General features: G+C 40.5%; 3 protein-coding genes and 1 pseudogene across 4 annotated transcripts in view; all 4 read right to left on the reverse strand.

Annotated features, from left to right (window-relative positions):
* COMMD10 (COMM domain containing 10) overlaps nt 1-9,452 on the reverse strand; it is a 74,224-nt gene extending 64,772 nt beyond the window's left edge. Inside the window, exons 1-4 of one of the 2 annotated variants that reach the window (XM_042455751.1) lie at nt 9,341-9,451; nt 6,750-6,840; nt 2,256-2,366; nt 996-1,151 (exon numbers count right to left, since the gene is read on the reverse strand). In XM_042455751.1, coding sequence (XP_042311685.1) covers nt 996-1,151; nt 2,256-2,366; nt 6,750-6,840; nt 9,341-9,375 — 393 coding nt within the window. In that variant the 5' untranslated portion in view covers nt 9,376-9,451. Of the gene's footprint in view, nt 1-995; nt 1,152-2,255; nt 2,367-6,749; nt 6,841-9,340 lie in introns of both variants that reach the window. The other variant, XM_042455752.1, reaches the window with a different exon arrangement.
* A 13,785-nt stretch (nt 9,453-23,237) lies between these two features.
* ARL14EPL (ADP ribosylation factor like GTPase 14 effector protein like) lies at nt 23,238-36,502 on the reverse strand. The gene is made up of 5 exons (XM_042452885.1): nt 36,450-36,502; nt 33,387-33,520; nt 29,754-29,795; nt 25,563-25,705; nt 23,238-23,558 (listed from the first exon to the last, which is right to left on the reverse strand). The coding sequence occupies exons 2-5, from the start codon at nt 33,495-33,497 to the stop codon at nt 23,351-23,353; spliced, it is 504 nt and encodes a 167-aa protein (XP_042308819.1). The 5' UTR covers nt 33,498-33,520; nt 36,450-36,502; the 3' UTR covers nt 23,238-23,350.
* Nucleotides 36,503-49,019: 12,517 nt separating this feature from the next.
* LVRN (laeverin) lies at nt 49,020-95,573 on the reverse strand. The gene is made up of 20 exons (XM_042455921.1): nt 95,049-95,573; nt 91,444-91,586; nt 88,710-88,885; nt 82,652-82,778; nt 80,664-80,818; nt 77,447-77,560; nt 76,134-76,274; nt 74,607-74,672; nt 74,429-74,494; nt 71,116-71,276; nt 70,400-70,476; nt 68,414-68,553; nt 66,596-66,651; nt 62,313-62,466; nt 60,297-60,388; nt 58,721-58,828; nt 54,720-54,890; nt 53,418-53,558; nt 51,563-51,626; nt 49,020-51,226 (listed from the first exon to the last, which is right to left on the reverse strand). The coding sequence occupies exons 1-20, from the start codon at nt 95,540-95,542 to the stop codon at nt 51,080-51,082; spliced, it is 2,793 nt and encodes a 930-aa protein (XP_042311855.1). The 5' UTR covers nt 95,543-95,573; the 3' UTR covers nt 49,020-51,079.
* LOC121924514 lies at nt 88,053-88,168 on the reverse strand (annotated as a pseudogene).
* Nucleotides 95,574-101,832: the final 6,259 nt, after the last annotated feature.

Genomic DNA, 101,832 nt, shown 5'->3' on the forward strand with positions numbered 1-101,832 from the left:
GGCTGTTCCTGAACAGCTTACAGTCTGCCCTCCCCATATGTGGGGGATCCATTCTAGAACACCACCACCACCACCCCCGCATATGGGGAAAAGAGCGTATGCTCAAGCCCCATAAGAAACAATGGGGTGCGTGCTCGCGGCGGCGTATGGGGTGCGCAGCGCGAGTACATGCCCCATTATTTCTGCCTGTGCTTGCCTTCCATGTGAGCTCAAAGTCGTAGAAGGCAAGCCCGCCTATAAGGAGGGCCAACTGTATACTTATACTACATACTCTTCCTCACATGCTATTTAAAGATAATATGTAGAACACTTAAACACAATTAATCTTGCAATTATTCCCCGCATGTTTTCTAACCTCTTTGCAGGATGAAGAAAAGTTCATTTTGAAAACTAGCAGTGAGATTTTATGCCTTTTTGACTGGCCTAATAAACCAGTCCAAAAACACACTGTAATCATAACCCAGTTTGAGACTGCTTTAACTGTGCAGACTCAATGCTAGAGAATTCTTGGTACTGTGGTTTTGTGAGACATTTAACCTTCTCTGTCAGAGGGTTCTGCTGCCACAACAAACTACAAACACCAGGACTCCACAGGTTGGAGCCATGACAGTTAAACCAGTGGCAAACTGGATTGTTTCTGCAATGTGTTTTGGACATGTGTGACCTTGAGCAAGTCATATGCTCTCAGTCTCAGGGGAAGGTAATGGCAAATCTCTTCTGAACAAATATTGTCAAGAATACCGCAAGATAGGTTTGTCTGAGGGTCACCATAAGTCAGAAACAGTTTGAAGGCACACAACAACTATAAGCAATAAGGACTAATAAATAAACTTCTACTTTGTCAAAATAAATTATATTTTGGCATGTACCTAGTACTTGGTAAATTTTATGCTTATTTATTGTTGACTTTAAACCCATCCTCCTCTTCTTTCCCAATGAAAAGTACTGCATATAATGCTCACTTTATGTATTGTATAAAATTTAGTTATAATTACCTTATGAGGTGACAAAATCCTCTGCCTGAACTTTTCCACCATCTCTGGACCTCCAGCAGCCCATACAGTAGTGAACACCTCTACTTTATGAGGATCCAAGTTGGAATGCTCTAGCTGTTGTTTCAGAATGCTTGGCTTCAAATTGTGATATACAGCCTATTTTAAAAAAAAAGCATTGAAAATACTTTCATATATTTTCTAATACAGCTTTTAGGAAAGTATATCATGCTACCTAATATATACAAAACAAAATGTGGAAGGCAGAACATTTACAATGCCGATCAAAGCACTCATTCGCCTGGAATAAAACAAAGTTTCCTGAATCAAAATACTGAGGCCTAATATACTACTCCTGCAACAAAGAAGCTATCTTGAAGTTCTTCTGTACCAGATCAGGAAATACTTATTTGTTGCACTACAAATGGATTGTTTGAAAACTATACCATTAAAATATGTTATGTAATGTCAGCCTTATAATGTCACAGCTGGAGAGAGTCAGTGCAACTTACTTCTAGATAGACATATTTTCTATTTCTGATTTTCCTTCCTATATCACTTCCAGATTTGAAAAGAGAGAGAAAGTGTGGAGGAATTGTTTTAGAGGAAAATGGCACCCCTTGTTTAGGACTGTTTGCAATGGCAGTTACTATCAGTTACATGACAGCAATCCCAAGTGTTTTTAAGGCCATGAGGGTTCCCTAAACAATTCTGCTCTACAACTGAAGCTCTTATGTTAACTACTGACATACATTAACTTTGAATAAGGAAGAAAAGAAGTCAAGTTTCCACAACATGTGAATGATGTAGTAATGTACAGTCAGCACTCGGTATCAACAGGAATCCATTCCAGATCCTCCTATGGATACCAAAATCCGCAGATGCACAAGTCCCATTGTCTTCAATGGTGGCGCAGCCACACCACCACTGGGGACAATGGGACTTTGGCCCCCCAGCCGCCAGAATCCCATCTTGCTGTTCTCACCATGGCAAATGGCAGGGAACCGCCTCCTCCTCCTCTTCTCTCCACAACCTCCTCTTCCCTCCGCTGCTGTTCCCTCCACCTCCTCCATCTCTTCCTGCCACTGCCATCTCCTCCTCTTCCTCCTCCTCCTCTGCAGCCCCCTCCCCATGAGCTTGCCATCCACGGATGCTAGAATCTGTGGATATGGAGGACCTACTGTATATTTCTCCTGATGTTATAAATTAGAATTAAATATGTATCAATCTACTAAAATTATAATACTTAAAAAAAGAAGGTACCTGTTCCAAAATGAATGTTATGGTTTCAAGGACTAAATGGAGATCTTGCTTTTCTACTAAGAATGCAGCTTGAAGCTTTTCTTCTTCTTCTACTGTGAAAGTACTTTCAGCCTGAATTTTTTAAAAAAACACCACTTTAGTTTACCCCAAAAAAGAAAGTATTTATTACATGCAAATATTTATTGTTTTATTGCTTTCCAACTGTACCATAAAAATGACACCCAAGGCATCTAAAAACAATACAAAACAAGCACACAATATATACTTAGAAGATATCAAAACATAATGCAAATAAAAACATACCAGTAAAAGAGCTAGCTGCCACAATAAAAATTCCTTATTGTATCCAGAGTTAATTATGGAATGATCATATCTTCACTTTATTTATATTCTCTTTTTTATTTGTTTTAATAAACCTGGTATCCACATTATGTGTAAAGAATTTTCCAAGTTAAAGTTTTACTGGCAAGAGTTCTATAAGAATAGTCATTACAGTTGGCCCTAGCCTTACGCGGGGATCCGTTCCGGATCCCTCCACGTAAGGCGAATTCCGCCTATGCTCAAGCCCCATTGGAAACAATGGGGCTTGTGCACGGCGGCACGGCGGCGCGCGGGGCGCAATGGGAGCGCGTGCCCATTCAATTGAATGGGACGCGCCGCCCCTTCCGCCCCACGCGTGCCCTGCAGCTTGAGCGCATAAGCTCAAGTCTGCATAAAGCGCACCCGCGTATGACGCGGGCGCGCTGTATAAAACGCTCATGAAATGTCTAGAAACAAGAAGGAAATGAAGAGAATGATATACAACTGCTCACTGTAAGCAAGACGCAGGAACTATGTACCTGTTGTATTCCACACTTCAGACAGTTTTAATAAAATGAAATAAATAAATAAATCTGAAGGAACGGCATGTAGAAGGAAGAGCAAGCTTGTTTTCTGTTGCTCCAGAAACCACAACACAAACCAATAGATTTAAATTACAAGAAAAGAGATCAGACCAAAATATTAGGACAAACTTCTTGACTGTAAGAACTATTCAACAGTAGAAAAGACTGTTTTGAAGGATGATAAGAGTCTCCTTTTTGTAGGTCTTTAAACAGAGGTTGGATGGCCACCTTTCACAAGTACTTTAGATGTGTATTCCTACATTGCAAGGAATTGCACCAAATAGCCCTTGCAGTGCCTTCCAGCTGAATGATTCAATGCAGAGGTCATTCTATGATTTCAACTTTTTATTTTGCCATGCTGGTGAACAAAAGAGGGCTGGATTAAATGATCAAGTTGACATGGGGGAAGAGACATGGGTCTTCTCCAACTACTATCAGACAGCTATTCCATCTGGCTGTAACAGAGAAAAAGCAGAGCCAACCTCAGCTCTGTTAAAAAGCCATCTCTATAGAATTATGCTTGTCAATCCACAACTGTTAAATTAGATGTAGTATAGTGTCAGCTAGGATGCAGAAGCACTGAATTTGTCTTCTCCTTTAAGCTATTTCTTTCCTAGCTGGCTATGATAAAGTGGCAATAACTTCTCAGCTGCATCACAGGCTCTCATTATTAGATTCATCTAATTAAGACCTGAGCATCTTGAAGATTAACAAATTTATTATAGTATAACTATGCATGGATGCATGAAGTACTATCCTGAAATTTTAGATACATGAATAGTGTATATAGTTTGAGAACTGGACTGCAGACCAAGGCGGGCATAGACAAAAATGCAATGTATAAATAGGTCAGTTTTTAAAAACACATAGAGGCCAATAATTTGGGCCTGGAAACATGCCAGCAGACAGTGTACTTTATATTATATAGGCTATATATTTATGCCTATATGAAATATGTAACTTGATCAGCTTTTGTGCCTTTAGCAGCTGAAGCTTTTCCAAACATGGAGATAAATACTGGAAGATAATAATGTCTACCAAAGGAGAAAGCTACTGTAGTCCTCCAGTTGTTCTGGGACTGAAACTGACACAATTCTTCATCACTGGCTAAGATGGAAAATGCTGCTAGGAGCAGGGACGTAGCCAAGGGGGGGGGGTTCTTGGGGTCCGGACCCCCCCTTCCATTAGAAAAATGACTGGTGTGTGCTGCTGCGCCACCGCACCCAAGCCCCACTATAATGGTGGCACTTAGTCTGGACCCCCCCTTCCTAAAATCCTAGCTACGTCCCTGCTAGGAGTTGTGGGCCGCCAAACACGTCAAGAGCATCACAACGGCCCACCTCTAAAATATAGACTGAAAGCATAAGTATAGGGCAACTGCAAACAGATAATGAATGCTTAAATCCAGTGGTAATATCACCTAAAGTAGACTATAGTCCAAAACATACTGCAGAAACAATCCAGTTTGAGACTACTTTTAACTGTGATGGCTCAATGCTAGGGAATTCTGGAACTGTAGTTGTGTGAGACATTTAGCTTTTTCTGTCAGAGAGCTCTGGTGCCACAATAAACCACAATTCCCAGGATTCCCTAGCACTGAGCCAGAGCAGTTAAAGCAATTTCAAACTGGATTATTTCTGCGGTGTGTTTTGGACCTCACTGAATCAATGGGAGCTTGGCAAGTCAAAAATTAGTAAATTTCATTAAGTCAGTCATTCAGTACTAACTGAGACTAACAACTGGACTTGGGCAAAAGTTAATTATGATAGGTTTTCATATGGGCAGTGGGTCTTTCTCTGCTCTCTCCTTTCCAGAAGCTTCTACACCCCAAAAGCTACCTGAAATTCATGAAAACTGAAGTTCTGACAAACAATAGAGCTTCTTTCAGGGATAGGAAACAAGGAAATCAAGTATTTTCTTTCTCAAATCTGAACAAATATTTGCTTTGTGTAGATTTTTGTTTTTGTCAGAAGTACGAAACTTAGTCTAAAGTCATCCTTATTATCTAGGTGAATACATAATGAGCACAACGTAACACATAATAAAGTATGTTTAAGACTCCCAGTCTTATTAGAGGCTTTTAAAGAAACACCATAAAAATATCGATTCAAATACATAGCCATGTTAATCTGGAATATTAGTATGCAAAGGGATCTTGCAGCACCTTTGAGACTTGGGTCCAAAACGCACTGCAGAAATAATCTAGTTTTAGACTACTTTAACTGCCCTCACAGGGAAATCTGAGAACGGTAGTTTTGTGAAACATTTATTCTTCTCTGTCAGAGAGGTGCCACAATAAACTACAATTCCCAGGATTTTCTAGCACTGAACCAGGGCAGTTAAAGCGGTCTCAAACTGGATTATTTCTGCAGTGTGTTTTGGACCTAAATTTCAAAGATGCTGCAAGATCCCTTTGCATACTGATATTCCAGACTAACGTGGCCATGTCTCTGAATTCTGCACTCATAGAAAGCACCTGATTCAGCAGGATGGAGTGAAAATCCATCAGACTTGTCAAGACACTTGTTCAGATACAGACAGACATCATCTTTCTCAAGGGCAAGCAACAAAATGTCATTCCAAAAGATCTGCAGGTGAAAAACCCACTAAGGACTACACAGCACACAGACTACAGTGACAAACTGAATACTGTACTGTATAGCATTCTTTCCGGGAAGCTACTAAAACACCTGATCAGCATTCTGTACAGCAAACAGGAAATATCATTAGTCTCAAAGGTGCTATAAGATCTCTTTACATACAAATATGGTCAGAGTTCTATAAAGCTGAGAATTTCTACAACAGTTAGGAATGTGTGACTCTCCAGATGTTTCTGGACTGAAAGTCCATTCATAACCTTGCCTGTCAAGATAGCTGCAATGAATGGCACCTGAAGTCCACCAACATCTGCAGGGTCATAGGTTCTCTAAGCCTGATTCAGCAGACAAAAATGGAAGGACCTCAATACGCCCAAAAGATGGTACTATCATGTGGAAGTTTCTGCACCTCCTTTGGTCATGAGAATTATGATACCCACACTGACTCTGTAACTCTCCTGAGCTTTAAGTCAAGACTTGTAGTAAACCCAACCTTTCAAAAATCCCTCCCCCCAAGTTGACTGCAGAGAATACAGTCATTGTGTATCACTTTAGCAGAATTCCCACCAGAAATTTCTTTTTTAAAAAAGAGTGAACAGTCACAGCTTTTTCTTCAGTTCTAGTCCCAATGTGGTGGTTTGCAATCTGGCCATTGGTAGGCCAAAGAGCAGCAATACTATAATTCAAATAACAGATGTTACAAAAAAGACCATAACTATCTTGTTAGGCTTAAGGTGGCTGCAAAATCCAAAATGGTTAGAAACTACTGCTTTAAAGCTGTTCTGTGATGGGGGAAAAAGTTATTCAAAATATAGGCTACTTACTGACCCATATTTAGCACATTTTTCACAGAAAAAAATACTTCAGTTTTACTTTGGGCACTTTTTTTAAAAACTTTCCTCATTGGAAAAAAGAGGCAAACCAAACCAATACATGCAGGCATAGTCTCAATTGTAGCTGTCAGAGCTCCAAGAACGTATTTAAAATGTGTGTCATTTTTTCTATGTACAAACCTTTAAGTGAAGCTTCTGAAGGATGCGGGAAAGCAGCCGAGAGAACTTGCCTGTGTCTATAGCATTGATGAGGGAGACTGCCTTTCGGATGCTGGAAAAGGAAGCAAAAAACAGAAAGAAATAAGGAGGGAATTGTGTGCAAGTAAATATTTTTTTTCTACTCTGCTTCCCTTAAGACAGAGGTCATACAGAGGTTTAACATCAAATAAGTAAGGCATGTAGATCGCCTGCACTCAAATGGCTACCTACATTTTCAAACAAAATTCTTGGTGTTTAACATAACCAGATCCTTTTTTTCCCCTATCATGTTCTACTCAGACTAGGAAATCAGCTAATGTAATTTTTTAACAGTAAAAGCTTATGCATGTGTACTCAGAGGTTAAGACCAATGAGTGCCAGAGGATTTAATATCAAGTAGAGGTGCAAAGAAGGGTAGCCTGGCTACATGTGCACTGCAGAAACAATGTAATTTGACACCATTTTAACTGCCATGGCTCAATGCTATCAAATTCTGGCACGTGTAGTTCTGTGTGTTAAAGAAGAAAGTGCAAAGGCAGGCCTACTGCTGAACATGAAGAAAACAAAAAGAATGACTATGAAGGATTTACATAAATTCAACCCTGATAATAAATGAATTGAAATAGCCAAAGATTTCCCATACCTTGGATCAAAACAATGATCAGAATGGACTGAAGTCAAGAAATCAGAAGACTAGAAATGGGAAGAGCAGCCATGAAAAAACTAGACAAGATCCTAAAATATAAAGATATACAACTAAAGTTAGAACTGTCCAAGTCACTATATTGCCCATCACAATGTATGGATGTGAGAGCTGGGCAGTGAAGAAAGTGGATAGGGGAAAAAATCATCTCATTTGAGACATGGTGCTGGAGAAGAACACTGAGGATGACAGACAAACAAATGGGTCCTTAAACAGATCAAGCCTGAAAGCTATTTGGAAGTCAAGACGATTAACCTGAAACCTGTTGTACTTTGGCGGCATCATGAGAAGGCATGGATCTCTAGAAATGACAATAATGCAAGGAAAAGAGGGCAGTAGAAAGAGAGGAAAACTGCAGGCCAGATAATAGAATCATAGGCCTGTTACAGACTGCCAAAATAAAGCTGCTTTGGGTCTCTTTGGAGGTATGCTGTTTAAATGATGCATGCATCCTAAGAATCCGGAAGCTGCACCAAAGCTGCACTCCAGTGCTTAGGAATGGAGTGTGGCTTTGGCGCGACCTCCGGACTCTTAGGACCCATGCATCATTTAAATGGCATACTACCAAAGAGACTCAAAGCAGCTTTATTTTGGCAGTCTGTAACAGGCCATAGACTCAATAAAGGAGGTCGCTGGCATGAACCTACAGGGCCTGAGTAGAAAGGGTGAGAATAGGGGCTCTTAGAGAGGTGCCATTCACAGGGTTGCCATGAGTCATGCAGCAAGTTTGTTTTGTGTTGCTCCAGAGACTAGGACCTGAAACAATGGATGCAAGCTACAAGAAAAGAGATTCCAGCTCAACATTAGGAAGAACTTTGTAGATTACTGCACTACCCTTTTATAGGGCTGCTATTCTATTTTGACTGCTCTGGCAGCCTCCTGTTGCATTCTGGGGTTTGTATTTCATTGAGGCCTAAGAGCTCTCTGCTGAGAATTCTAAACGCCCTCCTTAAACTGCAAATCCCAGAATGCAACAGGAGGCTGCCAGAGCAGTTAAAGTGGAACAGCAGTGCTATAAGAGTGCAGTGTGGTCATTTCCTTCCTGACAGTAAGAGCTGTTTGAATGTGGGACACACACTCTCCTGGAGTGTGACAGAGACTCCTTCCTTGGAGGCCTTTAAACAGAGTCTGGATGGCCATCTGTCACAGGGGGTGCTTTGACTGTGAGTTCCTGCATGGCAGGATGGGGTTGGACTGGATGGTCCTTGGGAGTCTCTTCCAACTCTAGGATTCTGTGAGTCAGGTCCACTCAAAGGCAGCTAATAAGAAGAGACATTTAGCCTTCTCTGTCAGAAAAGCTCTGGTGCTGCAACAAACTGTAAATCCCAGCATCCCATAACATTTGGCCACTTAAAGCGGTGTCAAGCAGCATTATTTTTGCAGTGCGGATGCAACCTCTGCTGTGCCCCCGGTCAGCGTATGCACTCTAACCCTAGAAAAGCAGAGTTGGAAGAGGCCCCAAGGGCCACCCAGTCCAGCCCCATCCTGCCATGCAGGAAGTCACAATCAAAGCACCCTCCAAGAGATGGGGTTCCAACTCTATGACTCAAAGCTACAGCCTGTTAGTCTTTGGAACCAGTACATAGAGAGACCTTGTGGCACCTGTGAGACTGACTAAGAGAAAGGAGCTGGCAGCATGAGCCTTTCCTAGGCTTCAGTCTCCTTCCTCAGATGCTGCAATGCAATGTAATGACAGAATGCTAGAGTTGGAAGAGACCCCGAGAGCCATCAGTCCAACCCCATCCTGCCATGCAGGGACTCTCCGTCAAAGCACCCCTGCTGTGACAGACGGCCATCCATCCAGCAGAGGCTCCCAAAAGAGCAGGCGAGGAGGCGGCTGGAAGAGAGAGAGAGAGACAGGGAGCCTTACCTTCCCGTGTCCGGAAGAACGGTGGGCGCCGCCATTTTAGGCTCCCAGCCTCTCCTTCCCTGCAATGGGAGGAAACAGACGCGCGCCTGAGCCAATCACAGCCCGGGGATTCTTGAAAGCCCCGCCCTTCGACCAACCACATTACCGCACTGCCCTCTTACAGTGCTGCTATTCCACTTCGCCTGCTCTGGCTGCCTCCTGTTGCATTCTGGGGTTTGTAGTTCAGTGAGGCCTAAGAGCTCTCTGGCTGAGAATTCTAAATGCCCCTCCTTAAACTGCAAATCCCAGCATGCAGTAGGAGGCAGCCAGAGCAGTTGTAGTGGAATGGCAGCACTATAAGAGTGTTGTAGTGCGATAAGGACTGGCCACTTTTATAGTGCTGCTATTCCACTTTGACTGCCTCCTGTTGCATTTTGGGGTTTGTAGTTCAGTGAGGCCTAAGAGCTCTCTGACAGAGGATTTTAAAGGCCCCTTCTTTAACTGCCAATCCCAGAATGCAACAGGAGGCATCCAGAGCAGTCAAAGTGGAATCGCAGCGCTATAACAGTGTGGTGCAGAAATGTGGTCTAGGACACAAAGTGATACAATAATAATGATGATAATAGTAATAATTGTATTTCTTACCCGCCTCTCCTCACATCTTGAGGCAGGTTACAACAAGTGAAAACACAATCATTACATACAGTACACACGTTAAGCTCCATCTCTACGCAATACTTATATTACGATACGTAGCAGGGCAATAATTAAATATAAAATTCATACTTAAAACGCATGATGAAAAACTGCCTGGATAGGCCTGCTGGAAGAGATAGGTCTTCAAAGGGTACCCAAGGGATGCATCCTCACAGCAGAAATAATCCGTTTTGACACCACTTTAACCATCCAGGTGTCATACTACAGAATCTCAGGGTTGTCGTAGTTTTGTGAAGCCAGAGAGGCGTAGTGGTTTGAGCTTTTGAAGTATGACTCTGTAGACCTCTCTGCTCAGCCATGATGAAACCCACTGGGTGCCCTTTAGGTAAGTCACATTCTCTCAGCCTCAGGCAATGGCAAACCTCCTCTGAACAAATCTTGCCAAGCAAACCCCATGATAGGGTTGCCAGAAGGCAGAAATGACTTGAAGGCACACAGCAACAACAACCAGGCACCAGCACTCTCTGGCAGAGAGGGCTAAAAGACCTTGTAAAACCACAAATCCCAGGATTCCATAGGACTGTCAAGCTGCAATATCTGTACAGTGTAGATGCACCCTACAGATGTTTGTTTGTTTGTTTTGTGCTTTTAAGTAATTTCTAACTTATGGCGACCTGGAGACAATTCTATTACAGGGTTTTCTTGGCAAGATTTGTTTGGAGGGATGGTTTGCCCATGCCTCTCTCTGAGAGTAGGAGCCTTATTATCACACAGAGCTTTTTGCAGCTCAGATCCGACGTGACTGAGGGTCCAACGATGAGAATTCACACAATAACATGATGTGTTATCACACGCGATTCCTTTCTATGGGGGCTCCTTCCATGGCACTTCCACAGTGATTCCAAAGTGAGCCCTCATTTTGGTGAAATCGGTAACAAGCGAATTCACAGAAATCGCTTCCAAGCTCACTTCGATTTCACTCCAAATTGGTCTGGTGTGGAATGCAACTTTGCTTCTGCTCTGGTACACCACCGCAAGCCCCCCGGGTTGCAAATTTCCCATGATGCGGTGCTGCAACTTCCCCCATTTCCTTTCAGTGGTCCTTTCACTTTCAGGGCAACTTTCAGGGCAACTCTTTTTTGTTGTTGTTTGAATATATACATGTGTGTATGTGCATGAATGTGAATATACAGATATGTATGTATAGCTATCTATCTATCCATCTATCTATCTATCTATCTGTGTGTTGAAATTGCTGAAATGGAAGGGAAAAATAAAAAAGGGGGATGAAGAAGACACAGAAAGGGAACAAGAACTTGCGCCCCTTTTCACCCCGGAAACGTACAAGGTCACGGTGCGTTCAGACCCCACTGAGCATGCGCAAGGGTGCCGATTCAAATGATTGAATCCGCATGGTATGTATCGGTGTGGTAATACAATTTGCACTCCGCTTTGCGTGAATCCGCATCACGTGACTTGCCTTGGACTCGATTCCCTCTCGATTCGGAAGGGCAACGTAAGGGCAACCAGGTGTGATAAAACATTCACGTTATAACTTGAATTTGCATACCTGAATCAGGAGTCACCCGGATCTGAGCTGCAAAAACCTCTGTGTGATAAACACCTAGGTTTCATGGCTGAGCTGGGATTCGAACACTTGTCTCTAGAGTCGCAGTCCATACCACAAACCACTACGGCATACTGACTAATCATTGATAGCTTCATATAAGGTTTTCATACATTTCGTACTATGACACAAGAAACAGTGGTGGCCTTCACGTATGCTTGAGAGTAAGGCCCACTGGATTCAATAAGATGTAAAGTTTTAATTATCACCTTTTAAAAAATTTGACAGAAAGTTTGTTTTGATTTGTAGTTGTTAACTTATTTCTATGTAATTACGACCCAGATTTACACATTTCCCCCAGCATTTCTTGACCTTCCAAATACCGTTATTTAGAAGTCTACAGGCTGCGCCTTACGAGGATTTTACACTTTAGTCACTTATGGCACAACCTGTCATAAAAATAAAGGACGTACAGGGACGTAGCCAGGATTTTAGGAAGGGGGGGTCCAGACTAAGTGCCACCATTATAATGGGGCTAGGGCATGGCGGCGCAGCAGCACACACCATTCATTTTTCTAACGGAAGGGGGGGGGTCCAGACCCCAAGAAGTCCCCCCCTTGGCTACGTCCCTGGGACGTAATGAGTTGATTTCCCCAACATCATGCACTTAGGAACTAATGATGACACTGACAAAATTTCATCAATATACCATAATAACATCCGGGTGATAATTATTAATTTACGATACCCCCTTCTAAGGTGCAATCTGCAGACTTTTACAATGTGAGGTATAGATTTCTAAGTACCAAAGTACCAAATCAAAGTAATCAGAACAAAACAAGTGAAGCAGTCATTTCCAATTTATTAATTATAATCTTGCAAGAAGGGGTGTCAGGCAACAAGGCACTCCTGTCTGATATTTACACAATATTTATAAGCCATTTTCTGTTGCAGTTTTCTTTATCTCAGTTCTCATTGGCTGATGTATCATCTCGAAAAACTCCCATTATATTTGGGGGGGGGGTTCACACCTACTTTATACTATTTCGTGTAATCCATGTTCATTTAAATTAGTCATTACAGATTCATGGGTGTGTTATAATATTTATAACCTTTCACTAAACATACACAGTAGAGAAAATCTCTTGAACTTTAGTTTACCTTTTAGAAAAAGTGAAATCTATTGCAATTAACTGTAGCCTGCACTTCCCACCTCTTTTTTTTTATCCTGTTGATCTTGTATGTTAGGTGAAAGGAATGTGTGTTGCTTTTGATGCTTGTACACCCAAAATTGTTACAAGTTTAGTATCTTAAACTAAAAAAAACCATTGGGTCTGTATTTTTGGCACATTATGTAAAAGATCTTTTGCAAAGGTTGTGAAGAATTTAAAAGGTAACCATTTTTTTTTTAAATCTGGGGCCTTCTCCACCTTGCTTTTGATAGTATTGTTCGAATTGTTAATTATTTTGTATTTTATTGTATTTTACTATTGTATTTTACGGTTATGATTCGTGCTTGTATATTGTCTATTGAAATTGGGTTGTAATCCCGCCTTGATCTACAGGGAAATATAAATAAATTTATTATTATTATTATTATTATTATTATTATTATTATTATTTATAGAGAATGTGTGTGTGGTGTGTATTTCAAAAACCATTTCTGTCTTTTATGTTATGGGGCCTATCTAAAGTCTAAACTCTCAAGTTTATTTCTACTTGCTTCATATATACCCACATTTATATATCCATATCTATATATGAACATATATTTATTGGTGTGTTAAAGCCAAAACATTAATTTCCCTCATACAATATCAGATATTCAGAAGGTCAGGAAATGCTGGGGGGAATGTGTAAATTTGGATGGTGACTACATAGAGATGAGTTAACAACTACAAATCAAAACAAACTTTGTTAAAAATAAATGAAAAAAGGTAATAATTAAACTTTTTCCAATACCCCCTCATATTTTTGAGTAAAAATATGCAGGGGATTGGACTGTAAATAGCCAGACGTGAAAGGGTTGGGGGGGGGGGGTTGGGGGGGGGGGGGGGAAAGCAGGACATAGATAAAGATGATGTTGATGATGTACTGAATGCTTTGACAAATTAATTCACATTTACTCTGTATTCTCTCATCCAGTATTGTTAATTTTGCTTGACTGGCCCAGGATCATTTCAAGATTAATAGTGCTCAAGTCCAGCTAATTTTGACAACTAAAATTCTGTTCCCATCACCCACTCCCCCCCCCCCCCCAAATATTCTAATTTAAATAACAGTCCATTTATTGTTCTTTCGTGATACCCAAGTTCCACCATCTCATAGACTGCCAAATCTCTCCATCTGTATGACCACTAGCCTTGCTGACAGGAGGACGATTCTTAGAGCTGTAGTCCAAAAAAGTAACTTTGCTCAGGCAGCAACTTTATTCTACATTTGACAGAGCCAATCCAGCTACAGGGGTTTATTTCCTACCATCCAGTCCTTTAAGAAATTACATTGACTTCAACAGGACTTATCACCAAATACAGTAAGTATGCCAAAGATGCAGTTCTACACTTTCCATGGAGTTGGCCTTCAACTCTCAAGATTCCTGACAGTGGTTGGCCGAGCTGTTTGGGGCTTCTGGGAGTTGAGGTCTAAAACACCTGGAGGACCAAAGTTTGGGAAATCTAACATATTTGTTATGAACTTTCATGGAAGATAGCCCATTTCATTCAGAGTATTATCCAGAATTTCAGGGGTAGGTGTATGTGTGTGTATATATGTATATGCATGTTGGACCTTTGCAGGACTCTGTCTGGATAAGAAAGGAAGAGACTCTTGGCTCATGATCAGAAACATCCTCCTCTTCAAGCAGTTTTCAAGACTCCTTGGTTGGATTAATCCAGTAATGTAGATTATTTACAGAGATAGATTGCACTTTGAAGAAGTGAGAGACGTAAGAGAGAAAATCCTAAGGATTTATTCAGGAAAGGTGAGAAAGAAAAACAAACACAAGCCGTTGGAAAATGTGTCTGGATGTATGACCATTGTTAAACCTACTAGGGCTCTAGGAGAGAAAACAAGCACATTTATGATCTGATGGAAATAGTGGTGAAGGAAGGTGCTTCTAGGCATGTGCAGAGAGCATTTCCTTCACAAGGTTAGCATCAGTCCCCTGAGATAAATGTCAGGACTGATGTCCCCTTCTGGAACCATCTTGAACAGCAGGATCAATTAGCAGATCAATGATGGGAGTCTTTTGCAACAACAAGAACAAGAAGAGCAGTGGCAATGACGGTTTAAACAAAAACAAGCATGAAAGAAAAGTTAGAAAGAAATAGAAAAATAACCCCCAATGACTAATCGCTGCTAAAACTGGACTTCCCCTATCCCTGACTTTTTTCAGAATTTTTCCAGAGCACACAAGAAAGGACCACCCCTCATTTCCTGTCCTAAGAAAGAGTCTGAGAATATAGATAGGTGCTCTCCGAACAGATAGTAAGGGCCAAATGAAGTGGCTCATGAGCCTTCTGTGTTTATGAAGACAGCCTCCAAAAATATTCCTCCTGCCTCTTCTAAATGAAAAACTTGTTTGTCATCATTCCCACTCTGCTTCCATCCAGAAACAGCAACCATTAAAGGTCAATAGAAATAGTGTTTGACAGATAAGGTAGGGGTGTGTTGTTGTTGTGTGGCTTTCGGTCATTTCCAATTTATGGCAAACCTAAAAGGGGTGGGTGGGTGGCAGGATTTGTTCAGTGGAGGTTTGCCAGTCTTCCCATGGGGCTTAGAACATGTGGCTTGCCCAAGGTCACCCAGTGGGTTTCCATGGCTGAGCTAGGAACTGAACCCTGCTTTCCAGAGTTATAGTTGAACACTCCCACCACTGCACCACGATTCCCTTCTCAGCCATGTAAACCTCAGGAAAATACCATGGCAAATCTTGTCAAGAAAACCCCATGATAGGGTCACCATAAATCGGAAACTACTCAAAGGCACACATCTCCACAACAACCGCTACCACAATGTGACCCTATTACAGGATTTTCTGGGAGTGTGTAACTTGCCTGACATCACCCAGTGGGTTTCCATGGCTGAGTGGGGAATCAAACTCTGGCCTCGAGTCGTAGTCCAACACTCAAACCACAACACTATCCATGCTCTGGTAAAGCTAGTCCAATGTGGGCATGTGTATATATGGTTCTTACAACATTTTGGAAATATTTAACAATCGAGCAAAGCCCTCTCCTCAAAATGTACACGCCTCATTTTAACAATGTCTGTTCTTTTGATTCCAAACTATAGAAGGTAGGGTATGAAATGTGGCATGTGTTTGATTAGGAAACTACAGTATTTTTCAGAGACAGCTGAGCTGGAAGGAGGTATTTTTAAAAAAGGAAAGAAAGGAGCAAGAGTTTTGGTGCATCTTTATTTCAGCATAAGCAGTGTCTTTTTGTTGTAACATGAGAAAGGAGGATGTCATTCCTTGACATGTTTATCAAGCATATGTTCCCAGCTTGTGTGATTTTGAGAGTGAAAGTCTTTAAATTTCTACCAAAAATATTGCTTGTTCTCAGTTTGAATTATTATCTAATGTTTTTTTTTTAAGAGCCTGGAAAAACCTCAGAGGATGTGATTTGTGCATGCTCTGGTATGTTTTTAAAAGATAGAGGCTGGTGAACATTAAATATGATGTCTGTCCTTATCAAACACTAAGGGGTACAAGCAGTGAAACAAGCCAGACTCATTTTCTTCAAATCATAAAGTGGGATCCACTGGCATTTTGCCCCAAAATACATCAGAACCAGTCTTTGAAACCCAAAGTAGTTCTTTAATGATTGAAATCTAGGCTTGAAATCACTAGACTTTCTGGAGCCATAGGTCTCTCTACATGACAGCTCATCTTTTTAAGCAGCATAGATTATGATATCATGTGTTCTGCCTTCCATGAACCTTTGGTACCATGCTATTATGGTCAGATTTGTTTTGCTGTGTCTCTAGTGTGAGTTACAAAATTCTTAGGGGCCTAAGATGTGTCAGTGGAGCCCACTGAATCATGTATACAGTTTTTCACGTTAACTTAAATTTAATGAAAGTCTCTCTTTCTAGAGAGTCTCTCTCTCTTCATTCTTCAAAAGAAAAACAGGGTAATGTTGATTATGTGCAAATGTTCCTTACTATATATGCCTTTGCAAAGTTAAAGTTGTCTACAGAACTGAGAAACATCCATAGCAGTGCAAAGTCAAAAACAGCCCTCTCTATATGGGCTAAAGAGAAAACACGCTCTGAAGAAGCTATTGGAGAGGTTTAAATAATGAGATTCATACTCTGATTTGGTACTATTGCTTATGTTCAGTTCAGCATACTAATACAATAGGAAAGAAGCAGAGCCAGTTCAACACTTAGGTTGAATCTGTTTTGAAAGCTCCAATACTTTCAAAGCATATCAAAGGAATATAATTATGTTCTTAACAAACTTAGTAAACACTAATTCATTTGGAGACAATTATGAAGCACAAGCAGAAATATTTTGACATGTAAATCAGATGATAACCAGCTAGTCTATACATATCTAATTTTGTAATAGATGGAACATGCTCTGCGTGATTTAAGACATATAGTCAAAAAGCTGACATTGTATAGGCACAACCATGTATAATAAGGTGTTCTTAGAATGAGAACTGGAAGGTTTCTTGGTGATCATCTAGCACTCTTCTCCTTGTTCATGTAACTGACCTTTTCTAAGGGTTTAAATTAGCAAGGCAAATCTTGCAGCAATATCTGAGAGAGTCACTGCAGTGCTATAGCTAATGCTGGCTTTGGATATTCAGCCATGAAATGTATTTACTGGCCTTGTTCACGTGGCTCTGAACCTGGAATTTCCAGATTTTTATGGCATATGGGGAGAGTTTCTGCATACAGAAGACTATCTGCTTCAGACTCATTATTTTTCACATGAAAAAAGTAATGATGAAGGAAGTGAAAGTAATATGTTCTGCTCCTAGTGTGATCAATTAACCCTTACAAAGAATTCATGAACAGGGCTAATTTTTGAGACCATTCTATTTCAGACTACAAGGGATGCAACCCAAGCCTAGTTTTCAAGGTATGCTTTCCTCAGTGGGACTTTATTTTCAATAAGTGCCTTGAAAAAGGGTACACAGAACCAAATATATCAGATCTACATGCAGGAACCAATTATTTGCATAACAGCTCAAGGGGTAGAGACACACGGAGACCCAAAGTAAGATAAAGGTTTTCTCTGAGCAGCTGTTCAACCCAGGAATTCATTTCCATTGCCAAAACTGAGGTCTCAGCTTTTTCACAAACAAATCTGCAATTAGGTTATTTTCCAACTTTTCTTTTCTTAATTAGCCAGAAAAAAAATTATGTTCCCTTGCTGATGTACTGCATATTACCCAGAGACCTGCCCTGATCTTCTTTTCCAAACTCTCCTCTCCTAGAGGATTTCAGCTTTACTATGCAATTTCTCTATGGGCTGTAGGGAGATAAAACATTACCAGCCAACTATCTTCCTATTAGTTTGTTAGATGTCAGCTCAAAATTATATACACTCATCCCTCCGTATTTGCGGCTTTGATATTTGCAGATTTGATTATTCATGGATTTGATTAATATGTTCTCTCTAGGAATATTTAGGTCCTCCAATGCAACTCTGTGGTCAACTTTAACTAGAAGTTGCACTTTAAGATCTAGAGATTCCTAGAGAAGACTCTACTAGTCATTTGTAGCTCCTCCAGTGCAATTCTATAGTCAGTGTCTGTTGGACGTTGACCACAGAGGATCTAGATATTCCTAGAGAGATGTCCTCTCAGGTAAAAACATGGTGTTTTTGTTATTTGCGGTTTTTCCATATTCACAGGGGTCTTGTGACCCTAACCCTAGCAAATATGGAGGGACAAGTGTACATGTTATCTTCTGTCCAACGCTGAAGACTGGGCAGATCAAAACAATGTGTTTGGTGAGGAACAGGCTGGATTCCGACAGGGCAGATCAGCTACTGACCACTGTTTTGTATTGAACCATTGGAGAGCAAAATATACAAGTTCTCCCAAAAAGTATTTATATGCTATCTTTGTAGATTTCACTTCAGTCTTTGACAGAATAAACAGGCAGAGGTTATGGCATAAATTGTGGAAGTAGAGAATGGATAGACGCTTGCTGATCTTAATTAAGAATTTATACTCAGATAGTAGTATCCAAGTAAGAGTAAGTAAAACAGGACAATTATCAGAAGAGCTTAAAATTTCCAAGGGTGTGAGACAAAGCTGTCTGCTTGCCCCATTTTTGTTTAATATCTAGGTAAATTGTATAATTGCTCACTTGGTCAATAACTCTAATTTTCCTGTGTCCTTGGGAAATTGGGAAATTAATATTCTACTATATGCGGATGATATGGTCCTTTTGGCACAAAATTTAATAGGTATGAGAGGATTATTGAAAACATTTGGGGAAGTATGTAACAAAGAAGAACTCTGTGTGAACTATACAAAAACAAAGGCTATGGTCTTTGGCAAACATCCACCCAAACATAAATGGGTACTGAATGAGTTTCACCTGAACAGGTCAAGCAATTTAACTACTTAGGGGTTTGCTTTTCCCAAAATGGCTCATGAAATAACCACTTGACAGCTGTAAATTTGAAGGCACAATGATCTATTCAAACTGTCTTAAAATTTGCTAGGGTCACCTGTAAGGGTTTATGTGACAAAGGTCATATCGCAGATTACATATGGAGCAGAGGTATGGGGAAATATTAAGACAAATAAATTAGAGGTCTTACAAAATAAAATTTTAAGAACAGTATTGGGCCTTCCATCAGGAGTACGACTCAGCTACATGCGAGCAGAAGTTGGATTAATGCTTATATCTTATTTCCTCCTATATGCATCATTTCTTTATTTTGTAAAACTGAAATATTCGGTCAATGAATTAGTAACTCACGCTGTAGATGAAGAAAGAGGTTCTATCTATAAAAATTCATGGCTATTGGAATGTGAGGCAAATTTGAAGAAATGTAGCCTGGACCCTATAATTCTAAAATCTGGTGATATACAGCATAGTAGGAAACTCATCAAAGAAAGGATGCAAGAGCATTAAGCTCTGTGGGATATTAATGTCATTAGAGCTTCAAAGTTCTCTTCTAGTTTCCCTTTTCTAAAACTATGATTGGGAGAGGAAAAATATTTATAAGAAATAACTCAACCTCTTCTTCATAGGGCTTTTATAGCCTTACGATTCCAGACAATGAAAACCAACTACATTGAAGGGAAATTTAAGAAGATTCCCAAGGAGCAGCATATTTGCATTTGTGGAAGTGGGGATATTGAAGACACCATAGAGCTAATTGACTGTGGAAGTTTTAAAAGGTTTTAATTATTTTTGTAATCTGATGGCTATAACCTGTATTTGGTTGTCATGAATAAAATGTACTATGGGCTGTACTGTATGCATACCCTGCAATAGTCCAGATTTGACTAGGACAGTCCCAGTTAACTCTCTGTTGTCCCACTTTTTCTGTCTGCTTTTAAAATGACCCTGTTTCTCTCTCCTCCTCCCACTTTCCTCCATTGTGCTCCTTTTACTTCAGCTGCTGAATACTGAGTTTAACACACAAAAGTAGTTTGTACTTGGTGTGACAGGCAAAGGAGGGGACAGGATCTTGCCCTTCCCAGTACTACGCAAAAGCAAACTGCTGCAGCCTCTCCTAGCTTCTGTATTCTTCCTCATTAATAAATTTTGCCATCCTGATTTCTACCTGTGAAATATTGGAGGGTATGTTATAGTTATAGGATATAAACAGATCAGATTGCAAAACTGAGGGGCTACCACAAGGAATATATGTGTGGCATGGAACCTCTCCAAAATACATTGTTCCGTGTGATGTGAGGAAAGTACTGTGTATATTAAAATAAGCCGAAGTCTTTTGGTAAGAGGAACAATTGACTCACAATTCCTTTTATGGCTTAGCAAAAGGAAAGCTTTTATCTATGGTCTGGAATATTTTACAAGAATTTGTTTATTAAAACTACATTGTTGACTATATTTATAGCATTCCAGACACAGGTATACCTACAAGCACTATGATAGACTACAGAAGGTGGTGAAGTGACACCAATTTAACACCAGCCGAAGACTTAACTAGGTGGTGATGCTATACTTAGTTTCTGTTGCTGCCTCTCTCATATTAAAAGCTCAGAGAGGAAAAATGAAAACTAACAGGCTGGCCTCCAAACAGAAAGAGAAGTGTATAATAGCTCTATTTTTCTCTTTTGCCTTAGAAGGAACAAAATGGGTCAAGGCCGCCTTGGCAATTTTGTGAAGGTCAGTCAGAGTCAAGCAAAAACTACAGCCAAGCAAAGATATGCTAGCGGAGAAAACCAACTGCCTTTCATGGAACTTCACATGAAACCTTTGATTTAGAACAAAGTTTTGTTCTTTAAATTTTAATTACTATTAAAAATGTAAGTATAAAACATTAATATTTGCATTAGGTATCTAAAATGAATCAAATACTACAGAAAGCAAGATTAATCAGAATAAAAGATGAAATGTGTCAAAATTACCCTTCTCTGAGAGTGTGAATCTTTCTTGGAATGAGAAGTCTACAAATTACGTGTAAGTTTTGTAGACAAAAATCATTTTTTAGGCAGCAAGAATATAGTAGAAGAGCTTCTGAATGAGAACATGGGCAAACTACTTTTGTGGGGGCTAGGTCCCAGGAACCAACATGGTGAGTGGTTTGAGAGTTGGACTATGACTCTGGAAAACAGGACTTGAATACCAGCTCGGCCATGTAAATCTACTGGGATGACTTTGGGCAAGTCACACTTTCTCAGCCTCCGCAGATGGCAATGGCAAACCCCCCTCAGAAAGAACATGCTAAGAAAACCATGTGATAGGTTCGCCTTAGGATCACCATAAGTTGAAAACCACTTGAAGGCACACAACAACAACACTCCCAGAATCCTACAACTGACATGGCCATAAACAGCATGACATAACCCCGCTTCAGGAATGTATGGTCCTGTGAAGGTCTATAGGAACAGGCAACCTTTGGAATGCCCACATCTCCCCAAGCTCACCAATCTGATCTGCAATATTTCCTGGAAGAGGAAGGAGGTAAATGGGAAGAAAGCTTAGCTGATGCCATTCAGAGCCAGAGAAGACATTCCTTCCTGCAAATCTACTCCAGCCTAATGTAGCTATTTTGAGTTGAAGACTTCCTCATTGAATATTCTTTCTTGCCAACTTCAAAGACTTTCTGGGCCAACAGATCAGTTAAAAGCAACACTATACTTTTGTTGGGATTTTAGCTATCAAACAATGCCATGGAAATGTTAGCCATCAAATCATGCTATGGAAATGAAACAGGTATACTAAGTATATTTGACTACAGAGTAATAGATTCAGTGCTTACTGGGTGATCTAAATTTCTGATATGTGATATGCCATAAATATTTTTCCAATCATCTACAATGCAGCTAGTCTGGCAGTGAACTACATCTCTGTTGTTTTAATGGCCACAGTAACTCAAGGGTAAGCAACTTATTTAGGAAAAGAAATTTAATCCCAGCATTCTCTTAAATTGGTAGAGGCATTTAAATTTTTTTTAAAATGCCTGAATGCCTGTTTTTATGAGTAGTACCATATGCTTTCCATGTAATTACAGGCAAACAAATATACAGTGGCTGAGAACATGACTTTTTAAACTATCTGTTCACTGGATACACTCAGAGCCTGGTCCTTGTACCAATAAAAGCTGTAGGTATGACAAAGTTTATATCTAGCTTAATATTCTGTATAGTTGCTCAAGGACTTTAAATTCTGATAGCTCCTGTACTGCACAGACAACAAGCACATAAGGAATCAATTTTCATGTTCTGCAAAAAGCCTCTTTGGGACCAAGAGATTTTCTTCAATCTTACATTCTTTGGTTCCCTTTCCTCCTGATGTTTGTGGGAGTTATGTGGTGTGACAGTTTCAGGATGGCGCCTTCTTTTGCCTCTGAGTAAAGATAAAGTATAACAATCTATTAAGAGGCATGTATAGATGAATAAATGAAGAAGAGAGGTTCAGGTCTTTTTAAAATTAAATTTACTTCTGTTAACTTTCAGTGGCTTTACTTACTCCTACAGCATCTTAATGTATCTATAAAAATGGTTTAAATCCCACTTTCTTCCCTCTACAGGCTTAGCAGAATAGAAAGCTTGGATAAACATCTTAGTACCCAGAGCCTAAGTTGCTTAAACTACTGATACTCAGAGGTTAACTACACTTAGTGCACAAACACTTACAATTGGACATCAGTCTTCCTTTGTTAAGAACAACTTTGATCGGGGGAAGAGGGGAATGACAAGAGAAGGTGCTTCATAACCACCACTCCATCTACCATTTTCCCACTCCAGCAACACACCCTGCCATACATTGCATTCCTTCGCTCAGCAAGTTAATTCACATATGGAACCATGCATTATGAACTCTAGGAAGAGGGCTTATTGGGGAGTCGTTGAAACAGACAAGTGGCAGATGGTCACTCAGTCACACACACACACACATTTCTTCACTGGTTTCAAAGCTGCTTCTGTGTTATCAAAACACCACCTCATAAGGTCTGATACACATCTTTGTACATAAGCTAGAAAATTACCTCACTCTTCACTACAACTTAAATGACAATGTAAACACTGTATATCAAACACTCACATACATTTGCAATAAATAAATAAATAAATAAAAAATTTTCAGCCACTGTTTTACAGAGGAGAATATCAAGGAGGGAAGTGCTAATCAGTGTTTCAAAATGGAAATCTGACAGTGTGTCCAGCCTCTGTCTTAATCTGATCATACACCCATCTTCTGTTGCAGCGACACTCTGCCCCACACTTGGTGGAATTGCATTTGGGGCAGGGGTAGAAGCAGCCCAAGCAGTTCTTCTCCAGGCAGTCGCACAAATCTATTTTACTGGAAAGGAGGCAGCCTCGTCTGTCATATTTCCTCACAGTCCTATAAACAAAAAATGGAAAATTTCAGTTCATTTTCAGACTGTGCAGCAAATAAAAATGAAAGTGCCTCTGCAAAATAAATAAATAAAGGTTCCAGCATATCCTTGTGATAATTGCTGAAATTACTGATAATTACTGAAAATTTGTATGTCTGAAACTAAAAGTTGAATGTCACGTGACTCTATCTACAATCTCCATGGAGAGGACACATCATAGCTCTTTGACTCTATCAACACACAAGGAGATGCCAAGCCAAAGTGACACACATAAAAGTTTATTTGCTCCACTGCTTAATAATAAAAAGAAACCCCTCCAGCACTACCACCTGGGGTTAGGGTAGGCACAGGCCCCATCGTTTGGCCTCCCAAAGCACTTGCATAAACCCACAATATTTAGGTTGTCTGTGGATCCATAAGTTAGTGCAGCACCTCTCCTGGGTCTTGTCTCCCTCTCTCTTTCCCTGGCCATAGATGATGGGTTGTTCCTCCTACCCTTGCCCTGGCCTCTGTCTAGGGCTGCCTTGACCATGGATAAATACAGCATCCATTCCACAGGCTGGTTGCTTTTGCCTCCCAACACTTCCCTTCCCACAGCATGGCTTGTTATTGATGGGTTGCCCATCCCCTTGCCTACCGAGCTTCTGCTATCTCCCTGGTGCTTGTTCACTGCTCTTCACCATAGCTAACTGGCTTCACTTGATAAATGGTCAGCAGTTAGGAGTTTCTCCAGTTTTGGGGAAGTCAGTAATCTGTCAGTCCTCATCACCCTCTCACATCTGAGAAGGATGAGGTGTTTCCCTAAGTAAATTTGTTTACTCAGAACTGCTTTGCTCAAAGACATTTTCTACACAGATAATGGCACAAATGGCATACATATTAGATTCCAGTTACACTGTGCAGAGTGTGTACCTGAAAGCAGCAAAATCCATACAGGAAAATCCTGTGTAAAATAGCCACATCTGTGCAGTTAAAAAGATCCCAAACATTAAGAATTCTGATCAGTTTCACAGCTCTTTATTATTACATATACACAGGCACACATACCAAAGTAGGGTTCAATAGGCTATTTAGCACACGACTGCCAGATTAATGTTACAGCAAGTCATCCACAAAAGACTGGCTACCATAATTAATTCAAATACAAACTAACAGGGGTTGGAAAATTGCATTCCTGCATAATCTTTCAATTTGCATAATTTAAAATAAATTAGAAGAACCTTGTCAACAGTGTTTCCAGGTTCCATCAATTCTAGTTGTGTTAGGATTCAGCCTCATTTTTTGCCCTTGAACAATTTATTAAGGCCACCAGGCACTGATTTAAAGCCACTGCTATGGCTGATTCAAACAAAATTTTTAAAAAGAGATAAACATAATTGAGCAATATACTAAAGACACTTTCATCTAAAACTCAATGTTACCTTCTTGGGTCCTTACAAACACTACATAGGTTGCATGAAAGCTGGGAGCCAGAGTGGCCTTGTGCTACTCTTCAAGGATGTTCCTATGAAACAGTTACAGTTACTAGTAGCTGTCTTCTTAGTAGGACCAGAGATCTAAAACAGTCAAGACAGTGGCTCCTTGAGGTTCATAGTTTTGAGAGTCTTTTTTTAAGCCTTTAAAAGAAAAATGTCTTAGGCAAGTTTGTTGTGGTTGTTGTGGTTCTTGTTGTTTTAAATCCTAGCTGTTTTTACACTGCTGTCAAAAGAGGCCAGGGGTATCATCCTCATTGTTCTCTAGATGAACTTTATTATAAATTGTGTGATCCCTCCCCTTCACCCATGTGAAGGGTGGAAGGGAACCAAAGGATGGAAATCATCATGCTTTACTTGTGAACTTTCCAGTGGTAGAAGTCCTGATGGTGAATGCCGGCCTACAACCCACTTCTAAATATATGTACAGAAAAGCAAATTCTAAAGACTTTAGTGGAATTTTCAAAGTACCCAGACTGGCATTTCTAGAGTTACACTCAGTATGAAATGCAGAATGAACTGGAGTCATCATCTTACTTCTTTGTGGTGCTGAAACAATCCTGGTTTATCATTGACATGCAGGCTTTCTTCTGCTGCTCCCGAGTTTCTGGATTGAAGTCTGCCAGCAGAGGTCCTGGATTCTGAAATGCCAGACATTTCAGCTGACGCTCAATTTGTTGCTATAAGCAAGCAAACATGTGGTTATAGTGATAACATGTTCATTGGGAGGTATAAAAACAATCCATGACATAAACTTGACCCTTGCTTTGCCAGATCGTCTCATCTCATCTTTCTTCGTCTGATCTGTCAGTCATTTGTTAAGGCAAAGCTATATAAAGAAACTGAAAGGAGAGGGATTGGAATCTATAAGAAGGTCCTCAAAATATCATGTTGATTCCTGCTGCTGCTCAGGCAATGAAAAGGTTAACCTGCTTGTGAGTTTTCCTCTTTAGAAAGCATGAACCTTCACATTAAGTAACCAATGAGATATTCAAACAAAAGCATATAGAAAAATGATAATTAAAGGCAGCCTAATGCTCTTAACTGAAAATGAAATGTCTGAGAACAGGCAGGGGGGTTTACAACGGTTTGGGTGTAATACCTAGTTAGCTGTGACACTGATGTAGAAACGAATGTATGGTGTAGCAGGTGTATTTTCGACATCATCTACTCTGATGTAGAAGCACCAAAAATCATTTAGTATTAAGTAGACAGAACTATTCTTGGTTTAAGCTAAAGAATAACTCATTTGGGCAAATGATATGACCTGCAATAGAATCTCAAGTGTTGCAACCTTCACACTGCTCAAAAATTACCATCTACATTACTGCTAAACTGTGAGTTGTTGGAGGGGGAAGATAGAAGGGAAAGAAAAAGCTGAAGGTCTGAGCACATACTTTAAATACAAAAGATCCCAGGTACTGATAGTATTCAAAGTAAGACTGAAAAGATTTTTTAAAAAAACTGAAGAGCTGCTGCCAACCAGATTTGACAATATTATCGATCTGAATGGGTGTCTGTGGCCCTCTAGGTGTTTCTGGACTATAATATAAATCATCCTTTACCACTGACTGACCATGCTGCTTAGAGCTACTGGATGTTGTAGAAGAAAGAAAGAAATCTGGAAAACCACAATTGCCCCTGCTGTGTGTGGAACAATTGTCTCCGATAGTTAAAGGCAGCTTCTCTGTGTTCCTGTTATACATGACATGCCTTCTAGAAACCATCTTTTGCTAAACTTGTTATTCAGGGAAGATGGTTGATAGTTCAGCAGCATATATAAATGATAAGAGATGGTCTTCTGATCATTGGGAATTGCTCCCTAGTTTCTGCAATTGGAGAAGCATACTTCTTTCCAGCTGAATGAAGGGCCAGAGAAAGCAAAGTGCAAGAAAAGAAAAAAATAAGTTTGAAGAATTGACTGTGGCGTTTATCACACTGAGGTTATTGGAGCTAAGATCAGGGGTGACTGCGGGTCGAACGATGCGAATTGACGTGAATGATTTGTTACTAGTTATTCCCTGATTGTTCCCTGGATAAGTCCTCTCTAATCGCAATGTTGTCTAAAAATCTTTGCCGCAATCTTGGGACTTTGCAGGGAAAATGCCTTTTTATTCCCAGCTCCCCCCCCCCCCCCCAATAAAGTCCAAAGAGACTCTGGAACTGGACATTGTTGATGCTTCAAGTCCCTTCTAGTTTATGGAGATCTTAAGGTGAACCTATCAGGGGAGTTCTTGGCAAGTTTCTTCAGAGGAGGTTTGCCATTGTCATCCTCTGAGCCTGAGAGTGTGTGATTTCTCCAAGGTCACCCAATGGTTTACATGGCTGAGTCAGCATTCGAATTCTGGTCTCCAGAGACTCAGTCCAACACTCAAGCAACTATATTGTGCTGTCTCTGTAGAACTGGGCTACTTGCCTGTAAAAAGAGGTGAAGGAGAAATTAGCAAGGGGCTTCCCTGACAAGCCCCGGTTGGTGGGGAGCAGATAGTCATTTGCCAATCGATCTTCTTTCTATAGAGAATTTTTTAAAAATCAGTTATTTTGCCAATCAGAAGGAAATGAAATTGAGATGTCCCCCCTTCTCTTTCTCCCCAGATCACTGGTAAGCAAAAGGCACCTAAGCCACACCTAAAGGCCACCCACTGACCACCCAAAATAGGCATTAAAGTGGAATTGAATTATTTGCACTGCAAATGGTAGCAGAACAGTAGAGGGGAAGGATGTAATTAGCAGGGTTTTTGCCATTAATGGACAGAAATGCTTTCCAAAAGGTCTCCCACTGGGAGAACAACAGAAGAGGTTTGACATCATGTGATAAACCCCCAGCCAAGATCAGATTATCCTGCTTCAATTGCAATTTACTGACTTGTGTGATAAGGTCCTATGCCTCCCTAATCAGGGAACTAACACTTCTTCAGGAAAAGACATTGGACTGCTTCCTATATATCTGACAGAAGAATATCGCATGGGCCCTACAACGGGCCCATTGTGTTCTAAAACAGGGGTGCACACAGGCGTGCATGGAACAGGATGGGGCTAAGAACGGAATTTACCGCACACTGGAACGCTGCCGTTGCCGCCAGGTGTTCCAATCGCATCCTACATCCGTTCCAGAGGGCTTCATTTCTGAGAACTGTTCCAAAGTGTTCTCAGAAATGGCGCCCTCTGGAACGGATGTAGGACGCGATTGGAACGCCCAGCGGCAGTGGCGGCGTTCCAGTGTGCAGTAAACTCCATTCTTAGCCTCATCCCGTTCCGTGCGTGCCTGTGCATGCCCCCGTTTCAGAATGCAATGGGCCCGTTTCAGGGCCGCGCAATAAACTTCATTGTCTTCTTTATCTATCAGGTTTCTCCCCATGAATACTATTCAGGGGTTCAATCCACCCTGCAGAAATAATCCAGTCTGAGACTACTTTAACTACCCAGGCTAGGGAATTCTGGGAACTGTAGTTTTGTGAGACATTTAGTCTTCTCTGGACTTTATCACATGGGGAAAATTGTGGGTTTAAACTGTCATTATCCCGTGAAAGTCATGCGATCACACTGAAGATTTTCACATGATATCGCAATTAAAGAAGATTTATCCTGACAATAACCAGGTAATAACCAGCAAACAGATAATTGGTGGTTATTATCTGGTTATTGCCGGGATAAGTCCTCTTTAATTGGAATGTGTGTGAAAATCTTCCCATGATTGCACAACTTTTCCAGGATAATGACAGTTTAAACCCCCAATCCCCCCCCCCCCCATTTTCCCGGTGTGATAAAATCCTCTATCAGAGAGCTCTGATGCCACAATAAACTGCAATTCTCAGAATTCCCTAGCACTGAGCCAGGGCATTTAAAGCGGTCTCAGCTAGATTATTTCTGCAGTGTGGATTGGATCACGGATATTCTCACACCCTGTAAAGATGGTCACCAAGTAAATACAGCTGTTATTTCCAGGGCCCAAATTAAAAGGAGATCAGAGCCCTCCCCTCCCTCCTTCCAACTGTCATCTTCTGGCCTGGGAGGGAGTGAAAGGACAGGCCCAACGCCATCGGGCCTGGCCTCGGTTAAGAAAAAGAGCCCTCCTTCCAGTCCATCTGCCTTGTTCCAGGCCTCAGAGGGAGAGAAGAATGCTGGACCTGATCCCCTCCCCTCCCCTCCTCACCATTCCCTTCTCCATTTGTGTCGTGTCTTTTTAGATTGTAAGCCTGAGGGCAGGGAACCGTCTATTATCCCTTCTGTTGTAAGCCGCCCGGATTCCCAGTGATTGGGTGGCATATAAATAAATCCTATTATTATTATTATTATTAAGTGAGGGAAAGAGAGATTTTAGCACTAAAACTAAATGGTCCTGATGCTTAACTAGCATTTTTATTGCTCTCACATTTTAGTACTTGGAGTATATTGCCTGAATAATTAAAAAAAATCTCAGTGTAAAACTGGTGAAAACCAGCATCAGAAATGTTGTGTGAGATGAGATTTGATGTGAGAAATGATCAGTGGGATGGGGAAGGACATAAGGAAAGGTCATATTTCAAAAAGGGATTGAATCTATACATGAGAATATGGAGGTACATTCAAAACAAAAATAACTGGAAATACTCAGTATTTTGGGGAAGTCTGGTTGAGCCCTAGGACTGTTTGCATGTACAGAAGAATCAGTAATATAAAGAACACTGCAAGGGGAACATATTAAACTCCAATATTCTGAGTTTGGTAGCTTCTTCCATACTGTCTTACCATCTTTTTCCACTTATCCCTTTCGCCTGGCAAGGGAAGAATCTGAAGCAAAGAAAAGGCACAGAAGAAAAATCACTAATGCAAAACAACAGAAGTAATGCAGACAGCTATGGAGAACAAAGCGCGGCTAGAATTAGCAAAAGCCAGTACAGCATATTAACAATTTAGGGATGGGGACATGTAGCTTTTACATAAGCAATAGAGGGTTGAATTTGGGTTTCTAATTCATTACTGGTAAACTAGCATGCATACTTAGATTTAATCCAGGAAGCCGATAGCAAGGTCCTAAACTGTTAACATTTTTTTAAAAAATCTTAAATCTCTTGTTACCTTTTCCATATTAGTCTGATTTGCAAACTGAAGCAAATTATCTTCTATATTTTTCATACTGATACAGAATTAGTGCCACTTTGTGTTGTTGTTTGTTTTTGTTTTTTAACAGGAAACCCAACTATATATGCAGTGGAAGCCTCAGATATAAGGAAAGGAAGGAGAAGTCAAAATGGGTTAGTTTTCATTCTGAATTTCAGTTCTCTAAGATAATATTGAATTTCACCCATAAAATGCAGGCCTCATAACAGGCTTGCAAAATGTAGCCAAAGTAATAGACCACAGTGAAGAAGAAAATGCCAAAGACATGAAATCAGCTGAATCAGATAGATTTATGCTAGGTCAAATACAGAATGAGCTGCCCAGGAGGCTAAACATATATTCCCTTTCTATTTCTGACTATACTGCTCTCAGGATATTACCTTTTCTTAACACTGGATCAGGGATGAATGTGTTAAATCATTCCATGCAACAACCGTTATATTACATGATGAGCAAGCTGTTCTTTGTGGCTCCCCATAAGAACTGAGCAGATTTCAACATGGAACCACAGCTTTCTCTTGTGCTGTATTTGTGACCACAGGGTGAAATATACCTGATTTCCAGGCTGAAACATGGTACAAAAGCAATTCATCATGTGCTAACAGCTGCCACATGGAAGGATTTAAAGCAGACTCCATTTCCTGGCTGTACTGGAAATGCAGAGACATTTTCAGTGCTGATTAAGGTGCAACCACTTAACCACGGAGCTTATTGCATTGCTTATTAAAGTGACTTACCTCTCCCAGCTTAAATTTTAAATCAGGCAGCATCCTCATATTATCACAAGGAATCTGCCACCGAATCCACCGCCCGGGCCCATCCCTGCTACAAGGGTGGCTATTTTCTTAAGAAGGAAAACTCCCAGTTTTGAAAAGAGGAGTGCTGAGCAAAAATGGACCTGGGATGAATCCGTGCGGCAGATTTGGTGGCAAAATCCTTGTGATGATATCAGGATGGAAAGGGGGAAATGCCACTTCTGTCCCTCCTTCTCCGGACCTCTCCCAACTGATACCCATGTGCTGGAGGAGAGGTTTTAACATCAGATTGAGAAAAGAAGCAAGTGGATTTAAATGGAGAGTTGTTTCCATAGGAAGCAAGGTCTTGCAAAATGGATTGGAGACAGAAGCAAGTGGCTTTAAATGGAAAGTTTTTTTCCATAGAAAGCAAGGTCTTCCAAAAGGGACTGGAGATATGGTTTTAAATGGAAAAAAATTTTATAGGAAGCCAGGATTTGCAAAATGGATTGGAGGAAGAAGCAAGTGGGTTTAAATAGGGAGATTTTTCCATAGGAAGCTAGGGCTTGCAAAACGGACCAGAGACAGAAGCAAGTGGATTTAAATGGAAAGATTTTTCCATAGGAAGCCAGGGCTTGCAAAACAGACCAGAGAGGGAAGCAAGTGGATTTAAATGGAGAGATTTTTCCATAGGAAGCCAGGGTTTGTAAAGCAGACCAGAGAGAGAAGCAACTGGATTGAAATACAGTGGTACCCCGGGATACGAATTGATCGCGTTACGAAATTTCCGGGATACGAAAAAAATAGATAGGAAAAAACTGTTCCGGGATACAAAGGTTTTTTCGGGTTACGAATGTTTTTTTCGGCGCGAAATTCAAACCGCAAAGCGCGGCTAGCGGCTTTCCAGCGCTAGCCGCTAGCCTTTTCGGGTTGCGAAATTACTCGGGTTACGAACGGAGCCGCGGAACGAATTAATTTCGTAACCCGAGGGACTACTGTATGGAGATTTTTCCATAGGAAGCTAGGGCTTGCAAAATGGAACAGAGAAGCAAATGGATTGTAATTGGGAGTTTTTCCGATAGGAAGCAAAGGCTTGTAAAACAGACTGTAGGAGGAAGGAACTGGTGTTCAATGGAGATTGGGGCATCAGGCTTGCTTGCTTTAGGACAGGGGTAGGCAACCTTTTTGAGCCGGGGCCCGGGTTGCTGTCCCTCAGACAACTGGGGGGCTGAAGCCAAAAAATAAATAATTAAATAATTAAATAATATAGGACATTTGCAAATGTAGGACACATTTTTAAAAAATGGAGGACATGTGAAAAATTTGATGATTTTTTAAAAAAGTTAATATAAATGCATGTTTGTTAGGCATGATCAAAATGGGGGACATTTGGGCCTCAGAAGCTGGCTGATAGCAATATCACCACCACCATCATCATCATCACCACTATCATTGTTACAGCCGACTTTTTAGCATTAAATGCACCGAAAATACACAGAAATGCACTTTGGAAAGTCACACTCACCAAATGGAATGGAAATCCTCCTCCTCCTCCTCTTCTGCTTCCTCCTCCTCCTCCTTCCTCCCTCCTACTCCTCTTCCTCCCTCCCTCCTCTTCCTCCTTCCTTCCTCCCTCCTGCTCCTCCTCCTCTTCCTCCTTCCTCCTCCTCCCTCCTCCTCCTCCTCCCCCTCCCCCTTCCTTCCCTGCCCGGAGGCAGCCAGGCAGGGCCAAGGAGACCTCGCTGCAGCAGGGCTCCTTGGCCCTGGCCACCCGCCCGCTGGCAGAGGGAGCCAGGCAGGGCCAAGGAGACCTCGCTGCAGTGGGGCTCCTTGGCCCTGGCTGCCTGCCCGCTGGCGGAGGGAGCCAGGCAGGGCTGCTCGTGCGAGAGGCCACAGGCCCCGCACCCTTGCGCGAGAGGCAGAGCCTTTGACCTCTTGCGCGAGTGGCCAAAGACCTCGCGTGAGAGACCCGGTCCTGCCGCCGATTGCCGCCAGCATGGGGCCTTTGGCAATCGGCAGCAGGATTAGGCTCGGGCCGATCCCAAGGTCTCACCGGGCCGGATGTGGCCCACGAGCTGGGGGTTGCCGACCCCTGCTTTAAGACCTTTCTAAGCACTACTGATGTATTGACCTTTACATAAGTCTACCAAAGATTTTAGGGTCAATTTTGGGGGATAAATTTCTCGACTTATACGGTACTATTAATTGGTCTTGCCCCGCAGTTATCATCAACAATTCAGAGATGGCTGAAAGATCAGCAGCAGCTGGATATGGACATCTATGGGACTGGGAATCAAAAATTTCTCAATGAAAAAGAAATTAGGCACACCCAGAAGGGAGATCTAGGCATAGTGTATGCTTGTATCAGTGTTCAGATTTCACATGTTTCCAAGAGGACGGCGTCACTGACTAGACAGTGTAACATTTTGCAAGATTCGATTTCTATATTTACCCTCCCCCCCCAAAAAAAAGGTTTTTGAAAAATAGAAATAAATCATGTGATGTACTCATCTCTACCAAATCATACCTGTTGTTTTTGCCCCTGAGTATTCTCCTTAGCACAAATAATAGCTTCTGCCAGTTTCCTTGGTGACAACTGTCCTCTTCCAGGCCAGCTTCCTTCCAAACATTCTTCCATTTTCAACACTATGCAAAAAGTGTCTAGAATTTAGAGAAATATATTTAAATATCATGATCCTATTAAATTTCAAGCATTTTCAGTTGTATCATTTCTTCCAATAGCCAATGCTCTGATCCCTAAAGGGCTTTACCAATCAAAGGATTTAAATAAAAGCAGATCTGGGGAAGCTGTGGTGGCCCTTCTAATGGTGCTGACACTTAACTTCCACCAGAACCAGCCAGTATGGCCAATGATTAGCAGAAAAGGAAAGAAAAATGTGATACAATACCAATATCCCACATGCATTGTATTAAAGGCAATGTGCACTGTAAGATTATGGTTTCTTAATATATATTTTTAAAGGAATGAGCCATCTAGATATTTGTAATGAACAACCTTTCTGTTGTGGCAGGAGCTTGGGACTTTTGTTATCCCACTGCTGCCACCAAATCATGTAGCAAAGCTTTCCTATTGTGGCACCCAATTATGTGAAGGCCTCGTCTAGTCAACCTGCACCCTAACACTGCCACCAAATTATGTGATGCACACCCATACCACAATCCTTTTCTATGATGGCAGGCACCTGGGAGTTTGTAATGTGAGTAGCGTGGTATTAACTCAAGTCCAGGTGTGTCCTTCTTGAATCAAACAAATAAAACTTCATTTACAAGAAGGTTTAGCAGTGTTGGTTTTAATATGATATCTTATGTAATTGTTACTTTCTACTTTGTTATAGTTACCTGGTTTTATAATTCTTTAGCTAAATCACCAGTTTTCCTTAAAACTAAGATCCTCTCAGTCTTCTATTAAGTTCCCTCTTAAACGTAGACCTAACAGTCACCAAGATAACAATATCCCGCAGGATACACACTCCAGCCACTCCCTTTCCTAGAGTCCTGGAAGGAAAACGTAGAGAGCCCTTTTCCACTCAGACTCTAACCCAACCGTCCTTCTCGATCCCTGGACCCCCACTTTCAGGATTCACAAGCCCCAACTGACTCTTCCTCTCAGGAACTCATAGAGTCCTCTGTGGACTCACTGTTTCCCCTCAACTCTCAAATCCAAACGGTCTCTCTTCTCTAACAGCTTGGAATTTTCAAAATCCCAGCCCACATCCTATTGGCTGTCTTCAGCTGCCTCTGATTGGGTCAGCCGGGTGTTCAGCGCACCACAATATTGTACTACAGAATTTTTTTTCAGTCAGTGAATGCATTCAAAAAATTAAACGTTTCATTTGAGACAGCAGCAGGCTCTCCTTTTCCAGAAACAACTCACCTCACCCCTTCATTTCAATTACAACTGTACCACAGATCTTTAAACATTAAGAATTCTTGTAAAAAGGATATCTACCACAATTATGCAACGCATGCTCCAAGAGTAGGATATGTAATATATTGGAAAGGACAAGTAATACCTAAATACAACAGTGGGCTAGGGGACCTACTTAAACTAATAAAATATCAGCCCTTCAAAAAGCCTGTGACCATTGTTTCTGAAGTTTATACCATTATCGAAGATTAGACCATTGTTTTCTATACAAGAGTCTACAACTATACATTGGCATAGGTTTCCTCAATTTCATAGAATCATAGAGATGCCACCTTACCGCACCATTCTCTTATAGCACTGTTGTTCCACTTTTACGCTCTGGCTGCTTCCTGATGTATTCTTAGGCTTGTAGTTCATCGAGGCATAAGAATTTTAAATGCCCCTGCTTAAACTGCAAATTCCAGAATGCAACAGGAGGCAACCAGAGCAGTTAATTGGAACAACAGTGCTATAAGATGTGGGGCAGTAATCTAACTGGAAGAATCCAGCACCCCACTCCGACGCAGGAACTCACAATCAATGCATTCCCTACGAGAGCCATCCAGCCTCAGTTTAAAAACTTCCAAAGAAGTACACTCCACCACTCTTCAATGGAGTGTTTTCCACTGACATACAGCTCTTACGTGTCAGGAAGTTCCTCCTAATGTTAAGGTGGAATCTCTGTTCCTGGAGCTTGCATCCATTGTTCTGGTGTCTAGTCTCTGGAGCAGCAGAAAAAAAGCTTGCTTCATTCTCAATGTGACACCCCTTCAAATACTTAAACAGGGCATCATATCACTTCTAACTGTCTCTTCTCCAGGCTAAACATACCCACGCTCCTAAGTCTTTCCTCATAGGGCATGGTTTCCAAGCCTTTATCATTTTAGTTTCCTCCTCTGGACATGCTCCAGCTTGTCACCTCCTTTTTAATTGTGGTGCCCAGAACTGAGACAGTATTCCAGGGGAGACCTGACCAAAGCAGAATAGTGGTACTATTACTCCCTTGATCTAGACACATATTTCTATTGATGCAGCTAGAATTGTAGTGCCTTTTAGCTGTTGCATACATTGTTGATTCATGTTCACGCTCTGGTGTAATAGGACCTTAGGGGGCAGTACAGACCACCACTTTCAGAGCAGTCTGTAAGTGCCTTTTTTTGGTCCACAGCATACCGTAGCAACCAAACCGCCCAGCAATGCTGCGGACCAAAAAAGGAGCCACCTAGGGCATTGCAGCCCTTAAACATCCTTCTTTGCACATGACATATGGGTATTGCGATGCCCACAGGTCATGCACACGCCCCCCGTGGGGGTGGGCAGCGCTGTAATGGTCAACCAATACTAATTCACCACCAGTTGCATGTGTCAGCCCACATTACTAGCTATTTTGCAAAAATATCATGGGGGACGTTGTCAAAGCCTTACTGAAATCCAGAATATGCTATATTCACAGCATTTTCTTTCATCTACCAAGCTGGTAATTTTATCAAGAGAGAGAGAGAACGAGAGAAAGAGAGAAAGGAGATCAGATTAGTCTGGCATGACTTGTTTTTGAAAACTAAGTTGACTTTTTGCGATTATGGAGTTGCCTTCTAGATGTTCACGGACTCTCTGTTTAATGATCTGCTCTAGAATCTTTCCTGGAATTAATGTCAGACTAACTGGACGATAATTGTTTTGGATCCTCTTCTTCCCCTCCTCCAGTCTGCTGGGATCTTCCCCTGTTTCCCAGGAGTGGTGGTGCACAGAAACACTCGGTGACCAATCAGAAGGCAGCTGCAGTCCAGCCAATAGATGTGGACTGGGACTTTTGAACATTCCATGTTCCATTGGTTTTGACAGTTGAAACGTTGGCAGTTAGAATGTAAACAGTTTGGATTTGAGAGTTGAGGAACAGTTGAGTCCAAGAGAGGACTCTATGAGTTCCTGAGGGAAGAGTCAGTTGGGGCTGGGAATCCTGAGAGTGAGGGATCCAGGGATAGAGAAGGACGGTTAGGGTAGAGTCTGAGTGGAAAAGGGCTCTCTACCATTTCACTTCCAGGACTCTAGGAAAGGGGTGGCTGGAGTGTGATATCCTGCGGGATATTGTTAATCTGGTGCTGGTTAGGTCTAAGTTTAAGAGAGGAACTAGAAGGACTGAGTGAATCAGTTATAAGAAACTGGGTGATTAAGCTAAAGAATTATAAAACCATAGGTATGGTAACTATAACAAAGTAGAACGTAAACAAATTAACATAAGTTAGATTAACCAAACACTGTTAAACTTTCTTGTAAATAAAGTTTTAATTGTCTGATTCAAGAAGGACACGCCTGGACTTGAGTTAATACCACGCTACTGACATTACAAAACCCAGGTGGCAGCCGTGGGATAAAATCTCCCAGGTGCCTGCCATCAAAGGATTGTGGTTTGGGTGTGCATCACATAATTTGGTGGCAGCGTTAAGGTGAAGGTTGATGGGATGGGGCCTTCACATAATTGGGTGGCACAATAAGAAAGGGCTCAAAGATTATTGTCAATGTCTCCGATATTATATTTGCCAGTTCTTTTAATACCCTTGGATGTAGTTCATCTGGTCCTGGAGACTTATATTTATTCAGTTTAACCAGGTATTCCTTTACTGTCTCTTTACTTATTCTGTGCTGAAATGCCCCTATTCTGTCCTCTGCTCCATTATCCCCAGGTTGAATACCCTTTGCCTTTCCTGAGAAGACTGAGGCAAAGAAGGCATTGAGTAATTCTGCCTTTTCTCTGTCCCCTGTTAGCATTTTGCCTTCTTCTCCACGCAGTGGCCCTACCGTTTCCTTCTTCTTTCTTTTGCTGCGAACATACCCAAAAAAGCCCTTTTTGTTGTTCTTAACCTCTCTAGCAAGCCTGAATTCATTCTGTGCTTTAGTTTTTCTGACTTTACCCCTACATATGCATTTTTCTTTGGTAATTTCCCTATTTTTCCATTTCTTATACATATTCCATTTTAGTCATCCATCCTGGTTTCTTGAGACACCTCCCATTTTTCCTCCTCACTGGAACTGTGAAATTGTGCCTTCAGTATCTCCCTTTTGAGAATCTCCCATCCATCCTGAACTCCCTTCTCTTTTCGTATTCCTGACCATGGGATCACCCCCAGTATTTCACTAAGTTTTCTGAAATCAACTCTTCTAAAATCTAGAATGTGTATCTGACTATGCCTGGCTTCTCCTCTGCTGTATAACAAACTCCAGGAGAACATGGTCATTTCCACCTAAGGATCCCACCACTTGCACCCCATTAACTAGGTCACTGCTGTTGGTTAGGATCAGATTCAAAAACTCACCCAGTCAAAACGGACTCTCAGCCAACACTTCTTTTTGGTTAGGGACTGGGCTTTGAATGAAATTCAACGGAGACAAAGGCAAAATTCTACATTTAGGCCACAGAAACCAGGTATGCACAGGTATAGGATTGGAGATACATGGCTCAGCAGTACTACATGTTGTAGCAAAAAACAAAAAACAAAAAAAACAAAAAAAACCCAACAGATTAGCCTGGGTGTCAACCAATAGGGTGCTGGCTGGGGAAGGTTGAAAATTCCATTGTGGCAGTTGGAATTTCAGATAGGGTTTAGACTCCAGAGAAGGAGGGATTTGCCAAGTCCTGTGAAGGACATAGGTTTTAGGTGTTCCAGAAGGGAACTGTGGTTAAGGACTAGAGTGAGGGATTTGTAATCAATTAGTTACTCCAAGTGAGGGAATTAATATAGGGTCTGTACAGACCGCCCCAAAGGGGCAGGTCTGTGTTGCCCCTTTTCGCGCTGGATTGGGAGCAGGGCAGCCGTGTCACCAGCAGCCCTGTGGCCCCAATCTGGTGTTTTTCTGGGCCACGGAGAAGTGGCAAAATGCCACTTCTCCGTGGCCTGGAAAAGGGGCGTCCTTGTGGCTTCATGCCCCTGGGCACCCCAGCACTAAAGAGGAGAAAGGGGTGGCCCTTTTCTTCTCTGCATCGTTGGCGTGGCAGTTTGGTTGACAATAAGTGCCCTCCAACTGCACAGTGATGTGTCCTGTGCGATGCACCATTTGGGAGCATCACACAAGACACGTCATGGATGTGTGCCCCGTGTGGGCAGGGCTGTGCAATCATGGCAGTACCCAGCAGTAAGTACACGTTCCCAAACCCTATTATTGGCGGTGGCACGCTGCTTTGGGGCCATCTGTCTCGGCCCATAGTTAGCCTGAGTGGCAATACTATTAGCTTGTAGGCTAGGAATATAAGCAGGAAAGGACAGTGCGAGTGTCCTTGAGAATTAGTAACATTGGTGCAGTACAGACCACCCAAAAAGGCTGGCCTGTCGGCGCCTGTTTTTCCACCGGAGGGAAGTCGCAGCCACCAAACCACGCAGCTTCTCGACGGCAGAAAAAGAACCCTCAAAAAGCAGGTTCGTTTTATGCAACGGTGGCAGCGTAACAAGTGTACCACTGGCATACTAGTTATATAGTCACCGTGCGGCGCCATGCAGATGCTGCACGGCACTTACATAACAATGGTGGCACCCATGTATACAGGGTGCCACCATTGTTACGCCCTCATCATGTGCTAGGGTTGAGGGGTGTGTGGGCGCACTGCCCCGAGGCAACCCTAGCACGTGACGAAGGCGTCATGAAAGACCCGTCTGTTCCGGGCCATTGATACTCTGTGGAGTGTTGAAGATTTGTCACAAAGGGCCCGAACAGACAGGCCAAAATAAAGCTGTTTCGGGCCACTGTGGAGGTATACTGTTTAAATGACACATACATCATTAGAGGCCAGAAGCTGCACCAAAGCTGCGCTCCAGTCCTTAGGACTGGAGCGTGGCTTTGGCCTGGCTTCCGGCCTCTTAGGAGCCATCATACCTCCAAAGTGACCTGAAGCAGCTTTATTTTGGCCTGTCTGTTTGGACCCAAAGTTAGCATTCAAAAAGTCATTTTACCAACTGTACTAAGTAACACAAGTGCCTGAGCCAATAACTGTTTATTTTGAAAGTATTCAAGTAATGTCTGCTTGAAACACTTGTTCAATAAAGTTTGCTTATTATTTCAACAAAAGCTTGTCTCCACGTTAAGTAACGTCCACGTTACCATCATTATACAGTATTTTAAAGCAAAGACTTTAAAAAGGTCTGCTTCAGTTTGGGGACCCAATGTTACATTATTACTTTGGCAGCAGTCAAAGGAGAGGGTGCATTTCACAATAGCATCACACATGTGAAAAGGATCTTGGAATTATTGATGATCATAAACTGAATATGAGCCAGTAGTATTATGCTGCAATGAAGAAGGTGAATGCTATTTTAGCCTGCAGTAGTAGACACACAGTTTCCAAGTCAAGGGAAGTAATAGTCCCACTATCTTGTGCGCTGGTCATCGCATTTCAGCTCTGGGCACCTCGTTTTAAAAAGGATATAGTCAAGTTGGAGCAGGTTGAAAGAATAAGAATAAGAATAAAATAATAAATAAAACTTTTTTTATACCCCACTTTTCTGTAATAAAACAACCAAAGCGGCTAACATAGTTAAAAACATCCAACATCCAATAGAACATTACAATATCCCGCCCCTTAAAAAGGAATTAAACAGGTTACGGTTTAAATTAATTTAAAAATAAATTATTAATAACAACATAAACAATGGGCAGAATGGTAGCATGGTACATGATGTAAGGGAGTAGTCACTTCTGCGGCCGGGTGCTTTTATTCAGGAAAGGCCTGCCACAAGCGATCCATCTTGACAGCTTTTTTGAAGCTGTTTAAGTTGGTTATTTGATAGATTTCCTCCGGCAGGCCATTCCACAGTCTGGGAGCAGTTGCTGGGAGGTTACAGTTAGTCTGGTCTTTAAAGGCTGCAATAAATTCCTCCCAGAGGACCTGAGTTTGCGGGGCAGATTATGTGGAAGTAGGCGATCCCTTAAAAAGGTTGGACCCAAGCCATGTAGGGCTTTAAAGGTAATAACCAACCCCTTCGAGATTGGACTTCTGCAATGTACTCTACATGGGGCAACCCTTATACCAAACTCGGAAGCTTCAAATGGTACAGAATATGGCAGCCCGGCTGGTCACTGGCGTATCCAGGACCAGCCACATAACACCCGTGCTTAAAGATCTCCACTGGCTGCCCATTCGCTTCCGAGCTCAATATAAGGCGTTGGTTATCACCTATAAAGCCCTAAATGGCTTGGGCCCAGGATTCCTAAAGGACCACCTCTCCCCATACAATCCGCCTCGCACCCTCAGAACATCTGGGCAGCAACTGCTGAAGGTGCCTGGGGCTAGGTTAGCTTCTACCTCTAGAAGGGCCTTTTCCACAGCTGCCCCAGCCCTTTGGAATACGCTGCCCACGGAGCTCCGCTCATCTACCACCCTGGCCCAATTTAGGAAGGACCTCAAAACCTTCCTATTCAAGCAGGCATTCCCCTACTAAATATCCTGTGGGCCTCCCTCCTCTTCCGTGGCCATGAGGATGGGCTAACGGGGCCTTTGTTATTGTTTTAGACTGTGTATTGTTATTGTTTCGTGTTTTTAACCTGTATTTGTTTGCACTTGTTGCATTGTTGTAAGCCGCCCTGATCTTCTTGGAAGGGCGGGATATAAATAAAGATTTTATTTATTTATTATTTATTGTACTGTGCCCAGAAACCAATAGGCAGCCAGCGGAATGATTTCAATATTGGTGTGATATGGAATGATAAGTACAGTATAGAGAACACAATATATGAGGAAAGATTGAAAGAGCTGAGCTTATTCAGCTTGGTGACTCAGGGATGACATGACTACAATCTTTAAATACCTCAAAGATCCTTATAGAGAGGATAGGGAAGGTTTGTTCTCTGATATCCCATAGGTGTCAGGACCATGGTAAATAGGTCTGAGGAAATGACATGGATGTGGCCACTTGGGGGAGCTGTTGTGGAAGTTATTTACAGCTCTAGTGGCAGTTATATGTGTCAGCATTTAAACAGTGCATCATTGGAATGTTGATGCAACTGTCAACTGTCGTTCTCAACTGTCACTAAGAGAGTGAGACAGTGTGTGCCTCAGAGTGGGTTGTTACTTGTGTGGATGGTGTCGATGTATATAGTGTTGTACACATTGGAACTTCTTGTATGAATAAAAGCCTCATCTGAGAGAAAATTACAGTGTCCCTTTGCTCATTAAGAAAGGGTGAGGTGTTTCTCCAGCTCACAAGCTACTGACTACAGTCACAAAGGTGAAGAATCTGGCACCATACGTTGACGTGTTGCCTCACACGCTGTGCAACATAAACATCAAAAGCATTTTAAACAATAGGGTAGGACCAGGTCTAATGGTTTGAAATTACAGGAATATAGGATTTGGCTGAACATTAGAAGGAATGTCTAGACAGTGAGAATGGTCTGACAATGGAACCAAATGCCTAGAGCAGGGGTAGGCAACCTTTTTGAGCCGGGGGCTGGGTTGCTGTCCCTCAGACAACTGGGGGGCCGAAGCCAAAAAATAAATAATTAAATAATTTTTTTTAAAAAAAATTAAATATATAAATAAACCAGGACAAATGTAGGACAAAATTTTCAAATGGAAGACACTTTTTTTAAAAAAATGGAGGACACGTGAAAAAAATTGCTGATTCTTTAAAAAATGTTAATATAAATGCATGTTTCTGAGGCTTCTATAGACAATTGCCCCCCAAAGGCCCCAGCGGCAATCGGTGGCAGGACCAGGCCAGGGTCCGGTCCCAAGGCCTTGCCGGGCCGCATCCGGCCCGCGGGCCGCAGGTTGCCTACCCCTGGCCTAGAGAGAAGGTGGGGGTCCTTCTCTGGATGCCTTCAAAAGGAGGCTAGACATCTGCTGGGAACGCTTTACCTGGAGATCCTGCACTGAGTACAGGGCTGCTCTCAATGGCCTCTTCCAACTCTAAAGAGCACATATGATCTCCACCATCACCCTCTTTGCTTATGTGCCAGGATAGAAAACATCCATAAATAAATATAAATAAAACTTTTATTTGTATCCTGCTTCTCTGTACAAGCAATGAAAGTGGCTAACATACAAATTCCAACAATACTTTAAGTATAACCCACATTTCCCTCCCCCCCTTAAATGACAATTAAACAAGTAATAGTTAAAATAATCCTCATTCAGCTTTACATATGCAAGTAAATGAAGGGCTTTCCAACATGATCAATTTGTTCTGCAAAATAATAATAACAAACTGTTCCTTATTTTTTCACAGTCTGAAGATTTCTCTTTGGATCTGTTCTTGCTGTGTATTTGTCCTAGGAGTGCTTGAGCAAAGTGATCTTACTCCTTTGAAAACTACAAAGCTCTTCATGCTTTAAGTTTCCAATGTCATGGACTTTAATGAAACACGAAGGTGACTTTCAGGAAACTTCCACTATCTTCTTCAACATATGGAGACGAAACAGAGCAGAATTCTGCTCCTAATTACAGAGACAATCGAAGCCCAGAAAAGAAACTCTAACTAGCTAGCTATACAGCTCAGGTCCTTCATCTTTTTATCAGAATAGATATCATAGTTCTCAGTTCCATCAGCAATAAAGGACTAGTTCACAGGGTAAATGCCTCCTGCTTAGCTTGCCTCTCAACTCAAAGGGAATTAAAACTACTATTTTTTTAAAAAAAAAATTAAATAAATTGAAGCTTTTAAAAAAGTCTCTCCATGCCATCAATAAAACATTAGAACGATCTTTAAAATAAATCATAATTATCTTGAAATCCCAGAAAAATCCCAGCAGATACCATATTCTAAAACTGAATTAGTGTTCTGTCACATGTACATGGGCTCAGTTACCTATCATAGTGGCAACACTAGAGTGGATGAATATCATCAACTTAAAAAAGAAAACACAGATGATTTTATTTTTATTTTTTTAAACATGAATGGTAATATTTCTCTTAAATAAGAGCTAGGTCTGCATCTGCACTGCAGAAATAATGCAATTTGAAAATGATTTAATTGTTGTGGCTCAGTGCTATGGAAATCTGGGATTTGTAGTTTTGTGACATGTTTAGCTTCATTGTCAGAAAGCTCTGGTGCCACAAGAAACTACAAATCCCAGGATTCTATAGCCTTGAGCCATGGCAGTTAAAGCAGTATCAAACTGCAATATTTCTGCAGTGCAAATGCAGCCTAGATTTGTATAAATCATCTGGATATATTCACTGAACCTGTTAAATCTCTCTAAACTGAATCTGTGTGTCTGCCAAATACACAGAACTAAAGGAAGCTTTTTTTCTGTATGCAAGGAAAGCCAATCTGAACCTTTCTGAAATGTTGAATATCCCTTTAGAGGATCGAGGCAGGTAAGAGCACAGGTCAATACAAATACAAAGATAATAACAAAGAAACAATACCCCAAACCCCCAAACTCTTCAACCCTCCGTCCTTAAATATAGAAATACAACAATAAAACCATATAACTACAAAGTAAGAATTAAAAACAGTTCACAAAAGTGACGATACCAAGGAGCATGATAAGATGAGCAGATTAGTTCTTTTCCAGGCAGAGGTCAGTCCGTGAAGGCCCACCGGATGAGGATCATTTTTATTGCCTTTTTAAAAGCCTCAATGGAAGTAATCTGGTGAGTCTCCTCTGGCAGGTCATTCCAAATTTTTGGAGCGGCAACTGAAAAGATCCTCTGGGAAGTCACTGCCAGTCTAGTTTTTCTTTGGTTGCAGTAAGTTCTTCCCCGAGGACCTGAGTGTGCAGGAGGGATTATGTGGGAGGAGGTGTTCCTTCAAGTAAACTGGACCCAAGCCATTTAGGGCTTTATAGGTAACAACCTTCTGGCTTCCGCACATGTCCACCATAGGTGTACAAAAAGTGCCTCTTTTTTCCCCACACTTCCAAAAGAGATCGTTCCCTGTTTTGTATATTCTGTTTATTTTGTCAGGGAAGAGATGCCACCTGTATAGGGTCTTATAATAATTTTCCTTGATATCTTGACTGACAGAGTATCTTAATCCAATGTTCCAGCATTTCTTCCACTGACATAACTCTATAGACTTCCCACAGTTTTGTGTCCAAGCAATCATGTTTTCTTTAATTAAATCCTCTTCCATATCTATTTCAAGTAATTTTTAAATACATTTTAGCTAGGAATGTGGGTTTCTGAGAAACTAATATTTCTTCTAAATCTGATATTCCAAATAATTTTTTATCTAATATATATCTAGATTTTAAAGAAACCAACTGCATTCCTATCTGTCTTTTCTCAGCTGTGGTTTTGTGTCAATGTGGAATACAAAACAGTTTGCCACTTATGCTTACAGCAAAAATAGAATGTAGCTAAATCAACAGGCCATTGGGTGTCACTATTACCCTACGAAGAAGATGTGGCCACTTCACAGATACCAAAAGGAGACATTCTCAACCTTTTCTATCTAAAGTTCCATCATTCTACCAAAACATCTGGGTCTCACTCCTCCAGAAACTAGGTCCATTTTCTCCAAGAAAGACATTTAAAGTTTACAAGTATTCTATTATGATAGATCAGTTACATTAAGTTTTAAAGATATAAAAAGTGAAGTAGAATTGTTGGACTGCTGGAATAAACAGAATTATTATTATTATTATTATTATTATTATTATTATTATTATTATTATTATTATTATTATTATTATTATTTGTGTTTATTCCAGCAGTCCAACAACAACAATAATAACATCATCAACAACAACACTGGAAAACTGTAGTTGTCACAATATAATTGATGTACTACTAGTTCATGCTTACTTACTGCTATAGTAACTGTAAAGCATGAAGAATGTACATTTAAATTTTAGTTTGTTGCTGTTGTGTACCTTCAAGTCTTTTTCGACTTATGACAATGCTAAGGATTGGGAATAATTATTACTAATGATACTAAAACACCCATCTACCTCTGTTTCTCATTCAGAATCACTGGGGAGTTTATCAAACGGGAGGAATTTCTCTTAAATTCGAATGAAAAGAAAGTGGGGCCAGCACGCATTCACTTAAAGTCGCTAGTTTAGCGCATTTATGTGAATGCGCATTGTATTTGAACTGGCTTCCCGTTGCCCGAAAATAGCATGCCATTGCCCGAATTTGCATGTGGCAATCTATCACGCAATAACGCGAAACCACATGATTGTGTTCCGACTGACTTCCCATTGCCCGAATTTGCGTGCAGTGGGTTATCACGCAATAATGTTAAACCCCATGATTGCGTTCAAATTGCCATTGGATTATATTTCCAATTTCCCTTGTCTGATAAACTCCTGGGATTGTGAATCACTAGAACTTCCTGGTTGAGGCTTCTAAATGCCTCTCCCTAAACTATAAATCCCAAGATTGTATAGGATGCAGTTAAAATAGAATCACAGTGCTATAACTGGCCAGTGTGAAAGGGCTTGGGCTTGGAAAAGGTTGATCTTGGGCACAGGAGTAAATCATGTCAGTGAACTTGTTCATACAATCACCTTCACTGCCTTAGTTATAAAAGATTATACAGTAGAGCTGACCAAGTGGTAAAAGGTGAGTACTACCCATGCCAGGTGCAACCTTGCTCTTCTCATCAACATATGTGATTGTGCACACATCTGTATCTGATACTAGTGTGGAAGTGACACTCTGAATAATGAGCAGCCAGACTCTCCTTTTGAACACAGAGGCTGCCACAGCACTGCAGGAATAATGCAGTTTGATACCGTTTTAAATGCCATGGAGTCCTGGGATTTGTTGTTTATGGAATACCCATGTAATTGTGGGATTTGTAGCTTCTTGTGGCACCAGAGCACTCTGAAAGAGTATCTCCCAAAACTACAGTTCCCAGAATTCCCTGGCATTGAGCCAGAGCCGTTAAAGTAGTGTCAAACTGCATTATTTCTGCAGTGTAGATGCAGGCAGAAAGAATAGGTGTACGTGTAAGGGAATATACACACATGCAAAGTGAAAGGAAGTGCTTGGAATATTTTTGCCTTCATTTGAAGAAGGATTAATCTGGTGAGCACTTCAGAATTATTTCACTAACTGCACCCTCTGATCCTGGAGATGTTTGTTCACCATATTAATTCAATTTACATTTACATATAGAATATATAAATTGGGACTGGATATATATTGCCAAATATATATATTGCTAAATCTGTTCACGTTTGAAATTTAAACCAACCATGCTTACCAGAGGCTTTTAACAGCTAGTATTTTTCAATGAGTTGCTACAGTTCTTATACCTCCCTTAATTTCTCCCAGAGTGAAAGGATGCTATTGCATTCTCCAGTTGCTTGACATATTAGACATTAGACCACTTAATGCAGGAGGAGGAATCAAATCCGCCTTTCCCTTTTAAATCAGGAATAGAAGTGATATATCATGAACAAATTGAGCAGAGATTTACAAAACGACAGTTTCACAATTACTGTGGCTGGAGTGAGTCCCCCCCCCCAATTCCCAGTTTCCCAAAAGAGTGGAACCAAAGACCAAGCATAAAAACAAAAAAGCAAAAGCAAAACACAAACCAATATTACAGTTTTAATGTCTGTTCCTTCTCAATTTTACATACAGATCAACTTTAGCCTCTTCTGAACTTACTGATTATAAATTCACTTTTTAGTAGAAAAGCTGTTGGCAAATACAAGTGTTTTACATGCAACAATATGGTCTCTTGCTTATTTCAATAAGTATTTTGGCCAGTTTGCCAGGTTGGACCTAAACATGTTGTTCAGAAGATATGTGTCTCCTTGTTTACACCTCTTAAAAGTTAAAAACTGGATCATAACTCTCATTAAGACAAATGGAAGTGTTCCTCATTCCAACCCCTTCTACAACAGCAGGAAAATTTACTATAGCCTTTACATTTTTGCACATTTCACAGTGATTTTTTTTTAATTCTATAAAAATCCTTGTGCTGAAAGAAGTACATTACTTGAATACTTGAAAGTATACTAATGCTACAACTTTTAAAAAAGTTTATGCTTTAAATTTTATTTTTCCTTCCAATTAATTTTTCCCTTCCCCTGTTCTAGCACCACACAGAAGGAAGAAGCTGTGGTTCACATGCAAAAGCATCACAAATGTGTTGAATGCCACAAATGCAACAGTAAAGACTTACAGTTCCAATCAAAAAATAAAAATATCAGTTTTTTAAATGTTTATTTGATATCTTCAGGATATTTAGGTTTCATAATTTGAAATATTCATTTACAATGACCAAAAGATAATCTGAATATTACTCACCTGGATCACTGTTTTCAAGAAAGTTAGCTTTTTTTAATCCACAAGTTGTTTAGCAAAACTTAACTACTTAACAGCAATAAGCAATCTGAAGCCGTATTTCTTTTGAGGTTTCACACAGCATAAATTCAACTGATAGTCAAATTACCTAATAGTCTCTAGACCTGTAAATAGACTTTTATTAACAATGGTGCTTGTTTGTTACCAACGTAATTGGACACAGTGGACCATGTGATACTGCCAATTACTACTGTTAACACACCTGAGACATTCTTTAAGCAGGCATTCTGGAAACCATATGAAAATAATACAGTATTATGTGCTCCTAGAAAAATAAAACCACGGACTGCAGTTTTGACATTAGGTTTTGATAATTATTACTCTGCTACCATATAGTCAACAGAACCTTTAGCATGAATTTAAAGATGGTTTTGCATTCTAGTTTAAATGGAACACACAGTAGAAATCCTAGCAGTTGTATTTCCTGAGTGTTGTGTACCAAAAATATTGATCAGTACTAAATCATGCAAAATCCACAGATGTGGTTTGGTTTTAACCTCTGTGTATATGTTGCAAAACTCACATTTCCACATTTGGCACATCCATTCCAATGTCCAAAAGCAGTACCAGTTAATAAATATTTGAAACTTGCATAGCTGTTCTTTGGATATTTCAACAGAAGTACAAAAATAGAGGAAAACAAAGTATTAATTTCAAGTTGTTGAGGAATTAACATTGTTTGCATGTTTGCTCCTGTAATCATGTAAACCCTGATCAAAATGAATAATTGTAAGTACAGTGGTCCCCCCACATTCACTGGGGTTAGGGGCACAGGAACCTTGTGAAAGTGGCAAAACCGCAAATAAAAAATCTGTGATAACACCTCTTTAGGAACCTCTAGGTCCTCCAGGGCAACTCTGTGGTTAACATCTGCCAGAAGAGGACCGCAGAATTGCACTGAAGAACCTACAAATGCCTAGGCAAGTGTTCTCTTTAGGAATCTCTAGCTGCTTCAGTGTGGCTTTTGGTGGAAGTTGACCATAGAGTCATGGTAGAGGACCTAGAGATTCCTAGAGAGAACATATTAATCAAATCTGTGAATAATCAAATCCACAAAAGTCAAAGCTGCAAATGTGGAGGACTGTCAAAACATTTTCTTACAAAGGCTTCCCAAATCTCCACTACTCTTTTCTAAACTAAAATAATGCTGTAGAATGTCCTGAAAAATCAAACAGCTGTGGGAAAATGAAGTACAAAACATCACCTATCTATCTGCAACAAAACCACTACTAAGTAATATTTATCTTATTTATTTTACTGTATTTTATTTCATTTCTATGCCACCTTTCTCCCAGACATATAGGTATTTGAAAATATTTTTTGTCAAATTGCTTTTGTAAATATTTATAAATGGTCTTTTCAAGTAAAGTTATTTGTTCATTAAAATCATAATTAAGTAAATACCAAAAAAATACATGTAAGCTTGGAAAAGGATGTCAATAACATTCTATATTCCAGTGTGCAATATGTTCCAATGATCTGATGAGGTTCATAGTTCTCATCCCCAAAGCACACACACTGCTTGTGATCTTTGTGATACCTTGAGAGGTTTAAGCCAAACAAGCCATTCAAAAATAGAAACTACTCTGAATTTAGGAAAGAAATATCAACAGAATATCCACCGTATTTTCTTTGAACTTCAGTTATTCATTTCACTCTGGAAAAGGTGAGCTTGTAACAGGATACTTTGCAACTAACAATTCTCATATGCAATAGATTTTTGGTCAACAAGTGGGACCTGCAACAAAATGTTGCAGTTTGGAAAGCTTTGTTCAGGGTTTCAATCCATGTACAGCCCTGTGGTATTATTTTCAGCACTGTGTAAATTTTACAGTGCTTTATAAATAAACTTTAATAATAATAATAGCAATAACAATAATAAGTATACTTTGGAGAACGGGGGTCTAGCAGTATGTTTTTATTTTTGTAAGCGTAGGTGTTCCCTATGTCTGCTGATAACTCAGTTTCATGTATGGATAGTTACATTCTGATTAAAGATATGTGTTCAGAGAATGAGTTTGCCCTAGGTATAGTAGAAATGCTCTAAATATGTCTATCATATCATAACAGCAATAAAAAGGGGGCTTGAGACATGGCAAAAATTTTGCCTTTTTGTTTTCTTTGGAGATACAGTGGAATCCGTCAAAGAAATTTCCCGTGTTTCCAGTCATCTGTATAATAGTTTTCAAAACTCTGTGACTAAAATCCAGCAAAAGGGTAAGAATGCTTAAAGTCACTCAGGGTCATTCTGTACTCTGATCTTTGTCAGTGCAATTTCATTTTTATACAAATGAATACATTCATATTATATAAACAACTATGCGTTGCTTGAACAATAATGACTCAAGTGCTATACTTGATTGTTGACTAGGTCTAAAAATAGTCAGTGAAGTAAAAATCTGTAGAAAAATTATAAAGCAACTTTACATGTAGTTGGTGTAGAAAGATCTCTAGGATTAAAATACAAAATGAATTTAGCACTTCTCTAGATCACTGCCTGCAGTGATTATAATACTGTAATGTTGTACAGTTCTAACTGAACATATGGCTCTACTATAACCATCGCCATTGAAAGGTAAGAAAATGAACTTAGGAAACTGTATATCTCATATGTGACATCACACAGCACACTAGTCACAGAGCATAAAATGCAATGGTTTGTTATTGCATCTGCTTCTTCATTTTTGATCAGTGCAATACTCTTTGTTCTTTTTGTTTATGGCTCATGATATTCGTAGGCCCAGAAATGCTTAGACCGTATTTAAACCGAAATTTTAAAAGTGAATTCCTACAGAAAGCAAGTATCCACTAAGATATGCAAACATGCTCTGGCTGGTAATGTCTTGGATTGAAATGTGATACTTTTGTTGCCAAAATAACCTGCTCTTCTCTGGGCAGTGTTATCACAAGATTACTTTTATTTGAAACATGAAGTGTCATTCCATTTTCTACAAATACAATACAATAAAAGTGTGTAAAAAAAATAATAAGATGCTACGAAACCAAAATAATTATTCTGAAATGTTCTTTACTGTTAGTTATCAATATTTTTCTTTAGCCACTTGATCATTTTAATCACTGATTTTTTTCTTTTTTCTATCGCAGATTTTGCTTCTAGCACAATATCAGTTGCATTTATTCTTTGTTCTGGCCCAAGCGTATTGTTAAGAAAACCCTGAATCTGAAATAATAAATACATATATTTAGTTTTCAGTTGTTATTCAAAGCTCTATATGCAATTTCACAAGTGTTAAGATCTTGCATGAAACCTCAGAACCTCCTAAGCCCATATCACTTACTCTTTGGGGAATCGCACAAGATTGGCTAGCGTAAACTGACTCATTTCCCAATAAAAGCGTCAGAGATGCAATGGTCTGTTTAAGTAGTGTAATTGCAGAACAAGCCAACTTCAAGTTTACATTCCATACACATTTTAATATTAAAAAAGATGGACTTCTATTTTCTCCACATTTTAGGGTTTTATTCCATTTTACTATGGTTCAGTTATTCTGCTTACCATTTGGACCTCTACATCAGTATCGACAGACTCCATGAAATCACGTAGTACTCTAAATTCATACCTATAACAGAAAGTGTTAAGAGCTTTCCTAAGATAATAGATATTTTGACAAACTGATGAGAAGATGCCACCATGTCTCCTCCCTCTGTTCCTATTCCTGATGATTTTGTAAGATTATGAGTAAAGAACATTTACAGGCCCACAATGGCTGCTGCCACACTGCAGAATTAATGCATTTTGCCATTGCTTTAAATGCCATGGCTCAATGCTATGGAATTAAGGGATCCCAGAATTCCATAGCATTAAGCCATGGCATTTAAAGCAATGGCAAAATGCATTAATTCTGCAGTGTAGATGTGGCCAGTCTGGATCATCATATCATTCCCATCTCTCAGCTAAACAGTGGGGAATATTGGGTAGGGCTCTGAGAAACACATGGAAAGTGGCAGAGGGCTTCTTACACCCCATGAGCTGCCCACTAAAGTCTTAAAATTATGACACAATTTGTTAATAGGACAAATGGCCTATGATTTGACTTCATTCGGTTTTCCAAATCTTATTTATCATCAAGTGCTTGTCCACTTGATGAAGTTAATGTTTGAGTTTGAATGGAATCAATGGGGTCTGTGGTTTGAGCAGAGTGCAGAGCTTGAAAGGGGTTGGAGTAAGAGAAAGGCATTTGCGCTGAGTGGTTGGCAAAGGTCTGATTTAGCTTGAATGTGTGTGTGTGTGTGTGTGTGTGTGTGTGAGTGTGTGTATTTGAAATATCACATCCACAAATATGAAACAGTGATTTAATGTTTAAATTCTGTAAATAAAATGTTTTTGCTTTTATTCACTTTTGTCCACTGGAATCACAATCATTCTGAGAGCAGTGTTTCAGACAAGATGTCTGTGGTGGCAGCATTCAAAACAAAAGGCTGGTGTTCTGTTGGAGATAAAAGTAGCATAAGTCCTCCTAGGAAACTTGATGGCATTTAGACTGACCCCACAGTTGGAGTCAGTGTGGGGGGGGGGAGCAGAAGGAAAGACATTCTTATGTGTAGCACCTCAATCTGTGAGTTCACAGTGAAAACTGTGGAAGACTTCAAATTTGGTAGCTGAAGGGTTAAGACCTTCACATTTGGCTAGAGTGGTGGAACTGCCTGAGAGGAATCCTCACACTTAGTGGCACTGGTGTGACTGCTGAGTGGAAAACCCTGTACTTGATGGATAAAGTGGTGGGATAAAGTATGGAACCTTCACATAAAGGGTGGAAAGTCCACATTTGGTGGTCCTATTTTGGGGATACAAGCAGAGAGATCCCCATCCCCACCCCATCCTGGGAGTGATCTCTGGTGCAACAGGGTTCCTGTTGCAATTCCCCCTCCTGCCAGGGATCGCTCACAAGAGGGAGTGAGACCATCAGCCAGCGAGTTCCCAAATGACAAGGGAACAGACTCCCCCCCCCCAAACTGGTCACAGCAGCTGCTTCCCAGTAAGATAATATGAGGGGGAGAGATTTCAACAATCCCTACTTAGTCTCTAATGTAGGGGCTACATAGGGATGATGAATGCCAGGCAGCCCTAGGATAGCATTTATAACTATCCAATAGGATCCCAGCCATCATTCTCCCATTTTTTGTAAACAAAAGTAAAATTGGAGGGATATGCATTTATTTATTTTGTGGGACCTTGGCAACCACAAAAATGGCCTTGGGTGGGCTGCAGATAATACAATTGTTGCCCTTGCATAATCCATAGTGAAAGAGGTTCCTGAAAAGAAACTCTCTGCCTTGGTGGACTGGCATAAGAAATGCATGCTAAAATGCATGCTAAAATGCAATTATATCAAAAAGTCAATTTGCCATACCTAGCATACAGATGTGCCCAGTTGTCTGTTACAAATTTCCATGCTATCCGATGGCCAACTTCATTTTTTGCCACATTTTGAATTGCATTTCTTAGATAGTATGGTTCACTTATTGACTCGTTAAGGAGTGACTGTAAGAATCTGTAAAGAAGTTTATTCAAAATAAATTCTAAGATTAATGAAAGATACCAAATTAATCATAAAGGACCTATATTTCTAAAACGCTATTAGGATGAATGTAAGCCTCTCTGTATTTTTACATTGGGAAAAATGTAATGCATAAAGGCCAAGGAATATAAGAAATCTGCATGGCTGAAATTGTACTGTGAGTCGGATATTCTGATTTTCTAAAGTCAAATTTGGGGGTATCTTGTAAGACCCAACACATCTACAGAATCCTAAAAATTTAATATTTCTTTAAAAAACCAACCAACCTTCTCCACGTTTCAAAATTTCGGATTACAGAGATTTAACTGTGAGTTTCTTCTAAAACCTATGGGAGATACTGAGGACATCCTTGTAGACATTTACTATAACAAGGCAGCACCTCTAAACCTTCACCCCATACCTGCTTATGGTAAAACTAACAGTTCTAGTTTTCTCCCACTGATGGGACTAATTCAGCACAAGTATGTCCATGTAACTGAGGCCATTATTAGAAGTATTACTTAAGCTCCATTATATCAGTTAACTAATAGACTAAAACTACACATACATTAAATATATAGTATACCATTTAAGAACATTTTATTTCACTCTACAGTAAACACACCTGGTTCTAATCCAAATTAATGTGCAGAGGTGTAGGGCTATGTAAATTCCACCTGTTTTTTCATTAAATAATTTCCAATCCAACACAAGATATTTGAAAACAGGGAACAACATAAGTTCCTTCCTAACAAACTCAGATAGAAGAATTTAAAAACAATTAATTTCCAGGCCCAAAGAACATATTCTTGGTAGTTCACAACAAGAAAAAAAAAGGTACAATAGTAAGAAAGAGCTCTGAAAGGCTTGCAGAATAGATTGTTTTTGGTTTTGTGCAAACATAACAATGGTTTTCTAGCAATTTCTGCCTCATTTTATCCCATGTCTCTTTTTAGTTATTAAATAATCTAGCCTAAATTTTACTACCGGTATTTGTAAAAGAAAACAAGACATAACAATAATGGGATTACAACTTGTCATGAGAGGAATTACAGGAAATATATAATTTTATTATCTATTATGTTTTTGCCCTATCAAATTGTAGTTTATCTTTATTATTCTAAGTAAAATAAAATCTAAGTTATTTCAGGTCACCTTTGAAGTAGCCATGGCTCACGGGTGCAGCCCAGTGCAAAATATATTTCATACTCTTCATCTACTTCAGTATCATTCTGCTTTTGTCGCTCCCGTAAAAAGTCCCACTCTTTGTCACTGCCCTGCTGAACACCGTAGCAACAAATAGTTCTGCTCAAACACACAGGAGCCCTGAAACAGAGAAGGTAACTCATTTCCCACTGAAGTCAAGGCTGTGTAAGGTCTCACGGCATAAGGCCAGATCTGCTCAAAATCCACCCTATCCTTCCCTCAAACTGGTTTTTTAAAAAACTTACTCCTTGCTCTGGAGTTTGCAGGAAAACCTCCACTCCATAGTGATGCTGGGTGGATGTCTACATATATGTCCCCATTGTGTCAATTGCTGCTGCTGCTGCTGCTGGGATGAGTTGTTCTCTTTGAAGTCACAACAAGGCACCCAGCTAAGTGATCCATGCTGATCATCTCATTTCTGACTACCGAGGGAGCGACTCACGTCAGCAGTGTGACACACTGCACCACCAGGTGACACTGTGGGGACATGTGTGTAGACAGCTGCCTGGTGTCATTACGGAGTGTAGTACTAACAGGGGGAAATCCAAAGCAGCTCCAGGGTCAGAATACTTTAGAAGCAGCCTGGGGTTTTCTGGTTGATGTAGATGAGCCCATAGTTAGTTAGGGTAGTTAGAGTGGTTTTTAAGAGTCTGAATTAGGAGTGGAGTATGTGAGCTGTGAGAGAGTGTGAGCTGTGTTTTAAGTGTATTCAAGAATGATTAATCTGATCTGTTATGTTTAACGTCTGTTAATAAAGTATTGCTTTTGTATTTATACACTTTTGGTCTCTTGGATTCCTTCAGGAAGAAAGGTGGCATATAAATTAAATAAATAAATATTTATTAGAAAGTTTAGATTCAGACAAGGAGTCTGTGGTGACAGCAGTGAATCTGGTCAGGATATCAGTGGCATAATACCTCACACAGGTACCTTGAGGGAATCTAGGAGGTCCCCACATTTGGTGGCCATAGCAGAAGGACATGAGGAAGTCCTTATATTGGTGGCAGAGGTGGGGACAAAGAAAAACCCTCCCTCTTGGTGATAACCATGAGATTTGTGAAAGTCTTCACACATGGTGGCAGCAAGCTTTTGGCAGAGCCTCACACCTGGTGGAAAAGCAAGGGGTTAAGGGATTAAAACCCCACATATAGCACACTGGTTTTTACCAAATGTTCTCTCCTCTGTATCGACTTGTTTACTTTGGGGGGCAGGTTTGTGCAGATTTCTAGGTCAGTGCTAAAGTTCTTCTGAAGGTTTTTTTTAATTTAAAAAAAACTGGGAGTATGTTCTGCTGAGGTGATCCCATCATTTGAAAGGCAAATGTTCTTTTCTTTTTAATTTTTTCCCTTAGTTATAGTGTGATAGTGTAAAAGTGTCATTCCACAATACACAAATGTACAAAAAATAGACAAGGCATGTTGCCAAAGAAAAAGGAGATGGGAAGGGAAAACAGGCACCAGTTCTAAAACTACATGGTTCTCATAATAATAATCTCAAAATACAATTATGGAGAAGAGCCAAATAACATTTCAGATCTGAGCCAAACCAAAAATATGGAGGTGCTGTTTCATCTTTCTTATCACTGTAGTCAGGTGAGGAGGTGTCTTCAATCCCTGATGTGTATCTCAAGAAGCGAGAGAGGATAAAAACTGACACCTGACTGATAAAAGCAAATCACAGTTTAAATGCATCCAAATATTTTGATATTGATTTTTGTGAGTTTTTATGGCTATGTGGCCATGATCTAGAAGAGTTTATTCCTAATGTTTCGCCAGCATCTGTGGCTGGCATCTTCAGAGAATGCTGGCATCGTGAGTGCCATCGGATCCCCCACATACGACTTGGCCAAGTTTCTGGCCACACCATATAGGGCAAACGCCCCACTACATCAAGGACTCGGCTCACTTTGTAGGAAAAATCACAACCTTGAACTAAAACCTGGAGACATACTAAATTAGCTTCAATGTGGTCTCTTTGTTCACCAAGTCCACATAATGGACACCATCCAACAAATTTTTCCGGAAGACATCACAGCCCTGTTCGAACATTGCCTCACCACAAGCTATTCCCAATGGGACAATGGATACTATGAGCAGAGAGATGGGGTAGCCAAGGGAAGCCCTCTGAGTCTGATGATAGCAAACTTTTACACTGAACACTTTGAAAAGCAAGCCCTGGAAACAGCACGAAAAAAGCCCACAACATGGTTCCAATATGTGGATGACACTTTCACCATTTGGAGCCACGGAGAAGAAGATCTGGCTGTGTGTCTGAACCCATCCGAACAACATCCCACCCTAACATCCAATTCACAATGGAAAAAGAAAAGAAAAGAGCACTGCCATTATTGGATGTCCTAGTCATCCGCAAACTGAACCAACGTTTGTGCCACACATTATACAGAAAACCTATAGGGTGTATGGACTAACTTACTGTTTAACTGTTCTCACAGCTAAAGACACTGGCTTCTTGCTTGCCTCTATGTCTGCGAATGTAATGCATCAATTCAAAGAAAACTAGTCCTAAAAGAGAATTTAATATATTCTTTGTTCTGCAACTTTTCTTATACTCTTCTGTTATATAAGAGTTTCTGATTCTGTAATCTGAAAAGTAATGACCCACAAATTTTTGGAGATATATTGTGAACCTATTCAATGTCAAGAAAAAAGCAACATGGGATATACAGTAAATGAAATAAAACATGTATGTGAGAGTCAGGATGACTCAGCAGAAGCCAATTGAGAACCACACAGGTGTAAATGGTAATACAATTAACAAGTCCTGAATGCCAAGGACAAGAAATGTAAAGTGGATAATTGGACACACCTGACAATTGTTAAGTGATCAAGGCTGAGATGATGAAATCATTAATTGTAGGATGAACCAAGAGAACCAATGAGAATGATGTACACGCCTACTGGGTGGAAACAGACAACAGTGGGTGGTACCATGCATTGACTATAATAATGACTATGCATCCCAATGTATTTTGTGGGTAGTAGTGGATAGTGAGGAGTAGAGTATTGTTGTTGGATAGTTTTGGAGCTGTATATAGTAGAATAAAGTAGATCTTTTATTTAAGACTACTGAGTTGTCTGGTGTCTTGGGTGAAGCTACAAGAGCCAGCTGGATCCTGAAGAAGGGTGAAGACTTCTGTGGAAGCAGAGGAGAAGGCTTGGAGAGTTTGTCGGGGTCTTCAGCCTATTCTCTGTAACTCTGCTAAGCTATAACCACTGGCCAAAACTGGTCAGCGCGGTGCACAACCAGGTGGTGAGTTCAAGCCAGAGGTGAAGAGCTACAACTCCCATCTTCCCTGACATTCAGTCCTTTTGTGTTCTGAATATCCATTTCTCCTGACAAAGAATTATGTGTACTTCTAAAACCTTTCCTTTACCAATTGCCAGCCTAAGACATGTTGCTACTTGGCTCACGGAAATTCCACAAATGCCTGTCCCCATATCTGGCAGTGAAAATAATTAAACAGCAACTAAATAATCCCACCCCCCTTCACAACACACTCAAACTGGCAGCTGAAGTGGCTACCTCAATCTGCTTAGTAGAAGGCAGATAACATGCAAATAAATGATAATGTATATTTGGTTTGATGCGTCTGCAGTTTATCACATGGGCAAAATTGGGGGGTTAAACAGGCATTTTCCAGGGACAGTTGCGCGGTCGCGGTGAAGATTTTCACACGACGCATGCTTAGAAAGGACTTATCCTAGGATGAACCGGGAATGCTCCAAGAACAAATCATTCACAATCACACCACTCTCCTAGGAAAATGCCTTTTTAAACCCCCGATTCCTCCCTTCCATGTGATAAAGTCTTCTGACATGACAGAAGAGGAAATGTTTTGTACTGGATCCTGCAGCAGTCTCCAGCCAAACAAGTTAGTGTCTTCATACTAACAATCTATTTGCATATTTATGTACAAAGATTATATTTACTCATGTTCAGGATGGTTCATTCTCCAGTTGAAGATGTCAGAAACTAAGTTTAAACAGTCACGGTGCCCAAACCAACATGCTGTTGCAAGGATTTTTTCTATATTGTATCTAGGAAGAAAAATCAAATTAAAAGTAAATTTTACAAGCAATGGAAATAACTATTATGTCAAAGTATTAGTGCTAACTAATATTTCCTTATAGGATTCCTCTGAAGCTATTTCTTTTGTACTCACCTGTTTGCCATGTATCTCCTCTAGTCTTGATTGAATAATATGTTTGGAGAAGTGAAGTGAGATTGATTTTGAGCATGGGGAAAGACCTGATAATCTTTTGGGTTCCTTTCAAATCCAGTATTTTGTTCTATAGTTTTTATAGATGTCTATGGTTTATGCTTGCATTACTCAAATCAATATCTGCTAGTTAGCAACTTTTGAATGTCTGTATTCACTAACTGCTTATTTGTAAACTTCCTGTTTGCTTTTCCATACTCAGGACACTTTCACACAGAGGAGGCAAACATCATTAAAACATTATTAAAACATGGTAAGAGTACAATCGTGGGGAAAGATTATCAACCCCCCACGCATCTCCTGTTCCTATCCTGTGTGTAAACTGTAATGAACACATCACTGGGTAATAACAGGAGTTTTCATTATTACCCAATGGCGCGTCCACTACAGTTTACGCACAGGCCATGAATGGGAGAAGTACACAGGGGTGTGATAATCTTCCCCCTGATCACGCTATTATCATATTTTAATCACATTTTAATTATGCTTGCCTCCCATGTGAAAGCGTCCTCACTCTCTTTCACCCTTCGCTTTAACCTGCAGCCAATTTTTTTCTTCCTTCTTTCTCCTCCATTACATCACGTGTGTGATTATGGAGTAATTGTAAATAATGGTACTATTACATATTTTACAAAGGAAGCTAAGCTCTTTTTTTCTCTCTGCTAGTCTGGGGTAGTTCAGCTTCTGTCTTGCCACTTGGATTACTCTGTTTAAGAGAACTAATGCTATATATTACTTAATATTTCCCAACAACATCAGAATGAATGGGTTGTCAAAAGATTCCCAAAAACGTGTAATAACCCCTTATCAACAGAATAGCAAATGGGGGTGGGAAAAAAAGAAATTAAGTAAAGACATAGAGGAATCTAGTATTTTGGACAGAATGCTGATGGATGATTAGCACTTGTAAAACTCTTGGGGCCAGAAGTATTCTGTCACAGCAAGACAAATGATACATTTTCCCATCTTTCTCACTCAATAGCTACTTTTTAAAACAAACAAAATTCAGTAATTGTTTGGGAAAAAAAACATTCTTCATGTGCATCAGTTCTGTCCCTCTTTGGATTTTAAGAAAAACCTGTTCCCCAAAACCAGGGTTTTTTAAAAATTATTTACAGTTAAAACTCCAGTTCACCCCCTAGAATTCTTCAGCAGCTTACTCAGCACAAAAAAATCTTTACTACTTCCTTCACTTGTTAACACATTTATAGAGAAGAGAGTCATACTTGTGTATGTTGGATTTATATAGGGTAATGGTCTCTTTTTTAAAACATACAAGAACTTACTTAGAAATATGGTCAGCTGTCCTATTAAAATCCTGACGAAGGAGGGATGCATAATGATGAAATATTGGTAATATCCGTGGTATGAAGTATTTCTTTGAAGAAAAGAGAGAGAAATTAAATTATTTTTTAAAAATTTACACACACTCATGTTTTATTCCTTTAATCTGAAGAGACAACTAAAGATTTTATCTTTGAGATGTAGCAAGCTGGAGAGGTAAATCTTAGAAAATATTTCACAACTCACTCTTCTCTGTCTTTTTCCACATAATTTCTGCTGTTTGTTTACCTTTGGAATCCATTGGTGAAAATGTTTCCAAGCCTGACATTCAATATGTGCATATGTTTGGATATCCTGTATGTTTTTATTACTGATATAAATTCAAGGAACTCGTTTAAACCTCTGTAAGACATTGCTGCCTTTGAACATTATTCAGTAGCTACAGTGTAAAATATGATAACTCAATTGATCTCTGGTGCACACTTTAGAACAAGAGTGGGGAAATGCATGTCATGGGCCATATACAGTCACCGTTGTAGCTCTCCAGCAGTCCAATAAGTCTTACCCATTTTAAAAACTATGTGATTTTCAAGTAATTTTCTACCTCTATCAAACTGCCCCAAACATGTGGGAATGTATTGGTTTGCCTTCTAAGTGGATATTCAAATACTAGTTTCCAAGACTCCTTGACCAATCCTCAAACCAGTACACCACACAGCCTCTCCTTTTGAAAACTTTTTTACATCCTTTTATGTATACATGGATTCCTTTCCCTTGCTCAAGAAATACAGGAGAGCACGAAGGATGTCTTTAAAAATGAAACCAGACACTATTTTTATTAGCATGGCCCTTTTATCTCTGCTAATATAAATAAGTGTAAAATACATATGAACATCCTCTGTATACTTGCACATGCATACACACACCATATCACTACTTTAAACATAAAACGTCCTGCTAAAGCAAAAGAAGTTCTCCTATTCAGTACTCCAAGTGGAATGAGGTTCCACAATGCCCTCCAGAGTCCTCCCCACACACTAAATACCCCTCCTTACAGAATGTTTCATTCCATGAACCTTCCACAAATGGTGGGTGGATTTCTGTGTATGTTAAAACAGCACAGAGGACCTTCAACTATTTCTAGACTACTTAATTCTTAGACCAGATGTGGCCATGATTGGTTCTATGGGCTCTAAATCATTGGAAATTGCTCACTCCTAAAGCAGAACTATTTTTATTGGCAAAATGTTATGATCTGAGCTTGAAAGTACTAAAGTACTACAAGTTGCCTCCATTATCTAAAATGCTTGGGACCAGAAGTGTTTTGGATTTTGAAATACCCGTATTTGCATATATACATATGGAGATATCTTGCAGATGGGACCCAAATCATTTATGTTTCATATACACCTTATACACATATCTTGAATATAATTTTATTCGCTATTTTTAATAATGTTGTGCATTAAACAAAGTTTGTGTACACTGAGCCATCAGAAAACAAAGTTGTCATTATCTCAGCCACCCATGAAAAGTGTTTTGGTTTTTGGAATATTTTGGATTTTGAAATTCTTAATAAGGGAGACTCAACCTGTCAAAGAAGGTGTTATGATTATATTCCACTAACATTTTTTAAAAAGATGAAGTAATCACATGAAGCCAACAATACTGATATACTGCAAATTAATTCTATTATTTTAAGACACACTCATAATTAACCCCTTAGACACTTTCAAAGGTAAATGTCTTATCAGAAGTCTTCCATAAACATGTCCTTTGAATAAATAGGATTATATCACACAAGCAGAGCAGAAACTCCAGATGAAACTAATTTCTTCTTCGCTTAGTAGTGTTTTCTCCACACAATTCAAATCTGCTCCTGAAGACTTGGAGACTGTCTGGATTAAGTTGCAAGGTACTTCATGGCAAGGCAAAATAAAGGAAGTTTTTCACATGTAAGCAAGTTCTTCACCCTATAATGCTGAATTTAATCCATCTAAATTTCAGACTGTATGTACCTTTAAAACTGGATATAATTCATAGTCATCCCGAATAAGGTCCCAGCTGAAAATGTCTAGATTATACAGTGCCATATTCCACACTAAGATGTCATCTTCTTTTTCAAGGTACTTTGTTAAATATAATGGAGTATCATACTCAGTGTAACCAGACCTATTTAAAAGAAATTGTTTTAAGAAATTGATACATGTTCTCTCTGTTTGTCTGTCTACACATACCAGTAGAAGAAATTGAGCAAGGAAAATTGTAGTAATTATTAAGGGAGAAAATTAAATAAGTAAATGGTCTGCTCCTGAAACCAAACTCATAAAACATTATTCTGCTCAGTGTCAGCAAGCCGATATTTACAGGCTCATATTCTTCCCATATAACAGATAAAGAAGTAGTAGGGGTGATGCTCTGCTGAAATGGACAGGCAGTGCCATGAGCCAATGGAGGCTGCCTGGCACTGTGTGCCCCACCCCAATCTCTACTCAGCCATTCATTTACCAATATTATTCAACCTCTGTACTCCTGGTGTTTCCAGAATAACTTCTAATACATTCTCTCTCCTCTGTTCTCTCTCTCTCTCAAAATGCCTCCCTACTCCAAATTTCCCTGTTCCAACAACAGCAGGTGAATCCTTACTAACTGTTGTAGGTCTCTGGCAGGCCATCTACCTAATTTCTTTGTTCACCAAGATAGATCTGTGGAATAAAGAGGGATGGCAACCATTTGCCAGTAGGCACTAAGCTATGCCAGTACCTGTGCACTAACAATTATCTGGAGTTTGATATCAAAGAGGGAGACTACAGTTGGCCTTCTGTATCCATGTATTCAACCATCCATGGCTTGAAATAGTTATAAAATAATATATATTCCAAAAGCAAATCTTGTTTTTACCATTTTATATACGGGACACCATTTCACTATGCCACTGTATGTAATGGGACTTGAGCATCCACAGATTTTGGTATCCACAGGGGGTCCTGGAACCCCAACAGATACTAAGGGTCCACTGTATAGGAAAAGAATAAAGCACCATCACCATTGGTCAGAGTCAAAGAAGGCACAGCCCAGAGTTTGCAGGATCTGAACAAGGCAGTTAATGAATGCAGCTGTCGGAAAGCTATCATTCTTAATGTCAATGTAATAATAATAATAATAATAATAATAATAATAATAATTTATTTTATTTATATACCGCTATTCCAAAGATCATAGTGGTGAACAGCAAGTAAGCTAATTTGCCCCCAACAGTCTGGGTACTCATTTTAGCGACCTCAGAAGGATGCAAGTCTGAGTTGAGCTTGGGCCCTTTTGCTGGTCTTGAACTCACAACCTTGTGGTTTTGAGTGAATGGCTGCAGTACAGGCATTTAACCATTGCGCCACCAGGGCTCCATGATACCAGGAAAGCACACTGACCATGAAGGGTTTTTTTTTATTTTGTTTTGTCCTTTTACTACACAACTATTTTCCACACCAGATTGGCATAATGAAGTCAAAAGGAAAATTCCTTTAGACATTCTGATACAGTTGAGAGGAGGCTTTACAATATATGAAAAGTGCAAAGGGGTCTGATCTTTTCCATTCCATATTTTTAATGTTTGCAAAATGAGAGGAAGTCTAAATATTCATCTTTAATAAACAAAATTTGTATATATTTTGATGATAGTGTAATGAGGGAAGAAATCAAGAGTTTGGAATATACATATACTCAAGAAACATGGCAAACTCTTGCCATTTAGATATGCTGGATTCATATACTTACCAGCAGCAAAGTATGCTGGTAAGTATGTAGAAAAAAACCATATAAAAGCAATACAACATGAAAAACATGAAACAACTTCCCAAACGAGGGGTCTGAACTGGCATAACTAGAATTACACAACAACAAGGGAAGCTACATAAATGACTTTAAACAAGGTGCTGTCTCCAACATAATTTAACTTGAAGTGATGACAATGCCACTAAGTGATACAACACTACCCATTTACTCTATTTGTGTCACAAGAGCCAAAAGAAGGAATGTCCAAGCAGAATCAGCTGGAGCAGACAGCAAGATCTACTCACCGTTCAAAGGCTATGGTGTGCTGGTATTCCAGGCAGGCAATTCATAAAAAGAGGTGAGGTGGAAGCAGCATCAGGAAAGGAAGCAGGCTGAGGCTGGAAAAAGCAGACCAAGTGGGCTGAGCTCAGAACTACAGCAGAAAGAGGGCAGGAGCAAGAAACAGGCTAGAGGCAGGGCAGGACACCCTTGTTTAGAATACAGGGCCAAGGGTGTTTTTGAGAAATACTTATGTTTCTAAGAACATGATGAAAGTCAATTCCATTCTGTTACCGGGTTCCTCTGAGTCATGCTTAGATTTTTACCTCATGACTCCCATAGGCACTGCTTAAAGAGTAGGTCCCCCAGAATTAGAGGGACCTACTTGTGAGTAAACAAATTGTACTCTTAACTATGGATTGGTTCCAGACACTGAGTCATGCTAATTGCATACTCACTAAAATCAATGAAAACTGCAATAATCATAATTAACTTGCCCATCCATTTTAGGACATGTTCTGAGCATGACTAACTTTGGATACCATGGCCAGAATTCTTCATGAACTGTTTAGTTACATTTGCATAACTAAGCAATTTCTGCCAGCCTGACCTTCCCAAACCTACTTTACCAGACAACAGGTGCACTAAGAGGAGATCTGTTCTCCCGACGATAGAGGCATTGGTGGATGATGTTTCCAGCCACCTCCCACCAGAAAGCAAGGCTGTGACATGCAAATGCAACAAGGGTCCTGCTTTGATGGGTGAGGCTGATTCCCAGTAAAATAAGTTGGGGAAAGCAGTTAGGGTCATGGCAACAGTGCCACTATTGCTACTAAGTAGGGAATGTGAATATGGTTCAGTTATGGATATATCACTCCAGATTACATATCCGAAATGTGATATTCAATTCTGACCTATATCTTTCTCAGGAAGGAGTCAATGAAAGAGCTGTGCACTGTAATCAATGTACACAGATACAAACATGAACCAAAGAAAAAAGCCACATAGGCTAAGCAAGCCAAGTGGTTGTCATTAGGCTGATCCCTACCAAGTCCAGAATTGAAACCTATCAACCCAAATACTGGCAGGTTACAGACCGCCATTAAAGTACGTGCAGAGCGCGTACTAGGGTTAGGAAGGGGCGGTGCTTCCACACCCCCTAACCCTAGCACGCGCTCCGCATGCACAAAATGGCATCACGAATGCACCGCCTCCAAACGAGGCGGAGAGGACATGACGCCATCACTCTGCGTGAGGGTGCTTAATGCGCCCTTTTGGCGGAGCAGGAAGGAGCTCCGAAACGAAGCTCCTTCCTGGTTTGCGTCGCTGGTGCAGCCGTGTGAAGGCTGCACCAGCGACGCAAATCAGAAAGGGGCCGAGTGGCCCCTTTCTGGGAGTCCCCACTGCCGTTGGGGAGCCCCAAGGACACCCCTTTCCAGGCTTCTGGCCGCTGAGGCCCCAATTCACCGGGGAAAGGTGTGCCTACAGGCCGCCCCAAAGGGGCGGTCTGTAACACGCCACTGTGATGTAAATAAATCCTCATGATATCTTTAACCTTCAGACAAACCACAATTTTCAGAAGAAAAACAGTTCAGTCAAGAATTCCAAGCAATTCTATCTCAAACCCACAGCAATGTGCATTCTCATCCTTGTGTCTTATACTAGCACTCCATCTATTCATAAATTCAGATTTATTCAAAGAGTAAACAAAGGAAAATGGATCTTTCATTGAGCTATGTCCTCTATGTAATATGGTGAATAGTAAGGTTATCTCAAATATTTGGGGGAATACCAGTAGTATATTAGGTCTGCACTGTGGTAAAAACCATCCTCCACATTCTTGTCAGCTCTCTTGGGCTAATCTAATCAAAGAATCCAAAGTATGTGATACAATGGTTCTTGTTTGTTGGGTGTTTTCAACTCGTTTCCAACTTATGGTGACCCTAAAGTAAACCTATCATGTTGTTTTCTTGGTAAGCTTTGTTCAGAGGAGGTTTGCATTGTCTTCCCCTGAGACTGAGAGGTGACTTGCCCAAGGTCACCTGGTGGATTTCATGGCTGAACTGGGAATCAAACCCTGATCTCCAGAGTCATAGTGCAACACTCAAACCATTACACCACACTGGCTCTCTGTGCACCTCTTTACAAAGCTGGTAAAGTGTGAAGAAATGAGCACAAATATTTTGCTAAAGGGGACAAATAAACAATAATATAGAGCTCATTTATATAGTTAAAATTTATATAACATGCTTACCAGCTCATTTTAAAAGCATCTGCCATCAGCTGTAACCTGTTGACAACAGGAATCACCTGCAGAGAAAGAACCATATATATATTTTAAAAGTTTTTAAACTGCTCATATGTTTAAATATATGTTCATGATAACGGGCAATATACCCTGTGTTTCAAGGTACTCACAGATACCTGCAAGACCTGGGAATAAAACCCATGTACACACTAAATATAATGGCTCTCAATTATTCAAGTATGCAATGAAATAACCAGGATATTACTACTCATGAACACTTTGGGTCTTTAGCTGTTCATGTAATCTTTTAAGGATGTATAAGCACAAAGAATGCAGGAAAGGTGGATCATATACATCTAGCTTCTTCTCTTTTCCCTTTCTTATAATGTGCAACCCAGAGAACTGGGCTCTTTTACAGAGAGGAATATGTATTTTTTGCCTTCAGGCTTTTCCTTGCCTTAGACCAGTGATTCCCAAAGTGGATGGCGGTGGTGTCTCCTGCTCTTTGCCTGCCCATGTGAGTTCACTCCCTTACTGGTATCTTTCACTAGTAGTGGCAATTAGGAAACCTGTGTGAGGTTTCAGCATATGGCATTGGGGGCAAAAAGGAGCTTTCAAATTTGGGACCCTGCTTAAGCTTTGTGATTTGGCTGGGACTTGGCTGGCAGGTTAGAGTTGCACTGCTGCTCCTGATTCCTTTCATTAGACAGGGTGAGAGAAGGCGTAGCAGAGTGTGGGAAAGACATGTCTCTGGGAAGGGAGTATCTGTGTTCTATTCTTGGAAAGAGTGTTTTGTCTTGGAGTGGCTCCTGTAGTTAAAATCTTTTTCTTTCCAGCCCACACACTTCCAGTCCAGAGCAAACCCCCTACACACACATTAGCTGTATCTTTCTCTGCCCTGATGAAGTATTGTGAGTCCATCCACTCTAGGGGGGAAAAAATCTCACTTGCACCTGGTCACCCTGGGAGTACAACTGAGCAACTGCCTGAGCAGCAATCAAGAGGTCTCTTGTCTGCACTGGCCTTTGCTGCAAGGCTGGCATGAGTGAGAGGCTTCTCAGTCACTGTTCAGCCAGCTACTCAGTTGCTGCTCCCAGGATGATAGGGTGCAAAGGGAGCAGTGACTGAGCAGCCAATCAAACAGCAACCAAGAAGCCTCTCGCCTGTGCCAGCCTTAGGCTGGCACAAGCAAGAAACTTCTTGATTGCTGCTCAGTCAGCTGCTTGGTTGCTGCTCCCAAGAAGACTGATACAAAGGGAGCAACAGCCAAGATTGGTTGTTTTGAATTTATAGTAGAAAAGGTTTTCTCTTAACAAGATTGTCTAGTTGTGTAAGGTGCGATGCTCATCTCTGTTATTAAGCTGAGGGAGCCAGTATTGTGAGAGACGATTCTGTGGTCATGTGGCCAACATAACTACATGGAGAATAGTAAACCTTATATCAAAAAATTGTGCTGGGGTGTGTGCTAGGGTTGCCGCTAAAAAGGAAAGGGGGCGGTAGGCCAAAAATATTTGGGGACCACTGCCTTAGACAAACATACTAAGAGTTTTATGAAAGACTTTACTTACTGAGCCATGTCCTTGCTCATAACTACTTTCAATTACATTGAACAGGAATGTGTCCCTTTAGGGTTTCCCTGCACTTGAGATACTCTGTAATCTGGGTCTGACAATTGTTCCTGGTGAAGGTCAATGACATGACTCAAAACAACTTTGATTGTTCATTGATAACATAATTGAAGAGGGACAAGGGCTCAGATCCCTTAAGATGCCACAATTGTATAGAGGCCATATAACTATGTAGTAATCATACAAATTTTTGTACCTTTGGGTCATTTTCAAGGACTTTGGCCAATCTTCTCCAGTACATTTGATCATAGTTAATCCTATAGTACCCTGTCATATTCACATTTAAAATAATCCAGTCATATTCTGAATCTGACATTTTCATCTCAGGAAATATTTCTGTAGAGAGCATGAAGGAAAAGAAGTTAGTATAAATTTAGTGGTGCTTTTCTACAAAACTATGTATGCCCATGAAGGCTGAAGACTGATTTCCACCACACAATTATAATGAAATGATACAGAATTGTGTTTATTTCAATGTACAGAAATACCGAGAGCCACCAGAATTATATTTTAATAGCAGTTTGACATGCAGGGTTGTATAACGAACAAGATGATGCCTGAATCTTAAGCTGAGGCACAAAACAGCTCAACAAACACAGTTTGTAGTCCCTTAATATAACTCATGGACACCAAAGGCAAAATAGCATCTGGCTCTATCTAGGCAGTGGCCTCAAATAAGTGCTTGCTTCCCCCACAAAACTATTTGTTTCCTAAGCACCTTACCAGGAAATTTGATGTTTCTTTTTCCATTCTGCCCTAACTTTCCTATTAAAGAAAAACAAGATAAATGTCTTTAAATAGCTTAGGATGCAGCCCTCTCATTTGTATAGGGTGTATTAACAATTTTACTTGTACAAAGTGTGTGTGTGCGTGTGTGTGTGTGTGTGTAAAATATGCCAGAGTACAATTTTATATGCTAACTAGATTGTGAGCGGAACATTTTATGCTGCTGAAACAATAAAGTAAATTTGGTTTGACATGAAAATAATTTCAGCCCCTCCTCCCAAAACACACCTCGCCACTGCCTGCTTCAAAATTTCTGGCAATTTTACATTCTATATGGACATAAGCAGTGACTTTCTTTGCATTTATGCAGCAATTCCCATTCCCATTCCTGGTATAGAAAAAAAAAGGAAGGATAGCTACTTCATGACTGCTTAGGAGGTGTAGTTACTTTCTGATAGTAAGAACTGTTCGACAGTGAAACATGCTGCCTTGGAGTATGGTGGAGTGTCCTCTGGAGGTTTTTAAATAGAGAGGCTGGATGTCCATCTGTTGGGGGTGCTTTGATTGTATCCTCCTGCATGGCAAGGGGTTGAACTGGATGGCCCTTGGGTGCTCTTCCAACTCTATAATTCTATTATTTCTGTTAATCATAGCCTTTGCCTCAAACTATGGGAATAAGTGAATGCCTTTATACACAGAACAGAAAGGATTAGTTACCTTTAGTTTTGAACTGTCCCTACACCAAAATTTCTAAACTGCATCACAGTATATTACATGTGCGTCCTGGAAAGGATCTTCCCAGAAGCAAATGTACAAGCCAATGAAAAACTACTGAAAAGCAAATGCCAAAACCATTGTTGTTGTTGTTGTTTTAATGAAGCAATGTGGAGTGTTCCTATTTTGGGTTCCAGTCAGCTACAGAGATTATCACACCAGGCTCATTTTTGACACACTCCCGCGATTATCACATTATCTGCCAATTCCAATACTTTTGCGCTATGGCACCATATATTTGCACATCTTTGTGCAATAGCGTGACATGAACGATATTATTGAGCTTTAGTGTTTCACACTTAGGCGTTATTTCTTGTGATTGTTTAGGAAATGGTTGTGTTCATGCACACATGCGTGGATTTCAATTGCATCACAGCAGTTTACTCACGCTCTTTAACTTCCGCTTAACGTAACTTTAGCGACACAAAACATTATAAGAATTACATTACAATGTAATTCTTTTGGGACAGCCAAGCAACATAGGAAGGAAAGTTGCTGAATAGCACCCTGGGAAATTCAGCTGAAATTTAAAAATGGATGACGACAAAACTTCAATCACACAAATGGATCACAATGACTATATAAATAACTATAGTTGGGTTTATAGTTTCCTATAAAACATAATCAATTACATGTTGCAAAGAGTATACACTTTAAGTTCTTAAAAGGGGCAAATACTTACTGCTACGTTCATTAAGCCACACTAAAGGCTGCACAGTTCCATTTCGTATCCAAGAAATTGGAATTATCCAAGTGTTACTCAATGAAAAACAAAACAAAAAAAATGATATTTTTTAAAACCCATATAAGTATATAAACATCACATAACTTTCATTTAGGAACATTTTCTTGTAAATTTTAATATCTCTCAGTTTATCATTCAAACCACTTTTAGTTTTAAATATCATGAAAATTGTGCCAACTCAAGAATGTTTATTTTAATCACATGAGGCTTACAAGCAAGAGTTATAAGACTGTTATTATTTATTAAATATGTATTTAAAGAAACAGTAACAAATGGTAATGAGGAATAATATTAACCCTGCTATAAAATATTCATATTCTTATACATTTATATTAATTTTATTATTATATTTGTTTTACTAAAATATAGACATTTATCTCTGTTTCATCTAAGTCTATACCTAGCTACTGTAAACATAAACAAAATAAAGGGTTTAATAATTTATGGTGGCAATGGATTCAAAAAAAGGAAATAATTGAAAAGTAGCTTTTTAAAATAATATTTTAAAAGTAGGTAGTGGGATAGTAAGCAAATCCTTAGCACATGGTCAACTGCCACATAACTGCTAGTTTTCAATACAGTGCAAATTCAAATAGGCACATTAGTATATAAAATCACTGAAACTAAATATATTTGCACCAAATAAGACTTACTTTGTGTTGTTTTTAACCTTTTCAGACCAAAATTGCTCTTGACTGATATTCCCAGTGGAGAAATTTACTGTCAGAACTGGGAAGCCAACTTGGCAAGTCCAAGTGTCCATTATAGCCTTTACTCTTGCTGGCAAATGGATGTCATTTTGTCCATCTATTACCTTCAACAAAAGTTCTGGATTAGAATACAGTTTAGTTTGCTTTTGTAGGTATTTAAAATACCACAAGTGAATTCATACATGAACAGTCCCAAGATTCTTGAGTATATAATATTGGATACAATGGTAAAGATGCAGTGCATTCAGCTTTCACAAAGGAAAGTTTCCATGATGACTCCATCCCTGAGCATGCAGTATGGATCACATGGACCAACAGTGCAAACCATGAGAATACTGATCTTAGATCTGGCTGAGGCAATGAAATTTCTGGCATCTGGAATCCCTTTGACTGAGATACTTCTAAACAGAGGTCTCCACTGACCACAATTCCTCAACTGTACGCACCTGTGAAACTTTCCCTTGTATACCAAGATGCTCCATCACTGGTACCTTACACCAAACAAACTAAGCAAGATGTATAAGCCAAACAAAAAGGAGTGCTAGAAGTGCCAAGAAAAAACAGGAACTTTCCCCCACATCTGGTAGAAATGCTCCAAGGCTAAAAAATATTGGAAAGAAATACACAAACACATGATGAAAAATTTGGGGAAGGTTTTTCCCTTGCCAGTACTTTTTTTTTTTAAATAGAATATAACATCTGTTCTGGAAAAAGAATTTGAAAGAAAAACTGGAGAGTGATACTAAATATGGTGACAGCTGTGAGGATCCAATATGCACAAAAATGGAAAATCAAAGAGTTACCTACAAATGAAATCCGGCAGTTTAAATTAGCTGAAATGATTTGAACAGGTTTAATTTTTTAAACTGTATTGTACTTAATCCTGTTTCAAAATGGGGGGGGTCAATTTGTTTATTGAAAGTATGTATTATTCCAACATATTCTAGTCATGTAAGCCACCTTGATTACTGCAGCAGAAAGTCAGGGTATAAGAATAAAGTTTATTTTATTATTTATGATGAAAATGGATAAACTCAAGGATGAATGGACTCACATAAACTACTGGGAAACTATATGGTCCAATCTCCCGACTATTAATTGATATAACATACTTTACATATTTAGAAAGAGAGAAATAGGGGAAGAAATTAATAGAAAAAGACAACAAATAAATGGTAGAAAATAACAATAAGCAACTATAAAATGGGGATTGATTAAATTCTCAGTGATTAGGCGGCATATAAATAGATCCTATTATTATTATTATTATTATTATTATTATTAATACCATTTAGTAATTCCATAAGGTTAGATGAGAAGTAGCAAGAGAATTTAAACAAAACAGATGGAAATGTGGCCATGTAAGATAAACTCTTAAAGAAACATCCAAACAAAAGTGCTAAGTTCTTTTCCATCTTGGAAAAATTGTGGATATGTAATTGTGTTAGTTCATTTTGTCTATGAATTTTTGTATATATGTGTATTTGCTATTGTTCATGTGTTTGTTTCTGGTGTAGTATATGTGTTGTTTTAATAATAAAAGTATTTTTAAAAATTAAAAAGAAAATGAAAAAACTTTTCCTTACAGTATATGCAGCAGACTCAAATGCCCAAAATGCCTGTTCATTCACTATGGGCAACACACAAGGAGGAGGCTGTTTTGGGCAAAGAAGTGCTGGGTTGCAAGCCAGAAGACTATTAAAAGTGCTCTGAACTCTCTACACTAGGAAGGAGACAGAGCTCTGGCTGAAAGACAGCACCAGACTGCGTCAGAGCAAGTTGCCTGAGCAGAGAGCTATCCAAGGTCCTGAATTGCCAACTTGATTCAGTCTCCTACCTGGCTAAGAGCCTAAATATCCATCATTTTAAAATGTATTTAGAAATTATATACATCTTAATATTTAAAATGTGGTGGTGGATAGTTTCCATTGAAGCTGTAGCATGTAAGCAAAGGCTTAACCAAAGGGACCCTTTGCCTCCTATGCTCACAGTTAGCTGTATGTCTCTTTCATTTTTGCTGAAAACTAAAATCACAGCAGTGGTCCTGATAAAAATAACTCTTATTTCATCTGGTAAATTGTCAGTTAATTATCCTGGAATATTTCCTAATACTGTATTAAATGTGACATGTAGTTTGATCTAACCCATACTCAGAAAAAGATCATACCCAGTAATCTTCCACTAATGGTCTGAACTGGACAAGAGCGCATTGAAGTCATTCTGAAGTGTTTGATGCCCACCCCCCTCCACAGCACACTGTTCATGCACACAAACTATTTGCCTGATGGTGACATACCTAACAGAATTTGGAAAGGTGATCTGGTTAGATCTCAGTCAGCTTGAAAATGATTGTTTGTTTCAGTTCTGACACAAAGACAAAGTAGTATTCTCAAGTATTCCGTTTGAAATGAGTCTAGAACTAAAGCTAAATGAGGAAACAAACTGACAACAGATAACAGAGCTGTACCCAGTCACCCCTTTTGTTGGACAGTGGAAACTTCTTCCAGGCTGTAACAGAAATTGAGAACTACCAGAAAAACACTAGTCTCCTTGCTAAGTGACAGAGATTTCAACAATATGGCAGTGATGAAAGATGTGAGAGGAAACTGCTCTCAGCTATGAGGTATCATTTAGGTGCAGCCTCTGACAACTCAGCTTAGTGCCTGGAGTGCTTTGAAAAACTGGGGGGAGAGGAAACATCAGTCCTTTTTAATCCTCTTGTTCTAGATTTTAACTTGAGCAAGAATGCAGAGATCCCATTTTCCCAACTAGGCCCGTCACTACTTCCCACAATTATACAGTCAGTCATGGTAATATATCAGATGTAAAGTAATCCTTGAAGTGGACTCAAGACCTCCCATCGCAAGGCAACCTTCCCTTTGCCTGGTGTATCCAGGGATACAATTTTCCTAATACTGGTTAGGGACATTTAGTTCAGGTTGTTAGTCCAGCGCGCTATTATTCTCATGTCTATTCAAAGGTGTGTTTTAGATCAGCTGTTGATTCTCTACAACATGAAAAGAAATCATAAACATTAGTATAGCCCTGAGCAGAAACAGAAATAAGCCATTACATCTTAGATCTGACTTGGAAACAAGCTGAAATGGTTTAAGGAGAGGAATATGGCCCTCTGATGATGGTGATGTGTGATCAAACAAAGATTCCATTATTATGGGTTCAAATCCCATTTTAAGGTTAACAATGCCTCAATTCATGCACTAAGAAAATCAGCAAACACCATATACAATTTAAGTACCTTTTGAATATGATTCCAGAGATCATCCTGGATGGCATTTGAAAAGGAAAATTCATTCAGATATGACTGAAATAAAACAAGTGTCCTCATTATTCTATTTAGTGTGACAGTACATTTGAAAAAACAAAAATGAAGTGACAAGACATTTTTTGAGAAAATAATTTTTTAAAAAACTCACATGGAGTGCTTTGAAAAACAGTGTTTCAGTCAAAAAGCTGGAAAGCATCCGAATAATGGAAGCCCCCTGAGAGAAAGAGGGAGGGAGCAAGATTGAGAAAAGCTTCTTAATTGCACAGACATTTCATTGGTAGCATTATATTCAAAGTTGTGTTTTCTTATTAAATGCAAAAACTGATTATATTATATATTATAAAACATGTTCTCCCAAACATATGTATGGTAAATAGAAACCAGAATATTGTATATCATTATTTGAGGACAAGTGCCAAATGTTTTATTTATGATAGGAAAACACTCAGCAACCAATTAGTAACAGATTTTTCACAACTGATACCAGAAACGGTATTTGAATTTCCCATAATTATAAAGAATTATACATGCTTCTTCTTAGCCTCATAGCACTGTTCAACTCAACTTGCATAAACAATAAGCAAGAATATGAGCTCATCCTCTTTCCTGTGAGAATATTTTGGCCTAGTTAAATGAGCACAGGAGAGGTAGGTGCTTCAGAACTTTTCTGTTCTAAAGCCCTTCTAAAAAAAGAAGAGGAGAATGTTTCTCTGTAGTAGAATGTACTTACTTCAGACTTTTCTTATTTAAGCATTCTCCTTTGAGCCACAAGGTCTTGAACTCTGCCACAAGGTGGAAAGATTTTGTAGCACCTTTCAAACTAACTGAAAGAAAGGTAGTCTCAAAGATGCTACAATATCTCTGCGTACTGATTTTACAGATAAGGGGTTGTACAGACCAGCTTGAAGCAGCGGTGTGGGGGCAGCATGAGGGCATGGCATTTGGACAATGCATGCCCCCACGCTGCCCCCATGCCAGTGTCACACCGCTTGACCAACTGCATGGTGGCTGGCATCACGGCACTCCTTTGGCATGGCATTTTTACACCACACACCAAAAGGAGCACCAAAAAGTGCTGCCGTGGTGGCAATGGCACCTTTTTGGCCAGCTCTAAAAGAAGTGGCATTTTGCCATTTCTTTTAGAGCCGGCAAAGTGCCAGATCAGGGCTGTGGCGTGCGGTTGCTGTGGCCCCAATCCGGTGCTGAAAGGGGCAGGGCAGGGTGGAACCGCTCATTTGGGGTGGTGTGTTCACCCCTAACACAGCTATATTTTTGAATTCTTCCACAAGGTGGAAAGTAAGCACCCATGCTGGGGGACTCAATGGCTTCTAAAGCACACATACCCAAGATTATAGAGTCTGGCTACAATGGTGGGGAAGTAGGTTTTCTCCTGTTTTGCACCCATGGCTTTGTTTTATCACAATCAATTTCAAATCTGTTTAATCCATTACAAAGACTTGAATTAACTTATTTGAATGAAATGTGTTTCTATAAACACTGGTCCTGATCCTTTCATTTTCTTTCTGTCCATGATAGCTTGATATGTAAACTCTTCTTCTCATAGGCTTCGCCATTCAGAGTTCGGTGGAGACAGCAGATTCTCTTTTCTCATTCTTGTGTAATATTTTTGTACAATAGTGTATTGAAAATAAATTTTTGATTTTTCTGTTTTTACCTTCTTATATGTTACTGTACCAAACAGGTGTATTATTTCATCTGCTTTACGTTTTTCACGTGTGTCTGATAAAGACTGGCTTTCTATTAAAGAGTCCCACTCCAACATAGGTAACAAAACAGAAGAGCTGAAGATTTGGTCCTGAAATTAACAATAAAATATCAATATTTACTTTAAAATAAACAAAGACCACCTTTATGCAATTCCCAATACTATATTCTTAATGTATTAACCATTCTGCATTTCCTCTTAAAAACATCCATTCAGGCTATTGGATTTGTACTGTGTTTAAGGGCCATGCATAATAATGTAGTTTATCTGCATTATGTCTCACAGACAGAATATCCATTTGCTCAAGGCATCACCAGAGCCTCAGAACCACACATCTACAGGAGAAAGATTAAGAAAAATTTAAATTACTAGGGAACTGAACGTGTCAATTTAATTTTCACTATGCTTTTCAAATATTCTCATTCCAAACAATGTATATATTATTTTCCCCACCTTCCTGCACAGAAATTCATGCAAATTTTGGTATGTTATTTTCCTAATTTACATATGTTTGCACATTTCTCTAATTTATGCATTTTTCACCTCCAACTAAACGGTTTTCTGTGCATTATTCAATTAAAATGCATTTTTAGTCATGCACATTTGATTACACGTAATGCTCTCAGACTCAGGGAAAGCAATAGTAAACCTCTGAACAAATCCTGCCAAGAAAACCCCATGATAGGTTCACCTTAGAGTCATCATAAGTTGGAAACAACTTGAAGGCACACAAAACACACAACATTTCAAAACCAAATAAACAAAAATATAGTTTGCATTTTCCTTCCAATAATTTGAAACTGAAAGAACCATGCACACCTAGATTAATAGTCTGACAGATTATGAATTGGATAAATTCTTGATTAATACAAATTTCCCTCTCTATAATAAACTAAAATTAGCATCTGCTGGATACTGGACCGCCTAGTGATTACAGTTTAGGACAGCAAGATTACTGGAAGAAAGATTTGGTCTGTGGGGACCTCTTTTCTTAAAGAGTGGTATGAAATTGTAAGATTAGGTTCTACAAACTGAGTTTAAAAGTTGAAGCTCATATGAGAAGAGACGAGGCAGGAGACACAGCAGCAGAAAGAAGGCAGAATTAGTACCAACTGGTGGCAAGGAGCACAGTATACTGACAGCACATTCTCACACCTACAGCCATCACTAACATCACTGTTCTCAAGAACGTCTAGACACTAAATACAAAACATTTATATGATAGATGGGTATCATATACATGAAAATAAGTTGACACCTACCAGCGACACTGTGGAGTCAATGTAATGTGCTCCTAGATATTCAAGATACGAAGCAAATCCCTCATTAAGCCATAAGTCGTTCCACCATTCCATAGTGACTAGGTTTCCAAACCACTTAAAAATAAGAAGAGAAAAAATATTTAAATAATTTCTTTCAAATTGCTTTCCCCGTCCTTTTGACAAGAGAGATGGGCTTTACTTAATATGCTTAGATATTAACAATATAATATGCATAGGTGTACTACAATGTATGTTGGTTGGTAGGAATTTGGATGATAAAGCTTTAGAAAAACAATAAAACCTCAGTCAAGCAGTTCAAGAGAGAGAGAGAGAGAGATTGAGAGAGAGAGAGAGAAGAGGTCTGAATTTCCAAATACAATTGTCTCCAAGGCTCAAACTATATGTGATATATGTTAATGGAATTAATGCATACTTTCTGTTATGTAAATGGTACAATTTCAGTCTCTGGACTGTGCAGGTTAGGAAGGGATAATTTAACTCTGTCCTTAAACTGGCCCCAACAAGGAACACTTTATCAGTGTCTCTTTGCATTTCCAGTGAAACCTCCTGCCATTGTCTCATAGAAGTGCCCCTGAAAGTTCCAATAGAAGCTTTGGGGAAATTATTTTTTCTCCAAAACAGAGAGAGAGAAGGGAGAAAAGGAAGAGAGTTCATCCCTATGGTACCCCTCCACTCTCATAATAGCCCACTTTCAAACTGCTCTGCAGCTGTTTTTGACATAACAAAAATGTATGTTATTGGTATTCAGATTTTCTTCCGATACTTTATTAAAAAAAAATAGAAGACACGCCTAGACACTTTTACACATAGGATTGCCAGAATGAAAACTGGAGAGGGCTTCTGTACTGTTAATAGATATGCAGAAGAGGGAATTTCAGCAACTGTTGCTTTACCTAGATGTCTAGGACTTTATATGTTGATGACAAAACCTTGAGCATGGTTCAGTAGCTAGTATGTAGTCAGTGCAGTTCATTACATTGTTGACATAATATGTCCCCAATAAAGTTCCTCATTCACATGCTGCACCAGTTGCCGCTTCCAGACCACACTCAAGGGCAGCTCTATATACAGTGTGCTACAGTAGTCCAGTCATGACCTTACAGGCACAGCAGTACAGTCATGAATTTGAGTCTCAGTGCCCCCAGCTACCCTTTTTCAGGAATTCTTGTCATGGAGGCTACTTGGATCTCCATGAACAACAATGATGCTAGTACAGTGGACCCTTGGTATACGTTGGGGTTTGGTTCCAAGATCCACTGTGGATAACAAAATCCATGGACACTCAAGTCCCATTAAATTTAATGACATAGCAAAATGGTGTCCCTTATAAAAATGGAAAATCAAGGTTTGATATTTGAAATTTATACGTTTTTTGAACATTTCCCAACTATGGATGCTTGAATCTATGTATAAAAAATCCGTGTATAAGAAGGGCCGACTGTAACACATTACATATCTTTTCTTTCAGAAAGAGTGCAACTCCATGTAAAACAAACAAGCTCCCAGAAATAAAGTTTTAGATCTCAGTGGCTCTCACCCACCAAGTTTCTCTCACCCCAAGATTGAATTTCAGTTTACTAGCTCTTATCCAACCCATCACTATATCCAGACTCTGGTTTGGCACATGAATGGCCTCTCCTTATTCCAGTGTTACAGAAAAAGTAGCTGGGTATCATCAGCAAAATGGTGACAGCAAACATTGATCTCCTGGTGACTTCCTCCATGGCTTCATACAGATGTAAAATGATACTGGAACAAAATATTGCCCTTTGGTAATCACAACACATTTGCCAAGCTGCTGGCACAAAGTAACCCAGTGCTATTTTCTCTGACTATCACTTGCAAGTATGCATCAAACTATCATAAAATGGTGTTGCTAACACCCAGTTCACAGAGGCTTCCAGGATTATATCAAAAGATCAAATGAAATGCAAGAGAGAATCCCCTGCTTCTCTCTCAAAGAAGGTTCAGTAATCCATTTGGCTGTCCACAACATTTTTATTGGCTGTTCTTTTATGCAGTATCACATGAGCTAGCTTTCAATGAGCTAGAATTTTATTAATTTATTTTCTTTCCATTTTGGGTTTGGGGTTTCTGTTTTATCTTGTTTCACTCTCAGATATGATTGTTTGTCACCTAGATCAATGAACCACAGAACTGTAGAGTTAAAATATACCACAAGGGCCTTCTAGCCCAACCCCCTGCCCTGTAGGAATACAAAACTAAAGCACTCCTGAAAGACAGAGGCATCACTAGGGAGGTGGACTGCACCAAATGACACCCTAAGGGGGTTACAACTCTGCTTCCCAAACATCTGCCTTTTGGCAGAAATGGGCTGTGGTGTTCATCTGTGTCCCTTTAAAATACTGGGGTGAGTGGGGTGAGGCTCAGTAGGGGAAGAAAAGAGAGGCCTCAGATTTTTTAAGTTCTTAAAATATTAATTTAAATGATAAAATTTAACTTATATTTTTAAAAAAATAATTATTTAATTTTTTTTTCTATAAAAACATCCCATCTTACCAAAGTTTCATTTTCACTCATGAAATTATTTACATGTAAATATATTTAGGCTGTACATCTCATACTATAATTGAAAAGTATAATTTAAATTTTGCGTGTTGTTTTTGTCTCAACCATTGTCATTACATTCAGTGATACATGGGATTATGATTTATGAGTAACATTAGTGCAAAAACCATTATTAGGGATTTTGTATGGTGTGATACAGGAGGAGGTCATTAGCGGATGACACCATGAGTTACCATATCGGCTGTCATCAATCCTAGTGACACCATTGCTGAGTTTCAGATTAATTTCTGATTAAAGACCTCCGAAGGAGTGTCCACCAACCCCAAAGGGGATGTCAAAGAGTGTTTACAGTAAAAAAAGAAAAGTTCTTCCTAGATATTATATTCTTCAATCTGTCTAGGTCATTCTGAATTTATTTCATTGTGATTAGACTAATAAATACAAATAATACATATATAGCTGTATATCCTTATCATCACTATGTACAGGTGTACAAGCCTTCTATCACCACTGTGTAAAATTCTCAATAAATGTTACAGTTTTTTTAAAGAAACGTGATAGTACTTATGATTAATATTATATTGCAACAAGAGCAGCTACAGTAAATTGAAAAATACCCACTTCATTATAAAAGATGAATAAAAGTACAGAACATTTTACCACATGCCTGATGTCCTATCTCATGAGAAACAATTTGAGAAATCCACGTCTTCTTCACTATGAATCTATCTTGTGGCTGGTACAGTAAAGAGCTTTCCTGGAAAGTCATTAGTCCCCAGTGTTCCATAGCACCAGCTCCCATGTCAGGTAGTGCAATCAAATCTACATTGATTTTAATAGAAAGAGAGAGAAAAGGATTTAACAGTATGTAACATACGTGTGTGAGTACTTCTCCACTTTCTATATCATCTACTAAGATTTTCAATGGCTGACAACAATATTAAGACAACAATTGTGTCCTTTCCCTGTGTTTTATCTGCAGAAAAACGTGTCTTTATAACTATCTCTATGTTGCACTGGTGACATACAAGGGCAATAAAATATAAGAGGAGTCCAGTTAGTTGAAATCAAAAGGGTGCCTCAAAAACAGCAATGTGCTTTTTAGACAGTCATGTAAACTTTCAAGCCCTGTTTCTGTGCTCTCCTGAAGCAATAGTGTTCTGCTGTCGGTTCCCAGCCACTGCTGTTCCATGGCCCATTATGTATAACAGAATGGTGTCATGAGAAAAGTAATGCTAATGCCCACTGAAGCTCTATCATTTCAGCTCTTTTCAATGCATGCAGCCCTTTGATCTGGTTAACTATCAAAAGTGCATCCAGACCTGTAAATAAGCCTATTTATATCTGATCTAGGTTTCTCTCCATTGCTGCTTTCTTCATATGGTTTTGAAAGGGGTAGATCTTGTACTAACCAACATATTAAGGCTCTGGACTTTCAAATTTCACTTGCAGCTGCTACAAAGTCTTGTTACCTTTTGTCATATGGCATCTGTCAATTTTCTGTTTCCACTCAAGTTACATATCTGCAAAAATTGAGTATTTCAAAGCTCCAAGGGCACTCTAAGTACAGGGAAAATGTCTGCTCTTGCACATTTTAATGTGTTACCTTGAGCAATCGTGGATGGAAGATTTAGAAGTACACACTACTGTAAGACATATCCAGGTCAACCATCTGACTACTGAGTGCACATACACTACACAGTTACAGTAGCTAGATGCCAATGTAGCCATGATGGAAAAGACCAGTTGATGATGGAAAAGACCAGTTCTATCAGATAAATTCCACAGTAAAATACAGCCAGTAGAAACAACAACAACAACAACAACAACAATAATAATAACAGAGTTTATTAATATCTTCCCGCCTCTCCCAATTGGATCGAGGTGGGATCACAACAGAGTTTAAAAATACAATTAAAACATTACAATAACAACAAAAGATGGGGGGGGGGGGTTAGTCTCAATATCTTAGAGCAGGGATGGACAGCGGTAAGAGGCCAGGAGGACACATAGAGCACACTCTGGAGACCTTCAATAGCTGCTCTCCCACAAAAACCATCATTTTTTCACACCCGAATAACCCTAAGCCTTATAGGGATTTCAGATTTCTAACAATATACTGATCCCAGATTTTTAATGAAAATTTTTATTTCCTTTCAGGCAGCGTATTTGCCAGGTGTTTCCCTTAGATTCTTCACAAACCACTACAATCAGTGTCAACAGTGGGAACAACAGAGAGCTGAAGGGATATCTTAATGTCATGTCTTTCCAACTTCTTGTTTGCAACTTATAATATTACACACCTCTTTCATGCCTTACCATTGCTTACTCATTTCCATATGACCACCAACAAAGTTTGGGAGTTTCTAGATATTTTAAGATATCTGGATGTGGTTATATATGTTGTTGATGTTGTTGTGTGCCTTCGAGTCATTTCTGAATATTGGCAACTCGAAGGTGAACTTATAATGGGGTTTTCTTGGCAGGTTTCTTTGGAGTGGGTCTGTCATTGCCATCCTCTTAGGATGAGTGCGTGTGACTTGCCCAAGGTCATCCAATGTTTCCACGGCCAAGCCAGAATTTGAACCCTAGTTTCCAGAGTCATAGTCCAATGCTCAAACCACAACACACACACACACACACACACAAACATACCTGTTTTTGAAAGAGGATAACTGATGTTAAATAAATCTTCCATAAATGAAAAGATTGGTCCAGTGATATTTAAAGCATATTCAGCAAATCCCTTTTGAATTGCATCCTTCTTAGCCCAAATGCGTATCTGTCAAAATGCATAGAAATTATTATTTTGGAAAGCTAATGAGAATCGATTCCATGTTAATTGGCTCTTTTTACCTATATTTTCTACTTTGAAAATATTTCTCATGTAGTGTGAACAGATTCTTTTTTCAGTTTTATTATACTTTAGACTACAGTTCAAACTGCTTTGTTATTCATAGGCAACCATATTTTCTTCCATTATAGTCTGCAGATTTCTAATTTAAAACAATATGTCCTAGGAGTTTATCACATGCAAAAAATAAAGCAACTTACCTCTGCCGCAATACAGTCGCTTATGGAATACAATCGGCAATTATCACACGAAAAATGCAACTGATGCTGTTGGGTGTCTGCATCCCGGCTGCATCCGGGCTCCCAGCCGCATTTAGCTGGCTGATTTACAAACACAGAAAGTTCCCGTTTTTGAAAGGTAGTGGGCTAAGGGCAACTGGGAGCCGGGATGCAGCTGGGATGCAGTCACCTGGCAGCATCGGTGGCATTTTTTGTGCGATAATTCCTGTAAGTGACTGTATCCCAGCAGGGGTAAGTTGCTTTATTTTTTGCATGTGATAAACTCTCTAGTCTTGCATGTGTTTGTAAATCCATTCAAAAGAATGAATATGTAAGATGAAGAATCTGCTAAATACTGTATGGCAATAGCATCAGTATTGCCCAGATAACAAAGGAGGACAGGTGGCAGTGAAAGCCAGGCTATACTAACCCTTTTCGAATACCCCTTCTCCAAAGAGAAAAGAAACCTGGGATGGATATTGTCAGGAGCTACTTTCAAAGGGCATAAAAATCCTGTTAATAAAAAAGATGGCCTTCTTTCTCCATATTGGTGACACGATAGGTGTTAGATAGCAGAATAAATATTAGAAAGAGTTTGCAGAAAATTAGCGTTGAAATATAGACAAAGAATTTACTGAAACATGAAGAAATTCCATGAAATTCAATAGCAAAAAATGGAATAAAAATAGCAGTCCTACATAAGATAGTTCTCTGTGCCACCAAAACCCATTCCTTTTCCTCAGTCTTTTGGTTCTTTCTGCCAGATCCAAAACCTTTGGGTTTGGCAATTTTGCCTCATTAAAAGGCTTCCTAATATCATCCTTCCACTTCATAGTTAAGGCATAGGTTTTTTTCCCACCTGCTTTTATACATTACCCTACTTCTTTTCTAGTCTGCTGGATTTTATGCACCATCTGTACATTATCATAAATTTGGTAGGGTGGAATAACACACAGTTATTTTAAATAAAATAAAGATGTGGCCAGTCTGTAATTTGACTGTGTGTTGATTTCATTATATTGGGTGTGGGTGGGTATGGGTGTCACTCATTTATTGCCCATCACTTGTAGTCTATTTCAATATTCTAATGATGTTGCATATGAAGAAATGAGCTGTAGTACACAAAAGCTAATGTTAAAACATATTATTTAGTTACAAGAGTGCCAATTTTCTTTCCTCCCCTCTCTTTTTCTAAATAAAGTGTAATTGTTTTTAATTCATTGCAAAGTCTCCCTAACTGGGTGGTCAAAGATCACTGCTTGAAAGGTTTTGATCCCTTCTCTCTTTCTGGGAGAGAAGAACCAGCCTTGGAAAAGTGCTCACAAGGCCTAGAACTTTTGCCCCAAAACACTCTCTGGGGTAACAAAGCAGCTTTCTTACGGCTGCAACTCATGAGAGCAATTTATTATCTGGGTCAAAGTAGGTCCAATCTTCATTACAGGGAATGGTTGGGGAAATTACTGTAGTGGAAATTGTGGAAATGGGAAAAATTAACCAATTTAAATAAAGGGACGTCAGAAGAGTTTCTTAGAAACCTGGGGACCCCTTATAGACTTTCTGAAGAAGCACCAAATAGAGATATCAACCTATGGATCTGAGATATAGAGGATTAAGCAAATATTTTACAATTCAGTTCAAATAAAATAATGTTGAATAATGAAGATATTGAAAAATATTATTAGTGTTTATTAAGCTTAATAATGGTGTTAATAAAGTTTAATAATGATGTCCTTGCATACTTATGCATAAGGATAGTCAACTTATTCAGTTTATACTATAAAAAAGAAAAAGAAAATAGAAAGTCGGTTTATATTTCATACCAACAATATTAAGGGTACTTAGGAGAAACACATATAGGCGGGATACAGACGGGCAAAAAGGGGTGTGTTCATGACGTCATGAAGGTATAGCCTTCAGACGGCCCTTACCTGAATGCCGCCATGAACACGCCGCCCGCACGCCCCAAGCGGGAAGAAGCGGCATTAAAAAGGTGCTGCTTTTCCCCGCTTCTTTTCTATAGAGTGCGCAGCTGCGCATCTCCGTCTGTAAGCTGCTGCACCGGTACGCCAGAATTGCTACGCCACTAATTTAAGTTGCCCATTTAAAAGCTCCGTGTCTGCTGCGTCGCATAATAAGTCGGGGTCCTGGAACATGCGCAGTTTGCAGTCAGGCTTTAATTGCAGTGTCAGCTGCCATGCAGGTGTGGAAGCTGCAGCACAGCTGCAGCACATTTTAAGACTCGTAACCCTAACCCTAACCCTAACCCTAACCCTAGAGCTGCATGTACGCATGCGCTGCTAGAATCGTGGAAAGTTTGGAATTTAAAGTGCACCCCTACACACATTCCTGCGCCATTTTCACCTAACAATAAAAAACGCTAAAACTTTAAATATTTACATATGTACAAAGGAGGCGATGGGGGATGGCAGGGGGACAGCGGTGGCAGCGGCGACAGCTGTGGCTGTGCATTGCAGATTCAGCAAGAGCGCGGGGACCAAAGGAGAGGAAGCAGCCATGATGCTGGTGACATTGGCAATGTGCAAGCGGACAAGGATGCCAACACCAGCTGATCACCAGCTGGCAGGAGACCACCTTTGTTCTTGGCCAGGGCGGGGGGAAAAGTTTAAAGGGGCTTGGGTGCTTTAAATGTGCACATATGCTTTCTGCCGCCGGTGCTGAGCGCCGCAGCTGTGCAGCGGCGCATCCGCCAGCTGGCAAAAGAAAAAAAAGCCCCGTTTTTGGCCACCCATGAGGAAGCTGCTTCTCTTTGCGGCGTCCTCCGAGGCGGCGGTATGGAAACTGCGGGTCAGAAATGGCCCCAGGTGAGGCGTCTTCACTGCCCCCCATGTGGAAGCCCCATACACCTGAGCCACGCCCCCGGGGCGGGCGGTCTGGAAGCTCCATATTCATCAGAATACACCTCCAAGACGTCTTCCCCTGCCCGTCTGTATCCCGCCATAGATTCTGAGAGAAGAGGGAAATTATCATGTTTTTATGTAGCTGTATTTTTATTTTTGATTAATTTTTCTAACTGTGTTTAAGATTCTTCATTTTTCATTTTTTGTTTTTTTTAAAGGGGCAATGGGGATGGATCTTAAGAAGTAGAATAAATTTTTGTTAATAAGAATATGGAGATGTTATATGTGAGTATGTAACTTTGTTGTATGTTGTATGTTTTCTTTGTGTATTACAAATTTTAATAACAAGTATTTTAATTAAAACAGAGTAATAAATAAAGAACTGAATCATATATGAAGAGGAGTGGTGTCTAGACTACAATGGAGAACCTTCGCCCTGAAGCCAAATCTGACCCGCATGGGATCCCCCAGATTACCAAATCCCATTTCCCATAATATCCTCTGGACAGTTTTCCCAGCTTTTACACATGGTTTCCCCTCCCATTGCCCCCATTCTGAATGGCTGAACAAGCAAGAGCTTTAAGATAAAGTATGCTGGTATTTTTCCGGCAAGCATTCTCTGAAGATGCCAGCCATAGATGCTGGCGAAACATCAGGAAGAAACTCTTCTAGAACATGGCCACATAGCCCAAAAAACCCACAAAAAACTATGCAGGTATTGTTGGACTGCAAGACCGACCCAGCAGCCCTAGCTAATATAGATAATGTTGAGAAAATGTTGGTAGGGCAGCATCAGGTGGGGTCCATAATTCTCACCTTTGGGCAAGGCAAAAAGATAATGTATGAACACAGGGTAGCCTATCCGCTTTCTTGTAATCCTGCCCTCTTTCCTTCATATCATGCATGCAGGAAAACTGCATCACCAATGTTAAGTTCCATTGCCTTCAATTCTATTATATGTATAACCACATCTCTAGTTCTGTTTCAAAAAAACACAAAATCTTAGACAGCTAAAGCACTCTATCTGTATCAGTTTAGTGGAGATGCACTTTTGCTTGCTCTACAAAGAAATGAGGGGGAAAGGCCTTCTCCCTTCTTCCTAACAACATGCTAAATCAGCTTTAAGCATCAGTATCCTAAATACTCAAAAGAGACCAGATCCTGTTTTGGAAACTGATCTTGGATGGGAGACCATCAGTGAATACCAAGTTCTGTAACCTATACAGTTGGCCCTCCACATTGCGGCTTTAGACCATCAGTGAATACCAAGTTCTGTAACCTATACAGTTGGCCCTCCACATTGCGGCTTTAGACAGATCGGAGCCACAGGAACCACATGCCATGGCCCTGTTCTGCCCTTTCCATAGCACAAAAAGGAGCCGCAAAAATAACTCCTTTTGCGCCATGGAAAGGGCACTATAGCAGCCAGTGCCATGGCTTTTCAGCGCTCCTTTTGGCATGTGTCATCTGGACACAGCACCAAAGGAGTTCCGTGATGCCACCTGCCTGGCAGTCAGGCACAGTGTTGGGGCATGCTTTGTGCAGATACCACACCCCCACTCTGCCCTGAGGCCGGTGTTTAGTGCTGGTCTGTCGAGGCCCTTTGACTTTTGCAGATTTGATTATTTGCAGTTTTGATTAATATGTTCTCTCTAGGAATCTCTAGGTCCTCCAGTGCAACTCTGCTAGAAGTTGACCATAGAGTTGTGTTGGAGAACCTAGAAGTTCCTGGAGAAAACACTTCTCTAGCCATGTTTAGGTCCTCCAGTATGATTATATGATCAACTTCTGGCAGATGTTGACCACAGAGTTGCATTGGAGGACCTGGGGACTCCTGGAGAGGTGTCTTCCTAGGTAAAAAGAATAGTGTTTTTTATTATTTGCTGTTTTCTCACATTGAAAGAGAGCTTTCACCCCTGTTCCCAGCAAATGTGGAGGGACCACTGTATTTCAGTGGAAGGAACTGACAGAATTATTTCTGGTGCTATTTCTTGCCTAATAAATCTTTATGAAATTCATGGTGTTAAGTCAACAGGTGACTTGAAGGCATGCACACAGAGACACACACATGTCCTGTAAGTGAGGGACATTTGATAAGGCAGAACACTCTAGAAGTGCTCATGTAGCTTTGAACACTTTCTCCAAATTTTCCAATTTGGAAAAGTTATTATTTTGAACTACAATAGTCCAAAAATAGTAATTTTTTCTACACTTGATCTTAGCCAAAAGGCCGAGAAGCGAAAATTACTACAAAATAGTAATTTTTTCAAGTTTGGCACCAGAGTCACTAATGATTCTCTGAAGACTGATGTTGAACTTAAACAAATCCGGATAAGGTGTAAGGTATTTCTGACCTGGGTTCAAGTGGAGGGAAATATGGTGGGGGCGTAGTTATAAACTAATTTTTGAGAATTACATTATACATTTAATTATTCATAAATTAAGTATAACTTCTCCCACCACCTTATTTTTCTTCATCTCAGTCCAAGACAAGAATGGCTTGCACCATATCCAGAAAACTTTTAAATTATAGCCAGCACACAAATGCTTGTAAGTGTATGTATATACATACATGGGAACAAATACATAGCATAAACTTTAAAAGTAAAATAGTTTCATAACATGTATGTGCACGTCCTTATAACACTGGTATCCTGTTTCATCAATTTAAAATTTCCTAAGTGGATTAAAACTAGGAACACACTGTATAAAATAAAATCCAGTCCCAAATGCATGAATGTGCTGCTGCTAATGTCTATCATAAATTCAACAGACGTATTCACCTCATTGCCCCTCTCAGTTGTGGTGACATAACCAAACTCACAGACCACAAAAGCAGTGAGATATGTGGACATTTTTGGTGTTGTTCCAAATGTTGTGACCGTCCAATTAACTGGTGTAGTTTCATTTACCAATGCACTCAGTGTGCTCTCATTCACATCCTTATATTCAGACACATCTATAAAAAGAATTACATGAGGTATTAATATCAAACTTGTTTCTTCTGTATAGATGACAAGCTTAGCTAGAGGCATTTAACACAAGTTTTCCCATTTCAACTGTCTAAAGGATTCTCAACATCTATCTTTTTCCTAAAGAGACACACAAATCAGACTACATTGCATAGTGACTTAATGTTAAAGGAAGAATTATTTAAATGCATTTGCCTATTTGCTGAAATGGCTTTCCGTTTACCTCTCTCGTGGCATCTCCCTGCAGAGGGAGACAGTGGTAACAGCATGCCTTTAGCCAGATGATTTTTTTCAATGGGCAAAAGGCACACGTTTATGACTGTCTCCCTCAGGAATAGAACAGAAGTGCTTTGATGGCACACAGAGGGATAAACAAAAAGCTGCTTATTACCTAAATTGCAAGAGGTTCCAAGAGGGCACCCACAAATTGTATTTCAATAGGGAAACTGATTTAGCTCGAAAGGAAGTGGCAAGAGAGTTACGGTAATGGAAAGCTGTGATCTTAAGCCTTTGTATACCAGTTCTGAACCCAGAGAACTCCAGAAACAAGTTCCAGATTAGTTTAGTTTGTTTATTAAAGGGGAAATCAACAAACATGCTAAGTACTTACAAGAACTAAGATATATAAAAAGGTGATCTTGGATAGATGCAATGGGCCATTGTCAGTTCCAGAAGCCAGGCTCCAATCTGAGGGAAAGCTGAGAACTGGATGTGACCCAGTATGCTTGCTGTGTGACACAGACAGCAATACTGAGTGAGTCTTGATTCTGACAAGCGTTTCTACCTGATTGCAACTGGACCAAATTGCAATCAGTTGCATGTCTTTTCAGCAAGAAATTGATCTTGGGGCAGTGTTTCAGGTGTTAAATGGCTTTTCCAAGACTTAAATTGCATTCCCAGGGAAGAAGAATGGAATAAGATATGCAAGAACGACTGGGCAATAGGCATGAATATCCTCAAACAAAAAGAGTTTCATTCCCAGAAGGAAATCCCCTTTGTCTGTGGTATGCAAGCAATTTCCAGGTCCAGCTCTCACCATCACAATCCTTAGTGAAGGAATTATGCTGATTTCAAGCCTGAGTGATCTCATCTTGTCTAAGTGCCTTTGGCTTCTCCCATGCTGAGCCATCTTTATTCCCTAATATATTATGACTGAGTTCCTGCACTGGAAAAAACCCTTTTAGCTACCTGCCTAAAACATTATTTTATGGTATAAATCTGATATCAAGAATTGAAGGAGGGTGACTGATGGCTGGATCCTGGGGTAACACGCTTCTCTATCATTGCATCTCAACTCACTTTTTTAAGGTAATAAGGCTCTACGATGTCAAAAGTTACATTTTGTTTCTTCAAATAACATTGCTATATTAATTATTTGGGTGAACATTTGAATCACTTTATTTAATTAAAACCTTGCTGGATAACTCACATAGTTCAATTGACACCCAGACACTGAAACTAATTTCTTTCTATACAAACATATATTTGAATGTCAGAGCCAAAAAGAATGAAAAATCACTTGTTCCTTCAGTACCATCTAGACACACTATTCCGAGTGTTAAGTTCTCTGGATACTAAGAACAACTTCAGAAAAACAGTCAGCTCTTTGTATCGGGGGTGGGTGGGTGTTGTTCCAGAACCTCTGCGGAGGACAAAAATGTGGGACTTCAAGTCCCGTTCTTCCCAATGGCAGATTAGCATGGACCTGGGCACACACCGCCATTAGGGAGAACAGGGTAGAGCTATTCTTTGATACTCCAGTCTGCATATGGCAAGTCCACAATTGGGGAGGGCCAACTGTACCAAATGATGCTCAAGATCCCATTGAAGAATCTTCATGTGTATAGATTCCAGTTGCCACTTCAGGATATTGTGAGAATAACCAAAATAAATGTTTGTCTATAAATTTCCATACGCAACAGTAGGAGTCATTAAATCTGAGGCAGCTCTTCTTGGCTGTTTAAACTGAGGGGCTGTCAATGGAAGAGGCTACACAGTTTTCACACTGACTCAGCCTGGCTAGCAGACAGCAAGTTTGTACTAACAGTTATAGAAAAGTTCACCAAACACACACACACAGATGAGTTAGGAAAATAAGAAGATGAAATGATTGCCTCTCCTCAATGAATGGAAGAATAGGAATGTGAAAACATGTTACATTTTATTGATGTCTACCTTGGATCCCATTTTGGGAGAAAGGTGGAATAGAAATCCAATAAATAAATAAATGTAATTTTTGGGTATGTGAAATATATAAATACTTGCAAATAAATAAAGAATGACTATGTAGATAAACCACCCATCAAGGCAAACACAGGAAAACAATGGCAACAGTAACAACAACACAAATATCAGTATTATACAAAATCTTTCACATTTCTAGGCGCCAGCTTCAAATTTTAGGAACCCAGGTGATCATGCACCTGGGATTTTTCTCACCCTGGCTCTAGCAACTATAATAACCACAACACTGATAAAAAAATTACTGTTACTGCTATTGGTAGGACCATCCTGCTGTTACTATGATCTCCATCTCTTGACTTACCTATAGCTGGCATGTTGGAAAGTGCTGTATAATTTGGATGATGAACAATGCTTATATTAAAGGTAGCTTTCATAGCAGGCTCATCAAAGCATGGATAAACCTTCCTTGCATCTAATGGTTGTAGTTGTGATGCAATCAGTAATCTAAATTAATAAAATGAATTAGGTTAAATTGAGTAATCTTGATCCAACCTTACATGTGGAAACAGGCTTCTACATTCATACCCCAAAGTGCATGTATGCATACATGTATACCCCAGACTGCTTCACATGCAGTTCCCCAGCATGATCTAGTAAGTCAATCTGCATGCGTATATTTTCTTATTATTTTATTTATTTGTATCTCACCTTTTCCCCCAACTCTGTAAAATAAGGTACAAAGACACCAGTCAGTTCTGATACCAACCTCTGCCAGGGAAAGAGTACAATGGATGTCATACGGCTTTGGACAAACCCTAACATTATCTTACCTGTCTGTTTTAGGGCGACAGTATCAAGAATAAACAACTTCTGTGTTCTTTTGAGCACTAACTATGGAGGATGTACACTCATGTTAATTTCAGTGTAGCAAAATGGCATTTGCACGATTTGATTTAGATCAGCATGAATGATTAATGGCATTGCGTATACCACAGAATCATAGAGTTGGAAGAGACCCTAAGGACCATCCAGTCTAACCCCTGCCATCAGCTGCTTCTTCCTCATTTGAATTGCCAGTCCCTCCCCATGGTAAGCAGCTTTAGCCCTTCTCAGGGCTTGATAGATGATGGGGAAAGGGTAGGAAAAAGAACTGCATGGGTGAGTGTTTTGCTTTGCTTGTTTGTTGTAGATTCTCAACCCTAGTTAGAACAGCTAAGGGTAAGGAATTCTGGGAAGTGCAACACAAACAAAATCTGGAAGGCTACAAACAGTTTCCCCTTAATTTAAATGGATGAATTAAGGTACAAAATCCACATGGCTGGAAACATTAAAAGAAACACAGTAAAACCAGTATCTCTACAGGGCTGGTCACTGCTGTTCAAATTTCAGTTCCTACAATTAACACCTACTAATTTCAACAACACTTATTTCCACAAGGATGTGTATTTGAATCACCAGCTGCAAGGTTTTGTGATCTGGAGAGGGGGTAGTTTGATGATTTCTCACACATACACCATCAACATTGAACCCCTGCCAAGAAGGAGCAGAGTGGGGCACTGCCATATGTCCTTTTATCTTGATCAGCTCTCATTGAACTAAATGTATTGTAAAACGGGAGCCCTGGTGATGCAGTGGTTAAATGTCTGGACTGCAGCCACTCACTCACAACCAGTCCACCAAATGCATCTGAGGGAGTAGACTGAAGTCTACAAAAGCTCATGCTGCCAATTTCTTTCATTCAGTTACTCTCAAAGGTGCTACAAGGTATCTCTACATAAGGTTGCGAGTTCAGTACTAGCCAAGGGCTCAGGCTCGACTCAGGCTTGCATCCTTCTGAGGTTACTAAAATGAGTACCCAGCTTGTTGGGGGCAATTAGCTTACAGTTGTAAACCACTTAAAGACTGCTTAGGTGGTATGGAGTGGTATATAGATGAAGCTACTATTGCTATTGATGCTATCGTATGAATGCCTACTGTAGACTGTACTCTCACTGACTATTCAGATATTGCCTTCCTGCCTGCAGTGTAAAGAGTAGCCTCTGGAGTAAGCTTCTACTTACTGATGGGATGGGTGCCTGCCTGAGGTGGTGAAGCATGACACTCACGCTCAGTTTCTTCTCTGCTGCCATTAGCCACTTCTCCCACTGAGAAGTTAATATTAGTTGTCGGTTGGACTTGAATCAGGACGTGAGCCTAAGCAGATGGCCAAACGGGGACTCAGAGAAGATGTGGTGGGACACAGCCTCTTTACTTCTTCCATCCAGCATGGTTACTGGCCGTACTAGCAGGGGGATTCTCAGACTAAAATCTCCCACTGGGTTCCTTCTGTTGTGTTATGCCTCATGTTTTCTGCTGTGGTGGTTCAAGCAGCACTGACATTCTGTTTCCGTTTCTTTACAGACGCAATGTACTTCCCCGACATACGCTCCATGAGCATAAGCCCCTACCACATGGCATGCTGGGTGTGAGATTCCGAGAGCTGTCCTTCCAAGCACTAAGTCCTCCAAGATCTGCTTCTGCAGAGGCCCCTGATGGAAGAACATGGGCTTCCCACAGCTGAGAAAAACACCACAAAGGCAAAGGGAAATGCCACTGAATTGTTGGGGCAGCCCCTCAACTGAAAAACTGCATTTACTCTGCCAGTGTTCCCTGTCTGTCAGTAGAATGAATTCCTTAAAGTTTGGGGGGGGGGGGGGGAGGAGAGAGAAAGAAACACACACAAATAGGCACTCTGTGGCACAATGCTAACAGGCTAAAAAAAACCCTCCTCTTCCCTGTCACTTTTCCAAAGCTATCATTGTGCTGAGTTCCATGGTAAGAGAGGGGGAAGCAGCAGAAACAAAGAACGCAAGGGCTAGAAGACATGAGGGAGTGGCATGGACATGTCCACTAAGCCTCCACTCCCATCCTCCACCATGAGGCATATTTGGTTCTTTGGAGGGCTAGCCATGCAGGAACTCTCAATCCAAGCATCCCAGACAGAAGGCCATCTAGCCTCTGCTTAAAGACCTCCAAGGAGGGAGACTCCACTACACTCTGAGGAAGTGTGTTCCACTGTGGAACAGCCCTTACTGTCAGGAAGTTCCTCCTAATGTTGAGGAGGAATCTCTTTTCCTGTAGCTTGCATCCATTGTTCCGGGTCCTGTTCTCTGGAGCAGCAGAAAACAAGCTTGCTCCCTCCTCAATGTGACATCCTTTCAAATATTTACTATCATATCACCTCTTAACCTTCTCTTCTCCAGGCTAAACATCCCCAGCTCCCTGAGTCGTTCCTCATAGGGCAAGGTTTCCAGACCTTTCAGCATTTTAGTCGCCCTCCTCTGGACACGCTCCAGTTTCTCAATGTCCTTTTTGAATTGTGGCGCCCAGAACTGGACACAATATTCCAGGTGGGGCCTGACCAAAGCAGAATACAGTGGCACTATTACTTCTCTTGATCTAGACACTATACCTTTATTGATGCAGCCTAAAATTGCATTGGCCTTTTTAGCTGCCGCATTGCACTGTTCACTCATGTTCAACTTGTGATCCCTTTTGCACGTAGTCTCATTCAGCCAGGTGTCCCCCATCCTATATCTGTGCATTTCATTTCTCTGCCCTAAGTGGCCCGGCTTTCTAACCTATTCAGGTCATTTTGAATATTGATCCTGTCCTCTGGGGTATTAGTTACTCCTCCTAATTTGGTGTCATCTGCAAATGTGATAAGTGTGCCCTCAATTCTGTGATCCAAGTCATTGATAAAGATGTTGAATAGCATTGGGCCCAGGACAGAACCCTCTGGGACCCCACTGGTCACTTCTCTCCAGGATGAAGAGGAGCCATTGCTGAGCCCCCTTTGGATGCTGACTCTGGGCACTACTCTGGTGATGATGATGATGATGGTGAGGAATGGGTCCCTTCTCTGGGTGCCGTCGGGGGGAGGGGGGGGGGGGGGGGGGAGGGAGGCATGCTGGGGGGGGGGCTCACCTGTCCCGTCCCTGGTCCTTGTAGGCGTTGAGGAAGAGGCCGTGGAAGTGGGGCTGGCTCTGGAGCTGGCCCTGGAAGGCCAGGCGGAGGCGGTAGAGGGCCCCGGCGCTGAGGTTGCGGCGCAGCTGGAGCACCCAGTACTGGTGCCGGGGGGCCTGCCAGAGCTCCTCCAGGGGGACCAGTGGCGGGGGCTGGGGCTCCTCCTCCTCTCCCGCTTCTCCCTCCCGGAGGGGCCCCCAGAGGGAAGGTCGGCGGAGGCTGAGTCCGTGGCCGTGGAGGAGGAGGGTGTCGGTGGGGCGTCGGCAGCGGAGGGTGAGGGCCAGGGTGCCGGCGTGGGCGCGGGGCGGAGGGAGCCCGGGGCCCAGGGGCGGCCAGAGCAGCAGCGAGTAGTGCAGGGGCTCCAGGTGCGGAGGCAGCCGGGGCAGGTCCCAGGGGCCCGGGGGCCGAGGAGGGGGGCCCGGGGGGGTGGCGTTGCCCTCCCAGGGCCCCCGCATCCTCTGCCCCTGCTGCAGCTGCTGGGCGCAGCGCCCCAAGAGGAGGCCCAGCACCAGAAGGGACAGCCCCAGCCCCGCCACCAGCAGCCCCAGAAAGAGAGACGCCTTCGCCCCCAAGTAGCAGCCCAAGCGCCCCATCCTCCAGGAGGAAGGGGGGCCCGGCTCGCCTCCTGCCCTCCCGACCCCACGGGCCCCTCAGCCCGGGAAGGGACGACGACGCCCGGGAGGAGCGGGGAACGAAGGAGACCGGGCTGCCCCTGGCTCCCTGCTGCTGCTCAGCGCCCAAGGCCCGGCCTTTCTGCCCAGGAGCCACCCAGCGAAAGGCACTCCGGGCTTTTGCTTGCAAGCCTTCCAAGCTCCACGGGCTTCTTCCTCAGGGAAGGAGTTTCAAAGCGAGGAAGAGGAGGAGAGGAAGAAGGAAAAGAAGAGGAGGAGGAGGAGGAGGAGGCAACCCTTAGAGATGTCAGTCAGGTGCCTGCATGCTGTTTCAGTCCTGAGTAAAGATGGTGTGCTGGGGAGGATCTCTCTTAGGCAGGCAGGTGCCTTCTGACCCTGGGGCCATTGGAGGAGTTTCAAAGTCCACACAAATGAACCTCACTTTGCACCTCAACCGGGACTCCTCTTTTGCCGCCCAGTCTGTCTCCATTCCAGTGCAGCCACAGGGCTTTTTATAGACAGGGAACAACGTCTGGGAGGCATCGTCCAACAAGGCCCTCCTTTCTGAGCAGGACTGAGAAGCAACATGGCTTTAGATACATTTCTCTGAGAGCTCTTGTTGTGGGATGGCCTCCCTTGGCCTGTGAGGAGGACCAAGCTGGCCAGCCTCTTCTAAAGCCTCCTTTTCCCTGTCCATAAGTGTGGCCCTGGCCCAGCAGCAACAGTGAAGCCAAGAAGGCAGGCCTGCCCAACACTTGGCCCAAGGGCCGCATGTGGCCCACCAGCGCATGTGGGATGGAACATCTTCAAGGCTCCTCGGCCGCTCAGCCTTCTCCCAAGGCAAGGACTAGTCAGAGGAGGAAGAGACCCAGAAGGCCCCTTCCTTCCCCACTGGGCTTTCTCCCAAAGAGAAGGAAGGCTTTGCCACTGCTGGGCTTTACTCCAAGGAGAAGACTGGGCAGTGGATGAGGAATAAGGGCAAACACTTGCCCTGCAAGGCTCCTCCACCACTCAGTTTTCTCCAGAGGAGAGGAGGAGAACAAAATTACTATTAATAATATTAACTAATTAATTATTAAAATTTATATATGGCCCAAAGAAGTTTTACTTATTTGAATGTCAGACCCTCCCTACCTACTCAAAGTTGTGCAGGTCTGCAATAAGAGAAGGAGAGCAGGGCCTCCCTGCCCTCAAGGGACCAAGAAGGACCAGGAGCCTCTTGCCCTCAAAAGGCCCTCGGCTGCCTGGTTGGGGAGGCTCCACACAAGGGCTGTGGGGTAAGTTTGTTTTTTAAGTGCTTCAGGCCCCTGGCGACTGGGAAATAATCTTGACAGTTATACAGTATCTCTGAATGAAGAGAGGTCATAGAGCACCTTTGAGACTAACTAAAAAAAGAGGGTACTAGCCTTAGCTTTCTTAGACTTAAGTCCACTTTCTCAGATGCCAGTATTTCTGAAGACAGGCTGAGGACTCGTGCCTTCGGTCTGGGCACAGTATTGAAGGACATGGTCCCACGCTCCACACGTTATTTGTATGTTGGATTGATAAACTGCCTTTCCTCTCATCAGAGTTCCTACATGGCAGTGGATTGGACTGGATGGCCCTGGGGGTCTCTTCCAACTCTCTATAAATCCATCAAGCTCTGTCACTCACAACCACAGGGCTGTGAAATAGATCAGATCAAAAAATTATTGGCTCAGGGTTACATAGTTTCACAGATGGATTGGGACTAGGTTCTGCGTCTCCAAAGTCCCAGGCAAAATTGAGAACTTTGTTTTTAGACAACAATGTGTAAACTGCTGCATGTGCTGTTTTGCCTTCAAGTACTTTCCAACTTATGGCAACTCTAAGGCAAACCTATCAATGGGTTTCTTGGCATGTTTCTTCAGAGGGGATTTGCCATTGCCATCCTCTGAGGCTGAGAGAGGGTGATCAGGGGTTCAACCCTGGTCCAGCACTCAAACCACGTCACCATGCTGGCTTCCACAAGTAAACTATTACTTGTGATTATGCCTCCCTACACAGGTAGTCCATTACTCGGTGGTGATGTGTACCTTCAGTTTTATTTGTGACATATGGCAACCCTAGTTTAGGGGGGGGGGGGTTGGCAAGATTTATTACTCAGATTTGTCCTGGCCTTTCTCTGAGGCTGAGAAAGTGTGACTCATCCAAGGCCACCCAGTGTGTTTCCATGACTGAGTGGGGCTTCATCTTAGTCCAACATTCAACCCACTGCAACCTGCTGGCTCTCCCCTAAATTGTTACCCTTCACCTTACCAACAAAGTGCTGTTAAAATGTTATCTTTTAAAAAAAAAAACACTTAAAAGTAGAATTCAGAGACATAGCCATGTTAGTCTGGAATATCTGTATTGCAAAGGAATCATGCAGCACCTTTGAGACTAACTGCAAGAAAGATGTTATAGCATAAACTTTCCTAGACTTCATCCACTTTTTCAGATGCCTGGAGTGAAGTGTTCCCCGGGAAGGATTTTATAATCAGACTATATGAATAACCATATGAATGCAAAAATATGTGAGCATACTCATGAGGTGACAAGTCCAGTTTTTATTATTATTATTATTATTATTATGCTTTATTTATATAGTGCTGTTGCTTTCAACTATGGCAGCTGAAGGACCAGAGGAGGAGGAAAGTTGTTGCCAATAGCCAGGATGAGTGGATGACCATATAGTAGACCTAGTCTACAAAGTGTATGCTACAACTTCTTTCATACAGTTACGGTAGTCTCAGAGTTATGTTACAAGATCTCTTTGCATAATTAAAAACAGCAAAATGAGCCAAAATCCATAAAATGACCTTTCCTCCTGTGGACAACACTTTGGAAGTAATGAACAAATGTTACTTTTTATACCATGGAAAGTAACACTATTGCCAATTGTTACATTATATATATATACACACACAAAATGGTTATATCCAACTAGCAAGGTGTCATAAGTTGCAATGTGCTATTTCCAGGCACTATTCCATATGTCCCTGTGAATGCATGCAGAAGGAAGTTGTGGCCAGTTCCAGCCTTGTGGCACAGGCACTTGTCATCGTAGAATATGAAAAACACGTTTTGACTATGCACAAGTGTTAATACCTTTGTTTCACTATCTAAGAATTCAGCATTATGCAACATGTGAAGCATTCTGAAACAAGGTAAGATGGAAGGCAGATGTTATCACATCTGGAAATAGGGTGCTGACTTGAGTCAGACTGCATGCCCCCCTCTCCCAAATGACGAGCAGCTCAAGATTCATTTAAGTAGTTACTAAAGAAATCAAGGATGCAACTGTTTTCTGTGGCGCCATTAAATATACAGCAAGTGAACAGTCAGAAGAGAGGCAGAGGAAGGAATCAGATAAACAAGAGAAATATGTACAATGTGGTGCCCAGATGAAACAGCAAGGGACTTGTCTTTATGAGAACACTGGAGTTTAATCCACCACTGAATTCCTTAACTCTTTCTTTGCAATGTACTCTGCTTGTTCTTCTGGCATCTTGGAAGCAGTTCATGCAGCAAGGCAGACCCCAAGAGAACATGAGCATCCTTCCTGCTTGTCAGGTCAGTTGATTCTCTTTCATGTCCCCTTTCCTGTTGCAAACCAGTTGCACCTGTTTACCCTGGGCTATAAGTAACAATTCTGTTAGTTTATTGTATTTGTGTGTTTGTCTGTGAGTGTGTTATTTACATATATATTCCATCTTTCCTCTGATGAGCCCAAGAAAGCATACATGGACCTCTTCCTACCTACATTATCCTCACAACTCTGTGAAGCAGGTAAAGATGAATAAGTTGCATGGTCACTCAGTGAGATTTGGGATTCAGTTGGGACTTCTAGATCCCAATCAAGCACGCTATTCTGCACTGGTTCTCAATATAATTTTTCTCCAAGGAGCTCATGGCAACATACAAAATCCTCTCCCCATTTTATTCTCAACTTTGTGAGATTGATAGAATGAGATAAAGAGACTAGATCACCTAGTTTTCATACTGTGTGAATTTCAAGCCAGGTGTCAGTACTAATATGACATTTTAATCACCCCACAAACTAATGGTGGCTGATGGCCTCCCTATCAGTGGGTTGGTGCATCCACTCTGTCTTGCAGTCTGAATTGTAAAGGTGCTATTTAAGTGTTGAACTCAATCCCTGCAATTGCTAATAAACCTATTTTGGGGATAGGACTCAGCCCCATGGATAGGCCCATTTAAGTTCAGGCTGAAATGCAGAGCTGACAACACTCCCCATTGCACCTTCACTGTATACTGAGAGCTAGTGAGAAACAGAAGAGATCAGGGTTTCTCCAGCAAGCTCTGCCACCCACTGGCACATCCCCTTTGCCTTGTTTGTAGCCCCCAATGAGTTAGAGGGCAAACGTTTGAAGCAGGGGCTCTGCATAAGTAAAGGAGGTGGAGGATTGCTGAAAAGAATGGGGGTTGCCAGTGCTCTCCCCATTGCCCCTCATTGCTTGAAGAAAGAGCACACAGTAGTAGCAGATGGGGGCCACTTATAGGAACCAACTTGTTGCTTCTGTTAATAAGAAGAATCACCAGGTAGTCTTGACATCAGCAATGCAATAGTGAACAAAAATCAGTGTTCCCCCCATAATTTGTTTCTTTTTCCTACCATGATTTACCTTTTTCTTAAAAAACAAAATTAAGCAAGTTGGTAGTGGAGTGGTTTCCTTCACAATATTCCAAGTGTACTACGTATATGAGCCTTACTTGCCAAAAATCAAAACAACAAAAAATATGGATTGAAAATGGAAGAAAACTGCAAAATAGTTTAAACTTGTCAAATATTAGCTTACATTATCTTTTCCTGGTTCAGTTCATTCATTTAACCAGACTCCAGATGTTCTTGTACAAAGAATGCCAGTTGCTACACATCATCCCACACGTCAGTCCTGACCAACCACATTGGTTCTAATAAAAAGATGCATATACAGAAATCGAGCATTCAGTATGGCTGTTTACTGTCATTCCTGAACCGCAGACAACTTCTCTCTCCTCCCACCTTTACTATGTTGTGAGCACCTTTTCAAAAAAAACCCTAAAACTTAAAGGAGCCATTTATAATGTGTCACAAGTAGGCTGCTGTTTAGTGATAATGGCTGTAAACTGTCCTGTGATGCTTATGAGTCAAGAGGATGTCTGGAGTAAGGACTACTATGCTGAAGTGGGACTTCTCTTTACCATACTATAATGTGTCTTACATGCTGCAATTCAGAGTATCATACACACACACACACGTATATACTGGATACCAGAGCATGGAAATGTTACTTTTTGAATACAGCTTCCAAAATTGCCTAACCTTTGGCAGTGCTGGCTGGGGGTTCAGCAAGCTGGATTTAAGAAAAAGTAATAGTTCCACTAAATACTCAGTTCAGTCATGACCAAAATATGTCATTTACCTCTCCCACACAGCGCTCTCCCCCAACAGTCAACAACGTGTCCCAGCCAAGATCAGACTTCCTTTATCTGTTTTGAGGAACAACTCCTTCCATTTTAACCTTCCCCACCCCTTCTACAAACATCTTTTGCATGTATGATGCTGTTTTTGCTACATACATAACAGTGCTCTCACCTGAAATAGAGGGAGTAGTGGTCTGAGATTTACTGATGACTGTGGAGAATAGAAGATAAATCCTATTAGGTCTCCCTCAGAGAGTTGAGTATCCTAGTCAATATAAGGATAATATGAGTGAGATTTATTGATGTTGTTTGAAAATATTAATCTCAATTATTAAGCAGGCTGAATATGAGAGAACATTACTAAATAATCTTAAGGGCCTGTTACAGACTGCCAAAATAAAGCTGCTTGGGGTCTCTTTGGAGGTATGCTGTTTAAATGATGCATGCATCCTAAGAATCCAGAAGCTGCACCAAAGCTGCACTCGAGTGCTTAGAAATGGAGTGTGGCTTTGGCGCGACCTCCGGACTCTTAGGACCCATGCATCATTTAAATAGCATACCTCCAAAGAGACCCCAAGCAGCTTTATTTTGGCAGTCTGTAACAGGCCAAGGTTTTCAACAATGTTATGCTGCCAGAGGCCGATACCAGCATTGTATTTTGCCAAAAATATATTATTATTATTATTATTATTATTATTATTATTATT

This window comes from Sceloporus undulatus, chromosome 2 (assembly GCF_019175285.1).
Source record: "Sceloporus undulatus isolate JIND9_A2432 ecotype Alabama chromosome 2, SceUnd_v1.1, whole genome shotgun sequence".
Lineage (NCBI taxonomy): Eukaryota > Metazoa > Chordata > Lepidosauria > Squamata > Phrynosomatidae > Sceloporus > Sceloporus undulatus.

Excerpts from the sequence above, each read along its gene's own strand:
- ARL14EPL (XM_042452885.1), bottom strand. The coding sequence starts at position 33,497 with ATGGAAGAATGTTTGGAAGGAAGCTGGCCTGGAAGAGGACAGTTGTCA. Across the intron at positions 25,706-29,753 it reads GGGATAAGTGGAAAAAGATG|CAACAAATTGAGCGTCAGCT; the intron begins GTAAGACAGTAT and ends GCTTGCTTATAG. Across the intron at positions 23,559-25,562 it reads TGTTTCAGCACCACAAAGAA|GACTGTGAGGAAATATGACA; the intron begins GTAAGATGATGA and ends TTTTGTTTATAG.
- LVRN (XM_042455921.1), bottom strand. The coding sequence starts at position 95,542 with ATGCGGGGGCCCTGGGAGGGCAACGCCACCCCCCCGGGCCCCCCTCCT. Across the intron at positions 88,886-91,443 it reads TTCCAACATGCCAGCTATAG|ATGTGTCTGAATATAAGGAT; the intron begins GTAAGTCAAGAG and ends TTCTTTTTATAG. Across the intron at positions 51,227-51,562 it reads CTGATGTAGAGGTCCAAATG|ATTCAGGGTTTTCTTAACAA; the intron begins GTAAGCAGAATA and ends TTATTATTTCAG.